At 38.2% G+C, this 144,179-nt stretch overlaps 1 protein-coding gene across 10 annotated transcripts; it reads left to right on the forward strand.

The window, feature by feature from the left end:
* The first annotated feature begins 16,999 nt into the window (after window positions 1-16,999).
* On the forward strand, window positions 17,000-75,634 carry chl1b (cell adhesion molecule L1-like b). Of its 10 annotated transcripts, XM_084426019.1 has the most exons (32): window positions 17,168-17,300; window positions 38,273-38,467; window positions 40,110-40,127; window positions 40,984-41,092; window positions 44,843-45,033; window positions 45,565-45,687; window positions 46,928-47,098; window positions 47,385-47,429; window positions 47,851-47,962; window positions 48,639-48,823; window positions 49,430-49,561; window positions 49,880-50,023; window positions 50,869-50,980; window positions 52,308-52,474; window positions 52,561-52,720; window positions 52,803-52,927; window positions 53,319-53,420; window positions 53,876-54,073; window positions 54,295-54,365; window positions 55,987-56,209; window positions 58,385-58,500; window positions 58,696-58,900; window positions 59,882-60,004; window positions 63,474-63,650; window positions 64,885-64,914; window positions 65,363-65,437; window positions 68,027-68,134; window positions 69,140-69,301; window positions 69,666-69,797; window positions 73,175-73,247; window positions 73,361-73,417; window positions 74,349-75,634. In XM_084426019.1, exons 2-31 carry the CDS (start codon window positions 38,374-38,376, stop codon window positions 73,401-73,403), a joined length of 3,726 nt encoding a protein of 1,241 aa, XP_084282145.1. In that variant the 5' UTR covers window positions 17,168-17,300; window positions 38,273-38,373; the 3' UTR covers window positions 73,404-73,417; window positions 74,349-75,634. The 10 variants fall into 10 exon arrangements, with proteins under 10 accessions (XP_084282143.1, XP_084282149.1, XP_084282145.1 ...); XM_084426017.1 differs by lacking the exon at window positions 73,361-73,417 and having other exon boundaries at window positions 17,000-17,300; XM_084426015.1 differs by lacking the exons at window positions 40,110-40,127; window positions 73,361-73,417.
* The last annotated feature ends 68,545 nt before the right edge of the window (window positions 75,635-144,179 follow it).

The raw sequence follows: 144,179 nt of genomic DNA on the forward strand, positions 1-144,179 counted from the left end.
TCCTCATAATCCTGACTTCTGATTATGAGCAAGAATCTATAAACCATTTTAGGCTTAACAGAGTCTTTCACTGAGGAACAGGAAGAACAAATACTTTCATTCAGCGCCTTCCAAAATGCAAATTCCCCTGGCTCTTAACATCTTTTCTTTTTTTTTTATTGGGGTTCCCATGTCACAATATGGCCTCAGTGGGTCTTGCGTGTGGTGCCTCAATCCTGTGGTAAACATGAATGTGTTTTCAGGGCGAAAACAAGACTGTTGGTTTCCTGTGGTGGTGAGGGGTCTGGTGACATTCTTCACTTTGAAAAAGCTGGAACTTTATTCATGCTATTGCAGATATAGGTACTTTTTTGTTATTTTAGTGATACATTTATTATTACATTTATGATGTGACTTTTTTGTGGTAAATAGCTCAGACAGCAAGCCATGTTTTTTTTTACCATTAAGACTGGATGGGCAGGCGAACTTCTGAAATAAATTACAAATAGAATAAAAACGCAATGTTTTTACCTTGTTCTCCACTTAAACCAAGAGCCAAGACCTTAAGTTGGTTATAAGGATTTTCCAACTTAAGGTTTTGGTTCTTGGTTTAAGTGGAGAACAAAAAAAGTCACATCATTTTGTTTGACAAATATAGGGGAACAAGTTTCGTTTTAACAAATCATACTTGAAAAGGGTGCTTATTTAGGATATAGGTGACTATTTTTCTTCAACATTCCTAAATCACTCCACAGATTTATAACCAGAATCATTTTACTCCTGATGAAACAGTGAAACAAGTGAAACAGAAACTTCAGTGTGGATGTGAACAATACCTGGTGGCTCAGTCATACTCAGGTAGCCCCGTATCTCATTTTCTCTGACTTTTGAAAACCATGCAATCAGAAGAAGTGCTTTGCGCACTTGACGAGAGCTTAACATTCAGTCACGAAATGGAAAGTCAAAGTAATTATGTCCTTATCTGGGCCTCTTCAAACCAAGACTTCCTCTTCCTTGAAAGGCAGATGTGACTTTAGGATCACAGCCTGACTCTGCTCATTTCTGCTGCCCCAGATTAACTTTTGCCCCTTCCAGCTCTTCGTTGAAATGAGCTTAGCAAGTTTCTACATAACTTGATATTCTAAGTGCTAAATGCAAGAGCAAAATCTAATTTTCCTAAAATATAAAAGGTTGGAACTCTGATACTAGACATCAAAGCTCTCTGTCTGACAGTCCTGTGGGCTGCAGTCGCCCTCCAGAGAACATGACTACATTATTTTAATATATGAGTGTGCATTCCCACACTCTAGATCAGGGCTTCTCAACCTTCTATGTCAGCTGAACTCCTGTGATCGCAATGATTTACTTCACTCTGAGATTTTAAGTCATGTTAAGTTTTTAATACATTTTGCAACCTCTTTGCATGTTTGCTTATGAAATACAGTACAATAATCTATTTTGATAGGTTTAATATTGTAATGCATTTTTATTAAATTAGAAAATTATATTTTTTATTTAATTAAAATTCCTTTTAAAGCATCACAGGGACTATGCAAATATATCCCAATATATTTTTTCATTTTTACCAATGCATTTTTTTTCCTTCCATTTAAGTGAACAGTTCTTCTGAAACAACAACAATGGAAATCTGACATCATTGGCAAACACTCATGGGGAGCTGTCTTCTGCGCTCACATGTTGTGTGCATTTCATCTGTCATACACTGGAAAAAAGCATGCCAGTCAATTGTAGAATATTAATGTGAAATATTCTAAGCAGGGTATTTCCTTCATCCAAATGTCTTTTATTCAATGAACTGAAGTACTCAAAGCTTTCTCTTAGCATATATAAATGTTAATGTCTCAACATGGGACCTAACCTATTTTTTTCCTTTTCAATTCACTCAAGAGGGCAAACATATTTTTTGAGGTATTTTGCATTGTTTGATGATGCCGTTTTTAGAAAGTTTAACATGGAAGCAACTGGGTGTGTCTACTCAAGCATAAGAGCGTCTGGTGGTTTCAAAGAGCCTTACATCAAGTAAACAATTCTCCACACACTTTACTGCTGACTTTATCATCAGGCTACAACAATACACGTTTTTCTGTTTTCCGCCATAGACCAACACGTTACTCATGTCTTGCAACATCTGTTCAGTTCCTGCCGCTCTTATATTTATTTTGTGTATGGCTTTCATCTTCGAAGTCTTTTGTCGGAGGGTACACAATGAGCACTTTAGAGAATGCTGGGTAGATGATTGCTCAGCTGTATAGTAATACATGCCCTTAAAGTCACAGAGAGCTATTTTCAAAGCAATGTCCATCTATCTTTTTCATTTTCTGAATGTGAAAGCAGGAGGAAGACTGCTGAAATTGCTGAAAAGATTAAATAATTGTATTTAAAGGAATGCTTCAGAATACAAGTGAACATGCCTCTGCTGAATGCCTCTGCCAAAACTGCTTGACCACATGATGTGTCTGGAATCTTTTATCCATGATTTGAAAATCATTTAAATTACAGCTGCCTTGATCACAAGAAAATGTCACTCTAAAATAAATGTTTCATACAGCTTTAATTGCACCACGTAAATAATGCTTAGTTTTGTGCAAAAATCTATAGATAATAAATCAAATTTGAATAAAGGAGGCATTTTTGTAATGAAAAGAATGTCAATTACTTTTTATATACAGCTCAATATTATTTAAATGCATTTTAAACATGGTTTAACTGTGGGTGATTATTAAAGTTTATCCTGAAATTTTCCAGTTTTCCCCCCCCATGACTTTCATTGTATGTGCATTTCCACGGCAGCATTTTTTTTAAGTTACCAGTTAGCGCTAGCATTTTTGAGCATTTTCACAAAACTTTCATAGCTCCCAGAAAAACATTTTATTCATTTTATTCTAGCTTCATTCATTCTTTTATTATCAACACTTGAATGGGTAAGTTTCATTAAAAATTTTGATCATTTCAGAGCGATGATCAAAACATAGATCCAGTGGATCGAGTTCATCAACAGCCCCCAAACTTGAACAGCTGTATACCTCCTCATGGGTTCGACATTTCATCCGGCAACGTTGGGATTTATATGCTGTTGAATGTTTGATGATCACGTTAGCTTACTTGTGCGTAAGCAATCTTCTATCTGCTCCTTCTGGTTTACACAGATCTTCTTCTTCATCTGTTTTTGGATCCGGGGATGCTGTATTCTTTCGGAAGATGTGTAACAGCACCCCCCATTATAAAACTGTGAAAACATGTCAATGGCAGGGAAAGTGTTAACATGATTTTTTTAAATTGTTTTAACAAACTGAGGGTCCAGTTGAAACCATTTCCTGTGATAACTGACAGCACCTGAATATTTTTTCTTTGAAATAAAAACCCTAGAGCTTAGCTTGTATTGTATCCTGAACATTTCTTTTATGCTTATAAGATGATTTGATTGTTGTTGTTTTATATAAAACGTTAACGTTCATTTCCTAATCAAGTAAAATGGACTATATAGTCTTCGGATCAGATTTCAAATTAGATTAATCAACCCAGTGTATTGTTGGTCTAGAAACAGACTTATTGCAAGGACACAATGTCCTTCAAACCAATTACACAAAGACTCTCTAGAATACCATTCATTAGCCTCCATTCAAAGCACATGCTAATTGCAACTGAGATAACCCTTCTTCGCACTTTAACCTTCTGACCAGCATTCATCGAATTCGTTCAGCACTCCTTAATTCAATCCACACTTCGGCTGAGGCTGCTGACGTCATCAAGAAGGGTAATATATTTAGGCTACACTATCAGTGTTTTAACATCTGCTCTCCAAATGACATTGTATCCGAGAGCTGGAGGTCTCGTGTTAATGAAGATAGGATATGGCTTGAACTCAATGTGTTGGCACCAAGCTATAGCCTTAGGCTGAACAATGACAGAACAATCTGAATGGATGCCAGTGAATGTACCCGTATTTGATATTGTCCTCATTTTGGCGGGTAATATCCATTAATTATACAGTGGGTAATGTGTTGCCACTATGAGACAGGTTTAAGGTTGTTATTTGAAAGTTTAGAAAAAAGATTTATTGTCAGACTGGTATTGAATTATTAATAAAATGAAAAGTAGATTTAATAATAATTGCATGTATATTAATGCATGTAAAAAGGATATAAAAAGATCAGACTTTTATATACAGTGGGTACGGAAAGTATTCAGACCCCCTTAAATGTTTCACTCTTTGTTATATTGCAGCCATTTGCTAAAATCATTTAAGTTCATTTTTCTTCCTCATTATTGTACACACAGCACCCCATATTGACAGAAAAACACAGAATTGTTGACATTTTTGCACATTTATTAAAAAAGAACAACTGAAATGCATACTTAGGACATGGTCCTAAGTATTCAGACCCTTTGCTGTGACACTCATACTGTATATTTAACTCAGGTGCTGTCCATTTCTTCTGATCCTCCTTGAGATGGTTCTACACCTTCATTTGAGTCCAGCTGTGTTTGATTATACTGATTGGACTTGATTAGGAAAGCCACACACCTGTCTATATAAGACCTTACAGCTCACAGTGCATGTCAGAGCAAATGAGAATCATGAGGTCAAAGGAACTGCCTGAAGAGCTCAGAGACAGAATTGTGGCAAGGCACAGATCTGGCCAAGGTTACAAAAAAATGTCTGCTGCACTTAAGGTTCCTAAGAGCACAGTGGCCTCCATAATCCTTAAATGGAAGACATTTGGGACGACCAGAACCCTTCCTAGAGCTGGCCGTCCGGCCAAACTGAGCTATCGGGGGAGAAGAGCCTTGGTGAGAGAGGTAAAGAAGAACCCAAAGATCACTGTGGCTGAGCTCCAGAGATGCAGTCGGGAGATGGGAGAAAGTTGTAGTAAGTCAACCATCACTGCAGCCATCCACCAGTCGGGGCTTTATGGCAGAGTGGCCCGACGGAAGCCTCTCCTCAGTGCAAGACACATGAAAGCACACCTGAAGGACTCCACGATGGTGATAAAAAAGATTCTCTGGTCTGATGAGACCAAGATAGAACTCTTTGGCCTTAATTCTAAGCGGTATGTGTGGAGAAAACCAGGCACTGCTCATCACCTGTCCAATACAGTCTCAACAGTGAAGCATGGTGGTGGCAGCATCATGCTGTGGGGGTGTTTTTCAGCTGCAGGGACAGGACGACTGGTTGCAATCGAGGAAAAGATGAATGCGGCCAAGTACAGGGATATCCTGGACGAAAACCTTCTCCAGAGTGCTCTGGAACTCAGACTGGGCCGAAGGTTCACCTTCCAACAAGACAATGACCCTAAGCACACAGCTAAAATAACGAAGGAGTGGCTTCACAACAACTCCGTGACTGTTCTTGAATGGCCCAGCCAGAGCCCCGACTTAAACCCAATTGAGCATCTCTGGAGAGACCTGAAAATGGCTGTCCACCAACGTTTACCATCCAACCTGACAGAACTGGAGAGGATCTACAAGGAGGAATGGCAGAGGATACCCAAATCCAGGTGTGAAAAACTTGTTGCATCTTTCCCAAAAAGACTCATGGCTGTATTAGATCAAAAGGGTGCTTCTACTAAATACTGAGCAAAGGGTCTGAATACTTAGGACCATGTGATATTTCAGTTTTTCTTTTTTAATAAATGTACAAAATTACATGTAAACATTATTATATATAAAAGTATTGCTGGGTTTATCAGTGGGTTTCATGGCACACATTCAAAGCACATGACCTTCTGTAACATACACATCCAGACAACAGACCTCACATCTATGTAAAATAAATAAATAAAAAATACAGAGAAATCATAGCTGTCCTATGTGCTAACAATTATAATTCAAGCATCGGTTAGATAACTAATCCTGTCCATATTGGGCTTTGGACTTAAATTCAAGGTCCTTTAAAGATGTCAAACCAGGATATCATGCGGTGAGGGACACTCTTAGTTAAAGAGCCGTAAAATGTTGGAGATTTCCCAGTAGCTCTTTCAATAGCTCTGCGTGTACACAGGGATATCTCCACACCACAACAAACTCCCACACATGCTCTGCCAAACACAAAGCTAAACTATTCACTTTCCAGGCACAGCCTTTGATATGAGTTTGACAAAGACGCCTCTGTAAAAGCTTTCTTTTCACTGGGCTCTTTAACGCCGTGGCTCTCCTTTCAAGCATCCAGAAAGATAACTTTCGTTTCAATGTTCTTGAGTGAAACAGGCTATGTGTCATCTGTGAGAGTGGCCCGCAGGCCGCCAATGAGAAACTCTAAAGCCTCTTACATATGTTGAGCTTGGAGATTACTTTACATTATTTAAAATCATCAGTGTGGATAAGACTGTTGAGATTTGCAGAATAAGCTGTGTAAGAACGCATCTCTTTTTTATCACACAATGTGGAGAAGATACGGTGTAGAATTTTACACTCAAGCTGTTTTAGGGTCACATAATATACCAGCTAGGATGATTTTTTTGGGGAGTAGGAGGAACTCAGCATGTGGACCATAAAACTACATGATACCTTACCTTCTGAAATGGCTTAAGTGGACAATTACAAAGTTATATGTCTATGTCCCAGAGTGCTTGTAAGGAAACCTGCACTTTTGGCCCAGGGGGTTCACAAATACCAGATGTGCACTGCAGGTGCTGCTATATTTTCAATCATGACTTCTCAAATGTATCTGCAGCGTAAAACATAGATGGCTCGGTTACCAAAAGCATTTGAGAATATCTAAAATTATAGCCTGTTATGAATGTTCTAATGTACATTTGCATTAGGTGTATCTCAAGGGAAACATTACTACAGTACAAATGGGGGAAATTACATTGCATGTCTTAAAGCAGTATGGACTTAATTTTAGTACCATGGTACTTATATAGTATATTCATGGTAAATGTTTTTTTTTCTGATTTATGGAGTGATAAGATATCCAAAATCCACTTTGTAAAAACATTTCACTCTAATGTCAACAAAATCAAACAAGAATTTTGCAACTGGTTTTATCCAATGTTTATCTTCTGTAAAAGTTATGCAAATTAGGACATATTTAAGTAGATAATGCATAAATTGCTTATTTAAACATGCTGTAACATAACATTCCGAAAACTTGTAATTACAAACAATTGACTTAAGGTACTGTGATTAATCAACTAGGGAAAGTATGATGATATCTATTATTTGATTTTTTTAAAACATGTTTTACCTTATTTACAAGTAGTGTCTTGTCTTAAAGGTGCAGTAAGTGATTTTCGAGTAACGCTGTTGAAAGTGGATCGGACCGAGCACCTCAACACACTTGTAGCCAATCAGCACTAGGGGACGTGTCCACACATGATGAGGGAGAAGAGAGAGTGAGCAAGAGGGAGATTTGAAGAAAGATGGCTGATAGACATTACAAAATATAGAAAAGATTAAAGGAATATTACTGGACAAAGAAGTGGTATGATCAGGCAAGAGCTTTAGGACCTGTGTTAATTTTAGGCTACATTCACACACTGCAGGCACAAGTGGCCCAAATTCTATTTTTATTGCTCATATGCAACTCAGATGTAAACAGCACAAACTGCATGGTATCTGATTTTTTCAATTCTGATTTGGGCAACTTCCACATGTGGTCCTATATCCGATACAGGTCAGATGTTTTGCAATGCGACCTCAGCCTGAACAGTCATATTGGAATTCATGTGACTTTTACGTCACTCTAGATCGACATTCGTCACAATTCTGCGCTGATGGACATCACTCCAATGATTTTACATACAGCAGATCTTTAAATATGTAAGATGGAGGTGGAGGGACGGTGAGCTGTTATACTCATTAGTATTACGGTGACAGCTCTAAACAAGCAAAACTTAAGGAAAAACTGTACAAGAAAAACATTGCTCTCTTTCTCCTCATCGTCGTCTGCGTCCTCCTTATTGCCTGTGCACAAATTGGCTGGCTTTCGCTGCACATCAACTTAAAATCATCTTCAGTAACGCTGTGTTTACTTCCGTATGACAGGTTGCTGCTCACCGTCTTTGTTGCCGTTCTTTTGTGCATACGGGTCAGTTCAGGAGCGTAACCAGGTCACACTCAAATCTGATATTGGCCACGTTTAAAAGATAATGTGAAGAGCCAAACAAAAAAAATGATCAGATCTGAGCAATAAATCAGAATTGAGCAGTTTTGAGTGTCATTGTTTGTCTGGAGCTGGTGCTGACTAACAAAGAAGCCTTGCTTGTATATACTCTTGTGTACTGTGTGTTCACTGTTTGTTCTTCATTGTCATTCGTTCGTCATCTTCATTTTATTTTTCACGAAGCATTATTTTGCTTTGCTTCAGCTATGATAAAGAGACTTGTTGCCTTGCGTGTTTGTGTGTTTTGGGGACGGAGCAATGAAGGAAAGTACGTGTTTGTTTGGGTTGACTTCAGATATCAACAGTGTTTCTCAGAAATCGATTACTGCACCTTTAAGCCAGTAAGAACATGTTCTTAAAGGGCCGGTCACATTTACAGTGATCTGTGACCAGAAGCAATTTGCAGTGTTGAGTGACAGCGATGGTTGTCAATGCAGTGTAACATTTCTGTGTATGTGAACATGATATAAAGCAGCAGTCAAGGACACTTATACCACACATAAACATAGTCTTGTTGTTCTCTTGACTTGTACATCTTTAAAATCACCTCTGTTTCTCAGTTCTTAAATTTCCACTAAAAGTTTCTAAAAGGAGTGTGATTAGTCATTAGATTCTGTTGCTTTCAGTGCAACTGATTGATTTAATGAATCTCAGGATGTCAGTAGGTACATTTGCATAGTAATGCAGTTTTCTAATACATGTTATAAATTTCTGCCTGTGGCTTCTTTGTTAATTGGCTTTGGGGAGAGGAAAAAATTGCACCTTGCTGAGAAAGACGAGACTGTGTCTTTCCCACAATTGATTGTACCTGGGGCTAAGAAATATTGGAATTTTAATTTTATCGTTGCCCCTGGCACTTTCGGAGAATTCCTAATTATACTTTTATAAATTAGAATTTTAAGGATTTAATTTATCCTATAGTCATAACCTATGGTATGTATCCTACTATGTATTTTTCTCATAATTAGAGTGAATCTTCTCAAGCATTCTCTATAAACTGAAAAAGCAAAATGCTTTGAGGGAAGTTTACCTTTTTCTCCACACTTTTCCTGCATGGACTGACTAAAGAACACTTGTGCATTCCAGAGCCATACACCACTGTGACCCGAATGTCAATGCAACACCTTGCTTTCCTTGAGACCTCCACCTCATCAGGAGAAACTTGCTCATGCGAAGCTGATCCCTGATACATTATCCACTGCAGGATTAGAACAGTATTACAACATGCCCTTCCATTCCCCTACCGCAACCCCTCAGCCTCCAAAGACGGACCGCTGCTTCCCCTCTCCTTAAAAGGCATTAGCTCATGAGCCTACTAACCGCTGTGTTTTATCTTATTAGGGCAAGAGGAAGATTAGGATTGATATGGAAGCCTCCAAGAAACATGCATCTCACTTGTGAATCTGATTTAACAGGAACTGCTGTGTCTGTAGAAGTAGCATAGATTCCACCTGGAGTGCTTTATGATAGAATTTTTATGTGATGATGGTCAGTGAAGCACTTTGCCTGCGGAATTACTATCGACCAGGTTATTTTTTTATTTGGAAACTTGAAAACCAGCCCTTCAAGCTTTTTGTACATGCACAGGAGGTTTAGTCGGGGATAGGTTGCCATGTACACCCATTCGTTTGTAAGAGACTCTGAGGTTATTTTAATGAATTTGTCTTCGCAGCTTTGTGTTTGTGTTGCATTCAGACGACTTGAGTACACATTCAGAGTACTTCAGGATGGCAGACCCTCTCCATTGTGGAAGTTGACCCAGGGGGAAATAGTTTATTGATTTCTGGGGTAACATGATTAAAATGGGTTTCAGGAAGACCCCGACTTGTCAACTAGATGAGAGACTTGGGGCAATAAAGAGAGCTGCAAAGGATCTGCCCATCAGATAGGACATTACTGGCAATTTATTTTCTTTACCTTTAAAGATGCATTGTAAGAAAGTGTCAATACAAGTTTACAACCAATAAATGGCTGATATTAAAAATAAATAAATAAATAAAAATGCACTAAATAATTTAAAATGTGTTTTTTTTTTCCATTATACAATTTAATGTAGGCACTGAAACATTATAATTAAAGGTCAATTTGAAATCTTTTAAATATCTCATTAAAAGGTGTTATTAAATCATTATTTAAATTATTTGAGTGCTCAATGATGACAACAGTAATCTAAATGGTAAAAAAACATGCAGAAATGAGCAACAATAAACAATATTGACTGATACATTTAAAAATCACTAATATCATCTGGTTTAGTACCCTTATTTCATTCAGCCCTAAAAAATAGTGTAGGATTCACTTTAATACTGTCATATGTTCTCAGTGTTTGTCCCTGGACTTGTATGTTACTTCCTGTCCTGAGTGCCATGTTTGTAGTTTGTTGTAGTTTTACAACAAGCTGTAGTTTGTAATTACAGCTTGTAAGATAGCAGTTTTCTGAGTGTTCCTACTTGTACTACATGACCACTGTACCACCATTCATTTAGGCGTTGATAGTGGTGTCACAGAAACACAATTCCTGGTCTGAGGACTTGGACAGCTCCGAATACAACGTGTTGTGTTGTGTTGTTTTGTCATCTCGAGACTACTGTAATTGTGACATGCGTGAACGCAGCATTGTTACCCTCTGTGTATGTAACCCTCTGTGTATGTAACCCTGTGTTTTCTGTGCTCACAGCGCATTACAGATACATATTTCTTCTACATATTATATGATTTTTTTTTTTATTAAATCATTAAATTACTGAGTGCTAAATAATGACAACAGTAATCTAAATGCGAAAATGGGCAAAAATGAGCATGCACAGTTAAATTCCCAACACTGGCCAATATATAAAAAATATTGAATGATACAGATATATTTAAAAATCACAAATATCGGCTGATGTAATACCCATATAATATCGTTCATCCCTAATACATAAAAAAAAAAAAAAAGGTTTAGGATTTAATTTGAAACAATTTTCACTCTTCTTTTCACTCAAAATTTCATATTGCTAGTAAATTTCACAAATAATAACAAAGTAACACATTGAATTAAACCTGACATTTTTAAGTAGAAAGACTAAAATTGTATTTTCTTGTGAAAAGTACTCAAAAATCAGGATTATTTAGACCAAAATTCAGCGTAATATATTTTGTTTATGCACTAAATCCACACCACTAGGCAGTATAAGTTAGCAAAACATAAGACAGTTTTACAAGTTAACTTGCCTGTTTGACACCCAGCGAAAGATGCTTGTTTAATTGGCATATGTTTGCACAAGGTCTTAGGTGGGGCGGGTAATCAGGAAGAATGATCACATGGTCATTGATGCCAGTGATTGCAGAAAGCGCCATCTGTGAATAAGACTGCCAGAAAGGAGTCTGAGCTCTCTCGACCTCTCTCTCTTTCTCAGGTTGAGTTATGTTAACCATATGGCACTCTAAGCCTCACCCAAACCTCACTTTAACACACTTAAGTTAATTCCATTTTGAACATTAGCATGGCTTTGAGTTGATGGCTTTCTCAACAGCTGTGTTGAACATGCTATATTTTCGTCTCGGCACACTTGTAGATTGTAAATGATGAATGCATACAGTAAATTGTGTCCTTTACATTGCTGCTTCTATAATCTTGCGTCTGGAAACAATTTAGCTGCTATTAAAATGTCAAGGCTAAGGGGAATTGCATATAAACAGAGGCAATCAAGACAATGGGTTTATTAGAATGACATATGGTGTTAGAGTTCACGGAGCACTACACATCAGATAAACGATAATTATGACATGTTTGAAAGAGTTCAAAAGGAGGTACTTGGCGGCAAACCAAATGAACTTCTGGAGCTCTGGAGCAAATCTACCTGATAAATTATTTGAGGAAATTGACCTTACTTAAAATAAATACTTAGGGAAGCATTTTATATCACTCCATGGGGGGCCATTGATCAATGTTGTTTGATTTCAGTGACACGATCAATGGTAAGAACATGTCAAACAAGCTAATTCATGCTAACTTTTTCTTTTTGCATCAGCAGCTGTTTTACTCTAAAGACTAGCTTAAGAATTCAAATAGATCAGGGATGCAAAGAAAACTTACAAAGTGTGAAAATAAATGAAAATATGTAAAAACATGATCAAATTAGATGATATTCCAAATAATTTCTAACAAAAAGTCCCCAAATGAAGATTATTCAAACACAATACATAACTGTGATAACTCAAAGTAAGTAATAGTAAATCATACAAAAACACACATATACAGCCCTTAAATATATCAATTTCACAACATGTCCTGATATATGCATAAAGCACCAGATAAAGCACCAGAAAAGAAGTATCGTTCAAATGATAAAAGTAACATATTTTGGCGGTTCTGTAGGTCTGGAAAGAGTTCAGTTCAGTAATCATTGCACGCTGGATTAGCGTTCAGTCAGCAGGAGACCATCCTTACTCGGTCTGGTGAACTGGGTTCGTCCTGCCCCTGCCCCTGACCTAGCACATGTCGTACAGCGGTCTTTATGCCTCAGCCTAAAGCACCAGCTCTGAGACACTCTGAATGCTGCTGCATATATCATCCTGACATGCTGGAGGGCATTGATCAGGGCCCAGGTGAGCTCATTGTGTAGGTTGTCAGCATTGCTTGAAGGTTAGAGGGGGGTTATTTCCTATAGAGGAATGCACCTGTGCTTCACTGTTCTATGCCCTTCACTGTTTTGTGGTTTTTGTAGGTTGTGTATTTCTCCTCAGTCAGTCTGTACAGTTATGGTCATGGGGAAGTGTTACATCAATCCTCGGACGAGGTTTGGACATATTTTTCAGCCTTTTGGCAATGTTCAACAAATATCAAAATAGGTTATGAATAAATTATAACATGAATAAATAAATAAATAAATAAATCAAGCTTACACCATATGCACCAAAGGGTCTTATACCATATGCTACTGAATTTTATTTACTTCAATTCAATGGCAAAAAAAAAAGGGATGAATCAATGCATAATAATAATCCAAATATCAGGGATAAATGCGCTTTGATGGACTTCCAAACATTTTCTTTTAAAATATAACTCCGATTGTATTCGTCTGAAAGAAGAATGTCATACACCTAGGATGGCTTCAGGGTGAGTAAATCATGGGCTAATTTTCATTTTTGGGTGAACTATCCCTTTAAGGTGATGATACACTGGGGCAACTTTTTTGAGCAATGTTGCCGGGCAATGTTGCAGAGCGATGTTGCTTGGACGCTTTCCCATTGAGAATGGGCAACAAATTTCTATCTGGATACTTTAGATCGGTCTTGGGCGCTGTGTCTCACCTGGTATATAAACCATATATAGTTTATTCAATTACCAAGCAGCAAAACAAACAGAACAAGAGGGTGTAGAAAATGATAATGACAGATCAAACAACCTCAACCGAATCCTCCAAAGTGGAAAAGCGAGAGAGCAGTTTCTGACTGAACAGTGAATGAAATCGAGGAGCGGAGGAAAAAGAAAGAATGGATGTGATCCCCTAGGCAGTGCCCAAAACAATGTCAGGTTTGTTTCGGCCTGGTTGCGTGAAGACTAAGCTTGGTGGAACTGGCAGCTTGCCCTCCCGTTCGCTCTCTTCCCTCTCTCCCGCCACTCTATTCCAACCCTGTTGCTTTCAGGAGGAAGCATTCCTATGAAGTTCATCAGCCCTCTTTCTGTTTGTGCAGCCATAATGGCAGCTTCATCCTCCAAGCACTTAAAAAGGACATGCTGGGTACTGGAAAGGCCCCGTCAGTTCAGCGTCGGCACAGTGGCGCTTTGAGTGTTCTCTCTGTCTGGCAATCTGCTCACGCTATCAAACAACCCTATCTTCCTGCCAAAACCTGCCTCTGTCCCTCCTTCAACCAGTAAAGGGGGCATTTAAAGGGTCTTGTTCACATTACCGCCCAAGTTCAGATGAATGCCCTCTTTGCAGAACAGCTTAGCCTCAATAATAGATGTTATATTTGTTCACTACTTGTTAATACAAACATTACTGTTATTGTGCCTACTTAGTATTTAACTCATACCTATTTATGCTATGATTGATTGAATGATTACTTTGATGATTGATAATTAAGCAACCACCTTCCAGCCACCCAAAACGCCCTAGCAACCACTTAGTAATGCCCTAGCAACCACTCAAAACACCATGGCAACCCCATAGCAACATTCTAAAACTACTCTGAACACTTAAGCAATGCAACAGTTTTTATGTAGCTTTTCATCAGGAATTTCACAGTTAAAACCAATTTAAAAAAATTGTTTTATGAAATAATACAGGCTAATGGCTTAAAAAAAAGCACATGCCACTGATTAACAATATTGTAGCTCACAATATTTTTTTTAAGTTTTCATTAAAAATGCATTTCCTTATGGAAAAAAATGCATTGGATTTTTTTTTACGTCCGGAACACTATAGAATGAATTTTTCCTCAGTTAGTCAATTATCATTCTAAACATGTTAAACAGGAAACGGGAAAATGTTTTTGGCTTTACGAAAGCACACTTAAGTGATAAATTGTTCTGATTGGAAGCAGATCAGAACGTCTGTCAGACACCAAGCTATAATTTTACATAGAAGAACATGTGAAAGTCCATCATGCATTTCAGGCAATCCAGAGCCATGTAATGGGTAGGAGTCACAGATAATTAAATTAATGGTACATTCAAACAGCGAACACATGAACAAATCCATTTTAATTGAATTTTAATTAGGAGTGTGTATGGCACCTGTACGTTTAATGATGTTTCCTTTAATTGATGGCACATTGTATGATCTCACCTCACACGGAAAGCACTTGACAGATGAAGGACATCATTTCCTGGAAACCTGAAAGACTAATTATTCCTTTACCAATATGGGCACTCTTCCATTTGACAGATACGTCAGCGGCACGTACATCAGCATATTTGAAGCAAACATGTCAACCCTTCCCGATTTCAAACTCTCCCCGCCCATTCACCCATTTCCACATCATACATCAAGGCGAGCCCGTTCCACCCTCAGCATTGTGGGAGAGGGGTGGGGCTTTTGTGTTTAGAGTCTGTGACAATGTCCAGCCCTGTGCTATTTGCTCTGTCGGCAAATCACATGGTCCCCAGGGGTTTAGTCCTATATGTGAGGTACAGAGGAACTGTTGCTGTCAATCAGGTGGATTCAAAGTCAGAGGTTAAGTCAGAGGTTATCAAAAAAATTTGGTCCATGGTGACCGATTTCTTTGGTTTCAGAAATCAGACAAACAGTTGACAGTAGCCATTATCTTCCATAGTATTTTTTCCATGCTATGGAAGTCAATGGGGCCCATCAACTTTTTGGTTCTCCAATGTCTTCAAAATATTTTCTTTTGTGTTCAGCAGAACAACAGCAAACAACTTGAGGTTGAGTAAACGATGACAGAATTTGGATTTTTGGTTGAACTATCCCTTTAACTCTTTCCCCGCCAAACACACAAATTTCTGTTATTTGTGAGAAAACGCTTCCGAAACAAACCGATTTTTCCAGATTTCCGTGTTTTCACTGTTATACGCTAGGGGGCACTATGATACATCCATTGAATAAGTACTGAATATCCTGATCAAAATGCGAAGAAGATGCAGAAACAAGCGATAACTTTCTTTTGATATATGGCATGTTCAGATATGCATACAACTAAATAATCAGGGGGCCATGAAACTTTTGTGAAAATGATCAAAAACGCTGGCGGTGCCTGACTCTTTTTACGCTGGTGGGGAAAGAGTTAAGTATATAAATACTTTTTGCTATTTAACTGCTATTTGTTCGAAATGTATTATATATTTATTATAGTGGAAAATGCACAGTCTGAATCATGTTGTAGCCTATAACACTTTAAACACAAGAGAATACGTATTTTGTTTATCCTACAACTAAAATTATGCTGACATTATAATTTTGTATATGTAAAATAAATATGATACAGTGTATAGAAATCTTCAGCGATCCTATATGAATCTCTGGTGAAACATGTTGAATGTTGAGAAACTCTGTTTTAAAGGTATTGTTCAAAAATGCAAAAAAGGTCTGCACTCTAAAAATCTTTTATTATAGACAGGAGATAATGTTTCGGCTCTTTGCCTTTGTCAGTGTCAGGTATTGTTCAACCACAAATTAAAATTCTGTTTCGTTCCAAACCTGTATGACTTTATTTCTTCTTTGGAACACAAAATAAGATATTTTAAACAACATTGCTGTGCTGAAAATTGGGTGAAGCATTTTCTTTAAAAAAATTTAGCTAAAATGCTGCTGTTTTTCTCAGATTTGAACATAGTTATCTTAAAGAATGTGTATTGTAGTAAAGCAAGCAACACTTTTTCTGTTGTTCATTAGGGATTTTCTTTTGTATTTACCGTGGTGGGCGATAAAATGACAGAAAAACCCATGAACTTACATGTAGAACACTATATCATATAGTCTTGTGGGTGGGCTTTTGATCACCCTGTACAACCTAGCAGCACGCTAGCAACCACGTAACAACACACTAAAAACACCTTAGCAACTGCATAGCAACGCCCTTGCAATCACCCAGAACATCTCAGCTACTCTTGCACCAGCTAGAACTGCTCACATTTCACGTCTTCAGAAAATGTAAAAACATAGTTATATACGACTAAACTAATGCTTTTTTCAGCATTAGTCTGAAAGATGTGTATTGCAGTTTAAAAAAAATAAAATAATTATATGAAATAATACTAAACTAAGCTCTAAATTAACCCCTATTTAAACATAGTGGCAGTGTTACACAAGGCAAAACATGTATCTTGACATCTATGGCACAAAACATAAACAAGTCTCCCCATGCCTCAGTGCTTTAAATGCAACTTCCTCCATCCAGAATTCCTTCACTTTCATTCATTCTCTCTCACCCTCTCTCTCCTTCTTTGTACACTCCATGTGAAAAGTGCTCAGATCTGGCTTTGTGGGAGTGATTGTCACTCGTTTAATGAGCTTCTTTGCCAGACGAGAGGCTTTGGCAACATATGTCTCCCCAGCGCCTCTCTCGCTCTGCACCGCTCCATGCGCTAGTGGCGGGGCTCTCTCTCTCCCGCGTCTGCTGTGGTAGACGTTTCTCTGGATTTCCTCAGCACTCTCTGTTTTTCACGCCTGTGGGATTAAACTGAGCAGAAGAGGAAGGGTTCGTCTGTCTTTCTGAGGCCGAGCGGACAAGAATGAAGCAGATTCCTGTGAGTATTTTGGCTTCTGTTTGATGGGTTTGTCTGAGCTTGATATAAAAGCAACCCGGTCGAGGGAATTACTACTGCTGCTACTGTAGTGGTGTGTGCTGTGACCCTCTCACGTGTGTAACAGAAAGCCTTTGGAGGGACAGTGAAGCAGTGTGTGATATGCAAAATCAGCTTCTTTTCATCCAGTGCTTATATAGGATTTAATTTTTAGTGCTACCTTTTCCTTTCTTCTTTTTTGAAACTTTTTTTCTTGCATGTTTCTCGTGAGTAATGTCCATGTCAGAGTAATTTTAATTTTTAATTGGCGCTCATTTTAATGTTTTGGCTCATTAACTGTGTTCTGTTCTGCTACCATTTTGGGGGAAATATATTTTAGAATGAGAAAGGTACAGTGCTACAGCATTTTTAATTCCTTTTTCTCAAGAATTGATTAAAAACAAATTTCTGACTTGATAACTTTCTTCAAACGTATGTTTGAGGTCTTAGAGAGACCCAATTCTGTATATAAATAATGAGATAAATGTAATGTTTTTTCAAATGCTTCTGCAAGATAAACTGTCATTATTTTGACCCCAAATTTCACCTCCAATAGAAACAATGTTACATTTCTGAAAAGAACGTGGTACGACAGAGGGTTAAAGCTTCAATAATATCTCCAAATCAGGTTTCATTTAGGTCTGATCATTTTCATAATTCAAGAATTTGAGGAGAAAATAAGTGGTTAAGTTCTAAACTCATACATTTAATAAATAATTAGGATTATTATTTGTACACATTATTATCTTCTCTGAGACAAGTCAATCTCAATAGACCATAAGGGTTCAGCTTTTTTCATAATGTTAGTTATTTAGAATGAGAGATGCTGCTGAAATGGTTTATTTGCTCTGTAACTTAATGCATTATCATTGGGATTTTTCTATGGATCTTAATAAGCTCCACCATGAGATCATGAAAGTGTATCCAGTAAGCAACGTTTTAGTATTTTGCAGCTTTTTCGTCTGAATAGAAATATCTCTGAATAGAAATTGCTCTGGAAATATCCCTCTAGAACTTTGTGTCGCGTTTTGTTTCGTAAGATATTGATAAAAAGGCCAGTGGTTTATCTGAGCATTGAAATAATGACGAAATCCAGAACATTTTGATGCTTCCGACAGAACTGTCAAATAGCTTATTTTAAACAAGATTATCCAGATGTTAAGGAACAAGTTGTAACGTGTTCTAAATCAGTAGCTCATATGAATCACTTTCTACACAGCACAAAAGTCAATGGACACAGGTGTGCCGTTGTTTGGAAGATATGCAGAGGGGAATTAGTGCAGTATTTACTCTATGACAAACACAGGATATTTCTTTGCCTTAGGAATACAATATTCTGCCTACTAGAGGAAAAAAGTAAATTAGCTTTAGATTTGTCAGGGGAAGGAGATAATCTTGGGCACAAGTTCCATTTATCTTGTCTGGCTACAGCCAAGTTTCATCCTGGGAGATTGCCAACATCCGTCAGATCTGAATGAACGTAGCCAGGGCTCTTGCTGTGTCAGTTCCCACAAAATAACACTTCTGTCCCCCTGGTGTGCCTGTTTCCAATCCCCTCTACTTCAGGCCACTCAACACGAATAACAGCCTAATATGATCGCTGTCCAGGGCACGCAGAACTCCACTCATCTCAAAGACATCAAAGAAAGAGGGTAATGAAAAAAAATATATTATAAAAGCCGAGACACAACAGGGTATTTCTCACTCAGCCAGATCTTTCTCACATGTACGTGAAATGGCACATGTAGGGAAATTTTTACGCTCTCTCTCTCCTCCCTACTTGACAGCACAGCTGTGATTGCAGAGCTTTTGGATGATCTCTTTCATTCTTCACAGCCGTCTTCTTTGACCTTAGCCATACGGACAATTTGTTCCTTTCGCACTCTCAGATTGGGCTTTTTGCAGTTGGGCCCAACAACACATCTCTTGAACACTGCGTTCTGTTCATAAACTTGTTTTAAAAATAGCTGAAATTGTGACATTTTGACCAGCAATGCAAGGCTTCTGCTAAATTTTAGGGCACTTGAACTCTACTTCTTTTGGTGTGTGGACCCGATGCGTCACAATGCTGTTTGTTTGGTTGGTAGAAATGCAATCTGGCCTAATTTGCGGAAGCGAATAGCTATTGAGTATAATGCATTTCTCATTACAGCTTTTTTGATTGAAATTGCCTTGCAATGCAACATTCTTTGCTTCTTTTTCGCCCATTTTACAGCAGGGAGAAGCAAGTGCAAATCTGTATGTTTTGGTTCAGATGTAAAACCAAAGAGGCAAGAACATGAATAAAACAGTGAAGATGTTACCTTCTCCTAAGTCATTACTTATTTATTTACAGCAGTAAACAGTTGCCAGTGGGACTTGAGTAGATGACGTGACACGTAAGTCAAATACTACAGACTTGTTGGGGCAGAAGGAGGGAAACTGATCCAAGGAGAGTAGTGATGAGAAGGACTTTGATCCATCCAACTCTTTTTAATCTGTTCATTGAAATATTCGTTCATTAATTCTACAGGCTAAATCAATATGCGAGTAGGTTGTGACAAGTGGCTGTCTTTTGTGTGTTATCAGTGAGTCACTGAATAATTTACTTTATTATGAATGTTTAAATAAAGTTTCAGTAATGTATTGTGCTTAGGCCGTTTTAATTGTGTTTATCATTATCATTTAAGTCAGCGTTTGGTGTAAAAATGCTCCTTCAAAATCAACTCAGGTGCTGACTTGAATGAACAACTCCCTGCAGATCCTTCATTCAGTTCATTTTTGAACACATTAACAAACAAAAATCAAGTGATCCTTGTTTGGTGTTCGTTTAGTTGGGCCAACCAATGCAATTATCCTTCATAACCAACATTTGAACTCTATTTGCTCATGCTGTAGTCTTTAAAGGCAGGAAAACAGTCACTCGTTTGAAAAGTGCATCCAGTAGACGTCAACTTATTAGAAAAGTTAAGAAAACAACATTAATTGTACAGATACACATTATATAGGCCATTATTTCTGAAAAGCAGACATGAGTTATAAGCCATTTTGTATTCATCTCTCATCGGTCCCTTGGTTTTTCACCTGGTGTGTATTTTTGCACAAAAAGAACATTTATGAGAGGAAGTGAGACCTTTTCCACTAGGGAACCCACTCCATAAAAACCAAGAAAAGCATGTAACAAGTTGATGATCAGGAACTGGTCTGGGCTTGATGGCACTTTTAAAATAAATTGCACTGTTGACCAGGGACACGTTAATCTCTGTCAGAGCAGTTCACGGGGGTCACAAGGTCATTTGCCATCTCTCCAATGGGGACTTAAGGTTAGGAGCTCTTTTCATTGATTATAGTTCTCTCGCTCTCTTTTCTCATCTTTTTTCACTCTTCTTCCTCTCTTGCTGCTTCATAATCCATTTGTATGTCTCAGTCAATACGCCTGCACGTCATTCTACGTTTTCCTCATCCACTCTCCCACTCCATCAAAAAACAATCTCTCCACTTCTCCGTGCAGCAAGTTCATGATCCACGCCCACGCCATCCATCGCCACCATCCATCTACATTTTGTCTCCTTCATTCACTCCCACATCCCTCTCCCATACCCGTCAATGACAGAGACGGTTTATGACTTCTGCTTCCCACTATCTTATTCCATAGCTGTCTTCCACCACCACATATTTTCTATTCTTGACTGAATTCTTGCTTTCTCCCTTTAAGCACCGAGTATCCTACATTCCTTGCTTGTCCCCCTGTCCCATCCCATCCTTGCCTCAACGCTTTGTTCAGGCTGCTGTATAATTGATGGGCTGGTAATTGAACCGTTCAGTCTCTGGCATGCATGTTAAAACAGACTGAAGCAGAGTCAAATCTCAGTTAGCCATAGTTATTATTTAATATCGCTTCAACTTCTTAATCTCATTTAGTATTCTGCTTTGCCCGAACTGAAGTTTTAATTATAAATATGTTGTGTAGCTGATGGCTGTTGATGGTGTTATTTATGCATTATTTATGGTGATTTTAACAGTTTATATTACAGTGTTAGCATTGTGACTTGTAGTAACGATCATAAAGGGCTCGAACAGTCAAGTTCAAGGTTTAAGATTAATGGATATTTGTATTGTAGAATGATAAAGACACCCATCTGGTGCTCATAAAAGAATAAAAATCACAAATGACATATCTTTAATATCTTTGTTTCTCTAGGAGATTAAAGCTACAATATGTAGTTTTTCCCCACTAGGGGTCGCTAACCTCTTACAATAACAGAGGCATAGATTGATGACGCATTGAATAAGCGGAATCATGGAACTTACTGTCATGCTGATGGATCTAATAATGTTTAAGTGAATTGCTGTCATGCTGATGGATCTAATAATGTTTAAGTAAATACATTCATGTTTTTTAACATGACTGTGGTATGAAGCAGGTCACGATTGCTAATGAGAGACAGATATCAGTGCCACACGCGAGTCCTGCGGATATAAAGAAATGAGAACATTTCATTCTACCAAACTACCCGCAAGTGCTGAAATAATTTGCGAACTGGTCAGTTTTTTTGGCGAATTAAACTTGTGAGGTAACGCAGCGCTGTTTCACTTGGTCTAACGTTACACTATCATACTAAACAGCATTTGAGTGTGTTGAAAGTTATGTTATTCTATGTGTTAGTTCGTTGGCTATATGAGACTACCAGTACGCTAGATCAACATTAGAATAACATACCTGATCATATTCTAACATTTCATTATGTTGAGCTATATAACATTGGTTTGTTTTATGTACATTTGCTCACCTGTCCAATAAAGTACATGCAAGAGCGGCATCTCTGTCAAGTCGAAGTTTGCCGCAAAGCTCTCGGCATCTCGAAAACGCCACACCGATATTGATCCTCGTTTTATTTCTCCTTTTATCCCAAAGTCTGCTTGCCATGATCCATAATGTTTGAACGAAACAACAACAGCGTGCCGCTAAACATTACGCAGTTGTCCACATCTGTCGCCATGGTTACTATGGCAGTACGAGCGGAAACCAGGGATAACGCGGATATTACGTCATTGACAGGCGACAAGGGACTGGCACTATTTAAAATTGTGAATTCCTCTGAATTTACAAATTCTTGGAAACATTTAGGATAATGTAAGTACACAATTGAAAGAAATATATAACACTGTGCAAGTGGTTTTTGGGTATTTTGTTCCAAAGTCTTACATATTGTACCATTAATGAGATTAAAAGGTGAGAAATGATTTGTTTTTGTTTGCTGCTTTATTTTTATCCCAAGAAAAAGACACCAGTAATCTCATATGTCATATTTCATGCCACATACTGTATCTGAGAGATCTCAACAATCTTCCAAGATTGATTTTATTGCTCTATACTCTATATGTAAACAATTGTTTGATTCGTGTCAATACATTAGGAGAAACATCTAAATAAAATTATTAATTTACATCTTGCTGAATAAAAGTATTAATTTCCTTTTTTTTTTTTTTTTACTTACCCCAAACATTTGAATAGTAAATCCTAAAAAATATTAAGCAACAAAAACTATTAATAATAAATGTTTCTTGAGCAGCAGATCAGCATATTAGAATGATTTATGACAGATCATATAACACTAAAGTAATGGCTTCTGAAAATTGCAGGAATAGTGTTTTATATAATATGCTTTTGCTGCTGAAAGTATGTAATAATGTAACAACTTAAACCTTTTTCATGTTTGTTCATACTGTAATCAAGCTAAACAAGAGATTAAAGTAACTAAATAGTACAGTAAACTGTTCTAATTGCTCTTTAGTGCTAGTAATCTCACCAATTTCTTAACTGTGCAAAAGAGATTACATCAGAATCAGGGATTTATCCAAAGGTTTGAGAAGGATACACAGCCATCAAGACTCTTCAGTCAGAATAATTTAATCCAGTATATTTTAATCCAGGAGCTAATCCCATTAGTGGCTTGAACAGTGTGCACACTAAGTTTTTATACTGAAAGACACTTAAATGCTGAGTGTGTGCTAAATAGCAGATATCCGTCTACTTATTGACAATGCTGTGGTATTGAGCCCATCTGAAGTAGAATTACTGTAAAAAGGCAGGCAGCTTTGCTAGCATTCACTCTTTCCTTGCCAGTTATTAAGAGTGCCAACATACACTCTTAAAGGGATGGCTCAACTTCATTTACACACCTTCATGTCGTTTCAAACCTGTTTTCATTTTGGAACTATGGAATCTTGTTTCTGCCACTGAATAAAATTAAAAGGGCAAATGCAGTTTTTTTTTCTCAGAATTGCGTGATATACAGTAAACTCGCATTTGTGACTTGTAAAGTCAGGAAACCAGTTTCCATATGGAACACAAAAGATGTGTTTTAAAAATGTCTCACAATGAAAGTCAATCATCAAAAGTCAACTTCCTTCAAAATATCTTCTTTTGTGTTTCACAGAAGTCATGCAGGTTTGGAACATCTCTTAAAGAGAAAGCACTGTTTAAGAAAATCCTTTTTTTAACAATACAATATTTTCGCTAATATATTGCTATCACTTTTAATTTGAATTATATTTAATGGTTTTGCCCATTTCCAGCATCTATGATATTTGGTGCTAAATATCCAATATGATAAATTAAACAAATAAATAAATACAAATAAAACACTGATATTGGTAAACAACCAGTATTGCACAGATAAATTGTGTATCCCTACATGTGGGCATTAGAAGTATTTCTGTTTGGTTATTTATTAAATACGGCCAGTAATAATCAGACAAATGGCGATGCATTGGCGGTGACTGATCCTGTCGTGTGAGGAATAGCCGTGATTGTTTTTCCTCGCAGCCAAGGACTCACACCATGCCTCCCTTCTACTGCCAGTTTGCTTCCTATTTTTCCACTGTCCTGATTTACACTTATCCGCCATGCTAAATGAGTCTTCACGGTGGGCGAGGCGAGTGCAAGAGGGGCAGGACGCCATCAGTCAGTTGGGGAGAAAAGCTTGCTCTTGATTTTTCTCTGCTCAGTCTCTACCTTCTCCTCCTTCTCTGGCTCTTGCTCTAGTCCTCTTTGCCCAGGCAGTGCCAGGTCAGAGTTCACGCGGACCTTCCCACGCTGGGCAGCTTTTACCCCTTGCCAGTATCATTAGACTGAGATGCGGGGATTAAGAACAGGCTGTAGTTGTTAAGAAAGTCCCACTTCTATTTACAGGGTATTTCTTAGGTGGGCTGTATGGGGATGAGCTTTGTTAGCTTGAATGTTGCAGATTAAACTGTTTAGAGGAACAGCCTTTGGTTGCTACATTGTCTTCCTGACACTTACTTACGAATCCACTTACGAGTGAACAGAGTTGGTTGATCTGACCCATGCTGATCTATTTGATTTATCTGTTATTGCCCCTAAACTGCTGAATAGCCTTCCACTGTGTGTTAGAGCTGCTCAAACACTTTCTGATTTTAAAAGCACACTATGCAAGATTTGTACCTTAATATAACAACTTAGAAATCATTTCGATGGTAAACGAACTCGTAGTAGGGCAAGTTTGAGAGGTGACGCCCCACCAAAGCTCGCGAGAATCACGACTTGCTTTACGGCGCGACGTCACATACATCAACAACATATGAAGCAGCCTCTATGGAAGACACTAGCACGCATTTCAGACGTGAATCATGGCAGAGTCGACAAAGAAAACAACATATGACTCTAGGGGTCGCTGTTTGAGAAAAACGGAAACTGCATAGTGTGCCTTTAAATCTAAACAAAAAACAGTTGTTTTCCTTGGCTTTTAATGTATTATAGAGATTAATATAATTTTTTGTTAAATGTGTATCAATGTAAAGCACTTTGGTCAAACTAACTGTGCTCTAGAAATTAATTTGACATTGACATTGTAACTGCCAGATATCAATTATTTTATAAATAAAATCCTCTTTCACAGGCCTTTAGGCCATCTGGCTTGAATATTCCTATTAAGACTCTTTTTTTTCTCAGTAGTGTGAGAGTTGCATTGTTTTAAAAATACAAAAAATACTTTTCCAATACTTTTTTTCCAGGGAGTTGCAGTGTTGCATATTTAATATATAGTGTTGGAAAGTCTGATTCATGTTGCAAGTCCATCCATGTTGCAAATGATCAGATTCATGAATTGTTTCATAATAAACGACTCACTCTCTCAAATATGTTGCTTTTCGAAAGTATGGATTTATTCTAGTGAATCTGTTCATACTAAAGAAGTCTCTCTCACACATACAATAGGTTGCAGTGATTTGATTCATTCTCAATGACTCTATCTTTCTTACATATGTTGCCATGGGAAGACTACTAAAAACAAACTAAAAATGAGACTTCTCACATGTTGCATTTGAAAGTCTGAATCATTCTAGTGATTTTTTTCATTATAAAAGACTCTCTCATATTGTGTTAATTGCTTTAATCAAATGGATCATGTAAATGAACGGATTAACAAAAGTCCAAGTCCAAGTGCACAATTTCAGATTTTGTTTTATAGCAGAATATTAAATGAAAGGTAAATAAATTGAATGTTTTCATAATAGTTATGTAAATTAGGGTATTTACTAGGTTTTTACTTGTATATACAGTAGGATACATATATGTATTTGCCATTCTAATAAATGTTTTTCATTCATTCAAAAACCGTCACTGCTTACAGATGGTACTCAACCAGAATGCCTATTACCGCCGCGCCAGCCACCGCGGCAAAACTACCGCGGTAAAAATAATCCAGTCGCATTTCAAAGTCATTCGCGAAATGACCGCCAGGTGGCGCAGAGGGACATTGTGCAAAACGTCTCAGGTTACGACTGTAACCTATGTTCCCTGAGAACAGGGAACGAGACACTACGTCAGAATGACGCTATGGGGAACGCCTCAGGCGTGACAGGTGTCTGAAATAAATATCAACTCACGTCAATTATGTTGACCGGCGACAGCCCGTGAATCATCAGCTTGATTGATTAACGCGCAACCTGGATGTATAAAGGGAAGCCTTGCATACATGACAACATCCTATCGTCTGAAGGGACTGTTGCAGGCAGGCCCCGAGGCATGGCAGGAAGACGTAGTGTCTCGTTCCCTGTTCTCAGGGAACATAGGTTACAGTCGTAACCTGAGACGTTCCCTTTCGAAAGGGAACTCTACACTACGTCAGAATGACGCTATGGGGAACGATATACCAACGCCACCATGCTGAGGGGAGTGCATGCCCAAAGGCAGTGACAACTGTCCGAACCAGTAATTCAGAAAACACTGGAACCACTCACCCTTAGGTCACATCGGGCTGTCAGTGACAGCACTCCCTACCGGTCATCACCCAAGCTAATGAACCAAGAAACCGCCAAAACATAGTTAATGGGGGGTATATCTGGGCCAGCTCAAAGGCTTAGGACCACAGCTTCCAAAAGAAGGGGTCCCTTCTAGGGAGTGTGGCTAGGGGGCCCAAGGGACTCCCAGCCAGTCACTATTCAGGGGAGCGTGCCACCTGAAATACCACCAGGCAGGCCTGACCTGGTGTCACTACATAAGACACTAGAGTCTGGCCACTTCCTGTCTGTCTGAAGACAGAGCCTCTGGACACTTGCCTTAAGAAGGCATCCAACCCGAGGGACTGCAAAACAGGCAGTGAACCACTCAGCCCGGATCTCAGAGACGGGAAACCCTGGAGAGTATGACTCAGCATAGTGCTTTACAACCCTTGCCAGCGAGGGGAGTCTCTCTACTCGATCCATGGATCTACCCAGTGTTTGTGTTTCAAAACACTGAGGAGGCCTGTGAGGGCCTAAAGGGAGCTACCTCCAGGAAGGCCTGGTAGGACCTCTAACCTGGCGACCACAACATGGGGGAGCTTGTATTCAACCACAATATGTGGGAGCTTACCTTCAGGAAGGCCGGTGAGGCCTCTGACCTGGCAACCACAACATGTGGGAGCTCATATTAGGAAGGCCGGTGAGGCCTCTAACCTGGCGACCACAACATGTGGGAGCTCATATCAGGAAGGCCGGTGAGGCCTCTAACCTGGTGACCACAGCATGTGGGAGCTCCTATCAGGAAGGCCGGTGAGGCCTCTAACCTGGCGACCACGTCATGTGGGAGCTCATATCAGGAAGGCCGGTGAGGCCTCTAACCTGGCGACCACAGGATGTGGGAGCTCACTTTCAGAAAGGGAATAAAGCGTACAGCGCACAACCCTTACCATAAAAAATGGAAATAGAAAGTACATGAAAGAAAGTGCATGTACTTAGCCATTCTGAACCCAAGAAGGCCTGATGAGGCCTCTAACCTGGCGACCACAGCATGTGGGAGCTCATACTCGGGAAGGCCGGTGAGGCCTGTAACACGGTGACCACAGTGTGTGGGAGCTCATCAGAATGTGGAAGTTAGCTAGAGAAAAACATCTGTCGTAATAAAGTGACGACAGGAAGTATCTAGAATGGGACCCGAAGAGAAAGACCAGGGTCTGAGCCACATAGGAAGGGACAGAAGCGATACGCGCATGACCCTTACCATAGAAAATGGATTTTAGAAAATACACAAGACATAAGTCGTGTGACTTACCATAAGCATGGTATAAAAAAGGTACGGAACGTATGTACCAAAAAGGAATGAAGTAAAGGTTTGCTCGTACTTCATCACTCTAAAAACACAGTATGTGTGAGCCCACATTCGGGAAGGCCGGATGAGGCCTGTAACCTGACATGTAAAAGCTCAAAACCAGGAAGGCCTGGTGAGGACTGTAACCAGGGAACCACCTTACGTGGGAACCTATAATCAGGAAAGCCAGAAGAAGCCTGCAACCTGATAGACACAATACGTGGGAGTTCTCATTCAGTAAGGCCTGGTGAGGCCTGCCACCTGACATGAAAGAACTCATAACCAGGAAGGCCGCAGAGGCCTAAAGCCTGGTGACCACTAATTGTGGAAGGTTAAAACTCAGGAAGGCCGGTGAGGCCTGTGACCTAACGACCACCGCACGTGGGAGCTCAAATTCAAGAAGGCCTGGTGAGGCCTATAACTTGATAATCACAGTAAGTGGAAGCTCACAGCATGTAGGAGCTCACATTCAGGAAGGCCGGCGAGGCCTGTAACCTGACATGTGAAGACTCCTAACCAAGAAGGCCTGGTGAGGCCTATAACCTGGCGACTACAGTATGTGGGAGCTCATATACAACCACAGTATGTGGGAGCTCATACTCAGAAAGGCCTGGTGAGGCCTCTGACCTGATAACCACAGAATGTGGGAGCTCATAACCAGGAAGGCCAGATGAGGCCTGTAACCTGATGACCACAGTATGTAGGAGCTCACATTCAGGAAGGCCGGTGAGGCCTGTAACCTGACATGTGGAGGCTCTTAACCAAGAAGGCCTGGTAAGGCCTATAACCTGGCGACTATAGTATGTGGGAGCTCATATACAACCACAGCATGGGGGGAACTCATACTCAGGAAGGCCGGTGAGGCCTCTAACCTGGCGACCACAGCATGTGGGAGCTCAAATCAGGAAGGCCTAGTGAGGCCTCTGACCTGATAACCATATAACATGGGAGCTCATATTCACCACAGTATGTGGGAGCTCACATTCAGGAAGGCCAGTGAGGCCTGTAACCTAACATGTGGAGGCTCGTAACCAGGAAGGCCTGGTGAGGCCAATAACCTGGCAACTACAGTATGTGGGAGCTCATATTCAACCACAGTATGTGGGAGCTCATACTCAGGAAGGCCTAGTGAGGCCTGTGACCTGACAACCACAGCATGTGGGAGCTCATATTCAGCCAAAATATGTGGAAGCTCTCATTCAGGAAGGCCTGGTGAGGCCTCTGACCTGATAACCATAGAATGTGGAGGCTCATATTCAAGAAGGCCTGGTGAGGCCTAAAACTTGATAACCACAGAATGTGGGAGCTCATATTCAACCACAGTATGTGAGAGCTATACTCAGGAAGGCCTAGTGAGGCCTATGACCTGATAACCACAATATGTGGGAGCTCATATTCAAGAAGGCCTGGTGAGGCCTATAACTTGATACCCACAGTAAGTGGGAGCTCATATTCAACCAAAATATGTGGAAGCTCTCATTCAGGAAGGCCTGGTGAGCCCTCTGACCTGATAACCACAGAATGTGGGGGCTCATATTCAAGAAGGCCTGGTGAGGCCTAAAACTTGATAACCACAGAATGTGGGAGCTCATATTCAACCACAGTATGTGAGAGCTATACTCAGGAAGGCCTAGTGAGGCCTATGACCTGATAACCACAGTATGTGGGAGCTCATATTCAAGAAGGCCTGGTGAGGCCTAAAACTTGATAACCACAGAATGTGGGAGCTCATATTAAACCACAGTATGTGGGAGCTCATAATCAAGAAGGCCTGGTAAGGCCTATAACTTGATAACCACAGTAAGTGGAAGCTCACAGTATGTAGGAGCTCACATTCAGGAAGGCCGGTGAGGCCCGAAACCTGACATGTGAAAACTCCTAACCAAGAAGGCCTGGTGAGGCCTATAACCTGGCGACTACAGTATGTGGGAGCTCATAAACAGGAAGGTCGGATGAGGCCTGTAACCTGATGACCACAGTATGTGGGAGCTCACATTCAGGAAGGCCGGGTGAGGCCTGCAACCTGACATGTAGAAGCCCATCACCAGGAAGGCCGGTGAGGCCTGTAACCTGGCGCCACAGTATGTGGGAGCTCATAACCAGGAAGGCCTGGCGAGGCCTGTAACGTGGCGACCACCGTGTATGGGAGCTCATATTCAGGAAGGCCTAGAAAGGCCTGTAACCTGATATCCCAGTATGTGGGAGCTCATAACCAGGAAGGCCGGATGAGGCCTGTAACCTGGCGACCACAGTATGTGGGAGCTCATAACCAGGAAGGCCTGATGAGGCCTGTAACCTGATTACCACAGTATGTGGGAGCTCACATTCAGGAAGGCCGGTGAGGCCTGTAACCTGACATGTGGAAGCTCATAACCAGGAAGGCCTGGTGAGGCCTATAACCTGGCAACTACAGTATGTGGGAGCTCATTTTCAAGAAGGCCTGGTGAGGCCTCTGACCTGATAACCACAGTATGTGGGAGCTCATATTCAACCACAGTATGTGGGAGCTCATACTCAGGAAGGCCTGGTGAGGCCTATGACCTGATAACCACAGTATGTGGGAGCTCATATTCAAGAAGGCTTGGTGAAGCCTATAACTTGATAACCACAGAATGTGGGAGCTCATATCACAGTATGTGGGAGCTCATATTCAAGAAGGCCTGGTGAGGCCTATAACTTGATAACCACAGAATGTGGGAGCTCATATTCAACCACAGTATGTGGGAGCTCATTTTCAGGAAGGCCTAGTGAGGCCTATGACCGGATAACCACATTATATGGGAGCTATATTCAAGAAGGCCTGGAGCGGCCTATAACTTGATAACCACAGTATGTGGGAGCTCATATTCAGGAAGGCCTAGTGAGGCCTATGACCTGATAACCATAATATGTGGGAGCTCATTTAACCATAGTATGTGGAAGCTCATATTCAGGAAGGCCTAGTGAGGCCTATAACCTGATAACCACATTACTCCTTGACAGTCAATTCCTGGGAGCTCACCTCAGGGAGGCCCAAGCACTGTCCGGTTGCAAAATGGGGACTGTCTGGTCAAGGAGGCCTGTTAAGACCTACTACCTGACCATCGAAAAAATCTTTAGATTTACTCCCATAACATTTTGCCCCAGACTCTAAAACAGGAGATGTGGTCTGAAAAGAAACAGAAATATGTTAATTTCACATTTTACAAAAAGACCAGAATTACACCTGCTCTTTTTGTTCACTGCTCATTTTTCAATTAAAATGCAGCCAAAAACACTGGGTAACGCGATCTGGATGATAGGCTGAATTACTAAATATCTAACTTCTTAAAAGTCAGATAATATTCCATCATTTTAATTCATAGAATTAAATGCAGCCATACTCACCAGACAATACTGTTTTAACATTTATACTTTCTCGTAATCTACACACTGCCTCGGCAAGCGCGAGAAAAGAGCCGTTAAAAAATATTTGGCTTTCATCCCTCGAGAAGAAAGTCAACAGTTGCGAGGTTGAAACATCCGACAGCGCACGGATTTTTTCTTTCTCACGCGCGCCGAGATATTTCTTAATGAACACTGCCAGCACCCTCAGGAACTGACTGTGAACGCCTCGTACCCAAACAGTATTGTTTCACAGATCGCACGCACCACAGCTCAGATGCTGAACCCTCCTCCCTCGAGAAAAGGGTCCGCGAAAGCGGAGCATTTTTAAATAAAAAACGCTCACAGTTTGCACAAGAGGCTCTCTCGAGAGCCTCCCGCGCGCTTCAGCGATATTCTCAATACAGACAAACAGTCCCTGAAGACGAAAAGATGTTGTCATGTATGCAAGGCTTCCCTTTATACATCCAGGTTGCGCGTTAATCAATCAAGCTGATGATTCACGGGCTGTCGCCGGTCAACATAATTGACGTGAGTTGATATTTATTTCAGACACCTGTCACGCCTGAGGCGTTCCCCATAGCGTCATTCTGACGTAGTGTAGAGTTCCCTTTCGAAAGGGAACAGCAGCTATTGCCGTATTTTGAAATGTAAGCGGGGTTAATGTCAATTAACAGATGAAATAGGCTACTATAGAACATTGTTTAGGACAGAAAAATAGAATCATAATTTAAAAATAGAGACGAGAACAATATAGCCTTTATTTCATATTGTAGCCTACGCCTAGACGTCGGTGGGCGACATAAGCCTATTGCCCGTTGGGAGCAGCGTGATAAAAAAAATAAAAAAATAATAATAATAACAAAAATAACAAACAAAAATAAATTAGGTGCAATGAAGCTGATTATTTGTTTTCTATTGAGGAATGAGACGAATGATGAGCGCTTCTCTGGAGAAGACTGGAGAAACCGGGCATTTCTCAGTGGGTAAATTCATGGCCGAGTGGTAGAACTTACGTATCGATCATTTGGATGACACCGGTTCAAATCCCGAACATAGTCAGACTATTGTACATTTTATATTAGCCTATTAATGCATGTCATAGCCTATTATTAATGCAGACAATCAAACAAACAAAGCATTTTTTTATACAGGATAGCCTTTTTTTTTTTTTTTTTGGTTCCTAGCCTATAAAGAGTTTGTAAAAACATGGTTTTAAGCAAGGTGCGATTTGCCAAGGGGGACGGGGATTTCCTTCTGGTCTAAACATCCCTGCTTCTGATGAATTATTTTAATCCCCCCCTCCCTCCACAGTAATCAATGCTATAAATTACTTCACCAATAGACCATATAAAATATATAAAATAAAGATATGCAATAGGCACGTTTAAACGACAAACAATAAAATCAGAACCAGTTTGAGTTACAGTTCGTTCATGGTTCCAGTGGCCTTAATGCATGCACTGCTTTCAAAATGTCACAAAGCGTTTTGAGATTATTTTGAATGAAATATTGAAGTTTATAATTAAGTATTTTGGCACACCACGCCGAGTGGCGCTATCCATTGTTCTAAAGTCGGGTTTTATTCTGGCATGTTTAATTAGTGTTCGACAGACGCGGCGGCGCGTTCATTTGAATTTATTTTTCTCATAACAGACAGCTAAAATAATTTAGGCCCTAATAGGCTACTCCGTAGTTTTTTAGTCATACAGATCAGAGTAGAGTAGCCTACAGTACATAGTTCAAAACTGTAAACTTTTATTCATATTAGGCTAACGACAAAAGTTTATCTGTCGTCTCTGTCTCCGGGAACTGCGCGTCACAAAAATGAACCGAAAGCCACTTTCCTCTGCTCAGTCACGATAAGAAATCGGCTATGTCTAAAGCCTTTAAATGTCTAAATATTTAATAAATGTTATCTGATTAATCCGTATGAAACCGAGAGGTGCATAGGATCTACTCAAACTAGCTATGTGAGCGCTTCCCAATGATGAACGGACAAGGGTGAAAATCTCGCTATAATTAAATGTAGTCTAGGCTAAATCGCCCTGAATTAAATTGTAAAAACAGATTAGATAATTTATTTGTCGAAATGTTGCGATATTGTTTCATTTAAGTTCATAATTATTCTATAAATGTTATTTAGTTTAGCAGCAGCACGAAGCATGTGGTTCGGAAAAAATAATAATAATTCACAAATCGCATGCACCCTGGTTGTATAAGGATCCAAAGATCCCCGTGGAATTTAACATTGAGTTGAACATTGTATTCATGACAACAAATGAGCATGCGTTTAAACAAATGAACATGCGTTTGTATTTAGGTTTGCTTGGAAAAAGCTGGCCCAAACCGAGGTAGCGTTTTATTTCTTCAATTATTGAAATAATTAAATGTTTAGTAATAAACTTTTATGACAGAAATATTAGCCTTCTAGCCTACATGTAGCCTAAATAATTAAATTCTTTCATTATCAACACTTTACTAGCCTAATGCTAATGTCTAGAATTAAGTGTGAATTGCGACTTCTCTTTGTTTTAAGTCGGTCTCAAACTCAGGTAGCCTGTGGGGGGTTGGGGGGTTCAGGAGGTGTTAAATGTTCTGTCTTTCATATGGAGAGTGAGCCTGATGACCAGGCAAAGGCAAAATACTTTTAAAGATAAATCTCTCGATGTGTCCAAATGTAGGCCCTTAAATTATAAATATTGTAGTTTTATGTAGGCTATTGTATTTAAAGGGGTTTCACACACACTTTCAGTTGAAGTGTTCAATCCATTTGTTTCAACTGGTTTTGTAGAATTTTAACATGTTTGAGCAGTGTGTTTGTCAACAATCTGGCATTATCTAAACATGAAGTATTGACGAAACGCATTCTTGCCAACTAAACGAATGCAAGTGAGCAGCAGAGAGCTCTTTTATTCGCGATCCACCTCGTTTTCTATAAGGTGAATTCAACCAGGCATTCTGTTTCTTTGAAGCAAGGCTCAATAATTTGTTAGTTTTTTTTTTTTTCGTGATTTGTATGGATGACACACAGCGACATACTACAGTATTATCAGCTGTATGATGGGTTTTTACCCTGAAATGTTTAATTTCGAGAGAGACCCGGCGCGCGCAGTGCAGGGAGACTAAATAAACTAAAATAAAAGAAATCCAGCGCGAGAGAGAAGCAAAGAAAAACGCATGATCTTAATTTATGTTGCTTTGAACTATTTCCGTTTTGTAGACTAGCCTACTGTTTTAATTGTTTATTTAGCTGCAATTTCTTTGGCAATACACATTAAAAATGTCGCAAGAATAAGATTCTGTTTCTTACTTAGAAAATAAACTCTAACTCGATGCAACCCTGTTTTAAATAAATAAACTGCCCCGACACTTTATTTAAACCTTGAAATGTCCAGGATCTGTTTTTAAAAATGTATTCCTTTGCTATGGCGGGTATCAATGTCAGTCATCTCAATTTCGTGAATGATTCACAAAACAATAATTTAGCAGATTAAAGATAGTTTCATCATTTTCATTTTCTGACGCGATCGGCTGATAATCTTCCTTCATCAGTTTTCTCGTCTCGGCAGCAGCTCTACTGGAATGTAGCAAATTTATGTTGTAATGTGCCATTGATAATTAAACAAAACGCTTGACTTCAATAAACAGTTACCTATCTAAGCATCAAGTAAAACATTTAACACTGTCAGCCAAGGCTAGTGAGATTCGATCTCGCATCGCTTGAAGCTCCGTGAAGCACGTGCTGTTGCGTTGTCCACAGAGCTATCATCGGACCGCTGTTAACATCACATCTTATGCTGTTGGAAAGCCTCAATGATGTAGCCTAATATTTTTCTATTGCAATGTTTTGTGTTGAAATGTTTTAATTATGTATTAAATGTATTACATTTAATTTCAGTCTTGTGATTATATGAATTCGTTTAACTACATGTTTCACTTGAATTGATCTGCTAGTATCACATTTCAATCACTCTCAATGAGCCGCGGCGCGGCGGCAGATTACGCAATAGAGAGAATAAACTGACACTTTTCAAAGTCTGCGATTGTAGCGCCTCTTAGCGATCAAAGGCAGCAAATACACACCCGCAATTTTACCGCCGCGGGAACGGCGGCGGTAAAAGTATTATTCTGGTTGAGTACCATCTGTATGTGCCAGAAAAACTGATCTGATTAAGTTGTAATTTATATCATGAACTCATGATATTGATTACAAATAGTGTTGTCATGTTGGGCTGGTCAGGTCGCTATGATATGAGAAAATACTTGCTGCAAATACTGCACCTTTAAGTTGGGCTGATGGAACTAGTGCAGTAGAAAAAATCCAGGACATGTTCTATTGGATCAGGAAGGTAAACATATGCCACCAGTAACGTGCCAAACTGTCCAATTAGCTTAACGCTTTACCTTTTGATTTTAATCTGCCAACTAAAGCTAGCCGCCATCTGTGGGAGCAGTCTCAGGGCAAGCAGTAGAGCCTCAGGCATTGTCTTTTGGGTCCATGAAACACATCCAAATCCGACAGACCGTAGCCACAAGCCTGTCATTATGACAGTCAAGGGGTGTAGTAACCCATCCTCTATAGTGACATCACAGAGGTCATCTCAGGGGTCGCCATAACCAGCACTGAATCACAAAAGCTTCCTGGCAGAGTTAATACTATTATGAAGAAATTCAGGCATGTGGAGCAGAGTTCAAACCTATCAGAAAACAAGAGCCCCCACTGAGGAATGGAGGGAATCGACTCATTCACACAGTGGTCAATTATTCAATTGCTTCTCCGCTTACTGGTGTTTGACCTCTGTGTTTCCTATCGGATTTGTTAAGCAGAGGAGAAGATTAAGGGGAGGATGGGCTTCAGGGATCTGGCTGAAAAAGGAAGTGATTGAAGCAGCTGGTGGGGTTAAAATGGGGCAGTGAAGTGCGGTTATCACTCATAACTGGCCCCAAAAGCTGAAATGTAGAGAACATACAGCCCTGCACCGACCAAATCCCTCTTTTGACTTTAATTAGAGGCCTGAATAAATGACCTTATATGGTTACAAAGAGTCATCACTTGATGGTTTTCTGTGAAAATTTAGCTCCTGAAGGGGTGGAAATGACTGATAAAGTTGTATTTTGTGAGCTTTGGGCCTCCCTTTTTATTCTCTCTCTCTGTATCTACCCTCCTTCCTGATACTCTTTTGTTCTCAGACTTAAGCACTGATCCATTTTATTGTGTGTTTAACTAATTAAAGTCAAAAAGGAAGTGACCTAATAAGCTCAGGGTCTGACCTACATGAAAATGGCTATTGAGCAACTGAAACACTGTTGTAAAATTTTTATAGATGTGCAGCCATTGAGATTTTAACCAAAGTGACTTGGGGGGCTCAAAATAACAGCCCCAATTTTTATTTATTTTTTTGCTATGTTTTTGTTTTATTTGTCGTTAGAATAAAATAAATTGTGATTAATATCATAATTTACTGTATTCATTCATTCATTCACTTTTTTGTTTGCATTTTTTTTGTACATAATCTGCAACTAGTATGTATATTATTTGTCATTATTTTGCCCTGCACTGTTGTCTAAATAATTAATTTATTATGCAATGCAAAGTGGATTCACAGCGCTGTAAACAGCGTCTCAGCTACAACCGCAGGTCACAGTTAGACCATATTCATGGGCAGCCAATGAAGACCATAAGCTGGCATTATGCAAATGTGTTACATTGTTACGTAGGTATTTAACGGGAAGTGAGAATGGAATCACTGACGACTCATTTCGGCTGTTCAGGATCGATTATTTCTTTTAGGAGACAATAACTTTATTTGTGGTGCACCTTTTACATTCACAAACAGCTATATTAGACGCTACATGAAAGGTAGTATTCAAAAAAGCACAATAGGGGCACTTTAATAAATAATATGGCAGCCAAATTTGGATACTTTCAGCAACCATTAAGCCATTTAACATTTATTTATTTTTTAAATCCATTTTCCAGAATCCCACAGATTTTTCTACCAAAGTCAGTGTTGATTCTGTCTGACCTTATACTTCTAGGTGTTGTAGACCAGCAGGCACCATGAACAACTGCAACTGATCTCTGTAATACTCTTCATTGTATTACTGGTTTTACAGTACATAGCTGATTCCCAGTACGTCATGCAAGGTGACCTCCATTAGAGTTACCCCGATCAACTGCAGCATTTTATTGCACCGCTGTTATGAATCTGAGGGGAAAATGGGTGTGAACTCCATTTGTCTCTTGCCAGATGTCTTGCTGGCGCCAGATTCCAAAAGGTTAAATCAACTACTGATCCCTTACCACACATGACATCACAAGAGAGTGTGATTTAATGGCAGAATACATGACATTTAACTCAAAGTTCATCCACTTAGTTATAACAAAGCGGCGTATTCTAGATGCATATTAGGCACATCTGCAAGCTTTGTGATTTACCAGTCTTGTGGTTCTGCTCTCTCTACTGCATCCAGATAATCAAAATCTGTCACTGATACAGTGGCATGAATTCATAATTCAGAATAATTTCAGGAACAGCTGCTGTGCATTACCATAACTGCAGGGGGGCTCAGTTTATTTTATTTCTTTAAGGTTTCGTTTTTCGAATTCTGTGTAACGAAGGGGAAGAGGAAGAAAAATATGTGCCTGTCACACATACTGTACACCGCCAAACAATTTACAGAAATACAATTCATGTCTCCAGGGACTCAGTGATAGAGAGCTTTAATATGGAGATTCCTCTCACTGATGCATTTCAAGTAAATACAAGTTGGGATAGACATTGACGCAAGTTACTCAGCAGGAGACATGCGGAATATGCAAGTCTTTGTGTCTGTGCAGGTGACAGGGTTGTTTTTATATGTGATGTTGTGGGTCGACCGTAAGCATATGGTTGTTCGGGAGTCTGTGTATAGTTTATACACTTGTGGGTGTGTGTGTGTGTTCTTGTTTGAAGCTGACGTCTGGGTGCCAGTAAGAACTGTGTTGTGTTTTGTGCAGGTATCAAGACCCAAGCCTGTGTTGGAGTGAGATGCACTGACTCCTGGAAAACTGCAGCATTCCCTGTCGTCCTCTGCTCACCTCCGAGGCTGTGGCCAGTCATGTGGTTATTACGGAAAATCCTCCTCCTTTTGGGCGCTTGCCTTAATATGAGCTGCTGGTCTCAAACTAATGCCCTGGATATTCCACTTGATGGTAAGCTGAATAAATGACTTTTTCTGGTAATATTTCTTATCCCAGTTTATATATTTGATTATATTTTTGGTGCTTTTTTCAGTTTAGTCGTTTGCCATGTGCATAATTTAGCCAGTTTTTCATGCGCTCTGGAAGAACAATCAGTTATGGAAGAATGTTTTCAACGCAGATTAAAAAAAAAAAATTAAAAAGGAAATTGCCACTTAATTTCTTCATTTCAACTTTTTCATAATTGCAAATTCATATCTCTATTGCAGCTTCATATCCCACAATTGAGTATTTCAAATATGATATTTCATATACAGCAGTTATGACTTCATATTCATATAATTTGTGGCTTTCTATATCACATTTTCGACTTTATTTCTCACAATTGCGACTTCACATCTCACAAATGCAACCTCATATCTCACAAATGCGACTTCATATCACAATTAAGACTTTTTAATTAAAAATTGCTATTATTTTTGCTATTAAAAATTGCTACTATGACTTCATATTCATATAATTTGTGACTTTTTATATTTATTTTATTTTATTTCTCACAATTTCAACTTCACATTTCACAACGGTGACTTCATATTGCGAATTTATTTCTCATTATTGCAACTTAATTTTAATAATTGCATATTGCACAATTGTGATATCACTGTAGCAGTTTCATATTTTACAAATTCTACTTTATATCTCAGAACTGACTTCATATCACACGTGTCTGTGTAACTCAATTACTATTTTATATAGAGCATTTACGACTTATTATTCACATATTCATATCAATTGTGACTTTCTATATCACATTTTGACTATATTTTTGTCAGTTGCAACTTCACATTTCACAAACGTGACTTCATATCACAATTACAACTTAATATTCCAGTTGCGACTTCATATCCCATAATTGAGACTTTACATCAGAATTCCTTCTTTATATCTCATAATTGTGACGTTATATATCACATTTACAATTTGATCACAATAATGCAACTTCACATCTCAATGCGAATTCATACAGTATATCACCACAATTGCAACTTCATATTCATATTCATGTCTCAAAATTACAGTATATCTCAGTTGTGTCTTCATATCCCACAATTACACTTTATATCTCATACACATCCTACAATTACGAATGTATCTCAATTGTGACTTCATATCCCATTATTGCAACTTTATTTTTTATAATTGCAACTTAATTTATTATTTTAATTAATTATTAAAAAAGTATTATTATTATTATTTTTTACTCTGGGAGGAAAACATGCTTCCATAGTGAGCACACTGCTCTTACAACAAATATTTTTGAAACTGGGTGTTTGTATGCAGGTTCACACAAGTTGAGAGCAGGTATAATTTATTGCCGGGGCTGTTTCCATGGAAACCAGATAAAAGTGTATTTTGTTGATGTTAAATTATTCACAATATATCTTTAGGGCCTGAAAGATATCTTAGGGGAACACAACACTGTTCTTAAGTTTTTTCTTTTCTACTTTTATTTAGTCAGTCATGGACCTGGATTTAATTGTTTGTTGACAGTTCATTAATTTGTTAAAGTTCAACAGAAGTCATATCTATGGTTCTAACAAATCCCTGCACATTTGTTTTTTCTGTGTTCTCCCTGCTGCGGTGGATTTGTTAGTTTTAGCACGCATGAACAGTAAGTTTGCAATGCCAAGCCATCCATAGAAACTAGATAACTTTCATCCGCAGAGGCCACTATCATCTATCAAACATCAGATTTATTTAGAAAATCCTGCAGAAAGGCAGAGATGTGCTCTTTTGTTGGTGACATTTACAACAGTATCAGATAGTGATATCATGGTACCTCATAATTACGATATTCATGTTCCATGATGGTACTTCATTGTATAAAAAAAAACAAAAAAAAACATGGTACTACCATGGTACATGGTCAATATTTTTTTCTCAAAACCATATCAAGAAAGCCATGGTACCATTGTTATTTTTATTTTTATTTTTCATAGACAGAAACTAATGGTGTAGAAATTGTAACGAGAATGTTTACTCTAATCAAAGCTTTTAGACGATTTTTAAAGTATTTTTCTGTGCATAATGGAAAAACTCCAACAATCGAGCCAGCAAACCACTTTACATTTGTCATATTGAAACCCATACCGCCATTCCATCATGATTCTAGTCGTGCATGTCCAATTTTACACTCAAACTGCATTAGCCATTAGTTTCTTCCTGTTCTAAACCACAAACAAACTCTCATTGACATTATTTGACCAGATCATTTGCCATTGCCTGATAACAACTCACGCTTTGCCACACAATCAATGATTCAATATCTAATTATGTTCTCCAACAAACATTTTGTTTACCTTTAGTTTTGAATGCATTGATCAAAACAGCCGACCTGATTGTGGAAAATCATTACGATTGAACCAAAGCCATTTCACATCACCATTTGCTGCACGCAGGTTGCATGCTGCCATTTTTCCTCCACAGTTTACTGAGCATTTTTACTTTCTGGCTGTTTCTTTATCTAGTGGAGCAGCTTCCCACAATTACAGAGCAATCTCCTGCTTCTATGATCGCCTTCCCTTTCGAAGAGAGCTTCCCCGTGAAGTGTGAGGCTACAGGAAACCCTGGACCAGAGTAAGCCGTATACACACACACACACACACACTCACACATACACTAGTGTTCAAAAGTTTGGGCTCAGTGAGATTATTTAAATGTTTTTGAAAGAAGTCTCGATTACGCTTTAGAGTAGGACAAATGAGTAGGACTACATTGAATGGATGGTTCTGAGTTTTGCACCATGACCTCGAGCCAAACACCCCCCAGGTGCTAATGGATCCAAGGTTGTATCTCATAAATTACCCGACTAATAATGCCCGGAATGGTACCAAACTTCTACAGTAGTACAAATAGGTTCTGTACTCATAAAACGAGGCATTGGAAAGTTTGTAAGTACATCAGGAGTTTATTTAAACAACACTTGCCTGATGGCTTATGCTACCGCTAGCTAGTGATGTATGTCTCGAGACCGGTCTTGGTCTCGAGACCGGTCTCGAGACCACTTTTACGTGGTCTCGGTCTTGTCACGGCCTTGACGGTCTTTGGTCTTGGTCTTGTCTTGGTCTCGGACCTCTCGGTCTTGTCTAGGTCTCGCTGTCTCAGACCGACATAGTGGTCGGGGATTTAGCAATACAATACTACAATATCCACGACGACACAACGTTCGATAATGCAACATTATTATCCGCAACGGAACGGATTGAAGCGCGCGTCCGAGTGCAGCAGTGTGGTGTGTGCGCAAGCCACACGAGAAAACACTTTATCCGCGCCACTGATCGCAGCGGCAACGAGCACTTTGATCACTTGATTTAAAAAACACATATCAGTGACATGCTGGGTTTTATCTTCATTCAGGAGATTTTGGGTAACTGCACAACTGACAGATGACTTTGAGCGCACCGCCAACGGTGTGTGTGTGTGTGTGTGTAACCATAGCGACAAAACGACCAACTTTCGGATCCTGCACTTAAGCCTATAATTTCGTTTTTAAATTTTTTATTATGTATTTAAAAGTTGCAGAATGGATTAATTTGGAGACTCCGAAATCGGCAGAGATAGGCAGGCATTTGCTTAGATGAATTTGTTTTGTGTCTTTGATATCTCTGTGTGTGTGTGTGTGTGTGTGTGTGTGTGTGTGTTGTTTGATTACAGTATTGTATTTAAGATGGTGTTAGACTAAATAAATGGTCTTTTAAATATCATCTGCATATCTCCGTTGTGTTGACTAAACATTAGGCCTAATCCAAGTTTATAATTGTATCTTTAATTTGATGTTATAATTTCCTCTACACATTAAGTATAATTTCAATTGGTTACATATTTCTCATTCTTTAGACAGTTGTTGGAGGAGCAAGATGGTGTTGGAGGTGTTTGATCTTTTGTCAGATGAACCAGTCAGTACCAGTCATGTCAGTCCACAAAACAGTCCACAAAAGTTAAGGGAGTCTCAATCCTCTAATAGTGCAGTAACAGCCGTCATGCAATTATTGCTACACATAGTTGATCTCACCCAGTCTGCATAAACATTTACAGTGAGCTCACAGTCACACACATGACATGGTCTGTCTCTGTATTATTCTGCCAACTGCGGCTGAACCCTAGTATGCTGCTGTTCTTGAATTCATACAAGTTATAGCTTATAGCTTCAACACTAGTCTGTTTTTTTTTCCCCTCCGGTCTCGACTTGGTCTCGACCTGGTCTTGGTCTTGACTTATTCTGTCTTGGTCTTGGTCTTGTCTTGGTCTCGATACCCTCTGGTCTTGGTAGTGTCTTGGTCTCGGTTTAGGCGGTCTTGACTACAAGTCTACCGCTAGCCTGGCAGAAAGCGATGCATAAGGATGTAGTGTAACAACGCCCAGTTCCAGGAATGCACTAATATTTTGTTGGTAGTACCAGTTTGCAACAATTATTAGTTAACACTAAGTTGTCAACACTTCGTAAAAAATAATAAAAAATGCATCGCTTTCTGCCAGGACTTTTACGGGCTTTAACTACTATGGAAACTGCTTAACTACTCAGTAAGTAATATAACATGTATGACTGAGATAGTTCCTTATTAGGTAATCAATAATTACTGAATGAGATAAGCCTCATTTAAAACTATCAACTAACTGACAAATTATGAAGACTACCAATTAATTACTAATCACAGGTTGCATTTAAAAAATACCGTAAAAACAGTAATATTGTGAAATATAATTTCGATTTAAACTATTTTCTAATTTAAGATATTTTAAAATGTAATTTATTCATGTGATGGCAAAGCTGAATTTTCAGCATCATCACTCCAGTTTTCAGTGTCACATGATCCTTCAGAAATCATTCAAATATGCTGAATTGGTGCACAATAAACATTTACTAGTATTATCGCAGTTAAAAATGGTTGTGCTGCCTAATATTTTTGTGCAAACTGTGATTTTTTTGACAAATAGAAAGTTCAAAAGAATATCATTGATTTTTAAATATAAATATTCTGTATAATTAAAATGTCTTTACTGTCATTTACCTTTTAATCAATTGAATGTGTCATTGCTTGGGGAAAAAAAATATTTAAACAAAGTGAACAGTGAACAGTAGTGCCTTAACTTAGGCTTAGGGAGACCAGAGGAAGTTTGGATGTTCATTTTTAGGTAGCCTACAGTTTTTGTTTTTTTACAGTATATGTCTGATTATAAATATTTTATTAATTGATTACAGAAGTTAAGAATTGTTCCAAACTGATCAAATTGGATCAGATTAAATCATGAGATAAAGAATCTTATGGTATTTTATAAAACGGTTAGTTCCAATCCTTGATTCTGACTGGTCAATATAAAACACGTTGATGACCGCTTGAGAGATCGAGTAAGCGAGAGTACCTGCATTTACAGTAGACATAGCATTTTCATTTAGGTCAGTCCTATATTTATAATTTAAATAAAGTTTGAATGTCCGCCGGCGATATCTTGTCCTTTTAACAGTTAAGGGGTTTTCCTATTCATTTGTCAGTTGTGTCTTGCTTTTCCGTGTTCACAAGTTTGAGTCCTTTCAATGTAAAAGTCTTCACTAACTGACTCACTCATAAAGACAGTATTTGCCGCCATCTAATCAGGAAATAATGTATGTTACTTCTGTTGCTGTTTTATGGGCAGGGACTATTTTTTCCAGTGGAAGGAAGGCTTTAAGTGATTTTACTTCATAAAAGTTGCATAGATACATATTTTTTGACTTTAATATTTGTATTGTGTGGTAACCATTTTATAAAAGCAATAAGGTACTTCGCCTACCTAACAACGCCCTCCAGCCGTGACTTATTCACGATACAGCACAGCCTCTCGTACCATATTGCTTACATATGGAATCTTAATAACCAAATCTTCAGCTTGAAGTCATGTTACCATTTGTCTTCCTCCACTAATCGCTTGCTTGTGCTAGTTTTGCATTGAAAACTAGACCAAAGATGGAGGGAACGACCTTCAGGAACGACCGCAAGAGCATCACCATGTGCTCGCGTGCTGGTTGATCAACATCACCAGCTATTTTTGCGGGATGAACAGTGCAGCTGTGCTAGATCAGCATTCAGCACCAAACCAGCATTGACATTCAGCAGGGTAGCTAGATCATGGGTAGAACAGCTCACAATATACGCAAAAGCAACATCAGAAACACCCCACAGGCATTTCAAAGCACGTTTCAAAGCCTCGTCTGAGTAATTGATGTCATTTCAAATTTGAAAAACTGAATGTGGAAATCGTCTTTGCATCCTTGTGTTGTTTTCATATTTCAAAGGATGCACACTGAGCGGTCTAATTTCATTTAATCACTGATCTTCTCTTTTTTTTCAGATTCAGGTGGACAAAGAATGGTCAAGACTTTGATCCGTATCAGGATCCCAGATTGATAACATTAGATGATTCCGGAACATTCACCATTCCCAATAATGGGAATCTCACAGAATTCCAGGGCAATTATCGCTGCTTTGCGACCAACAAGTTAGGAACGGCCATGTCGGAAGAGATTGAATTCATTGTTCCCAGTGAGTAATGCACAACTTTGTGCTGTATGCTCTGTAACGACTCTTTCGGAATGATTTAGAGATCGGTGTCCAATGAAACAGCCGCTCTGGTCCATAGTGGGATATCCATTTTACTTGCCCGCTTCAAACCCTGGAGCTTTTCTTTCCCTTTCATCACAGTGCATTATGGACCATGAGGAGAGGGCTGATGAAAAATGAGTTTTCTCCTTTCTCTCCATCATTTTTTTGATGTAACATTTCTCTTTGTGTTCTGAAATACACCACATAAATCTCCAAAGATGTAACCAGGGCAAAGAGTCATCAGTTACCCAACAAGACTGGTTTTCAATGACTCATTCATCTGGCACATTTAGTTTCAGCAGCGTAATGATGTGTTATTGGCTGGATTTTGGACTAAATTTGGGAAATTGGAATGAATCTCTTTCCAGGAATGCCTTAGGGGAGAATGCCTGTCTTATACTGCCACCTAATGGTGATTTCATTTGTAAAATAGTATGTTAATGGGTTCATTTAGCTTGTTACTCTCTGCAGATGTTCCGAAGTTCCCTAAAGAGATCATTGATCCGATTGAGGTTATGGAAGGTCAGTCAGTCATTCTGGAGTGCAACCCACCTAAAGGAATTCCCCCACTGCAAATCTACTGGATGACAATAGGTAAGTTCTGGTTATTTGGGTTAAATTAGTCTAAGGCACATCCACATTTGGCCTACGGTGCATTCAATGAATATTGCATAGGTAAAATGACTGGCTGGCTTCTACTTCCCAGTCGGGTGAACAGGTAGTCTACCTTTAAACAATTTATAAATAATTTTAGATTATTAATTGAATTATTTATATAAAAAAGTAATATATTTAAAATGTGTATTTTAATAATATAAAGAATGTATTACTTTTGGACAAACAAACAAAAATAATAGTGGAAAATCTAATAATCTTAAAAATGATACTACTACAAATACTATTACTATTGAAAATCTGTAATAAAAAATAATAATAAAAAAAGAAAAGTGTAATCATATTATGTACTGTAGTTGTGCTTGGAGTCAGTTGTTTTATTTGTGATAAGGCAATGAAACATGCCAAATTGTGTGGACATTTTTTTATAGGCAAAAATGATAAACAAATGCAAAAACAAATGACTGATTAATTATGTTGTAGTCAGTGTATGCTTAATTATGTGAGCTTTTTGTTTTTCTATGCATCAAATATCTTTGTCAGATAAATACTTTAAAGGTAGGGCAAACGTTTTTCGAAGAGGCTAGCAATAGCGAGCTAGCTTTAAAAGCATAAAGTCCCACCCTCCCTTCAGAGAGTCTCCAAAGCCAGGCCTCTTTCAAAACACATGAAAGCACATAATCTTAAAGCACATAACATTACAATAATAATGAACATACATAAACAACTTAAAGAGCGTTGATAGTGTTGCCATTGAAACACCTAAATTAGAGTCACAAACCACTCCGACTATAACTTTACGGGTTATGGTATTTATGGTGTGAACGCAGCATAAGCTCATTGTTTTGGTTCACGAAGAACTGTCCACAGACGAGATACTGTATATACATGGACATATATATCCTGCTATCAGGATTGGAAGACACTTTCAGCCAGCATTACAAAACGCAATTCTGGAACAAATCACCTAACCTGCCTTTAACCAAGTTTAGTGTTTTGTTCTTCCCTCATATTTGAAATATATATAATAAAAAAAACAACTCATATTTTGATGTTTTAATCGAACTTGTAGGGTCATTAAAAACAAATATCCCCTACGGACGTCACTTCTGGCCACTACTGTATTTATGTTAATTAAAGCAATCATATTATTACTATAATATCATTCTTACTTGATTCTTACTAATGATTTTTCTCCTATATTTTTTAAACATCACAGGTCTACAGCACATCGAGCAGGACGAAAGAGTATCAGTGGGTCTGAATGGGAACCTGTACTTCTCAAACGCCATTGAGACTGACAGCCGCAGAGACTACTGCTGCTTTGCTGCCTTCCCGCGCATACGAACCATCGTCCAGAAAACTGCCATGTCCGTCGTGGTCAAAAGCAGTACGTTAAAATACTCATTTTCAAGAGTTTGATTGCATAACGTGGTGATTTCTTTACACGACCAGCATTGGTTTTATACACGCCGGCCATGTGCATCTAATATACATCTCCAGTGTCTCATGTAGTCAATCTCCAAGCGCTTGCTGGACCTCAGCAAATCAGCTTGGTAGATATTGATACTTCCTGTGATGACTTGTGGGTGTATTTCATGTCCATGTTATCTATTGTTTTAGTTGTTTTTGCATTGCCACACATATTTTTATTTGTCTCCATTTCTTCATCCAAGACAAGTTAATGAAGGACTCAGTCTCTGGTAGCGGCAGAGGTTATGGTGAGTGACATTCATTAGAGATGCTACATGGGCGTAGAGCAGCTTCTTTGTTTTTAATTAGTTTTGATTAATTATCTCATTCCATGTCACATCATACTTGCTTACTCTTTAGCCTACATTTGCAAATCTCAAAGGTTTTCTCTGATTAACTGATGGAAATAAATCATAGGTTCATTCATAACTTATTCTCTGTTCTGGATCTGTATTACTTTTTGTATGTTAAAATACTTCCTTGAATTATTCATTCATGTAAAACAGTTGCAGTTATGTTTGGTGATACTTATGCTGCATAAAATATTATATTATATTATATTATATTATATTATATTATATTATATTATATTATATTATATTATATTATATTATATTATATTATATTATATTATATTATATTATATTATATATTTTCACTGTTATAAAGCAAACTCTCTCTTGGAGAGGAAGCCCCGTCTACTGATGCCCACAGGAAAGGAGTCAAATACGTATCTGGTGAAAGGCGAAGATCTTCAATTGGAATGCATCGCAGAGGGGTTGTAAGTGTCATTGTCTAATTTGCATTATTCAGTTGAATTGTAAATCTAATTTAGGAGCATGGCATTTGTTTCAATAATACCACTTGAAATGCATTTAGTGGGAATGCTTAAATGTATATTATTTTAATAATTTTTTTAAATTAAGAGCATTTAGATGGATGCATCAAAAATACAGCTATACTAATATAGCCTACATTATTAAATAGTCTATTTGATTATCTAAACATTTTATATACTGTATATACACAGTATTTTGCCCAGTATACATTAATATAATGTTTGTTTAAAGTCATCTGGTCTTTAATACATTTGCAAAATGCTAGTTTAAAAACGTATTTATAAATCATATTATATGACTTTTCTTGACATGTTTTAGTTTGTCTAATGTTTTTTAAATGTTATTACTTACTACTTGTTTCAAAACGTTCAGAGAACATTCAAAAGTTACTGTATGTTCCCATAAATGTAACATTCCCATTGCCTTTTCTGTTCACATAACCAAGCAAAAATCATTTAAAAACTGGACGTTTTGAAAATTCAGAGAAAGTTCAGAAATAACATTTTGATTATATAACTTAATGGAAACATTAGCATAACGTTCATAGAACATATTTTTGTTTCCTGGGTAGACTCTATATAAATGATTGCTAGCTCATCACTGCCATCTGTCTTTCAGCCCCACACCAAAGGTGGAGTGGGTTAAAACAGGCTTCTCCAAACTTCCAGAAAGGGTCGTGGTGGAGAGTCATGGGAAGTTGCTCACCATAGAGAGGGTAAACGAGGAGGACGATGGGAAATATATGTGCAAAGCCAAAAATCCCCATGGAGAGGTTGTGCATTATTTTCATGTGACAGTAGAGGGTGAGTCACATTATTTAATCTCAGTGATCTCATAATATAACCATAGTAAATATGCCAGTGTGTCTTTATAAATGGTTTCATATCATGTATGCATTTAAAGTCACTAGTGGTAAAAGTGCGCCATCTTCTGTCCAAAGACAAGAAGTGCTTGCAGGACTGTTTCAGGAGAACTATAAAAAGAGTCCTATTATAATGTTCATTGCTAAATTACTAAACACATTCTAAGGATACAATGGTCCTTTTTAGAACAATGATGCTATCATTACAGATTACTGTTTATAGCTGAGTATTTTGTCTTTTGTATTTTCATCATGCATAGTGTCTGCTTTTTCAATACCCTGACCTTAGCTGTCATATTGAATAAAAATGACACAGATAAAAATTAGGCTGTGAGGGACAGATATATCATTAATAGTGTCTATTTTCAAGCAGCAAGCAAGGTCAGGGCACACACACACCATCTTCACCTTTAACAGCTATTTGTGTTCAAACAACAATGAATATTAGGACATATCTGAGTTCTGACTGCTGCAATTGACTAATCAAAATCACGTCATGTGTGTATAATACATTGTTTTACATGACTCGATTCTCTTGCATGACCAGAGCCTCCTGAGTTTGAGATTGAACCTCAAAGCCAGTTAAGGCCAATTGGAGCTGATGTGGTGATCAAGTGTGTCGTGAAAGGAAATCCTCAACCTAGTGTTGCATGGAGAGTCAACGGCCAACCGTTGAACGGTAAACATTTATAATTCCTGTCTCAAATTACTCAACAACTATCCATTAACAATATACAATTCAGATTAAATTGTGCCTACTGACTTCAGAAATGGTGTTTTTGACAGATGGGATTATAACATAATCACCAAAGTGGTGATTATAACTTTCTTAATAACCTGTCAAGCATTGTATGATGTAACGATGTTTGTTAATGAAAATTGTAATTAAGTGTCAACAAATATTTAATCCATTTACATACGGTCATTTTCAAGTAATAATTTTCATATATCCTGTTACAGTTTTAACAAAACATTTGACCCACATTTTCTATTTCAGAGGTCCCAGCATCCAACAGGAAAATCTTGAAAGATGGCACCATTTCCATCCACAACGCAAACCCAGAAAACAGCGCTGTTTACCAGTGTGAGGCCGCAAACAGACACGGCACCATCCTCGCCAATGCCAACATCATGATTATGAGTAAGCAAACTGTACTCAGCTGTGCAGTGTATTGAATGGATTTTCATTCTAATTAAATATGATGTCTTCACATTTTGAGAAGAACTATAATCTAATATTGTGAACAGACCTGGAGTGAAAACGCATTTCAGGGGGGGCTCAACCCTGCCTACGACTATGATTCCATATGTCCATATAATATTTTAAGCATGGTCTCTCCACCCATTTAAGACAGACCAATCCAGAAATTATGGGATATTCGTGGTTTCATTCAGCTCTGGCCAAAAATCACATAAAACGACCACGGTGTTGCCTGGTCGTGAACAAGCATCTGTTTTTTTGTTGGTGTGGACAGGCCCATAAGCAGAGGTGTGATATGGACGGGTTTGTTCAGAGAGCGGAAGGTCCTCGTGATTGCACACAGGCTTTAGGGTGGAGCTGTTCTGTCGGTTCTGATCTCCAGACACACTCTCCCTCAGGCAGCCAGACGCTTTTATGTGCGAACAATTTCACCTTCCTCCATTCATATTCAGTTGCTCTAACCAAAGCATGTGTTGCTTTCATCTGAGAGATAAAATAAGCTGCTAAGGATCCTTGCTTAAAAAAATAAAAAATAAAAAAAGGAAAAAAATGAAATTAAATAAAGAAGAAAGAGAAAAACATAAATCTCAATTCTCTCTCTATAACCCTGCAAACCCGCTTACCTCCCCTGATAGAACAGGAAGCTGCTTTTCCAAGGACAAGGACTTTTTTTTTTTTTTTTACTTAACTGATAACAATGTGCATCACAAGACGAGAGATAAAGAGACTAATCCAATCGTGTTTTGTCGTGTTTAATGGTGCAGTGCTGATAACTCTCTCCCCAGACATCCAGCCCCTGATCTTAACAGAAAATAATCTGCAATATATGGCAGTGGAGGGGAAAGGTGTGGTCATGCACTGTAAGGTCTTCAGCTCGCCAACCGCCAGTATTACGTGGTGAGTAGAGCTTTCTGTAGTGGAAGTATTTTTACAGGCCAACAGAGGGCAGTACAGCTCTGGAGAGTTACCACTGCAGTAATAGAGTGTATTTTGTGTGGTTTTGCACTGGTGAAGCAGTTTACTCAAGGGTGGGGCCCTCAGGCTGTGTTTAGCACTGTGATAATGAGGTAAACTACTCATGTGGATCTGTAAGTGTGCTACTGTTAAGTTAAAGCAATAACAGCACAAGTGTTGGCTGTGGTGACTCATTAGAGAAAGCAAAGTGGAATTTTCAGCAGCCATTACTTCAATCTTCAGTGTCACACAATCCTTCATTGAAAGTCAAAAAGTGCAGCATTTATTTGGAATAAAGTTCTTTTTTAAAAATTATTAATGTCTTTACTATCACTTATGCACTTTTATCAGCAATTTTCAGAAAGATGACATTCATGTGAAAGCATGGATAACTCATTAATTAGGTATTCTTTGGAAACTCAATTTCAGGATTCTCTTTTTTTTAAACATTTTAATTAAAAAGTATTTAATTTGCTAATCTATGACATGTATCTTCATACTATGTTGCATTAAAAAATAGTTCACCCAAAAATTATATTTCTGTCATTAATTACTCACCCTTGTGTCGTTCCAAACATATAAGACCTTCATTCATCTTCGGAACACAAATGAAGATTTTTTTTTAAATGAAGTCCGAGAGGTTTCTGAACCAGCCATAGGCAGCAAAAGGCCCAGAAAGGTATAGTAAAGACATCGTTAAAATAGTCCATGTAATGTCCAGTGGTTCAACCGTAATGTTACGAAGCGATGAGAATACTGTTTGTGAGCACTTTTTTTTTTGCTGCCTATGGCTGGTTCAGAAACCTCTCGGATTTCATCAAAAATATCTTAATTTGTGTTCCGAAGATGAACAAAGGTCTTACAGGTTTGGAATGACACAAGGGTGAGTAATTAATTAGACCTACAGAAATTTCATTTTGGGGTGAACTAACCCTTTTACAACATAACCACTATGATTACATGTCCATAACACGACATCCATAAGCATAAACTTAATGTTTCAAGTTTTTTTTTTTTTTTTTTTTTTTGTGAAAGCATTATAATGTAAGTTTAAGTACAGTTAAAATGTAATGGTGATTAATTGGGGCATGCACATTTTCAAAATAACATTAATGTTTTAAATACACTAAACAGTTGATACATATATCAAATAATGTGGCTAAGTTCTGTATCCTATGGCTCATATTTTTAATTAAGTAATGTGAACACCACTATGCACACAATTGGCACTGTTACCTGAGAATGACCCAGTTGGTATATGATTACACAGGAGTAAAGCTGACAGTGCCAATGTAGTGGAAGGAGAAAGGTTTTCTGTTCATAAGAATGGTTCGCTGGAGATCCACAACGTGATGAAAGAGGACATGGGGGAGTATTCTTGTTTCGCTCAAAATACCGAGGGCAAAGTTGCCATTGTTGCAACACTTGAAGTCAAAGGTAAGAGACATGGTTTACTAGATTCAGAAAATTAACCAATTTAGTACATCCCCATAATCCAAAATGACTTTTGTTTTCTTTGTCAGATCCCACCAGAATAGTCAATCCTCCAAGTGATTTGCGGGTTTTGCTTGGAACCACTATCCAGTTTTCATGCCAGGCAGAGTCAGATCCTTCCTTCGGTGATGACTTTGAGATCCTCTGGATAAAAGATGGCATGACCCTCAACGGCAGCGAGAATGCACGGTGAGATAGACAACTGGATGTCGTTCTTTTACAATAGTGAATGTCAGAGCTGTCTAATCAGTGTCTTTGCTGGTGTCTGTAGATATATCATGGACGATGGTGTGCTTGAGATCATTAATGTGATCTTTGGAGACCAGGGCTTATACGTCTGTGTGGCCAGAACACCGGTTGACCAAGACATGGCGGTTGCTCAGCTTTCAGTTGTGGGTGAGTTATGTGCTTTTAGTCTTTACAGTAAAGGAAAGTAGAGATAGACACAAGGTTTGAGGGCTGAAATTGGTTCAGCACACGGCACAGGGGGGATTTGGCTACCAGCTGTGTCACGACTGGAATTATATCCTTAATAAGACAGCACCACATACAGTAGTATTTGTTCAAATGAACTAGCTGGAGACACGATCTGGCATGTTTGAAACCAGCTGGAGTCATTTTCCAGGCCCACCCACCCTCTTCTCCCTATCATTTCCTTCTTTTCTTCTACTTTCCCCAAAATGTCTATGAAATGGCAACAAAAAAGCAATATCATGTAATCAATCTGATTGAAATCGAGAAGCTTAATCGATTGACAGCCCTAAATAAAATGTGTTGGTTTCTTTAGATGTTCCTGATCCACCAGAGGATGTGATCCTGTCTGAACATAATGGGAGAAGTGTGAAAGTGCAGTGGATTCCAGGAGATGACCATAACAGCTCCATTACTGGTAACATGGTCTTAACACCCATATTGCCCATATTGTATATCACTATTTGGGATACACTGTGTAAGGCTACTCATCGACTTGTCATGCAGAATAGTATTTAGTTTGTTTGGTCAGTGTTTACCTCATGTAAATGACTCCACATATGCAAATTACACTACCGTTCAAAAGTTTTCCAAAAATATTTTTGTCTCTTATGCTCACCAAGGCTACTTGTATTGAAAATAGTGGAAACGTGCAGTTTTTACATCAAGGGGCTGTTTTCTACCTGATTTAACCATTACAAACAATTTTCATTGGTGTTACCTAATGTAGTCATGTTGAGTCAATTTAAATTATATAACCTGAGTAAAACCAGTTCATTTAGATTTTTCAACATGTACTGTACATATTTATGGTTTGAAAAAATATGTTTTGTGGTCTATGTGCTGACAGTTCTAATTTTAAACTTTGTGCAGAGTTTGTTATAGAGTTTGAGGAAAGCCAACATGAGCCGGGCAGTTGGAGAGAGATTACGAGAATACCTGGAAACCATCATTCCGCTCTGCTGAAGCTTCATGGACATGTGGACTACCGTTTTAGAGTCTCCGCCATCAATGAGGTCGGAAGAGGTTTGCCAAGCCGGGCCACTGAAAGATACAAAACTCCAGCATCAGGTATCTATAAGCTCTCTTGCTGTTTCTCCCAACCACGTCACCTCCACAGACAACAGTGAGCCCAACTTCATCGCCCACTGAACTTTAAAACATCCCAACTTGTGAGATAATTGATTTTCCCTGTCGTTTAAGCTCCAGTCTATAAAGTGCATATTTCACAGGCCATTTTTCCACTAACAATTTCACCTCCAACAAAATCCATATTTCTGCTCTTTCCAAAGCACCCGACAAGAACCCAGAAAATATCAAGATCGAAGGTCATTTGCCACATGAAATGGATATCAACTGGGAGGTACGATGCTAAATGTTTAATTCCAATAGTCTTCAAGAATATCTAAGGTTCAAAGCACTGGAAGGGCTGCACAGATAAAGAAGTGCTCTCAAATACAGAATTTCATTTAGTTCTCAAAGCGGGAGAGCAAACTAACAGTGTCAGTTGTTAGTTTCCAATTATCGATAAGCGTATTCCCCGAGATAGGGGTTTTTGCATAGAAAAACACGGCTATCTCCATCGTCGTGCTGTTGGGAAAGTTACAAAGCCCTGCAGAAATGGATCTCTCTAGACACACGTTCCCATCAAAAGGAGCCCAGAGTGAGTCTTTAATAAAAAGTAAAAGGAACGTGATGCATAAATTCCGATTTTCACATAAAGATGAATCTCTTTTAGGGTTTCTGGGCTATTATTCGGCCACCTTTTCATGCTAATACACGTGTACTTTTGTAGAATTATGAGGGTTTTCATTGTTAACGGTGGACTTAAATGAGTACTTGGATTTTATTCTGTCTTTTGCTGCAGGACGATTGTAAAAGGAAAGTTAACTGATGTGCCTCGGAGCTGTAAAAAAAAAACTATTGTTACATTGTTTGACATCAAGATATATTGCTAACAATGAACCAGCTCTATCAGCCGTTTACCAGAAAAATATACCCTCATGGGAAAAAAGGGATTATACAATTAATGGATTATATAATTATAACTACAAACAGTCCCCACAAATGGATGTACAGGGAAAAAATGCAAAACAAATATATACACTACCGTTCAAAAGTCTGAATATTTCTTTTTGTTCAGTAAGGATGCATTAAACTGATTGAAAGTGACATTAAAGACATAAATGTTTCTATTTCAAGTAAATTAACCTTTCTATTCATTCAAAACGTTCCCTCAAAAATATTAAGCTGCACAACCGTTTGAAAGCATTGATATTAAGAAATGTTTCTTGAGCACAAAATCAGTATAATAGAAAGATCATGGATCATGTGACACTGAAGACTGGAGTAATGATGCTGAAAACTCAGCTTTGCATCACAGGAATAAATTACATTTTAAAATATATTACAACAGACAACAGTTATTAATAATACTAATAATATTTCATAATATTATTGATTTTACTGTATTTCTGGTCAAATAAATGCAGCCTTAGTAAGCAGAAGAGACTTTCTAAAACATTTTTAAAAATCTTACTGACCCCAAACATTTGAACAGTAGTGTAAAGTATATGAAATTTCTCATCAGAATTCTAACCGTTCAGGTTATTTCAAAATCATAACAAAGAAAACAAAGCATGAATATACAGTTCTATTCAGGGATGTCTAGCTAAATTGCTACTAACCATCTTCAAATGCTCAGTATATTAACTCAGACTAATTCAAAAAGAAAAGTTCACCCTTATTCCTGGAAGGAGTGTAAAAGTGAGCCATTCTGATTGTAAAGGTTGATTTCAGCCGATGTTTGCCTTTTTTTCTTTTTCTGTGCAATAAGGTCATATGGTCAGCGAGCGAAAGTTTTTTGAGCTCGCCCTCTGAGGCTGAGACAATATAAACAGCAAGTGTTTGAGCAACTAAATGCTATTTCCTTTGATTTACTGTTTCCCGTCAGCTAACTGAGCTCTTTCGTACTCTTGTCACAGCCATTGTCACCTATTGAACACAACGGGCCTGGTCTGGAGTACAAAGTAAGCTACAGAAGACAAGGCAGCGGAGAGGACTGGATGGAGCACATTGTGAAGAGGCATTCGTTTGTGGTTAAAAACACCCCGACGTTCGTCCTTTACGAGATCAAAATTCAAACCAAAAACCACGCGGGCTGGGGTCCGGACCCCAAAATAATAACGGCATACTCAGGAGAGGATTGTAAGTAGGAGCAACCGCCATTGTGTCTGAGCTGTGGAGATGAGTGTGCATTCAAATAAGCCAATACCATTGACATTTCACTCACTGTCAAAGCATTGTGCATGTTTACCTTTGAGAGCGTACAAAGAAGGTGAAGAATTTGAAAGACACATCTTATTTTTTTTTCTAACCTTTTCTTTGTCTGTAAGGGTCTTGTTACATTGCAAATGCCTGTAAATGGAAGCCCCCACCCCCCCACCCCCCCACCCCCCCTCTAGCGAAAGTGCAGTACATGTGTGACGAGAATATCAACACACCTAGAGGGCAAAGAATGCTGATGAAATACTGTCTTGCCTTTACACAATATCCAAACGGCGGCTCTGATACGCCGATTTGTTTTGCCTTATTGAGGATATTAAATTGCACAAGGGGGAACGATTTCCTCACTCGGAGTCTTTGTAGACTAACAAATGAAATGTTATCATGGCTATGAGCTATTTACATTTGCGACTATAATTATTCTCTTGCCTTCAGTTTTCTTTTGGAGTTGCCCTCCCGATGTTATCTCAGGTCACTACCTCTCTGTGCAATACGCCTAGTGTAGACCCCTTTTTGCTCTCTCTCCCTCTTTCTTATTTCTGTCTTATCTTAGCACATGTTTGCCAGTGTTGGGGAGCAACTGATTTACTTCCCAAATGAAAATAAGCAAATGAATGCTGTTTTTGCACATGCAGATTTCAAGCTGAGCAACCTGAAGGAATAAAAGTACGGTTCATACTAGTGAGTTAGTTCATATGGATGGTTCATGTAAATGACCATATTTTAAAAACGAGTCACCTGTTTGAATCCCTGCATGGCAGAGTTTTATATTTCTAGATTCCTTAATGATTCCAATAAGGATTATTTTAATACTTAAAAATATTCATAATTAATGACTTTAAATGATTCATAAGATTTTTGGAATTGTACTACATTGGTTATGCTTTTGATTCACTAAAATGAACCAGTTTATTTGAGTCATTCATTCATTCAGGAAACTGTACACCGACTGCTGTTTGAGCTGCATGTTTCTGATTCACACAAAAAAAGGCTTATAAGAGTAATTTGTTCTGTAATTGGACAACACTGGTTATGCTGACTTGTTTCATGCTGCAGATTCAGGAACAGAGTTAGACTACAGGAAACTCAGTCAGAATGTTTTATTAAAACAGTATGATTTTATTTTATTAACATTATTTTTCTATCAAAACAACATAAATATATACTCTACATTGTTGAAATGTTGATTGGATTAAATACATTTACTTGCATGAACATTCAGATTCATATGAAAAAGATTATACGGTTTTCATTCTGTAATGTTTCATCAATATGTGTGCATATTCAAGTTTATCAACAACATTCAGCACCAAAAGTGTGTATGAGATATGGGAAAGAGGCTACATATATATACATACATATATAAGTCTAGCTCAAATATAAAAAATAAAAAAAACAGTCATGCGTAACATCATGTGTAAACCCTTATTTGATACCAGGGTCAAAATGGACCGGAATACAAAAAGTGTAGCATTTTTTTTTTATTGGTTATATAACTGTTAACAAGACCTGTTAATGTTACAGTGTGTAAAAAGCAGATCTAATTCATGGGTCCTAACCCTAATAGTTATTTATTTAAAAAAGAATGCTTCTATCAATATAGCTTCTACATTTTTCAAAAGAATAGCTTAATTAAAGTTTAACTATTTTAATTTATCAGTAGCAAATTTCAGTTTCAACATAGTTTCCCCAACACTGGTGTTTACCAGGATTTATTCCATTATAATCAAATCTCTTCTCATTAGCGAGTGTCATGATGTCTGTGAGCTTGTGAATGGTGGAGTGTTGTTTATATAGATTACTTAGATTGTGTGTGGTAAATAAGTGTTATGTAGGCAATTTGCAATGTGTTTGATAACGAAATGTAGTTACAAAGCATAAAAACAATATTAGTCCATAACTACATGTAAACAACAATTACCCCCACCACAGTTTTTCCCATGATTACCCACAAAATTACACCACATTTCTTGGTCCTTATTTCATGGATATAGCTGAATCTAATTCACTGACATTATTTTGATGTAGGAACTGTAATTTGAAGGCAGCTATATAGAGCTATTTGTAATATTTCGTTTGCATGTTATTCGTCCGTAGTCCCCTCAGCAGCTCCAGAGGATGTAGCCGTAGAAGTGATGAACAACACCATGGTGAAGGTCAGATGGGACCATGTCCACAAGGACAAACTCCATGGACATCTGGGGGGCTACAGGGTAATTCCGCACCAATGTCTCTTTTGCTTTTTAGCCACGGTTTAAAGGCTAATGACCCCTTTTTGTGACCTTGAAGCTCCTCTTGTTTCCCAGCAAGCTGTCAGAGCCTATCCACATGTATTAATCCGTGTTGTTTTTGACTCATCAGCTGTCCCTTCACTATCTACAGACTAATCTATCTTCATGTGCTTACAGGTAAGCTGGTGGAGGCTTCGTAGTCTGCTGGACTCAAAGAAAACACACGGCGACAAACACACGGCGACGTTCTCAGGCGAGAGGAACCACGCGGTAGTCACAGGGCTTAGGCCGTTCTCAGAATACAGCCTCATTGTCATGGCCTTTAACAGTAGAGGAAACGGGCCTGGCAGTCATCCGGTCAACTTCAAAACCCATGAGGGAGGTGAGTGAGGAGAAGATGTGGAAATACTTGAGCTAAACATAATAAACTTGGTTCTGTTAGTGATAAATAAGATGGAAATAGTTGGTTTACCCAAAAATGGCATTGGTTCTGGTTTTTCATGTGACCGTTCATGTCACAGCAAGTTTGAATATTTGGAAATGAAAATAAGATGTAAGACCTTTGATACAGGGGAAGATATCTTTCACGGAAGAAAGGAAGTCGCAAAGATTTGGAACAAATGAATGAATAACACTGCCTTGCATCATATTTGCTGAATGAAATCCCGTACTTATATACGGTTCTGATTCCAAAAACAGTGCCTGTTTTGCTCTAGAACGTCACTTGCGCACAAAATATGATGTGCTGTTTGTAGCATTTTTGCTTTCGACAACTATTTGTAAGGTGAAGAAGTCTTGCATCATCCCTTAATCACCAGAAAAACTGCCACAAATACATGATCTTCTTATGATTTCAAGGTTAGAATTGTGGCCAGTGAGAGAAGAAAATGCAAAAATGACCTAGATGTTTTCTGCTACATCTGTGGGTGTTTTACTACATAAAAAACAGTGACATATAGATTTTGTAGAATTTTTTTTATATATTTATATATAAAATACTTATTTATTTATAAATTTGTGTTTATGTAAAGTTTGTTGACATTAAATGGAGTATTTGACCATATTTGTCCACTCCTTTGCAACTGATACACATTGAAACAATGTCAAAGAAACTTTTGACTTTTGATATGTTAATAAATGCATTAAAGCTGATATATATGTATGTATAATTGTAAAAAATAAAATAAACTTTACTTGATGGAAAGTTTTCATTGATATTTTTGAACTTCATTTAATAATTTAATTAGGTAATATTAGGCCTTTTTGCCATTATGCAGGGCTGTGTAATGACCAATTGTGTGTGAAATGTTCCTTTATATAATTCAAATAATTATATTAAATTTCTTTTTTCCCCTACTTTCAGTACCTGGTCAAGCAGCGGCTTTCACTGTTTCAAATGTCCAGAAAAACAAAGTCACCTTGACCTGGTCTCCTCCAGTTGACGCAAATGGAGTCCTAATCGGCTACATCCTCCAATATCAGCTAAGTATGTGAACACTGCATTTCCATTTTGTTCATAACCCTCGCTACATCTTTCTGTTAGGGTTATGTGCATGGGGGTTTGAGTAAACAGCTTTCCTGATATGCATTTCTGTCGTGGCCCATGCCATGACACAGCAGTCATTATAGTGATTTTACAGTTAAACCACAAACCACTAGATTTGCACTGATTCAGTTTCATGTCTCTTAAAGGGCCAGACAACAGAATGTACATTTTTATGGCACAGAGAGCATTAAAAAAGCTACTGCCCCTGTGTCAGCATGTTCCCCATGATGCAGATTCGGATTTGGAAATATAAAATCAGCAAAGTGTTCTTTTATGGTTCACGTCTCATTACATCGAGTGATGCTTACGTCTCACCACTAGGAGATATTGTTGTGCCACCTACCTTAGGGTTGGCAGCTGCATCTTATATTCAACAGACACTTAAGTATTATGACTGTATAGGACCTCAATAAGACACAGTTGTATTTGCTAAATGATTTATGGAAAACAATTACTTTGACTTGTTTAAGTTGCCTCACTCAATTTGCTTATTTTTATTATACAGGTCCTGTTATACTGGATTGAATGCACACTAGTGAATTGAACAGCTATTTACTGCATGCCGTTAGATTATGCTTTTAATTAAGATTTACAGTGAATAAGACCACTGATTATGTAGTGGGTTAACAATGCACTTCGTATTAATAGTTAAGTGATGCACTATAGGAAAATGGGAAACATTGTGAAGCGTATCTCTAAATAGCAAGAGGTATTTTTCAGGATTCAGGGTGTAGATTTTGATATTCAAAGTTTAATTGTAAGATTAAGCATAATTGTAGCCGACCACATAAAACAAAACCAATCAGAAGTCTCACTAACTGAGGCAAGCATCATCGCAGAAGGTAAAAGCAGCCAAGCCTTGTTAATACTAAGGCCGCTACAATAAGAAATGATTTATAATTAGCTTTTTATTAGTGTTTTTGACTTGTTTCTCACATAAAATATCTGAAAATCCCTGAAACAAGAAATATGCTTGAAAATATAATTTGCATAGGATATTAAGACTTGTTTTCATAGATTGTATCTTGAATATGTGTATTTTTTTCTTAACCAGAAAATAAAAATGAAAAGTAAAAAGAATTGGAAAAGTATTGTTTCAAGATTTTTATTAGACATTTTAATGGGAAAATTCAACAGAAAACTTGTGAAGAATCGTCTTTCTTTTTTTATACCTACTTAATGTCTAATTTTCAGCAAACCAGTTAAACTACTGGGTGAATGAGCACAGCTAATTTATATTCACGAGCAAAGCAAATAAGTTTTAGATTGTGCTATCCCCACTTTTCAGATTGTTTCTACAACTATAGGAAACATGTTTTTAAAATTAATTCCCCTTTATTTTTTCAAGATATAAAAAGGTCTGCCCCTTGTCTAGCAAACGTATTTTGTCAGCCGAACCATTTTGACCTAAAAATTTTAAGGTTAATTTAAAAGTTAATATTTCATTGATTTAAACGAATAGCTCACCCAAAAATGAAAATGTAATCAACCCTTATGTTGTTCCAAACCTGTATGAGTTTCTTTATTCTGTTGACCTAAAAAGAAGATATTTTGAAGAATGTTGGTAATCGGACAGTTGACGGTAGCCATTGACTTCCATAATAGGAAAAAAATAAAATAACTATGGAAGTCATTTGCTACTGTCAACTGTCTGGTTACAACATAATGTTGTTTTTAACAACATAAGGGTAAGTTAGTGATGACAGAATTTTCATTTTTGGGTGAACTATCCCTTTAACAACATTGAACATGTCTTTTCCATGAACTCTGCACTACCTATGTGCTAAGATTGTGTAGACCAGGGTTTCCAAAACGGGTTTGTGAACCCCTTGTCTGGGCGATCATGGCACGTAGGTAGTGCAGAGCTCATGGGAAAGAAATGTATGACCCGGTATACCATCCTGACACCCTTCATCGCGCTGATCCTGCACTGTTCTACATGCATCGTATCACAGTATAACACCAGGCTGGGCACGCACACCGCTCAACACGCAACCAGATCCCAGCAGGAATGATGACGGAGCTGATTATGATGCGTACAGTCTGGAAGGCCTCGTCAGCTAATTGTGTTTGATGCTGTGGCTGATCATTGAGGCCAAGTGTCAGGTTGCGTATTTAAAGAAGTTACATTTTCATCAGCAGAGCTTGCTAGAACCATTGTGTTTCCCCTTTGAAGTGGACTCATTGAAGTCTCCTTGAAGAAAGTGGCGTGTAAAATGCTGGCGAAAGAGCACACAGCTGTACCCATCGAATGGAAAATAGCAACTGGGATTAAAGAGCCACTGCACAGATGGCCCTCAGCCAGATCCAACTAAGTCTGAAGTCTTGTGAAAACTTGCACATTGTGAATGACTTATGGAGGATTCAGAACTAGTGTTTATTATTATTTATGTTTATTGGGCAGAGAATTATTAGGAGGAAATGGAGAATCACAACATGTTGCAGGGCAGAGTCAAACCTGTTTAAGCTGCATAAGCACAATAGCTCAATAACACATGCATAGGAAATTATGTTTTAATCTGTAGGACTCAATTCGGTATCCAAGTCCTGATGGCTACTGTCACACGTACACATTGGTATGTGTGTGCATGATCTGTGAATAACGCTCGTCCCTTGCTGTGATGCATGTGCGTGAAAGGTCAAATGCAGTTCTTGCCAAGGTTATTAATGCAAAGACAATTGGTTTGTCATGAGTGAATGCAAATAATAATAATAGTAATAATAAATCTGGTTTGTGTCCAAATTTGTGTCTAATATATCAAATCAAACAACAATACTGCCAAGAAAAGTCTTTGTTTCCTATTGCTGACTGTTTACCAATCATTGCTTGTTTTTTTTATATGTATTCATATTAAACTTTTAGTTTAGCATATCAGTTGCAGTTGAATTGTGTGCAGAAGCTCAGAACTGTTTTTTAAGACAATATTCAAATATTCAATACAACTATTTATTTATATATTGTGAAATCAAAAAATTAATCTGACATCCAATAGCCACAACATGTAGTCCGTGCAATAACACATCCAAACATCATATGTGGCATTGTGATATTTTTGTATCGTACCACAAGACATAGTATTTGGACAACTTTGTTGTCATCCACTACAGAAATGTGGGTATTGTGACAATCCTAGTGCAGGCTGTCAGTCTGTTTCAGTAGGAAAAAAAAAGAGTTGAATTTGACCTCTGGCTGACTAAACACATCTGACATTTCAATGACATGGCCTTCCTGCTACCAGTCCAGCTGAGTGACCAACCATAACATATGATGAACACATGTCGCTTTGCTGCTTATCTTTCTTTCTCGTTTATAATCTGTGTGCTTTCTAATGTGTGGAGCTATATGACTTGTTTAGAAATGCACCATGCTTTGCACTGACGGTGTGCTCTGTTTCCTTTTCCTGTTTAGTAAACGACACAGAGGAACTAGGTCCTCTGATGACCCTCAACATCTCTACTGATAGCAATAAGCAGCACCTCCAGGACCTGGAAGCACTGAGCAAATACAAGTTTTACCTACGGTGTTGCACGCGGGTGGGCTGCGGACCAGCTGCCAGTGAGGAGCGCACCACTGTCCCTGAAGCAAGTGAGTACGGGGTAGCAGCTGCTCTGGGGTGGGGTCGTCTCCGGGGAGTCAGCCTGTGGCATTCCAAAGGACAGGGAATCTGGCTCTCTGACATGGATGACCAAGTTGCTGTTGTTATGGGCATCGACCCGGCGAATGCAGGGGACATTATTTCGACCTCCCATCTCACCAAGCTTTTCATATGCCCATCTAAGCATTTCTTTATAGCTAAACAATATCATAACAGTGCGCGACTGGGCTGCATTCATCACTGTCTTGGAAGAGCAAGCGCTTATTGATTTGAGGGTAAAAGCTCGCCTGCAAAAAGGAAGAAGAAATAATATGTTGCCTTTGGGGCTGGAAATGTTGGATTGTTATTAGTACAGACATAGAAATAAGTTGGTAATCAACATCCAAAAATATATTAAAAGAAAAAACCACACAAGTGTGAATTTACAGCACATTTATCATGATTAATGGTTCACGGCGACATACATACATCATCGGCAGTTAGCGGATTGTTAATAAAGTGCTGTTTATTTCCGTTTCACTGAGGGTTCGTATAGGAAGTTGCATTTAGGGAAGAAATATGATCGAGATGAAAATCCCAAGGCATAATACCAATATTCGGCAGAGTAATTGAAAACAGTCAAGAAAACAAATTACTGCTCTGATGTGAGGAGAGATATCTTTCTGTCAATGGGAAACAACTGCATACAGACTTAAACATGACCAGCATACATCAAGAAAATCAGTTGATTTCAAATACAGATAGTGAAAATCTGTTTAATTAAAGCACAACTGGGTGTATGAGAATTATAATGTTTTATTTTAAAAGTATTTCCGTGTGTTTCCATGGCAATGCCATGTTTTTGGCCACAAGCATAGTGAAACCATTGTATTCTTTAATATATCTTGGTTTCCATGCTCAAACCATGGTGTACATGAATATGACATCAATTCCATGGTATTTCCATCTGGTACCATCTCTGCAACGTCGCCATACGAATAAGACTTTCAAAACCCTTTTGCAATACTTTCATATTTCTAGTGTGACATTTAAAAGTATGGCATCATATTTTTATATACTTTTCTTTGTTTCTTGCTATTGCATTTCCGCTTTAATGCTTTGGTAACAGGCACTGCTGTCTTATAAACAAGCTGTCTTATGAACTAAATTTGCTGTGATCTCAGTGTCTTTCTGTCGTCCTTGCAATATGTCTTTTTCATTGCTTTATTGCTTTTGTTTTGCCAGCTTCAACAGATGTGGCCTTTTTCAACATCAGTATGAAGTATTCTGTTTTCTTTAGCACTAGAAATAGCTAGCACACTAGACTAGAGGATACATTTGTAGCTGTACTTTAGAAATCCATCTTGAAAATGCATGTGTTCATAACAAGATAATAATTTAATTTTTGTGTGCTTTTTTTTTGCCCTGTCCTTGTGTAAGCCTTCCATAGATGTGAGGTCTTCCATAGATGGTTGCTAAATTAGATCAATCTCACTATTAACCTGTCATCTGCTCTGTGTTGGTAGATTAAACTAATTGATTTATTCCATTTAATCCAGTTCAATCCAGTCAAAATATTCCTTGTATAATACTATGGTTCAGCTAACACAGACTATTTTTATTTTGCATTGAGCTTCTTCCTATTTAGTACATCACAGGCCTAACTCTCTCGTAGAAACATCACATCCGTGCAAACCGTTTAAAATACTGTCTTTTTTTCCAGGAAAATCCGGCTCACGATTTCCTCCAAGAAAAACCACTGTTTCCCCTGTGGCTAATGCTACTCTTTCTTCTATAGGTACTAAACCACACAACAGCAAGTCTGAAAGAACAAATGAGGAACAAATTGGGCTTTTTTATTCCGACGGTCTCTACAAATATTCAGTTTTGTAATAATGGAAACAATACGATTTTTTTTTACATTTTTTGAAAGAAGTCTCATACAGTATGATCACCAAAGATGCATTTCTTTTATCAAAAATACAATAAAAGCAGGAATATTGTGAAATATTATAACAATAAAAATGGGTGCATTTACATGATACCATTTTCAACTAAAAGCTGAAAGTTTTTGAAATCGAAACCATTATCGTCTCTACACTCTACACTAAATACACTAAATGCTGGGTTGTTTTAACCCAAATTTGGGTCAAATAAGGACAAACCCAGCCGTTGGGTTACATTTTTAAATAAAATATTTCAACCCAACGGTTGGGTTTGTCCATATTTGACCCAAATTTGGGCTAAAACAATCCTGCATTTATTAGAGTGTGCATAAACATGAATTTGTGAAAACGGTGACATGGACATGAGTGTTACATTTTCAATCTATAGGTGCGTAGTGTTTCTTTACGAAGTGACATCGCCAACTACTGGCCTGGCATACATAATACAGCGTTTTTAGTCGTTTTCATGGATACGTGTGAAATTGTCAGCCCGTTCTCATCCCAAGGCGTCATAGTACTGACGCTGTTGACATTTCGTCTGCATCAAACGCACATGGCACCCTTTATCGTCAATATGAGACGCAGATAGATATGAGCCAGAAGGCGCCTCCTAGCGGTCTAACCCTAAACCTACCCCAGAACTAAACCTACCCATATCCTGTGCGTGTCATATTGACGCTAAAGGGTGCCATGTGCGTTCGATGTAGACGAAATGTCACAAGGGTCAGTATGTGACGTCCAAGGATGAGAATGCGTTGGAAATTGTTCAAAAAATCAAGGGAAAAATATTTTTAGCAATGTTGAAAAACAGTGTTCTTTGATGAATAGTAAGTTCACAAGAACATCATTTATTTGAAAAACAATTTTTTTTGTAACAATGTCTTTACTGTCTCTTTTGATTAATGTAATGCTTGCTGAATAATTGTATTTTGTTAAAAAAAAATCTACTGACACCCAACAATAGTGTACTGTATAGTCGAAGTGTCGAGGTCTGATTTATCGGGGTTTATCGGGGGACTGAGGAACAGTGCTGATGTTGCACAGAAGTGTCTGCTAAGTGGATAAGAGGAAGCCGTTTAAATTCAGCACCACAAAAGTGGCTTTCGGGAGCAGCCTTGCAGGGCACGTGTGGCGCGAGCTTTCCTCCCTCCCGCTGTGGCGGCAGATGCGGTCTGACAAACCTCCAGCTAGCTTGCTCAATATTTATGGCGCCATTTCTGTGTCAAGCAAAGGTGTGTCACACCGCACCGATGATTAACGCAATTTCTACAATAACAGGGTGGATGGAAGCGCATCACGATAAGAGGATGTCATTTGAGCATGCGGCGATGGGCAGGGTAGACATGGTCCTTCGGTGCAGATGGATTCCTGAAAAGAGCCTGAGAATAAATGTGTTCCATTTGCATGTTTTGCCCAAAGGGAAAGGCGTTAGGTGATTGAGATGTGTGGTAATGAGTTTTGACAGCAGACAACAGTCTACCTAATTGCTACACCTGAAGGTGATGAAAACACAAGTTATCTGTGATTGATATAGCTCCGGTGGCATGTGCCGTGTAGGTAGCAATTGTCCAAGTCCAATACTTTTGGCTTCCTGAATAGAAACGGTTCAGATGTTTCTGCAGCTCTCAGAGCTCGGTGACTGCGTAATTATTACTCAGCGACACTGTCTAGAATTATCTCTTATAATTTCATCTTATTTCACCCAGTGTAACGAGCACATCATTATTTCAGGCCGTTAATTAGTCATTTAATTACAGAAGACTCGCAGCTATGTTTCTGATGGAAATTAAACCACACTCCATTCCACCATCTGAAGATCCGCCATTTGTTTGTGACATCCCATCACGTTAATTTCCTCATGCCATGTCCTATCCAGCCGTGACTCCCGGGTTTCCAGCGACAAGTAATTAGTCTGACCACAATGAAAGTAAAAGTCGCTCTGCGACCCAGCCAATATAAAAACATTTAATGTTTAATGCTGCGTTCACATGACAAAATTACAGTAATTACGAGAGTAGTAGAAAACATTCTCATGTTTGTCAAACTGGTAATTTTGTATGATCACTCCAACTTTACTTACTTCACTGGTGATGTCATTCACTACTAAAATGAATGTATTTAAAAGGTTGTGAAAAAAACTTTACATACAACAAATAGCTTTCATCATTTGTATCTTTATAGCATCACGTCTGGTCAATGTTACTGTGAAACTGTTTGAATTTTCAGTTCACTACGACTTGACAGTGCATCCCATATTTAAAAATATGGCAATGCTAATAAGCAGCATTTCATTAAAGTAATGTCTGGCAAAGTTCATATATTACAGTGAATGTAAAGAAGTCACTCTTTCTCCTTTCTCCCAAGTCTAACAGTATCTAACAAGCAACCCTTCTTTGTGTCATTTAAAGTACTAACCCTCTGTCATTTCTCTCTTCTCTCAGCTGTGTTGAATATTAGCACCTCAGTTAGTCACAACTTTGCAAATATCAGCTGGATTCCTGGCACAGAACAGACGGAGTCAGAGTTATATGTTGCCTTTATGAACAACCGTAAGCCTTTCTTACTGTTCTTCATCCTAGTTCTTGTAAATAATACCTCAAAGTTCAGTACAGTTTTTGGTTTAGTCAAAGTAAATTCAATCACACAAAAAAAATAAAAGTTCATTAGTGATTTGTGTAGCCTTTAGATTATTGGCATAGATTTATAAGTGGATGTATAGATTTTAGTGCTGTCAAATCGATTATTCATGATTTACCACATGCATCTTACAAAAAAGTTTGTTTATATAACATATGCATGTGTATATATATATAAACAGTACTGTGCAAAAGTCTTAGGCATGTTAATACCTGCAAAGCTACAATACTGTGAAAAGTACTGGCACTTGTGTTAAAATGCTGTAAAGTGAGAATGCTTTCAAAAATAAAATCACAAATTGAATTTATTTATGATTTAACTTCTATTAACTAATTCAAATCAATATATGGTGTAACGACCCTTTGCGTTTAAAACGGCTTTTGTCCAGGTACACTTGCGCATAGTTTTTCTGGTAGCTTTGCAGGAAGGTTTCTTCAAGCATCTTGGAGACGTTCCCGCAGTTCTTCTGGATTTAGTCTGTCTCAGTTTTTTTCTGTTTCTTCATGTAATCACAGACGGACTTGATGATGGTGAGATCAGATCATACCGGCTGTTTTCAGACTCCTTGTGCATACACAAATCTCACAGGATTATTACAATTAATGGCTGATGTTAGTGTTAGATGTTAGATTTGACAGCACTAATAGGTTTATATATTCATATTTGCAACTGAATATCAATCATTTATATTATATATGAAAATATATATTATAATTATTAGGGCTGTCAATTGATGCCAGTTACTGATTTTGATCAAATTAACATCTACCTGTAGGTTAAATTTTCAATTGCGTTTTTTAAAGAATTATTGTACATGTTGATTTGGAAGCCCTAATAATTGTTTACTGTTCTGTCTACATATAGGCAGTAGAGATTTGTAGCATACTAACACCACTTCACCTATGCACGTCTTGTAGGTGAAGGTAACTGGAAGATATCCGATGCGCTAAACTCTTCTAAGACTTTCCACATCATTGAAGGGCTCGAACCTGGGACTGAATACACAGTGCGTCTTATGACTAAAAGCTGGGTTGATAATTCTAGTATTTTTGAAGACGTTTTCAAGACCAGGGCCAAAGGTGAGGAGAAAATAGTCTCCGACATGATAGAAATGCAAACCAAAATCGTCTTTTGTCTCTTCCTTTCTCATCTCATCAAGAGTGCAAGCAACATCCTGTGATAAAATTATCATGAGTGGTGTATGCCATGTCCATCCCAGAGCATGTGTTCTGTGGACTTGATAAAAGTAATTATGCTTTATCAGCCTCTTCCATTGATCAATTAGACATGCAGTCTGGCAGTTTAATATTAATACCAGCACATTCCCATTCTAGAGTTTGCCTGGTGTCTCTCATTTAGTGTCAGATGTTCTCAGCATTCAATGAAATGTCCTCAGTAAATATCAAATTATGGGTTGGTAAGTGAATGTTTTGTCTCTCACAGGTCTGGCCAGTATTCATGGAGGCATCTCCAACCAGGGATGGTTCATCGGGCTCATGTGCGCCATAGCTCTGCTCACTCTCACGGTGCTCATAGCCTGCTTTGTGAACCGAAACAAAGGCGGAAAGTACTCAGGTATTCTCCCACACAATGAAACTAATCAGTTGCTGTAGAATATTGCACAGTTTTTTTTTGTGAATGTGAACAGGATCTTTTAAAAAGCTGTCAGATAACACAAGGAAACCCTAACAAATGTCTAAACTCACTGGAGATTTTCTTTTAAGAATGAAAAAGCCAAAAGGTTTAACAAGTAAAAAACACACTGTAAGTAAGAAGGAAAAACAATGTATATCAAATTCACACTTCGAAAAGTGTTTAAAAAAGCAAAAAATACATTTATGTTTAGAAAATGTTGCACATTCTTGTGGGGGGCTGCAGATTGGGTTTGAATTGGATCTCTTAAACCACTGTAACCAAACAGCATGAGTCAAATCTGTTAATTTACATGTGTTAATTTGAATGTGCAGATGTGCTTGCTGATGACGTATAAAAATCCTAAATTCTCAAAACAACATGGACAAACCTCCAAACCACTTGGCAATTGTTCACAACAGAATTGAATTTCTCATTCATTTCATCAAATTGCAAATGTCTAAGTACATGTCTCAATGTCTCAGTACATCTTTGCAAATAATTAAGTACAGGTAGCCTACATTTAGCACAATTTCCAAGTGAATAGATCTTGTTGATCCAAACTGATTGTTGATTCTCAGTCTAATGGTTGTTCGCTCCAAAACATGTCAGCGTCATTTTATTGTATAAGTCATCATATGCACAATAGTCTGTTCAATATGTCAAAATTAGTCAAGAACATAATACCATGAAAACCATATATGTGTGTATGTATATATATATATATATATATATATATATATGTATATATAATATAACATATAATATTATTGGCCACCAGGCCATGGTGGATGTCCCAGGCCAGCGAGGGGGCAATATAACTATGTGTGCTGCCATATCTGAGAATGGTGTGGCCACTCACATCCCCAGTCTTGGCCCATACAATACACAGAAGCTCCTCATCTTCTTGGACCGCCTTCATTTTGATTTGATCCCTGAAAATGAGAGAGGTCTCGTAGGGCCTCACCTACCACAATATGTCATTGTATGGGACAATGTGAATTTTCACCGTGGCCCACTCATCAGGGTCTGGTTCACTATTCATCCGAGGATGGTCATGGTGTTCCTACCACCTTACTCTCCTTTCCTCAGTCCTATTGAGGAGTATTTCTCCGCTTGGAGGTAGAGAGTGTATGAGCATCGGGGTCAAGATCAGAGGTCCCTGCTCCATGCAATGGACGCTGCGTGTGAGGATATTACAGGAGATCAGTGTAGGGGATGGTTGCGACATGCACGCCGTTTCTTCCCTCGTTGCATCGCAAGGAAGAATATACGCTGTGATGTGGACGAGAATCTGTGGCCAGAAGGACAGCAGCGTGTGGATGGCCAGGAGGGTGAGGGTGAGGACAGCGACCAGTGAAGAACTGTTAGTTGTGAAACTCCAGCTTTATTTACAGCACTGTAGGCTGCATATAATTTTCATTGTTTTTTGTTTGTGTGTTTATATCACAGTATATTATGCTGTATACATTTTCTTTTTATGTGTGTGAATGATAATGGTTACAATTTCCTTGGCAGTATGAGTGCAATGTGTGATGTCAAACCTTGGAGGCTACTCTCACCCTAAAATCCTATTTCTTTTTTTCAGTTTTATACACAATTGTATTCTGTTAGCTAGACAAAAAAACAGTACAGTAACCATTGTCAATGAAGGACAGGGCTAAGACTGAAAGGTGGACATGAGGGATATTTCAATAGTCCTCTGCCATAGTGACAAAACATCTAAACATTTTGACTTGCAGTGCTTACACAATGCCAAAGGGACAAAGCATTTTGGGGGCACTGACTGTTTACAGTTTTTCTCAGTCGCTTTGGTGCGTTTTTCACATCATCCCTAACATGTGCAAAATAATAAGTGCATTTCTCAGAACAATTTGTACAAACTGCAATATACAATAGATATGTTTCTAAAGCTAGTCAGTCACTAAAAATCCTTAGTACATCTCTCAAAAGTAAATATCCATGCCAATGATCATGTCAGTGTCATCAGAATGATAAGTCATTTAATCATTGTTCACGAACAAGCTCGTCAAAATGTTTAGGCATGTTGTCAATGTAACTGTGTACTTTGACACTATTACCAGATGTAAACTTAGGCTACAGTTTGGATGACAGTTACTGTATTGAAAATGCACAAGGCTGCACTTCTATGGCATATAACAATTTCAAAAGTACTATTTACATATTACTGTATGTGGGTTATTGATTGAAAGAGACAAAAGAGATTTTGTTTTTCACAGCTTTTACTAGTGCTACTTTATGAAATAAAACAACAAAATAATTTACAGTAAGAAAAAGTAAATAAAAACTAAATTAGAAAGAAACACAGGAAACCCCCCTAAGGCATAACTTTGCCCCCAGCACTGTTCTAGTGCTGTCTCTGCACAAGATGCACCTTTGAGCAATTTAGACAACTGGTTGATTGTTGGTTGAACTAACACTTTACATTCCTTGAGTGAGGATCAATTTCACCTGCACGAGTCATCAATTCAAGTTTTTGTACAAAAGGTCTAATATAAATGTGTAAAACTATGCTTGACAGTTTATGACAAATAGTTAAACAATTTTGCATGTAATGGCTTATGCAAGGAACTAATGCCTAGATATTTTGAGGGGTAAGACTATTCAACAAAGAACCATCTACTATATTTTGATCAACATGACATGAGCAATTGAAAATGTGGAAAAAAGCTGACACTTGTACATTATCAATTGCAATATGTACAAAAGCAATTGCAATTTGTTCAAAGGAATAAGACATTGCTTTAATGATGTGCACAAGTGACTAGATGATTTGGAATTTGTACAAGTAGTATCAAGAATTGCACTTTTGATCTAAGAAATGCACCAAAGCGACTGAGAAAAACTGTAAATGAGAAGGAAATTTAGTTTTGACACATGGTTGAACTGTTTTGGGAGAGGTATGAGCTTTTGCAGGTGAACCATGGTGTTGTGCCGAACCATCCACGTTATTTTGGCAAAAGCACCAAGAGTGTTGAGAACGTCTGGTCTGTTTCAAGAAATGAGCCAAAGCAATTGAGAAGGATCTTTGCCATTTTCGTTGCACTGACTCTTTATATGGGAAAGGAATTTAGTTTTGAAGCATGAGTGAACAGTTTTGGGAGAGATATGAGCTTATGCAAGTGAGCTATAGTGTTGTGCTGACCTCTAAGACTGTTTTGCCAAATGATCTTAGAGTTTTGAGAATGTAATTTCTGTTTCAAGAAATGAGCCAAACCAATGGAGAAAAACTGTAATAAAAATATTAACAATGTTTGTTAGTCTCTCTAAATTAAGGATGCTCTCTTGTGTTTATTCAGTGAAAGAGAAAGAAGACCTGCACCCTGACTTGGAGTCCCAGGGTATAAATGATGATACCTTCTGTGAATACAGGTATTTCAAACCACCACCAGGATTTACTACTTACAGCTCACATAGTGGCAGAATGACGGCAACCTCTGACACTGTTTCATTGTAATTTGTGCATTTTTTCTTTGGTTTGAAAGCCAGCACCAAACCAGCCTGAGCTCTGGACGTGCAGCAAGCTAAAGTAACCACCACACGTATGTGCTAAACAATAACAACAAAACCAATGTTGTTCACACATCAATGCCATTGATGTGTTCCTGTTTCACGTGGTGCTTTGTGAGTAGCTAGTACACATGTAGCACGTTAGAAACAATGGCTTCGCTGTAAATGTGAAAATTAGGTTGTACTGAGATCGAGCGAACAAAAGATTGCCCGCCCAATCTGGTTTAGTTGAAAGACACGTATCTTCGGGCCAGCAATAAATGCGTTTCTTGTTTCATTAATCATTTGGTGATGCAATTTAAAACAATCTCTTCGAGAACAGTGTTTGTAGTGACAATTGTAAATCTGAAATATTTTGAGCAGATCATCCAAGATGTTTAAATGAGGTTGAACTCTAGATGTGCCCGACTCGGTGTCTTACATTCCACTATTTGAAACACTAGGCTTGTTTTATACAGACATCCAACTGTGTGAATGCATGAGCTTCACAGTTTGAGTGAAGTTAATGCATGCCTAAACTCACCCATCCTCACACAAGTTTTAATATTTCTATCATATTAGTCCTTTTAAACAGTATCGTTTTAATAGAATTCACATACAGTACATGTATGAACTGTCTATTTCATATGAACTACTTTGATGATCTTTTATGACACTTTTTTGAATCATTTTGGAGATTGACAGTCATGGTCACTATTAAGTTTATAGAAAGAGCTCTATAAAGATTATTCCAAAATAATTTTGAGCATTCCATAGAAAAAGAAGAGAAAAGAAACCAAATGGGTTTGGAATGACGTGCGAGTACGGACATAATGACGGAATATGTTTTGTGTGAACGTGAACCCATGAATTATGTAGCTCCTCAAAATCTAGTAGAAGAAGGTATTGGATGAGCATTAGACCAACTAAATTTAACAAGGACAAAAACAGCCGAACTCAGTTATATTTCCCTGTCTTACACAGCGATAATGATGAGAAACCACTGAAAAGCAGCCAGCATTCGTTGAATGGTGACTTGAAAGGGGGAGACAGTGGAGACAGCATGGTGGAATACGGCGACGAGGACACGCACTTCAACGAGGACGGCTCTTTTATCGGAGAATACTCTGGACGCAAGGAGAGGGTCTCCATGGAAATCAAGGGAAACAATCAGAGCACAGCGTAATGGACCACGGACAATTTATTTGTTGGACAAGCTCTCACAAAAGGTCAGTCAAAAGGAAGAGGAAGGAAAAAGGCACAGCATAACGGCACCCGAAGGACTTTTTTAAAATTAATGTGTTATTGTCAAACTCTCAGTCATACTCACATAATTTTACAAGGCTTAGTTTGTTTTGCGTGCTGTAACTGATCAATCATGCCAGTTGTGTATACTTTTGTGGGGTGTTTTTGTATTAAATCTTTGCAAATCATTGGTGACCATGGAGCTGCCAGAAGGTTTGCTTTTTTATGTAAATGCAACCTCTGTAAGAAGATAAACACTGTTTTTGCTTTCTTTGTGTCATCATGTAGCCAAGTAAGTTTTATGTCAGGGTATGAACTTATTATTTTTATTTCGAGACAAATATTATTGATATTTTATATTTCAGATACTGTATACTGTGCATTCATTAAATGTGGGTTATTATGTGTATGAAGGAGTTGTTGCTTAAATAATCATGATTTCCAAAAAGCGTAGGGCAACATAAGGGTTGACTCACAATTAGTCGCACATGCTTTGTTGAACATTTTTGCATTGAACTGATTATAATTAACGGTTCAGGCTATACTAACAAGCTGCATAGCCACATTCAGTACCACATAAACCCTACAGTCTCCTAGAGTCTGCTGCTGTTAACCTGCTAGCCATATTTCAGTATATTATCAAATAAGCTCATACTCAATGTTCATACATTTAAAAAGAAAAACGCCTCTTTTGCCTTAGAATGACCTTGATGTTCTGGTATGACGTAACAAATCACATTATCATTGAATTCCGTGATACAGGGTTGAAATTCCAAAATTCCGCATTGGCATTAAATCCAATGAAATAGTTTTATTCATAAACGAACAATTCAGAAACACCATAATATCTCCAGAAAACAACTCCACAGTTGTGTTCATGTTTATGTATGTTTTTTGGAATGTCTCCACATTGAGTCAAACCCAGATTCTGCACAATGTTTCTGTAAATTCTGTTTGCATGTTTAAGGATGTTGAATGAGGTTTGTGTGCAGATTTGACATTAAATTGTATCATTTTTTTCTTCATCCTGGGTTTGCTGAATGCAGCATTGTGGCTTTTTTGCTTTTTGAACCTTCAATGCTGATTAATGCCTAAATGCACACATCCTATTGTGGTGTATTTATGAACGTGCAGGAAACATTTGACACAGCTTTCATTTTCGAGGCCCGTAGCTGGATGCAGGTAAAAGCTGACTGATGATAACAAGGACTTTAAAAAACACTGGAGTTAACACTGCAAAAAGTATTGGATACTGTAGGCAGAGTCTGTAAAAAGATATATCGTGAGTAAAGATCTATAAAATAGGACATCTGTCTGAGAGCTACGCACCATAGACTCCGCTATATTCCTGGAATATGGTTGTATCAAGCATATCAGACATTGTGCTCAATAAGCTTTCATCCCTGAGGAAATCTATGTATTTTGCTGTAAGAACACGGATGCTCTCTGTCAGGGAAATAACCTCAGTGAAAGTGGTGGAGCAGTTGGAAATGAGACAATAAGAATAAGAATGAAGGGGTCAGCCACTCTAAAAGAAAGAGCGTTATGATGTGTTGAGCATATACAGATACGGCATCTCGCAGCAACACGGACATATCAATAATGCAACATTTTTACTGAGTGGGCAGCCTGAGGATACAACAGATGAATTTCACTAAATAAAAAGCTGGTGTTGTATTAAAAAACTCTAAGGTCTGTTTCTGTGGAAGAATAAAGCCACACTGTCTGTAGATAGATAGATAGATAGATAGATAGATAGATAGATAGATAGATAGATAGATAGATAGACAGACAGACAGACAGACAGACAGACAGACAGACAGATAGACAGATAGATAGATAGAGAGACATCTGAAAGAATGATCTCAGCATTGCAAGTTTGCTGCAAATGAATTGGTCTCCCAGTCTAAGGAGCTGTCAGCTATTCACTTTAGATGAAAGCTTCATTCATCAACATTTTGCTTCACCATTTTGTGAAGCAACTTCAGCCAAGTAAAGAGTTGTTAGCAATGTTTTGCTATTTTAAAAGGTTTTAAAGGTATACCCAGTGTTTTGTTTTAACTGAGATTCGAGTGAGCAGTATTTAGAGGGTAAAATGATCTCATGATGGCTACCTGAGCTGGGGTGCGTTTCCCAAAAGCATCGTTAGCCAACTATGTTCGCAAGTTCCGTCGTTATCAGCATAGTTCAACGAGTCAGTTTTCCGAAACCATCGTTCTAACGAACATTCGCAAACAGCATCGCAAAGTTATGTAGTTGGAACGACAGCTCTCGACCTGTGGTTAGATCTAGTTTCTAGTTTGCATGACATGTGCACTTAAGAAATCCTTATCTTGAGCAAAATAAGCAAGCTGACATTCAGTACAACCTGTGTCTTTTATTATACAAATGTCATTTACGTCTTTTAGTTTGTCAAGAGATTTAAAGCACCGTTTTTGAAGAGTACGCATGTGCGAACGTGCTCTAGGCTACTATGTAAGAACGAGCCTATGATTGAATCTAGAAATAAAGCAAAATAACTGAGAAAAATGAGAAATAGTCCTCAGATGCCATGTCAGTAATTTATAGCAAAACATCTAGCGTTAATTCAATCTCAAACAGATTCATTAAAAGAAGTTATTACTCCACCACATGCGTGACGTCATAAACCAACGTGGTTGAACGACCACTTTGCGACAATACGGTTTCGGGAAACAGTCGTGACTAGCTAGTTGATTTCTTCAACGATGTATCGTACTATGGTAGTTAAGCAGGGAGTTACGTCGTTGTTCGGGAAACGCACCCCAGCTCCATATAGAAGAGAACTGCTTTTATTAGGCTACCGTTATGACTGCAGATTAGTGCACCTAATCACTAGGATTCACTAACTTGAATGTTACATTTACAGCAGAGGACTTCTGTCAAACACTGAGTCAACTGTTTGTAAAAACTCTGAAGTATAGCATTAGCATTTTATTTTCCTTATCCAACCCTTAGCTTGCATGGGACTTATGCTTTAGCTTTACAGTACACAGCAGGAGATCTGCGTCCTGACAATCTCTTTATACAATATATCTATGATTCACATTTCACACTCCTCAAATTCTCACATTTTCTATGTGAACTGAATTTCATTACAGTTATCTTTTAAATGATGTAAACAGAATTATAATTGCTCTGTCCCCTGTAAGCATTTATTTCGCTTTTGGAAACCATAATGCATAATGCAATGCGTACATTTTCTATAATGAGGTTTGCATTGCATAGAGAAACATTAAATGAAGCTTCTGCAGCCTCCAGTCACCAGCCATCTCGTTTTCAACAATTAGGAGTCTAGATAGCAGTCTGACCTAGAGATGCTGAAATATTTGTGTGTTTAATTAATTTATTTTTCTTGCATGTAGCTTGAGACCGACCTCAAGTGAAGATGGGGCCACAGCGCTATGCTCACACAGACAGTGTATTGATTGGAATTTCTGCAGTCTCTGTCTTCATTACTTGCTGAAGCTTAGCATTGCATATTTTAATTATGCTTCAAAATGTGAAACTTAAAAAAAAAAAGCAAAAGCTTCAAATTAATGATGAATATGGTTAAAAGTTCAGTGTTATTTACTGTGCCTGTGTCTAGCTAGCATAGTGGTAGTTTTATACTGTGCATAATTTTTCTTGTTGCTTAAGTTAAGTTACATTTACACCAAATTTACACTTAATACAAGCCAGAAATAGTAAAAATATATAATTTTACTTGTTTATTACCTTAAATGGTCCTTTAAGGGAAAAAAAAAAACTCCAATTCAATGTACAAAACAATTAACCTAGAAGCAACACGGCAACAATTAATCAAGATGTCCTCATTGCAGCCTGTATCGTGATGAAGTACTGGATTAAATCCAATTCGTATTTGATGCATGATTTTTTTCCAAAACCAGGTTAATATTAGGGTGTATGGCAGGTTTAGGGGTTAGTATTTGTTGTAGGCAGCGTTGTGTAGGTAATCAGTACTGTGATTGACGTCAGTAATTAAATCATTTGAATTGGCTGCAGGGTGGAGTTTGTGCTACTGGTTTGGGGGGAAAATCACATCCACTCATCCAGTACATCATTGTGCTACATGCTGCAGTGTGGACAGTCTCACATTAATATACTGAAGTCATCTGAGGTCATTGTCAGTAAACTCAATAACTGAGACGCAAGATGGCGGCAGTTGCTTCTGTACACTATAAAACAAGAGAGAGCGTGTCAGCTGTGGTCACATTCACTGTGAGCGAAATCCAGTAATTGCAAGTGGAATCTGTGCAATCGGGAGCTTTGCATAAAGATGAAAAAATTTCCCAAAACAGATTTTACTGGTGTTCAAGCTTGAGCAAAATCGCCATGTTGACCAACAAAAAGCGGCTTGGTTTGAAACCGAATTTGTGTGTGCGGTGCATGACAATAAACAATAGACACCTTGCGAGACATGACAGTAGTGCTGGTTTCAGTTACTCATGCCATGAATGTCAGCCAACATTAAGAAATATCAGAACACTCATGCGGTCACATTAGTGACATTTCATGAAAAATTTTGTGGGAAATTTCCCCACTATCAATAGTGTAGTGCTGCAAGAAATACCGCTCTAACAGAAGTCACTTTCAAACCAAGCAGCTTTCAATAGGTGTGTTCATGCCATGTCGTAAGGACCGTAATTGCGAGATTTCAACTTGTAAAAAGCGTTCACGTCCTTGTGGAGACCACAACTTGTAAATTCGTAATACTGGAGAGCTCCGGCTTGTACCACGTGACCGCTATACCACCTGACTGCTGCAGATTCGTATGGCCATTTATAGTGTTGCAATTGTGAAAAAGTGAAACTGATTTATTAGCGTGAGAGCGCAATTTAAAAAAAGCGCCGATGAGAGTGGAAAGCTCTGCGCGTGATCTACTGACGATTAAATGAACTTACTGACGACTGCAAATTAAAGAACACAGACGCAGCTGGATCATTTCCATAATGACCAACGCAATCTACCAAGAGCAGCGCAAATTAGCATCTGTTTTAAGACATGCTTTTGGGCTGAAAATAATGGTGCAAATACCAGTAAATTGACTTACGCAAACCTTAGTAAATCACCTTGCGTGAATCATTTAAATATTCTCCTCCCATAAATTTTGCTTCTGAAAGGGAAACTTCTACAAATGCATATGCAATAAGGTCTTTCAGTGCTAGTCTTTCACTGCATTTCTTTAGTAAATCCTGAAAGTATTTTTTTAATGGCAAAAAAAGGGTTTGCGCAGGCTGTTAGTAAATCTGGCCCCATTATGGTAACCCATACATGGAATTTGTCCTCTGCATTTAACCCATCCAAGTTATTGCAGTGTTATAGTGAACACACACCCAGAGCAGTGCATGTGCAGCCATTTTTGCTCCCCAGGCGCCCAGGAAGCGATTGGGGGTTAGGTGCCTTGCTCAAGTGCACCTCAGTCATTTCCTGCAAGTACTGATAATCAAACCCACAACCTTCGTGTTACCAGTCTGACTCTCTAGCCATTAGGCCATGACTCCCCCTAAAAATGCATAATTACAAGTCCAAGAACGTCATGTGTTGTTATCTCGAAATTACAGTCATTACGACATGGTGTGAAGCAGTCATGTGGTACAAGTACTCCAAAAATTATGAATTTTACAGTTCTATGAGGACGTGAACTCTTTTTACAAGTTATAATCTCATAATTACGACATGGCGTGAACGCACATAGAAGCAAAACCTGTGTGGGTAACTTTTTCCACTACCACCCTAAACTCCCATTTGTCGAGATTCCTATTTAAATGACTGGATATCACCAGCAACATTTTGGTTACCACCTTTAGAATCGAAAAGTCTGATGTTGCTGATAATCTGACTATCTTGACTATTTGATTCATAGAGGTTCTGGAGGGAGACGACAGTAGTGTAGAGCTGAAGATACATCTGGAGCAGGTTGAACTTCTTGAGCTGTCTCAGGGAATACAACCTTTTTATTTATGGAGACACTGTTAGTTTTCCGTTTGAGGTTCTGAGTAATAATGGCTCTAAGAACCTTAAAGTCTCAACTGTGGTGCCAGTTTTGGTGTTTGAGACCATCAAAGCGAGGCTCCTGAGACCTTCTGAAGTCTATGATCACCTCTAATGTTTTCATAGCATTGATTTTCACCAGGACACCTGAAGTTGATGTATCCCAGATAGCAGACGGATGTGGGCCACTTCAGGCAATGATGCGGCACTTCAGGCCTACTTATGGCCCGGACCAAATGTGTCTGAGCCTGAAGTGGCCCACATGTAAAATGGCAAATATGGCCCAAATATTTTAAATCACATGTGGGCCTTTTTAGGCAAAGATGCGGCACTTATGGCATTGTGTAATCTGAATGTGAGCCTAAAGTGGCCCATATGATAAATAATGAATATGGCCCAAATATCACAAACCAAATGTGGGCCACCTATGGCAAAAACGTGGCACAATCAACAATGACTAATCTGGATGTAAACCAAAAATGGCCCACATATGTTTCAGCAAATGTGGCCCAGTTTTCTTAAAACATATCTGGGCCAGTTTTGGCAAAGATATGGCACAGTGGCACTGTCTCATCTGGATGTGAGCCAAAAGTGGCCCACATATGTTTCAGCAAATGTGGCCCAGTTATCTTAAAACACATCTGGGCCAGTTTTGGCAAAGATATGGCTCAGTGGCACTGGCTCATCTGGATGTGAGCCAAAAGTGGCCCACATATAATGCTGCAAATGTGGCCCAGTTATCTTAAAACACATCTGGGCCAGTTTTGGCAATGATATGGCTCAGTGAGCACTGGCTCATTTGGGTGTGAGCCAAAAGTGGCCCACATATGTTTCAGCAAATGTGGCCCAGTTATCTTAAAACACATCTGGGCCAGTTTTGGCAAAGATATGGCTCAGTGGCACTGTCTCATCTGGATGTGAGCCAAAAGTGGCCCACATATAATGCTGCAAATGTGGCCCAGTTATCTTAAAACACATCTGGGCCAGTTTTGGCAAAGATATGGCTCAGTGAGCACTGGCTCATCTGGATGTGAGCCAAAAGTGGCCCACATATAATGCTGCAAATGTGGCCCAGTTATCTTAAAACACATCTGGGCCAGTTTTGGCAATGATATGGCTCAGTGAGCACTGGCTCATTTGGGTGTGAGCCAAAAGTGGCCCACATATGTTTCAGCAAATGTGGCCCAGTTATCTTAAAACACATCTGGGCCAGTTTTGGCAAAGATATGGCTCAGTGGCACTGTCTCATCTGGATGTGAGCCAAAGGTGGCCCACATATAATGCTGCAAATGTGGCCCAGTTATCTTAAAACACATCTGGGCCAGTTTTGGCAAAGATACGGCTCAGTGAGCACTTGCTCATCTGGGTGTGAGCCAAAAGTGGCCCACATATGATGATCCAAATGTGGCCCAGTTATCTTAAAACACATCTGGGCCAGTTTTGGCAAAGATATGGCTCAGTGAGCTCTGGCTCATCTGGGTGTGAACCAAAAGTGGCCCACATATGATGATCCAAATGTGGCCCAGTTATCTTAAAACACATCTGGGCCAGTTTTGGCAATGATATGGCTCAATGAGCCCTGGCTCATCTGGGTGTGAACCAAAAGTGGCCCACATATGATGCTGCAAATGTGGCCCAGTTATCTTAAATCACATCTGGGCCAGTTTTGGCAAAGATATGGCTCAGTGAGCACTGGCTCATTTGGGTGTGAGCCAAAAGTGGCCCACATATGTTTCAGCAAATGTGGCCCAGTTATCTTAAAACACATCTGGGCCAGTTTTGGCAATGATATGGCTCAGTGAGCACTTGCTCATCTGGGTGTGAGCCAAAAGTGGCCCACATATAATGCTGCAAATGTGGCCCAGTTATCTTAAAACACATCTGGGCCAGTTTTGGCAATGATATGGCTCAGTGAGCACTTGCTCATCTGGGTGTGAGCCAAAAGTGGCCCATATATGATGATCCAAATGTGGCCCAGTTATCTTAAAACACATCTGGGCCAGTTTTGGCAAAGATATGGCTCAGTGAGCTCTGGCTCATCTGGGTGTGAACCAAAAGTGGCCCACACATGATGATCCAAATGTGGCCCAGTTATCTTAAAACACATCTGGGCCAGTTTTGGCAATGATATGGCTCAATGAGCCCTGGCTCATCTGGGTGTGAACCAAAAGTGGCCCACATATGATGCTGCAAATGTGGCCCAGTTATCTTAAAACACATCTGGGCCAGTTTTGGCAAAGATATGGCTCAGTGGCACTGTCTCATCTGGATGTGAGCCAAAAGCGGCCCACATATAATGCTGCAAATGTGGCCCAGTTATCTTAAAACACATCTGGGCCAGTTTTGGCAATGATATGGCTCAGTGAGCACTTGCTCATCTGGGTGTGAGCCAAAAGTGGCCCATATATGATGATCCAAATGTGGCCCAGTTATCTTAAAACACATCTGGGCCAGTTTTGGCAAAGATATGGCTCAGTGAGCTCTGTCTCATCTGGATGTGAGCCAAAAGTGGCCCACATATAATGCTGCAAATGTGGCCCAGTTATCTTAAAACACATCTGGGCCAGTTTTGGCAATGAAATGGCTCAGTGAGCACTTGCTCATCTGGGTGTGAGCCAAAAGTGGCCCATATATGATGATCCAAATGTGGCCCAGTTATCTTAAAACACATCTGGGCCAGTTTTGGCAAAGATACTGCTCAGTGAGCTCTGGCTCATCTGGGTGTGAACCAAAAGTGGCCCACATATGATGATCCAAATGTGGCCCAGTTATCTTAAAACACATCTGGGCCAGTTTTGGCAATGATATGGCTCAGTGAGCTCTGGCTCATCTGGGTGTGAACCAAAAGTGGCCCACATATGATGCTGCAAATGTGGCCCAGTTATCTTAAATCACATCTGGGCCAGTTTTGGCAAAGATATGGCTCAGTGAACACTTGCTCATCTGGGTGTGAGCCAAAAGTGGCCCACATGTGATGATCCAAATGTGGCCCAGTTATCTTAAAACACATCTGGGCCAGTTTTGGCAATGACATGACTCAGTGAGCACTGGCTCATTTGGGTGTGAGCCAAAAGTGGCCCACATATGTTTCAGCAAATGTGGCCCAGTTATCTTAAAACACATCTGGGCCAGTCTTGTCAAAGATATGGCTCAGTGGCACTGTCTCATCTGGATGTGAGCCAAAAGTGGCCCACATATAATGCTGCAAATGTGGCCCAGTTATCTTAAAACACATCTGGGCCAGTTTTGGCAATGATATGGTTCAGTGAGCTCTGGCTCATCTGGGTGTAAACCAAAAGTGGCCCACATATGATGCTGCAAATGTGGCCCAGTTATCTTAAAACATATCTGGGCCAGTTTTGGCAAAGATATGGCTCAGTGAGCACTGGCTCATCTGGGTGTGAGCCAAAAGTGGCCCACATATGATGATCCAAATGTGGCCCAGTTATCTTAAAACACATCTGGGCCAGTTTTGGCAAAGATATGGCTCAGTGAGCACTTGCTCATCTGGGTGTGAGGCAAAAGTGGCCCACATATGATGATCACAAATGTGGCCCAGTTATCTTAAAACATATCTGGGCCAGTTTGGGCAAAGATGTGGCTCAGTGAGCACTGGCTCATTTGGATTTGAGCCAAAAGTGGCCCACATATGATGCTCCAAATGTGGCCCAGTTATCTTAAAACATATCTGGGCCAGTTTGGGCAAAGATATGGCTCAGTGAGCACTGGCTCATCTGGATGTGAGCCTAAAGTGGCCCATATGATAAATAATGAATATGGCCCAAATATCACAAGCCAAATGTGGGCCACCTATGGCAAAAACGTGGCACAATCGACAATGACTGATCTGGATGTAAACCAAAAATGGCCCACATATGTTTCAGCAAATGTGGCCCAGTTTTCTTAAAACATATCTGGGCCAGATTTGGCAAAGATATGGCTCTGTGAGCACTGGCTCATCTGGGTGTGAGCCAAAAGTGGACCACATATGATGCTCCAAATGTGGCCCAGTTATCTTAAAACATATCTGGGCCAGTTTGGGCAAAGATATGGCTCAGTGAGCACTGGCTCATCTGGGTGTGAGCCAAAAGTGGCCCACATATAATGCTGCAAATGTGACCCATTTATCTTAAAACATATCTGGGCCAGTTTTGGCAAAGATATGGCTCAGTGAGCACTATCTCATCTCGATGTGAGGCAAAAGTAGCCCCCATTTGACATGGCAAATATTGCCCAAATAATTAATTACAATTTGGGAAATATATACGGCACAGTCAGCATTGCAGGGTGTAAGTCTAACTTGGCTCACATTCGACGTGGCAAATATTCTTTGTGTTTCCCAAAAATTAAAACCTACGTGGTAAGTCCATTTCTGGATTCGATGCCACACTTCTGAAAATGGCTAATTTAGCTTAAAAGGGACAAAGATTGAACCTGTAATGGCCTGAATATTTTTTAAACATTTTTTTAACAACATTTAACAATATTTTTTGGTATGGATGGAGTAGACACTTAGGCTGGATGTGAGGCTACATGTACTTACATCTATGACATATATGCTATTGCTAACATATGTTTTGTAGGTACAGTGTCTAGAAAAGTTCAAGTGTCTAGGTTCAAACTTATGAAGACTTTTTATGGTTTTGGGATGTGCAAGAAGATACTTTAGTTGATGTTTGTGCAAAGCTTGGGGCACAATGATTTTGCCAAGTACATGCTCCTGTATCAATATATTTTGTTGATCTTGGAACAACATTCCTGTCCATAAAAATAGTCCTAACCCTAACCCTAACCCTAACCCTAAACCTACAATCAGAGGGAAATGATAATAACATTGATCTAAAAGCATGGTTGTAAGCCTAAACTTGACACAACTGCAAACTTCAAATCTAATTGGTCGAATGCTGTTCCAGGATCAACAAAGATGTTAAGCCAGGAACATGTTGTATGTAGCCTACTCGGTGTAACCTTGCTTATCTTGCTAGCAGTGTCATCTAACTTCTAGAGCAGACCTGGACAAACTTCCACTGGGGCCTCAAGATGACTTAAAATTATGACAAAACTAAATCCACCAATGAGAAAAGATATTTCTCATTATTTGGCTATTTTTATAACAAATGTACAGGATTTGTTGTGGAGAATATAAGGGGACATTGAAGTCAAAAAGGTTGCGATTCACTGTTCCTAGGTGTGTCAAAGTGACCCCACAAAGGGTAATATTTTAAACTCCCTTAAAATATTTAAATATGTAAAATATTATATTATGTTAAATGTATATGTATAATATTATATTATATTAAATGTTTATATATATATATATATATATATATAAACAATATTTTATTCTAAATAAACCTTAAATTTTTCTTACATTTCTGGCTAAATATAATTGACATTTATACAACTGTCATCTTTAGGTTATAAACAATCTTTATTAAAGATTAAAAAATTATAATACTAATTGACACTATAATTGATGAAATACAATTAAATGAAGATGACAAATCAGCAGAACCTGCTATGAGAAAATATTATTTTGATATGTTTTCTTGAATACTTTTTCAAAGCCCTGCATTCATGACAAAATGTTCCCACTTTTTTGCTGATTAGAGATAAGATCCATTATGTTTAAATATAATATTTACTGCATTTGTAGTTGTCTGTGAAGAAAAAAAAAATCTAACTGACGATTTTCCAGTTCACGGCCCTTTAAATTTAAACGTTGCCGGAAAGCGCGAAAAAGGCGCTCAAAACCAAAACGTCAGAGGATTGTCAGGAGGACGGAGGACGGATACCAGTACTGCAAAAAGTCAAGGTAAGACGTAATCCATAAATGTTTATTTTTGTTAGCGATTGCTTCGTTATATCAAGTTGGAGTCTGCATGTTGTGTTATATAGAGTCGATGGAATAATTTATATTCGAAGTTACATTATTTTGGCAGTTCAACTCTAAGCTAGATCTATTATGGTTGTCACGAATGCGAAATGAACAAGTATCGATTGCTCGGCGCGCCATTAACGTTACATTTAGATTTGCTCATGTTATCACTCTCCCTTTAGTCAGTTCTGCACGGTTAAAGTATTTAACTCGTGTCTTATTTTGGCACAACAATGAAAAAAATAAAAATAATAATATAGTGTAATTTGACATTCATGTTTATACATTGGACATAATACTGCACTAGTTGTATTACTTTGTGACAGCAATGTTTCATTAACCCTAGGAATAATGCACAAATAAATTAAAAAACTACATGCTTTTTCTTACAATAAAAGCTTGATTACAAAGTAACAATAATAGATGGTTTGGGTTCAGGTAGACTATTTAAAAGTTGGGTCAGGTATTAGGCTATTCCTCTATGTATTTCACATTTTTATTATACCCTAGTAATTATAAAATTAACATTAGTTGGCCTGCTTTATGTTTTGAGTCAGGATGTTTTCACCTTAATAACATGTGTCAATGTGATTTGCTACAGAAAACTGCGGGTGGGAATAAAATAGCCTACAGTTTAAAACACATCTAGTGGGTTTGCTGCCAAAAAGCTCTTTTTTTGTTTTGTTTCATCTGACCATAGAATCTGGTCCCTTTTGAAGTTCCAGTCGTGTCTGACAACTGAATATGCTGGAGTTTAATTTTAGCGGAGCGAGGAGGATTTTTTTTGAAACCCTCCCAAACAACATGTGGAGATGTAGGTTTTTTTTTTTTTTTTTTTTTAGGCTTTCTGACCCCAAGACTCCAGTAATCTCTGCAATTCTCCATCTGTGATCCTTGGAGAGTCTTTGGCCACTCAAACTCTCCTCCTCACCGTCCATTAAGACAATATAGACACACGTCCTCTTCCAGGCAGATTCGTAACATCATTAGTTGATTATAACTTCTTAATTATTGCCCTGATGGTCAAAATGGGGATTTTCAATTCTTTAGCTATTGTCTTACAGCCACTTTCTATTTTGTGATGTTCAACAATCTTTTGCTGCACATCAGAACTATATTCTTTGGTTTTACTCATTGTGATGGATGATTCAGGGAATTTGGCCTTTGTGTTTCCTCATATTTAAACTCCTGTGAAACAAGAAGTCATAGCTGGACAATTTCATGTTCCTAGTCACCCTGGTGTGCTAAAAAAAGATAAATATTAATGGGAATATACTTCTGAGATATTTTACTCGTAAACAAAATCTAGAGGTGTCAATAATTGTGGCCAATGTGTATTGGAGATAAACATTTATTTCATAATGTGATTTCCATTTTTTGACGCAGTCCGATCTTCCTAGCAGGCATCAAACTTGTTCCTTTTGGGCATCTGGAAGCAAAGTGTGTCCTTGGCCATGGCCAAAATGTTCTTTACATTGGCGCTGGCTAACTATGCATTAACTATGCGCTAATGCTTGTGTTACCTAATTGGGTCCTAAGATTTTAAAAGTTGTGTAGTCCATCCTTGCATTTACAATGTTATATTTTTTTAGGAACTGTCAGAAACAACAGACTGACAGCTGCGGCCACCGATCAAGAGATCGAATCATTTATTAAAAAATGGCTTCATCTTGCAAGTGACGAGACAGAGGGAGAAGAGAAAGAGAAACGGAGGAGGGTCCAAGACACCAGTAAGTCAGTTACATTGCGTTTTTGCTAGATGTGTATACCATGGTCTGTCTGAATACTTTATTCTGATTGGCTGCAAGGTGTAGCCTAGCCATTTGTAACACTTTACAAGTTTAACTACTTTAGTTAACATGTGGCATGAACAATTCTTCTTCAGTATTTATTAGGGGTGGAACGGTACATGTATTCGTATTGAACCGAAACAGTACGGCGTCACAGTTCGGTGCATGAATATACACGGAGAATACACGGTATAAAAATAAATAAAACTTGCGTGCAAATTAATTAATGTAAAGCGGGACTACTGTTAAATACGCATGTTCTTTAGGGACACCTAATCTGTAGCTCCACCTTAGCTCTGAAGCTCTGTGTCTATAATGAACAGGCTGCGATGTCAAGATTGCAATGCTGGAATATGTTGTGTGCGTGCGTGTGTGAGAGAGAGATCGAGGCGCGGGCGCGATCGAACAGTGGAAACATAAAAACATACTCCATCATTTTGTTCATACAGGACATCATTCAAACTGCAAAGTGTTTACTTATATTTGTGTACACTTGCAATAAAACACAACATTGTGCTTTTGTCAAACTGTTAACTCTTGTCAAACTGTAACCTACAACTGTCACCCAACCAAAATCTCTCTCTCTCTCTCTCTCTCTCTCTCTCTCTCTCTCTCTCTCTCACACACACACACACACACACACACACACACACACACACACACACACACATTGTTTAAAAGCAAAAAATATTTATCCAACCCCATTTAAAAACAGTCTGTGGGTGCCATCTTTTGGACATTCATCATATTGCATTGGTTTTCATTTCTTGTCCTAAAAATAAACAGAGCACTAATTTTTTTTTTTTTTTAAGTTACACATTCTACATTGATTAAAAAAGAAAATCAAATGTGTTTTTAATGGTAGTATTATTTTATACAGAAATAAATTATGTATAATTAACATGAGAATAAAGTTAGAAATTAAAATTTTAAGGAAAACAAATATATTGATCTGAAATGTAGCAAATTTATTTTAAATTCATTCAGGTACAATTACAAAACATATCTCAATGTCTTTTTGTATTTTTATTAATTTAATTAATAAACTAATTATATAAAACTATTGTCAATGCACTACAAATAAACTGGTTCTATGCCTTTACTTTATTAATAAAACTTTTAAAAAAAATACAAGGCTTAAAGGAGAACTCCAGTCAATTTTAACATTGAGCAAATTTTTTTGTAAATTTGGAGTGCTGTCAGTACAGAGAACAATGACAAAAATCGGTGTTGCCTACACCGTGTTATCCTCTTTAAAATTTGCACCCTGTTGACTTCAATGGGGCAAATTTTAAACCTGCTTTTAGCCTCTTAACATCCTTGATGTGTCATTACAAGTGCACCAGCCATGTGAGTGATTTTATTCAGAGTGAACAAGGTGAATCTGACTGCAGTAGATGTGAAAGATATGAATAAAAGTGATGTTAATTCAGCCAGCGCTCATACCTGTATTTACTTCCTGTTTTCGGTCTAGGTCCACATTAGTCGATTGTCGAGTTCACGCGCATGATCATAGGTAACTAAGAAACAGTGGAGAACTCGTCAATCGACTACTGTGGACTTCGACCGAAAACAGGAAGTAAATAAATGTGCGCTGGCTGAATTAACATCACTTTTATTCATATCTTTCACATCTACTGCTCTCAGATTCACTGTGTTCACTCTGAAAGAATCACACACAGTAGAGGCTAAAAGCAGGTTTAAAACTTGCCCCATTTTAGTCAACAGGGTGCAAGTTTTAAAAAGAGGATAACACGGTGTAGGCAACACCGATTTTTGTCGTTGTTCTCTGTACTGACAGCACCCCAAATTTACAAAAAAATTAGCTCAATGTTAAAATTGACCGGAGTTCTCCTTTAAAGGGATACTCCACCGTTTTTTCATATTAAACTATGTTATTCCCTTAACTAAGACGAGTTGATACATACCTCTCTCGTCTCAGTGCGTGCACTAAATCGCTCTGTCTTGTGGCGAAACTTTGTTAGCACTTAGCTTAGCCCAGTTCATTCAATATGGGCCAAGCAGAGAAGCTACCAAACACCTCCACGTTTTCCCTATTTAAATACAGTTACTCGCGTAGTGTAACTCGACCTAGGACGGTGACACAAAACAAAACGTTGCGCTTTTCTAAGCGTGTAAAATGGATAACTATATTGTATGGTGGAATACCATAGCAAGTGCTTGGAAGCACTTCGACTTGGCACAGTAATATCTTCACTCGTGAAAAATCCTCTCACCGGCCCCCGCTCCCTCTAGTGAAGATATTACTGCGCCAAGTCGAAGTGCTTCCAAGCACTTGCTATGGTATTCCGCCATACAATATAGTTATCCATTTTACACGCTTAGAAAAGCGCAACGTTTTGTTTTGTGTCACCGTCCTAGGTCGAGTTACACTACGCGAGTAACTGTATTTAAATAGGGAAAACGTGAAGGTGTTTGGTAGCTTGTCTGCTTGGCCCATATTGAATGAACTGGGCTAAGCTAAGTGCTACCAAAGTTTCGCCGCAAGACAGAGCGATTTAGTGCACACACTGAGACGAGAGAGGTATGTATCTTAGTTAAGGGAATAACATAGTTTAATATGAAAAAACGGTGGAGTATCCCTTTAAGACATTTATTTTCCTTTGGTGGTACAGCCTACAGACATGCACAAGAAAAAAAAAATGCCTTCTACATTTTTGTTTTGCTTTTCCCTCCATTGTACAGAACTCGTACCGAACCGTGATGTCCAAACCGAGGCATGAACCGAACCATGACTTCTGTGTACCGTTTCACCCCTAGTATTTATTAATCGTAATTAATGCTAATTGTGATGCTTACTAATGCATTACTAAAATCAAAAGTTGTATTTGTTAACATTAGTTAATGCACTGTGAACTAACATGATCAAACAATGATTGACTGTAACTTTAAGAAAGCTTAATAAATAATGTAGTTAATGTTAGTTAGTTAATACATTAACTAATGTTAACAAATAAGACCTTACAGTGTTACCAAACTGTTTAATGCACTGGTAGTTCCAGTCCATTTATTCACCATTCAGTATTAATGTGCTGCTTTGATTAAAGCACAGAGACAGCTGTTTTTAAAGTTTTTAAAACTTGCAGCTTCACTATTAGTAAATAGACGGTGTATAGACGCAGGTAATTCCTGAACGCATCTCTCACTACAGTGCCTGCTTTTTAGGGGCCAAGCACCGAAGGTGCGGAGGCACCTATTGTTTTCGTTCCCGTTCTTATTATTATTAGGGGCCAAGCACCGAAGGTGCGGAGGCACCTATTGTTTTCGTTCGCGTTCTTATTATTATTATTAGGGGCCAAGCACCGAAGGTGCGTAGGCACCTATTGTATCTGTTCCCGTTCTTATTATTATTATTCTTCCGTTTCTTCCGACTGGGCGTCTATGGCAGCCCATAGAACCGATTGCGGGAAAGTTGTTTTGATTTGACATTCTGATAGAGGACAGTCCCAACATTAAATACACCAATTTTGGTGTTTCTAAGTCATTCCCTCTAGCGCCACCACCTGTCCAAAATTTCACTTTTATTTTGCTAATAACTTTTGAACAGTAAGGCCAATCAACAAAATTATTTTTTCCTCTGATTCCTGAGCTCTTGTCGATTCGAGTGCACCCTATGATGTCATTTTCCGGCATATAAATATGGCCGCCATTTTGAATGACCTGAAAAAGCTACTTTTTCGAACTCGTCCTAGACGGTTTGTCCGATTTGCACGAAAATTGAACCAGATCATCTTCAGGTAGTGCTGATAAAAAGTTATGGAATTCAAATTGATTCGTCAAACCGTTTTCGAATAACGCTCGAACAAATTTTATGTAGCGCTTGCGAAAACAGTCGTAGGGCTGTATCTCCGCAACGCTTTATCGGATTCAGACCAAAATTGGTACATGTCATCACAAGCATGAACTGAGGCTACATGCTGTGTTTCGGCGCAGCGCCACCTACTGGTCCAGAGATATGAAAAATGGCTATTTTTGCTTATAACTTCTGAACAGTTTGTCCAAAAATCATAAAATTGGTCTTGTTAGATTCAGGGCAACATGCCGAGTCGACTGATATCCAATTTTACCATTTCGGCCATTTTGACTGTCGGCCATTTTGAATTATGTGCTAAAATGCTGTATTTTAAGAACGCATGAACGAATTGTTACGAAACTTGGTATGGGTCATCAGCACGATGTCCTGAAGAAGCGTGAGAAGTTTCGAAACAGCGCCACCTAGTGGTGACATTTTTTTTCCAAATGCTTATAACTTTGGTTGTGATCGACTTATTTTCACGAAACTCATCTCATTAGACTCCTGAATCATTGCCGAGTCCCAAGATACCAAACATGCTAGGTTTCGCCTTATGGTTTGTGTAGCGTTGTGATTTAGCGCTTAAAAAACATTTGGCTATATCTTTGAAACCGCTTGTCCGATCGAGACGAAACCACCTTCAGAAGTTTGGAAACATAGGTCGATAGCTATACGCCAATGCCCAAATGCGAAAATATTGATGTTTAGGGGTAGTAAATTCCAAACAAAGTCATGTGTCAGTCATTTTTTACGTGTTTTTTCATATAAATGTCTATAACTCCGAAGCGAATTGAGATATTTTCACCAAAATTGACACAAATATGCATGGGCTCACTCTGAGGACACATTAAAAAAATGGTGTGACTGAGCCTCTTGGTGGCGCTATAACAGAACAAAACATGAAATTCCCATTGACTTCAATACAGTTTTGTGAAATAAAATGCTATACTAAACAAATGCATTGGTGTAATATTACGAAACTCAGAATGTGCCATCAGCTCCATCCCCTAAAGGTACCCAAAATATTTCGAGACAGCGCCACCTAGTGGTCAAAAGTTATAACAAAATTTCCAAAAAGGCTAATAACTTTTGAATAAATCTGGCTATTGAAATACCACTGGTCTTAATAGATTCCCTGGGTCAAGCTGAGAACATAGATACCAAGTTTTCCTTATTTGGCCAAACTTCCTGTCCGCCATCTTGATTTTCATTCAAAACCTACTTTTTCGAACTCCTCCTAGACTGTTTGTCCGATTTTCACCAAAATCGAATCGTATCATCTCCAGACTGTGCCGACTAAAAGTTATGGATTTCGTGTCGATAGACGAAACCGTTTTCGTATAGCGCAGCAGCAAAGTTGAGGCATGATGCCAAAAGCACTATTCAGGCTTTATCTCTGCAATCCCTTGAAATATTGACACCAAACTTTGTATGTGTCATTGTCACTTCACTCTGACCACATCACATCAGTTTTGTAACTGCTCCACCTATTGGTCGAAAGTGATAATCCATTAAATCATATTCTGAATTACTTTTTATATGATTTTTCAGCCATTTCGCCTAAAATCCTCTCTAAATGTCTTTAATTGCTCATTGTTGCAGTTGGTCTGACACCTTCAGCCATGTTGGCATATCCTGTCATCTGCTTGCGCTTGGCCCCGATAATTGCTGCTTGCAGCTATATTTATTATTATTATTATTCTTCATTGTTCCGACTGGGAGTCTATGGCAGCCCATAGAACCGATTGTGGGAAAGTTGTAATGGTTTGACATTCTGATAGAGGACAGTCCCAACATTAAATATACCAATTTTGGTGTGTCTAAGTCATTCCCTCTAGCGCCACCAACTGTCCAAAGTTTCACTCATGTTTCTGCTAATAACTTTTGAACCACAATGGCTAGAAACAGAATTCTTTTTTCCTCTGATTCGTGAGCTCATGGCGATTCGATTGCACCCTATGGCATCATTTTCCGTCATTATAATTTTTCCGCCATTTTGAATTTTCCGAAAAAGCTACTTTTTCGAACTCCTCCTAGGCCGTCGCTCCAATTTCCACGAAAATTGAATCAGATCATCTTCAGACCATGCCGACAAAAAGTTATGGAATTCGTGTTGATTCGTCGAACCGTTCTCGAATACCGCGCAAACAAATTTTATGTAGCGCTTGCGGAAATAGACACAAGCCAGTATCTCCTCAACACTTTATCATATTCAGACCAAACTTGGTACATGTCATCACAAGCATGACCTGAGGCTACATGCTGCGTTTCGGCGCAGCGCCACCTACTGGTCCGGAGATATGAAAAATGGCTATTTTTGCTTATAACTTCTGAACAGTTTGTCCAAAAATCATAAAATTGGTCTCGTTATATTCAGGGCGACATGCCGAGTCGACTGATATCCAATTTTACCATATCGGCCATTTTGACTGTCGGCCATTTTGAATTATGTGCTAAAATGCTGTATTTTATGAACGCATGAACGGATTGTTACGAAACTTGGCATGGGTCATCAGCACGATGTCCTGAAGGAGTGTGAGAAGTTTCGAAACAGCGCCACCTAGTGGGGAATTTTTTTTTTCAAATGCTTATAACTTTGGGTGCGGTCGACTTATTTTCACGAGACTCATCTAATTAGACTCCTGAAACCTTGCCGAGTCCTACGATACCAAACATGCTAGGTTTCGCCTTACGGTTTGTGTAGCGTTGTGATTTAGCGCTTAAAAAACATTAGGCTATATCTTCGAAACCGCTTGTCCGATCGAGACGAAACCACCGTCAGAAGTTTGGAAACATAGGTCGATAGCTATACGCCAATGCCCAAATGCGAAAATATTGATGTTTAGGGGTAGTAAAATTCAAACAAAGTCATGTGTCAGTCATTTTTTACGTGTTTTTTCATATAAATGTTTATAACTCTAAAGCAAATTGAGATATTTTCACCAAAACTGACACACATATGTATGGGCTCACTCTGAGGACACGTAAAAAAAATTGTGGGACTGAGCCTCTTGGTGGCGCTATAATAGAACAAAACATGAAATTCCCATTGACTTCAATACAGTTTTGTGAGATAAAATGCTATTTTCATTCAAAACCTACTTTTTCGAACTCCTCCCACACCGTTTGTCCGATTTTCACCAAAATCGAATCGTATCATCCCCAGACTGTGCCGACTAAAAGTTATGGATTTCGTGTCAATTGACGAAACCGTTTTCGTATAGCGCAGCAGCAAATTTGAGGCATGATGCTAATAGCACTATTCAGGCTTTATCTCTGCAATGCCTTGACATATTGACACCAAACTTTGTATGTGTCATTGTCTCCTCACTCTGACCACATCACATCAGTTTTGTAACTGCGCCACCTATTTGTCGAAAGTGATAATCCATTAAATCATATTTTTAATTACTGTTTCTATGATTTTTCAGCCATTTCGTCTAAAATCCTCTTTAAATGTCTTTAATTGCTCATTGTTGCAGTTGGTCTGACACTTTCAGACATGTCGGCATGTCTTGTCGTCTTATTCTGCTTGGCCCCGGTAATTGCTGCTTGCAGCTATATTTATTATTATTATTATTATTATTCTTCCTTCTTCCGACTGGGAGTCTATGGCAGCCCATAGAACCGATCGCGGGAAAGTTGTAATGGTTTGACATTCTGATAGAGGACAGTCCCAACATTAATTACACCAATTTTGGTGTGTCTAAGTCTTTCCCTCTAGCGCCACCAACTGTCCAAAGTTGCACTCATGTTTATGCTAATAACTTTTGAACCACTAGGGCTAGAAACAAAATTCTTTTTCCCTCTGATTCCTGAGCTCATGACGATTCGATTGCACAATATGACGTCATTTTTCGTCATTATAATTTTTCCGCCATTTTGAATTTTCCGAAAAACCTACTTTTTCGAACTCCTCCTAGGCCGTTGCTCCAATTTCCACGAAAATTGAATCAGATCATCTTCAGACCATGCCGACAAAAAGTTATGCAATTCGTGTTGATTCGTCAAACCGTTCTCGAATACCGCGCAAACAAATTTTATGTAGCGCTTGCGAAAACAGACACAAGCCTGTATCTCCGCAACGCTTTATCGTATTCAGACCAAACTAAGCACATATCATCACAAGCATGACCTGAGCCTACATGCTGCGTTTCGGCGCAGTGCCACCTACTGGTCCGGAGATATGAAAAATGGCTGTTTTTGCTTATAACTTCTGAATGGTTTGTCCAAAAATCATAAAAGTGGTCTTGTTAGATTCAGGGCATCATGCTGAGTCGACTGATATCCAATTTTCCCAGATCAGCCATTTTGGCTGTCGGCCATTTTGAATTATGTGCTAAAATGCTGTATTTTAGGAATGCATGAACCTATCGTTACGAAACTCGGTATGGGTCATCAGCACGATGTCCTGAAGGAGCCTGAGAAGTTTCGAAACAGTGCCATCTAGTGGTGAATTTTTTTTTCCCAAATGCTTCCAAATGCTTATAACTTTGGGTGTGGTCAACTTATTTTCACAGGACTCATCTCTTTAGACTCCTGAATCGTTCCCGAGTCCAACGATACTGAACATGTTAGGTTTCGCCTTATGGTTTGTGTAGCGTTGTGATTTAGCGCTTAAAAAACATTTGGCTATATCTTTGAAACCGCTTGTCCGATCGAGACGAAACCACCTTCAGAAGTTTGGAAACATAGGTCGATAGCTATACGCCAATGCCCAAATGCGAAAATATTGATGTTTAGGGGTAGTAAAATCCAATCAAAGTCATGTGTCAGTCATTTTTTACGTGTTTTTTCATATAAATGTCTATAACTCCGAAGTGAATTGAGATATTTTCACCAAAATTGACACAAATATGCATGGGCTCACTCTGAGGACACATAAAAAAAATGGTGGGACTGAGCCTCTTGGTGGCACTATAATAGAACAAAACATGAAATTCCCATTGACTTCAATACAGTTTTGTGAAATAAAATGCCAAAGTAAACAAATGCATTGGTGTAATATTACGAAACTCAGAATGTGCCATCAGCACCATCCCCTGAAGGTACCCAAAATATTTCGAGAGAGCGCCACCTAGTGATCAAATATTATGACAAAATTTACAAAAAGGCTAATAAAATTTGAATAAACCTGGCTTTTGAAATGCCACTGGTCTTAATACATTCCTTCAGTCAAGCCGAGAACATAGATACCAAGTTTTCCTTATTTGGCCAAACTTCCTGTCCGCCATCTTGATTTTCAGTCAAAACCTACTTTTTCGAACTCCTCCTAGACCGTTTGTCCAATTTTCACCAAAATCGAATCGTATCATCTCCAGACTATGCTGAATAAAAGTTATGGATTTCGTGTGGATAGATGAAACCGTTTTCGTATAGCGTAGCAGCAAATTTGAGGCATGATGCTAAAAGCACTATTCAGGCTTTATCTCTGCAATGCCTTGACATATTGACACCAAACTTTGTATGTGTCATTGTCACTTCACTCTGACCACATCACATCACTTTTGTAACTGCGCCACCTATTGGTCGAAAGTGATAATCCATTAAATCATATTTTAAATGACTTTTTATATGATTTTTCAGCCATTTCACCTGAAATCCTCTTTAAATGTATTTAATTGCTCATTGTTGCAGTTGGTCTGACACCTTCAGCCATGTTGGCATATCCTGTCATCTGCTTGCGCTTGGCCCCGATAATTGCTGCTTGCAGCTATATTTTTGTTTTGTATTTATTTATTTTATTTTTTTATTATATTTTGTTTAGGGCTTTTTTATTTAATTTGGCTTCTAAGTAGTTGTGTGTGTGTTTGTTTTGTACTTCAACACTATTGTATTATCAGCGTTCTGTTACTGATTCAACAGTTTTTTTTTTTTTTCATTTGTGTATCCAATAAAGGCTTGCAAGATTGCCATGATGCAGATGGGCCCAGTCAAGGAGGTCAAATTCTATCATTTTGGATGGTTCCATTTGCCAAGGTTTTGTAGCGTGTTAACTTCTGTGTTGTCTGTTTGTTTTTTTGGATGACCAAGGCTACTGGAAACATGTTTTGTTTTTATTTAGTTTTTACTATGCTTTCTATGCATATATTTTGTGTTTGTTTATTGTTGGGGTTTTTTTTGGTTTGTTTTTTTGTTTAGATTGCTTTCCAGTTTTGAAAATGTAAACTTGCAGTGGGTTGTTCTTTGGCAATATTAATAAATGATGCAAATGTTTTCAGAAATGTGTTTGAATCATCTGTTGTAACTTATCTTAACATAAAGAGGGGCCATTTTTACATTTCTCTTTTCTGTATGTTGGATATTGTTGATGCAGAGTTCACTTAGTGTCAGTGATATTCAGTCACTGAGTTTCCCAAAGTTTAAATGGCACAGCATGCACACACAAAAACACACATTTAAGGCTTATTTAGTTCATTCTTGGCTAATATGTGGCTGAACAAATGGCCTGCTTGTGGCCCAGATCTGGTAAACAGGAGTGGACCACCCAAGTGCCATCATTTCAGGTATACATACAAGGTGTCGAATCTGGGCCCGAATTAAAATGAACTGTGGCTCAGATTTGTGCCAGTTCTGCTTCATTTGTTTTGTTTATGGCTGACATGTGGCATTGCTATGGTTTAATTGTGGCCCAAATCTGGCAAACAGGAGCGGACCGCCCAAGTGCCATCATTTTCATCTGGCCCACATACCGCGTGGAATGATGGCACTTGGGCGGTCCGCTCCTGTTTGCCAGATGTGGGCCACAATTAAGCCATAGCAATGCCGCATGTCAGCCATAAACAAAACAAATGAAGCAGAACTAGCCCATATCTGGCCCAGAAACCAAAGTTGCTGTGGCCCAGATCCGGCCCACACTTGACACTTTCATCTGGCCCACATACCGCGTGGAATGATGGCACTTGGGCGGTCCGCTCCTGTTTGCCGGATATGGGCCACAATTAAGCCATAGCAATGCCGCATATCAGCCGTAAACAAAACAAATGAAGCAGAACTGGCCCATATCTGGCCCAGACACCAAAGTTGCTGTGGCCCAGATCCGGCCCACACTTGACACTTTCATCTGGCCCACATACCGTGTGGAATGATGGCACTTGGGCGGTCCGCTCCTGTTTGCCAGATGTGGGCCACAATTAAGCCATAGCAATGCCGCATGTCAGCCGTAAACAAAACAAATGAAGCAGAACTGGCCCATATCTGGCCCAGACACCAAAGTTGCTGTGGCCCAGATCCGGCCCACACTTGACACTTTCATCTGGCCCACATACCGCGTGGAATGATGGCACTTGGGCGGTCCGCTCCTGTTTGCCAGATATGGGCCACAATTAAGCCATAGCAATGCCGCATGTCAGCCGTAAACAAAACAAATGAAGCAGAACTGGCCCATATCTGGCCCAGACACCAAAGTTGCTGTGGCCCAGATCCGGCCCACACTTGACACTTTCATCTGGCCCACATACCGCGCGGAATGATGGCACTTGGGCGGTCCGCTCCTGTTTGCCGGATATGGGCCACAATTAAGCCATAGCAATGCCGCATGTCAGCCGTAAACAAAACAAATGAAGCAGAACTGGCCCATATCTGGCCCAGACACCAAAGTTGCTGTGGCCCAGATCCGGCCCACACTTGACACTTTCATCTGGCCCACATACCGCTTGGAATGATGGCACTTGGGCGGTCCGCTCCTGTTTGCCGGATATGGGCCACAATTAAGCCGTAGCAATGCCGCATGTCAGCCGTAAACAAAACAAATGAAGCAGAACTGGCCCATATCTGGCCCAGACACCAAAGTTGCTGTGGCCCAGATCCGGCCCACACTTGACACTTTCATCTGGCCCACATACCGTGTGGAATGATGGCTCTTGGGCGGTCCGCTCCTGTTTGCCGGATATGGGCCACAGTCAAGTGTGGGCCTGATGTGGGCCAATTCGGCTTCATTTGTTTTGTTTACGGCTGACATGCGGCATTGTTATGGCTTAATTGTGGCCCACATCTGGCAAACAGGAGCGGACCGCCCAAGTGCCATCATTCCGCGCGGTATGTGGGCCAGATGAAAGTGTCAAGTGTGGGCCGGATCTGGGCCACAGCAACTTTGGTGTCTGGGCCAGATATGGGCCAGTTCTGCTTCATTTGTTTTGTTTACGGCTGACATGCGGCAGTGCTATGGCTTAATTGTGGCCCATATCCGGCAAACAGGAGCGGACCGCCCAAGTGCCATCATTCCGCGCGGTATGTGGGCCAGATGAAAGTGTCAAGTGTGGGCCGGATCTGGGCCACACCAATTTTGCTATCTGGGATTACAGTTGATTATAAGGCCAGTTAGTGTGATTATGATTATTTGTGATTGTTTCAGCATAAAAATTAGAGAGTACATTTTAACCATGCTACCTGAATATGCTAATTAATATGCTGACAGCTGATTAAAAAGTCCTCAGTTTATGGAAGACGAATGCAATGTAGATTAGTAGTGCTCTCATTTTGGTTGTGTACTGTGTGTATATTTTCATTAATCCGACCAGTGCCTATGCCTCATAATGATGAACCTGTTTCTGCTATGGTGCATGGCATACAAATAAACACCCATGTTTATTTGACAAATGACTTGACAACAAGACTAGCAAATTATTTCATTACATTGCTTTAAAAAATAACAGAAAGAACATATAGCTTTATATATCCACATCTTTCCAATATTTCCCTTCGTTGATTCACAAGGGAAACTGAATGAAAAGTAGTCAGGCTCTGATGCCGTATGCATACCTCGCTGCCTCGACGGAGGGAGAAGGGCAAGCCCAGTAAAATACCATTACTCAGATAAATAGAGCTAATTGAGCAAAACAGGTCTTGGCTTTATTGAACAATAAATCAGATACCCCCCTCCCCCCACCCACCACCACCACCACCACCACCCCCCCTCCCCGCAAATGAGGAATTTAGAGACCACTACTGCCTGCAACTACTTCATTCCTGCAATTAATGTGTGTGCCCAGTCAAAGTATTAGGGATTTATGAATGTGCTGTGCCAGAATATATGAGTCATAGTCATAAAGAGAAACACCCGAGTGAGTGTATTTTCAATGCAAAGTGCTATTTTTTAACTGGGTGTTGTAATGTATTGATGTGCTTTGAAGAAACAAGCTATCAAAAATTCAAAGCAATTTCGAGGCGTTTCAAGTTCTGTATGAAGTCCTTAGCACCCTCAATTCAAAACTCTGCTCCAAAACTTAGTGAGATGCTTATGGAGGAAACATTTTAGAGCATCAAAAAATTTAGGAAAATACTTATGCTGATTCAAAAGCGACATAACGTGTCATTCAGAGAAGGGAGAAAATAATCACAGAAAGCATTGCTGTGAGCTCAGTAAAAAAAGTAAAATAAAAATAAAATATATATATATAGTGAACTATTAAACCATTCTATTTTCAAAATAATATGACATTCTAAAGATAACGCTAAACTCTATTGGAATCAATTAATTAATTAAAATGTAAATAGATTAATTTAAATAGATCCATTAATTTAAATTTAAATAGATGCTATATATATATAATTAGAATTAACGGCTCAGGTGATTTGCTCTATTGTCTCCAGAATTGAGCACTGAACAGCCCTGAAGCAAATATATCAGGTAACATGATTCAAGTGCACACCAGCTGAACAACCGCCATTGATCTAAATAGCTCTCTCCAGGACCAACTTGTTCAGAAAAGCATATTAAAGTTGACATGAAACGGAAATTGCGATAGTCTTTGTTTTTCTTTCTATTGTGACAAATCTACGAGTGAAACGGCTTCTCGAACAAGAAACAAATTTGAAAAAGATTTTTTCCTTAGGGAATTGATTGGATGGTATTATGTTTTGCTATTGCTGTGATCTCATGTGATTGACAGGTAGTCCCGGCCAAAAAGGACACTAAACACGCTTCATCAGAGAAGAGTTTGCGAGTGCCAAACCTTGAAAAATGTGAGGTATGACCAGTAATTTTCACTAACTAAACACAGATGAAACAAATATATTTCTGATTGGTCATCCTCAATTTACATCCTGTCTGTGTTGACAATATTGATATTGCTGGTTGGTTTCCAAGTTTGACCTTCTACCACTGTTAAAAACCTGAAAATTTCACTCTTTCTCTCCTCATATCTCATCACTTACCAAATCTGCCTTTTTCCACCTCCGTAATATTGCTTGTTTACGTCTGTTCTTAAATATCAATGTTCATGCTTTCATTACTTACCGCCAAGACTACTGTAATTCTCTCTTTTTTAGCTTACCCACTACAACACTAAATAAGCTCCAATATATTCAGAACTCCGCAGCCAGGGTCCTCACACATACCAAGAAATCTTCCCACATTACTCCTGTTTTATGCAGATAACATTGGCTTACCCGTTCATATGCAATACAAGGTACTTTTCATCACATTCAAAGCCCTCCATGGTCTCGCCCCCCGTGAACACTTTTAAACCATTTTGTGTGTTTTATGTTTTTGCACTTAACAAACTTTCATGTCAACGTTGCATTGGCTTTGGATGTTGAGGCCAATTTAGATTAGGTGGATTGTTTTCATGTATTTCACATTGTCACGTATAGTGCTTATTAACTGATATCAAATGGAGCAATTACACCACGCACATATACTGTAGGCTATACTCAAAGCTTGCTGCGTGTTTTGGTCATTTCTTGTTACTCGATATACGTTGTGTACGTGACGCACGTCACCACGTGCCAGTGTATCGTCATCATCAGAATGCTAAAGGGATAGTTTTCGAGCAAAAGACATTTTTGTCATCATTTACCGTACTCACCCTCAAGTTGTTTCAAGCCTCCATGAGTTTCTTTCTTCTGTTGAAGTCTGGTTACTGACATTCTTTAGAATTTCTTCTTTTGTGTTCAACAGAAGAAAGAAACTCATACAGCACAGTTTGGAGCAACTTGAGGGTGAGTAAATGATGAACTATCCCCTTAAATCAATGTATTTAGAAATAATTTTTTCGTTGTATTTTATATGGCGTTATATGCATCTCTGTTTATGGTGCTGTCTAAGTGTGTCACTACCGTACATAAACAAGGACCTCTGAAGCATTAAAATTATATTTACGATATAATATTTACAACATGAAGGCAGAAAGGCAGTGTAATTCAGACGTACATGTCAGCTTCATTATGTCTGGCACAATGTTTCACAGGTTGGAAATCACACATCTGACCTTGAAATGTGAAATGATACTATTAGGTGCGACAAAGCCATTGTAGAGAAAATTGCTGGGAAAATGGAATGTAATCACGTCAGATTACCTAACCGTCTACCCACAGCACCTCCGACAAGGAACATTTAAGAATGTGCTGTGAACATCAGGGGGAAAGGTTCGACGGGTTAGCTTTGACAGTTACCCCCTGCTGGCAGGCGCTGTAACTACACCATTATGCAGGCAGAAAGCATGTTTCTCCTTTGTGATTGAAAAGTAGATGTGTATTGTTGTTTACGTGAGCATTGCATGGTTAAATAAGGGGCAATAGCTCTTTGAAAGATCTTTTAAACTATAAGTATATATCTTAAAACTTTTTGTTTATTACACTTTATTTCTTCACACAGACTATGTGAACGTAGCCTGTGGTTATTATTCTTCATATTTCATTCTTACATAAATTATTATTCAAAAGAAGTAACTGTAAACAACTTTTGCGTCAGTTATTGAAACTTCCTATAATAAGTACAAAATATAGTCTGTGTACTTCCGCATACCAAACTCCTGGGGGATTCCTGAGGGTAATGTCACTAAAGCCTAGTGCTGTCAAGATCCTGCCAAAGCCCAAAGATTTATATAGATCTGCATTGCCGCAATATTCAAACAGTCAGCATGGGACAATCATTGGCAAAAAACACCCCTCCACGTCACCTGTCAGCTTGAGGCAAAAATGTCAATGTCAAAATGACAATGACAAAAGAATTACCTGTCAGAGTAGAAAACACTGCATAACCATTTAAACGTACACTTACAAACTGCACTGCTGATCCACCCGTTCTATTTTCCCAGGATTCTCAGCACAAGAGTTATTAACATTCCTTTACCATGTACTACATGCGGCTCTCTTTGATCCCTCTTTATGATGGACAGATCTTGTAAGCTGCGATTCCTCCACCACCAGATTTCAAAGGCAAGGTGTAAAAGTTAACGGGCTCAGCTTTAGCTTCCCGTCCGGGTGCATTAGCTTTGTGACATGTTTCATTTTTCATTTTTCATACACTGCTCTAAGCGAACACATTACCATGTGTAGTCTCAAGAGCTAAACGCAATGTGGCAAATTAAGTCAAATGTTCCACGTTCATGACCTCCAGCCATAGAAACATTCATGAATGGTGTGTTAATTGGGAAACAGGGAGTTTCAAAGCTCTCGCTTCAAGCACAATGAAAAGAACGCTCATGTCACTTGCGTTAAATGTAGACATGGTCTATTTTATTCTATAGGCCAGGGGTGCACAATCCTGTTCCTGGAGATCTACCTTCCTGCAAAGTTGCTGGTAAAGTCTGCTGGTAAATCTCCAGAAACAGGATTGGTCACCCCTGCTATAGACCTTATGTAGCTCCGCCCCTTTTCAGCGCTGTGCTCTTTGTGTTGTGTATTCTGGTTTCACAGTATGAAAGTAAGATCTTACAGATTTATGAATGAACCGCTCGTTTGTAAATCTTCCGGGTCTACAGTTGTTATGACATCAGCTTCAAACATTACAATGCTCATGATAACTTTCGTTAACTCTACAATACGTAAATCCACTTCACCAGCTAATTACTCTTTGACAGCGATGCTATAGAAATATACAGAGCTACCGCAAAAATAACAGTTCAAACACAAAAATTCTAAAGATGGCTGTGTGTTTGTTTCTCTGGCACATAAGATCTATAGAACTTGTAATTGTTTTTTTTTTTTTTTTTTTTTAAATAACTGTTCACCTGTACTTAAAAAAACAGGTTCTCAAAGGGGATTTTCATAGCAATGCCATAGAAGAACCATTATGGGTTCCCAAAAGAACCTTTCAGTGCACACTTCTTAAAAGAACAATCTTTTTTCTTAGTGTGAAGAACATTTAAATAATCTGAAGAACCCTTCTCCATAAAGAAACTTTTAAATGGAAATTTTCCTTGTTAAACGTTTTTCATGGAACCATAGATGCCAATAAAAAAAACTTTATTTTTAAGAGTGTAGCATTAGATGCATTTGCATTGCACTATACAGGCCTGATCAAGATTCAAGTTAATTTGTTAATTGCTTGTTATGAGAATCAAAAGCGAAATATTGCCTTCTTTCAATGTTTGAGGCACATTTCATTGATAAGGTAATGAAGTATGACGCAGGTCGAGTGCAGAAAGACAGTCATTTACAAACTCTTGAAGTATTCAGGGCCACCATCTGTAATTTTACGCTTGATCTGGAGTCCCTTTATCCTCTATTTACTGCTGAGCCTTCACTATCAAATGTACATCAGGCATCTTTGCTCGAACGCAGATTCTGCCACAGCAGCAAGACGGATTTAATTGCCATTGCAGAGACACTCCGTAAGGGACAATGCAGAGGATAGGCAGCAGATAGATATGGCTGGGAGGCTCGGCAATAACGTCAAGAGCAGTGATGAATTGTGACTCTAAACAGAGCAACAGCTGATGGAGTATTGAATTTGTTTATATTTGCAATGATGAATACAATCCAAGGTGTGAGATGCCCAGTGCAGAGTATGAATGATCAATTCTAGGGACATTGCCTTTCTTATTGATTTCATGTATTTTTTATTATTATTGTTATTATTTCAGCCAGTAAGGTCAGCCAGTGGATTATGGATGACTTTGATTCTCCAGTTTAGTAGTTTTCCCTTCTTTGCAATAGTCAAGAAATAGTTTTTGGTGTTTTAGGGCCAATGACAAATAAGGATGTAAAGTCTTAAATCTGATTTGCAGATGTGCCAAGTTGATGTTAGTTAATGTTGATTTCTAGTCTAGACTGTCAAATATGGCCTGAGCACCAATGGTACGAGGACCCTCGGATCAGTTTATTCAAGCATATTTAAAAAAAAATATATATATATATATATATATTCCATTTGACATTTAAAAATAAATTTGTAATGTCAAATATCTTATTATATTATAAATGTTTAAATTATTATTATTTTTTATTAAATTGTATTAAATTATGCCAAAACATGTTGTTATTATAATTTTTTTCCTCAGTGGAAATTTAAAAGTATATTTGTAGTATTTTTTTTATTTTTATTATTATTACAATATCCAGACAGCAACACATTTGTTTAAGAATCTGTAGATCTGTTTGGTTGGTGTGGTACTAACATTACCATTAAGATAGCAGAATTATATCAGTTATAAACTTTAGTTGCGTCTATGGCGGTGCTGAGAGGTTTGGGGTTCTCTGTCAGAGTGTATAAGTTCATAGTGTATAGTGCGTCATTTGGGACGAAAATTCCCTTTTTGTCAGTTAATTAAGTGCATCATCTAGGTTTTTAAAGTGTACTTTTAATTATTTGGATTTTCAGTATGAACACACTATTTGGACTATTTATACTACAAAACGTCATAGAATAGTGTATAAGTATGCAAATTGGGACGCACCTTTTATATGTAGAAAGACGGTGCACTCCTATTACTTATGAATGTGAGAAAGTGCAATGCGCAATATGGCGGAAAAAGTCCCGCCTTCTAAACAAAGGAGACAATCGCTGATTGATAAAGTCACCGTGGCGCCGCAGCAGCCGTAGAAGCTCTGGTTGCTAGAGAAACAGTCACCGTGCGTGCGAAATCGCGTACTGCCTGAGTAGGTACTACATTTGAATTTGAACTTACTTCGTGACCATTAAAAAAGTATGTTCTATATGGTATGAATGTGTGTAGTATTAATGTAATCCGTACATACTACATCCACCATGCTGTCCTTATCATGTACCTACCAGGGTCAGTTGCGTCGCTTCACCTCCATTAATAAATATTCTCCCATGGCCTCATGGGATAGTAAAGTAACCATCGAATGCGCATTTTTAAATACTATGTGTATACTATGTATAGTAATACATACTACTCTGTTCCCGTACTGTTTTTCGGGATTATTTGCTAAGGACTGCACATGCACATTTGGCTGGTCTAGCCTAAAAAAGAAGCTTTGTAATGTTATTTGAGCATATGAAACAACATTTAAGGAAGAGTTCATGTCAGATTGTGTTGTTGATTTGAAATATGTTTGTAAGTTCGACAAGAAGATTTTGAGATTTCAGGATTCCTCCATTCAAGAAGATAAGACATAGGGCCATATTTACATGTTCAATTTACATGTTTTTTGGGGGGGCAAATAATGGCACAAATACCAGTAAATTGACTAGCGCAAACCTTAGTTTCCACACCTTTTCAGCGCTAATTTTTCACTATGTGTCTTTAGTAAATCCTGACAGTAATTTTTAATGCCAAAAGAGGGTTTGCAGAGGCGCAAGCTGTTAGTAATTTTGGCTATTGGTCTTGGATGCCCCAAATAGCTGCCCGGAGGCATTGCAAATATGGCCGCCAAGGGAACAGACTTTCCTTGAAAGGGACTTTGATTATAGTTACTTAATGCTTTAGGCAATTACTGTTTTTTCCCACCTTGGTTCTCCCCCAAATTATGTTAAAATTTGAACCTTTAAAGCCTTTAAACCTAAGTCTTCCATAAACAAGCTGATGAAAAACATACCACAGAGATCCTGATTTCAATCACAAGCGCACTCTCTACACACATAAGACACTCAGCCAAAGCTCATTTTGTGTGTGGTTTGATGCTTGACTTTAGAATGATTGTGTTTACCATCCTTATTATTTCCTCAACAAATAGCTAAATATTAATCATCCTTATTTGCATGACTCGCAGTGGGATTCCATACACGTCTGTAATGAGATCTGATTACGCGAGATGTGACTCCATGGCACCCCGCCACATTTCTACCTCTCACACCTGTTTACTGTGTAAATGACTTGACTTCTGATTAAGATTATAGGGAGCAAACGTCTGCATAGAAAGCACAGATCAAGTAGTAAATGGAGAGTGAGTAACTTTAGCATATTGACATTGGTTTTAATGGAAATGGTTTTGCTTGTTTGTTTTGTCATCCGTTTTCCCAGCTGCATTGACACCGTCATGTTTACGCTGTATTTGCAGTTGCTTATTTTAAAGGATTTTTCTGTTCTGTTTAAAAGAGTTCAATACAAGTTAAGCTCTCTAGACTGCATCTGTGTCATGTAAGAAAATAATTCACTAGTTTTATGTTAAATCCTGGTTTATGGTTAGGTGTATAAGCAGATACACTTAGGTGCACTTATGAAATATGACATCATTGCAGCCAATATTGTATGTGTGTGTGTATATGTATTTTACAACTAAAATCCATTGTTTGGATTGGATAAACTGTGAAAAAGGAAGTTAATTTCCCATAACTGGGTCTGGGTGGCTGAAATTAAATTGCATTTTTTTTTTCTGCTGAAAAAGAGACCTATGCTCACCCTAATTATACTTTTGAAAGAGCTGTGGCAACATACCTCACTTCTCTCTGGTATTCTTTTAATGTTTGCATCTCAAATATGAGATGGCCTTGCCCAGATAGCCCTAATTGGTACAGAAAAGAGCTGTCTTTTTCTTTGGGAATGACAGAGAATAAAGGAACGTATAAATACGGCCTGCTCAGCAGCTCAAGCACTGAAATATGACATTCTGTGCAAAATTAGATCCTGCCATTGCCTTCAAAAACTGAGAACTGTGAGCGAAAGGATCAAGGTAGGAGCTTCCAATAAAGTTAAGCTTTTAACAATACATCCGTGATATGCAACCAAAATTTTCTGTAATAGCACATTTGTGTTTAGTAGCATTTTTTCGTCCTCCGATACATGCTGTTCACTTAGTCAACAAAATTTTTGTTCACAATCCATTTTTGTTCTGCAATTTTTAATGTATTTCCCTGTAAAAAAGGGAATAAGATGTAGACCAGGACTTGATATTATTAACTGTGAATTTATTAGATAAGACATAAATGCAAGTACGCTAAAATAATGCCTAAATAGTAGAGCTGCACGATTAATCGATATAAGATCGAGAGCTTGACACCCATGTGATCCTATGCCTGAATGACAACGATTCGCTATGTCTATTATACCTATTAAACCTGACAAGTACGCATCACAGCAGAACATTTAAATCTGCGTTCGTGCTGCCGCTGAGCCAGAGAGAGCATTTGTCATGTAAATGTTTGAAACAGCTTCACAAACGACCTTTTCAACCACACAGTAGGCTATCATTATTTATATTACAATAATTCACATTATCACAGAAGTACTGGGATAAATGTTCAGATAGTTCAGATATAAACACGGATGTATACAGTAGCGGTCAAAATAGGGTAAATCACCTTTTAAAAGTAACTTAACCCTTCAAATTATGATTGTATTAATTACATTGTTACGTCAGTAGTTTGCGACAAGTGATTGTTAAAAAAAAATGATTTGTCATTGAATCATTCATTCAAGAGATTCGTTCAAAAATGCTTATTTATCCAGTAATGAAACAAATGAAAATGATTCGTTATTCTCAATTTATCCAGAATCGTGCAGCTATACTAAATAGCTATTTGGCTATTGTTTAACATTATTCAGAACATTTTAATGAAAAAGTTCAAGGAAAAACTATTTTTTTCTTTGGAGAAGCATAAACCATTGATTCATTCACAATGAGACTATATGGATTATCAAAGTAAATAGGACCCATTTTTATTTCTTTTTTCACTTTAAATACATTATTTAATCATTCAGGATATGATGTGTAATCGCACAGAATGAAAATGTTCCAAAACAAGTACATCTTAATAAGGTCTACAATACCTGGCAATACGGTTGATATTAGTTTTCCTTAACTCAAGGATAGTCATTTTCTTTTGAGGACAGTTTTGGCATCAAAATGAATTCATTAAGGAATCTCTCGAGACCAATTGTCCTTCAAAGCTTGTGCTCAGAAGCTTTTCAAAATATCTCTGAAATGTCAAAGATTCATCCTGTCCTGTTTACCTGGCTCTTTTTTTTTTTTTTTTTTTATAAGGACCTTGTGGAACAAAATACATGGAACTCTTTTGCATTTCCTATAGAGTTTCAATTGCACAATCATTAAAAGAAAGAGAAGTTGAAAGATAATAAGCAATCTATGAAACCGGTCACCTCTCTCTCTTTAGATTAAAATCCTCTTTACACCAATCTTCGGTGTCATATTTTTGCCTTTGAACTTCATTAGCAATAATGTTGGCTTTATTGAAGTTATTTGTTTTTATGCCTTGAGACTCCTATGCAATCATGATTTCACTAATTGAGAATGGGGCCTTTTTGGGGCTTGAAGGGTACCAGAGTTTGGGACATTGTTCCCCCCTGACAATAGGTGAACTATTCTTTTAAATTGATTTAAGTTAAACAGCACGATGCATTCCACTTCAAAGATAAGTTTAGTGGTGGGTTTCAGATCAAGACCTTAACTATTTCTGTGCAGGCCTTTCATTGCTCCATGGCGAGATAAAGGTCATTTGCTGCACTAATCCTCAAATTGTCAGGGATTAGTTCTTTATCCTGTGTAAAATTGATTTCTCTGTGGTAAAGAGGAGCTCACCGGATCCTGACAAGAGAGCTTGCCCTTGAGCTTTACAAGTTTGGCCTTGACTTTAATCTGGCTAGTTAAAAGATCAAGTCAGAAATCACAGTTATGGCCAAAAATTCGTGATCTTGCTCCTAGAGGAGCATTTCAAACATTATTTAAAAATTATTTAAAATTCAAAATTGCCCTCACATTATTTTAAGTTCAGAGATCAAACATCAATGGAATAGTTAGTCTAAAAATAAAACCTCTGCCTTCATTTACTCATGTCATTCCAAACCTATATGAGTTTATTTCATCATGTGGAACGGATAAAATACTGATGAATGTACTATAGTAGTCACTTTTTCTTACCAAAAAAAGAAAAAAGAAAAAAAAGAATAATACACAAAGCCCCATAAAAGAATGAAAATGTCTCATTGAAGTAAAGTAGCTCATGCACTCAGATCAGAATGAATCATTCAGTTTACTAGATTCAAAAGAATGGTTCGTACATGAATCAGATTCCGAAATTGTTACTTTTCCCATAAATGCAAAAAAGGAGCTAGGGCACTGATCTTAGGATTTTCATTAATAATACCCTTCATTTCAGTCTGTTTCAAAGACTTTGAATAGTGCATGAGTCATGTGAGCAACTTTCATACTATTTCTTTGCTGCTTTTTTGTCATTTCGTTGTTTGCCAGCCTCACTCCCTCACTTTCATTTATATTGAAAAGAGTGCGTAGGATAAGTCTTCAAAAGTTCCACTTTTGTGTTCCACAGAAGAACAAAATTCATACAGGTTATAAGCATCATGAGGGTGAGTGAATAATGACATAATTGTCATTTCTGAATGAGCTATTGCTTCAATGAATCTGCACTATATAGGCCACCTTTCTTATACTAATCCCTTTCACAGACTTTGGCCTACAGGCATTTACTCGTTGATGCAAACATTTAGAGAGTGAGCAAGAGCTCTTTTTTCCCTCAGTGCTGTCAGTTTTCATTCACTGTGTGATTCCGCATCCATGTCAGAGATAATAAACTCGAAGGAATCTCTTCTGAAAATAATTTACTGAGCTGATAGTCGTCAAGAACATCCTACTGCCTCTTTTCTGATGTAATCCCTTCCACAAATGTTTGTGCAGGAATTGTGTGAATGATGGTTTTTTGGGGTTTTTTTTGTCCTGGTACGATAAATGAAATGAATGAAAATATATAAATGGCTCCAGGATGAATGATTGGATGTGAAAGCCATGATAAATGACACCATCAGTTAAGGGAACAATAGTAATTCCTTGGATGAAAACATTCTTGATCACTCATCAACTGAAGCACACCTTAGAGATAATTAGTGTTATGTGGCCAGTTATGATGGATGATAGGAACGCTTTTCCTCATGCATTATAATAATTTTAGAAAACACACTCCACTCCACAGGAATTTCTTTGACCTTCTTTATATTTTATATAGCAGAAAAACTTCTCTGTTTTTCTTTCTCTCATAAAATATTGTTTTGGTACTTAGAAGCCTGTTAAACCTCTAGGGCATGAAATATATTAATAATGTATTTCAACGACATGGTCTTTTTTTAGTTGATGTTTTGACACAAAATAGCTTCAGTGACTATAATAAAAATACAATTTTGATAAAAGGCAAAACAGAAAAAAGAATAAATATTTATTCATTTGTAACTCATCAAAGTACAAAGGCAATTGTTATAATTTGTCCTTTAATATTTTTCTGATTTTCCCTCTCTCTAGACCTTTCAATAGTTTCAATAGAATAATATACAGTACATAGACCCCAAATATGATCTAAAACCACATAATTGGTTACTTTAAATATTTATTTTTGTTGTTAAAATACTTTCTCTTATTCCATTTTGAATGACAGCAATGAATAAGCCTAAGTATGTATTTCTTAAAAAATAATAAACTCTCAATCTACTATCAAAACAGCTTCCTGTCTGAGCAATATTGGCTCGATCAATGGCATGAGTTTGGGATCAATGCAATATATATATATTTTTTTAGATTAGCAAGTAATTTAAGAAAAATCATCGCTTATCATTACTTAATTGTTAATATAGTACATGGTGTTTTCGTAGATTTCACTTCCTATAGCCATTAGTCCTGACTCATTTCTGCATGCATATCTTCCTTTCTGCTCTCTGGTGTAAAGCCTATTGAATCACCAGCTGTGTCAAATGTCAAATTCGTGGAGATATAACTTGTACGGAGAATTCCGTATTGGCTTCTTCCTATGGCGGTACAGCAAATTAGAAGTGTGAACAGGGATTTAATTTGTTTTACAACCCAGCAGTGACATGGGACGATTTGGGTACAAGCAAAGAATGAACGAAGGGTGCAATGCAATGCTTGACATTGGGGGAAAAAAAACTGAGGAACATTGGAAATAACAATAAAAAGAAACAAACAGCAGATGGCTGTCAATCCACTGTGTATACTTTTCTTTTGCAAATATGCACTGTAACCTAAATTGCAGTATTTGTCATAAAAATTTCAAGCTGCTCCATCGGAAGTCCAACCCAAAAAAAAAAAAAAAAAAAAAAAAAAAAAAAACAGCTATGAAAGTGCAAACACAGAAATGTTTGTTCTTTTATTGCTATAGGCTCACTCCAGGGATGGAATGAATATCATAACACTGGTTGAAGTAACAGTCTGTGATGTTGGTCTTTGGACCTTCTGAATTGGCTGCTTTATTGACTATCCTCTGAGACTGAAGAAAATCAAACACATTTATTATTATTTTTTTACTGAAATACATCCTATATGACATTAATCAGTTATACCTACAATGTAAACATAATATTATAACTTGCACAGGTTTCAGGATAGTTACTTAAATGCACCAGCAACTCACTTTTTTTTTTTTCTCTACAACCCTCTTTAGCATATTGTGCATCCCTAAAGAACCCAACATATTTATTGCCTTCCTTTAAGAAATGCATTCATCCATCCAGGCCAACTTATAAAACAATTTCCAACACACTATTTGCTGGGTGCATAATGATGAAGTTTGGCAATAAATCCTGTGGTTACAAAATCCCATTTACAATCTAGTCTATTGATTATGCACGATAGCAGTGCGAATAGCTTTGAATGCAAATGTCATCTATACCTGCGCTATAAGACGTGGAATATGTTGCATTAAACACAGAATTTGGTCACACTTTAGTTTAGGGTCCAATTCTCACTATTAACTAACTAATAACTATGAATTTTGCCTTAATGCACTCCTATTTACAGAATATGGTTGTGCAGAATAACGCATTAATATGGTCTTTATAAGTACTGATAAACAGCCAACATCCTGGTAATTTGCATGCTAATAAGCAACTTTCATAGTGAGAATTGGAACCTGAACTAAAGTGTTACCCAGAATTTCACTAACTTGAGGAATTTCTTAGACAACTCAATGTTCCCGTTCACTAGACCTCTAGTTTTGAAAAACAAGCTTAGTGTTATGATGTATGATAGAGCTGCCCGGTTTCTGCTCGTCGCCACATCAGAAACGGTGACGAATGAGCCTCGGGCTGGTGATTGGAAAGCACAGTCGATAGTGCTACTGCTGCCATAGCTTTATCCAGATGGCCCATCCCTCGGTCAACGCCCATTCATCTTATTCATGCGATGATGAAACTGTTGAAAACATAAAGGATATATTGTGGTATAGCTCATAGGCAGAGGCTGCCATATGGACAGCCTATTTGTTCTCTAACTGTCTTCTAGCAGAGGACCACAATCAACACTTGGAACCTCTAAACCTGAAATGGAAAACAAAAAGCCATTTTCTTGTGAAACTAAAGCAATGAGAACTGATTAGAAAATGTACCGTTATTTCACAGTTAGAAAATACATGCTATTGGCTCGACACCTTTGATGGAGCTGCAATTTCCTGTAAAGGCTTTGGAATAACCAAACTTCACAGACAAATCAATAAATTTGAAATATGACTTTTTTTTGGGTCATTTTCAGGCTCATTAGGCTGAATAAAATCACATTAGAGAGCTAGCAGCTCATAAATGGATCAATAGGATAGATGCTGAAATTGGTCTCAGGTGTTTTTTTTTTTTTAATCTCTTAAATAAGTTGAATATTAATTTTTTTCTTATACTAGTTTCTGGGCTAGAAAATGGTGTTCTGTTTTTTATACAAAATAACTCTGGACAAATGTATGCACAGTATGTACAGATATTTCATTGTTTCATAGAAGATTTTGATCATCATCTAGCACTAACTTAAAGGGTGATAGATGATTGCAAAGATCTTCGAAAGGGTTCTTTTCACTGGGTTGCATGTTGTCGGAGTTGGCACAGATAATGGTAGTAGAGATGAGTCCATTTGTGAATAAAAAACATTTTCCAGAGTAACTGTTATTAATGTTGAACTGTACAGTCTGAGCAGAACTGTAGATGAGTAGAAACGACAGCACTCTCTTGGTATTGTAGACCTCCTTGGTGGTAACAAGGTTTTTAAAGGGTTAGTTCACCCCAAAATGTAAATTATGTCATTAATTATTCACTAATAACATGTTGTTCCAAACCTGTAAGACTTTTGTTCATCTTCGGAACACAAATGAAGATCTTTTTAATGAAATCTGAGAGCTTTCTGTCCCTCCATTGACAGGCTACGCAACTACCACTTTCAAGCCCCAGAAAGGTAGTACAGACATCATTAAAATAATCCATGTGACTCCAGTGGTTTAACCTCAATTTTATGAAAGTGACGAAAGTGACGAAAGTGCTTTGTTTGCGAAAAAAAAAAAAAAAAAAAAAACATTATTTACTTTTATTTACAAAATATTTATTTATTTAAAAAATATATATATTGATCAAAATGGAAAAAAAAATTTATTCATTCGCCCAGCCAGAATGAATTATTGATTATAAGTTTATCCCTCGGTTAAAGCAAGAAGGTCAATATTTTTGTATATTGTTATGGACTGTTTAAAAGATAATAATTTCAAATCATAAAATTAACTCAGAGAGAGTCATTATTGCAAAATAAACCCAGACGGTGATCAGGACCCAGACATGAAGCAAATAATAACCGGCTTACTGTATCCCTTACACGTTACACAATTAAACAGACAATGGCATATTTGCCTAGAGATAAGTACAAGACTAATTAGTAATTATTTTTACTCTCTACATTTTACTAGTTATTTTTAATAATTGTTGTTGCTCTCATACTTTGAACAAGTGAAATGATTGGGATACACATACTTCATATTCCCTCTAAAGGCATCTTTATTCTCCTAATTAAACAATAAGAAAATGTAAACATATTCCGCAGTTTCCCTCCGAGGCGTAAACACAGGACTGCGGTTTAAATTCAGAGTAAATCACGATTTTCGCTCCATGCAATGATTGTGAATTGAGACACGATGATGTTTCTTTTATCGGTGACAAAGCACAAGGTTACAGTGAGCTGTTTTCAAAGTTTAATGTTTATGAAATGTGATTCATAAAACCTCTTATGAAATATACAGACCTTTTCTTCCTGAGATGCTCATTATAATCCGTTCATCAAAGACCATTGTGCTCTCTAGCAGGTGTTTTTGAGTTTCCTTAGTTACCTCTTGTGAAGAGGTAGTCTTTTAATGGTGGCCTTTGAGATTCTAGCCTGCTGTATTCAGAAAGCAAGGCCCAGACGATCCATTCTTCATATGTTGCTCATAGTAATGCTCTGCATTCAGTCTTGCAATAAATGTGAGACGCTCCAAAGTGATACTTTTTTCCATCAACACCTGCTTATAAAAGCACATGAAACATAGCGGCAATTATATATCAACAGAGTTTACATTAATTATGATGGTAAATTGCATCTCTCTTGTGAGATAGCCTATACGGAAAAATCATGCCTACTGTTTGTGTGAAACCTTGTGATTCGTGTTCTTAGAAAATGAACGGTGGACTACACCAAATTAATCAGCGTTTCAAATTAAACAGTGCCAGTGTAGACCTATTATTAGAATTGAAGAACTGTCTCTCTCTCTGTCACTATCTGTCTGTCTATCTATCTATCAATCTATCAATATCTATCTATCAATCTATCTATATATCTGTTGCTTTGTCTGTCTGTCGATCTATCTGTCGTTTTGTCTATCTGATCTGTCTGTCACTCTGTCTGTCTTTAACACTTTTGCATTTATTTTCAAAACTTGATGAACTGCTTTTTTAGTTAAATGTTACAGTATGATTTATTTATTTTTTATTAATCATTTTAAATCTACATCAGATTCAAATTAAAGCTGCACGATGATTGGTTAAAGGTCGCGGTCTCGAACTCTCGATTCGAACACCCACGCGATCTTATTACTAAATGATTTAGCGATGTCTATTAAACCTTTGACAAGTACGATCACATCAGAACATTCAAATCTGTGTTCGTGCTGCTGCTGAGCCAGAGAGAGCAGTTGTCATGTAAATGTTTGAAACACCTTCACAAACAGTCTTTTCAATCATACAGGATCATTATTTTGGTGTTACAATAATTAAAATTCACAGAAGTCTTTAAATCATTCATCCAAACCGATTTAGTTTTTTTTATAATTAATTCATATTAAAGGCACACTGTGCAAGATTTGGCACGCCGCTGGCAAAACCAGCAATGCAAGTTTGAAAGGTGCCGCCCCGACAAATCTCACGAGAATCACGACTTGCTTTACGGCACAACGTCACATACATCAACAACATATGAAGCAGCCTCTATGGAAGACACTAGCACGCATTTCAGACGTGAATCATGGCAGAGTCGACAAAGAAACGAAGAAACCGCGGTCGGAAGAGTGCAGAGACGGCTCTGCGTGAGTGGTATTTACGACAGTAACGTTAAATACAAGTACTCCACAGTGACTCTAGGGGTCGCTGTTTGAGGAAAAAAGAAACTGCATAGTGTGCCTTTAATTAAAGGTGAACTAAGTAACTTTTTTACCTTAACTGAACAGCTTCGGAGTCATTGGAATGGTTATATTACTTATTTCGGGTTGAATGGTGGTCGTTTCGCACCCCCCTGGTGCCCGTGAGCGGAAAATTCGCACTTGCAACTTTGAGACGGCGGGCCGCCGGCCGCCGCGGCAGGAAGTATCGCGTGATATCAGGTCTCGCGATGTAAACAATTGCTTTACGGCCAAAAGAAATCTGCTCAAATACTGTCATTATTGCGCTCCCTCACGCTGTCCGAACCCGAAGGAAGAAGACGTTTTAAAGAATGTCCCATCTGCTTTGATGTCGTTGATCTATAGCCTCTGGTGTCTGAGAATCACCAAAGAGTTTTTACAACAGTGTTGTCAAATATCTATTCCGAAGCTGTGGGGGGAGCTCTAGAGAGAAACCTGCGAGCAAAAAGCGAGAATACAGCGAAGAAATCCCGAAGCTACTGAGTGCTGCTTTAAATATTTTTAAATAGACTGCAGCAATTAACCTTTTATTAAAAAAAAAGAAATAAAAAAAATTGTGATTCTCAATTTATCCAGAATCATGCAGCTCTAATTCAAATTCAGCATATTGTTTGCTACCTCAGTTCAAAGTCAATTCTGAAAGGAATACAACTCTGGAACATACTGAACATTTCCATATGATGTTCATTAAACAGATTCATTGTTATTGTTTCGGTAATTATATATACAGAATATGTCCAGTTGAGTAAAAATCATTTAAGGATTCTCTCATTTTGGTATGCGATGCAGTTTGAGAGAGAATTTGAAACCAAGGATTTTGAAAAATGTCCCTGCATCTCAATGTCCAACACTATCCATCCTACATATGTGAGATTAAAATAAGTGTGTGCCAATGCATAGTATGTTGAAAAGAGTATGTCAAAAGTCCCCGAACGGTCTAGTATTTCCGATGGTTTTTCGAAGTGTGGATCCGTGCACAGTATAAAGGCTAATATTGCCCACAGCCCATTGCACTTTGGAGAAGGATTCGGGTCAGAACTACAAACAGATCCGTTTGGTCATTAACTTTTAAATGCATCATTATGCATGAATATGAGGAGAGTTCTCTGCATGAAAGACCCATGATCAACGTGCTTCTGCTTTTCTCTCTGATACAGTAGGAAATTAAATTAAATTAAATGTGGATGATTTTATCTATGACAAGATGATTGACAGGTCAGTTTACAGTGACAGGATGCAACAGAGAGCAACCGTTAAAGATGCAATTTTATGACGTGATAGCATGTCCCAAAGCTTGTCTACTCTTTTGCTACACACTCAAAAGTATGAACTTTTTCTTCCCAAAAAGAGTACATACTTTTAGGGCATAGTATAAGTAGGCGAATGGGGTGCCTTCTGGCGAGAGCAGGGGTGCCGTGTAAAAACTCCATCAAACATTTAAAAATTGCTAAAATGTGAAAAAAAAAAAAAAAATCAATCTCGGATCGTTGGAAGTCTCTCAACAAATAATGCGCACAAATTTATAATAAATACGCAAATCATAAGTTTTCGCCGTTGAATTGCGGGGGTTGCGCTTGCGCGTGATTTTATTCCCGTGCCTCATTCCCAGTGCGTCCACATAAAGCTGCCTATTTTTCATTGTTGCGCTTACGTTCAAATACACATGAAAACATTGTCACAACGTCCGTCTTGCCGCGTATTCACATAAACACATCGGTTATGTCCGTGCTGCTGTCAACGGTAACGCGCGCGATTAATGTTTCTCAGTTTAAAGGGCCTTACACACCGGGACGAATATCGGCGCGCGTTATTCGCCAGCGTTTTTCAACGCGTTTTTTGTGTTCACACCCAAGTGATTTTCGCTGACGATGAGGCGAGTGAACATGCAAATTCATTCCCTGACATTAGATGGCGCTTAATGTAAAACAGAAATACTCCGCTGTCGCGTTTGTCATATAGTTCTTTATGTTACGACACCAACGAGACCAGCACCTCTACATTCATCTTGCCTTGCATCTTCCTCGTCTTATTTCTTCCCGGCAGTGTAGACGCTACTTGGCGTATATCTTCTTTACGTATGTGTGCTCGGCAAGACCGTTTTGTGTTTGAGCGCCCCCAAGTTGTGTTTTACTGTAACTTTAGTCACGAGGCGTTAAAAGTCGGCGAATATCGCGCGCGAAATTCGTCCCGGTGTGAACAGGCATTTACGCGTTAAAAATATTTACAAATATTTAACGCAATTAAAGCAGCATCCGTTTTTTTTTTTTTTTTTTCATCCTTTGGCTAGCGTTACATTATATAATCACGTTCTTCTTCATGCAAATGCTTTTAAACCATGCAAGCGAGAAAATACAAATGAGAATGCGCTGTCTGTGATGCTGACACACACGACGCACAGAATGATGCGCGCCAGAATCGACTTCTCTTTCGCGCTTTCGCTTTGAGTATCCTCATGAGAGCAGTCTTAAATTAGTTAAATAAAGTCTTAAATGAACGTTGAGTTGTGAAAATGGGACGCGTGTGGGATCCACATGTGCAGCAGTGACATCATTACACTTCATTCATAAAAAGATGCCATTAAACAATTATTTGAAATATACTGTCTTTATGTTGTTTCTACATTAATTTGGAGATTAACTGTGAAATTATTACATAAAATATATTAAAAACAAGCTATCTTGTGCAATTATAACATATAATAATTGAGTAATGTTTATATATGAATAAAAGCCTTAATTAAATATGTCATCATGTAAAGTGATCTCTTCAGAAAAAATTTATGATTTCCTAGACTTTAAATGGATGGACAAAACATTTTGATAATATTAAAAATATCTATATGACAGTAGGCCTATACGGCAGTTCTTCCCTGTGGTATTGAAAATTGATACATTTCAAGGTATAGTATCAAAGTATTATCGTGACAACATTAGTGTAGGATGCCACACATTCAGTTTTCAAAGGGTGCCTTGACTGAAAAAAGGTTGGGAAACACTGGCTTAGAGCACCTTTAATATACCTCACTTCTCTTTGACAGTTGTTGATATTGAAACAGACTTGTCTTGTCACAAAAGCAAAAGCAAAAATTGTTCACCTGGCCGAGAAGTGTTTGCTGTATGTTTGTCAGATGATGTTTGATGTGTGCTCTTGATGGTAAGGAAATGGAACAGATACATTGAGCATGGATAGGAGAGCTGTGGCTCAAATTTACTGAAGTATGGTAGATATTTGGGACTTTTAGCTTACACAGACGGACTCTAGAAGTCTTTTTTCTCTAAAGTCCTGCTCTCGTCTGATACAAAGATTAAGGAAGGAGACGGAGCAAGCGGTAAGCCATTTTATTGCTCACCAGGAGCAGAAGTGCTTTGCTCCAGGGCACAATGGCAGCGGAAAGGGCTCTAACTGCTCAACCAACATGTTTTTGCTCTGTGGTGTGAAAACCATGTAGAGCTGTCAAAAAACACAGATGCCCAAATTTGTATTTTGCCTTCAGTGGCTGGGGAGACCAGGAAGTGTTGTAACACATTGTATTTCGACATCTGTAATTCTCTCTCTCAATTTAACTCAGTGTCTCTCATGATGCTTTGCAGGTTTTGCTGTGTGTTTTCATGTGTTTTGAAGGAGGCGTGACTTTTGAGAGTGCTCTGGTGGGATCTTGTTTTTTCAAAGCCAGCTTGCTATGCTAGCCTCTCTGAAATTGCCTACCCTACCTTTAAGCAGAGACCTTAAAGTAATGAAGATGGATAGTGGGTGTGCTGTGTTCTCAGATGCTGCGTTCTCAGCGCTGTCAAAAAAAGTTAGGTGCGTCGTCAGTATGCATACCGTTCTAACAGGTCCACCTCGGATGCCATTGCTGATGCCCTCCATATTTCCCTTTCTCATCTGGAAGATAAGGACACATATATTAGGATGCTATTTATCGATTATAGCTCCGCTTTCAATACCGTCATCCCTCATGAACTCACTCATAAACTGTTTATACTTGGACTACATCCCACACTCTGTGACTGGCTCCTGGACTTCCTGACTGGCAGACCGCAGTCTGTCCGGATTGGGAATAGGACCTCAGGCTCTATCATAACAAGCATGGGCACCCCACAGGGGTGTGTTCTCAGTCCCATCCTTTACACACTGTTTACACATGACATGTGTCGCCTCCCACAAGGACAACGTTATTTTGAAGTTCGCTGACGACACCGTAGTGATAGGACGCATCACTGGCGGGGATGAAGCAGCCTACAGGAGGGAGGTGGCCAGTCTTGTAACATGGTGTGAGGACAACAACCTTACCCTTAACACAGACAAGACAAAGGAGATGATAGTGGATATGAGGAAAAAGGGGAGAACTCATCAGCCACTGTTTATCAGAGATCTTGAAGTAGAGACGGTGAGTAGTTTTAAATATCTACACATCAAGACCTCACCTGGACACTGAATACCACCCAGTTGGTCAAGAAGGGATAACAATGGCTGTCCTTCCTGAGGAGACTGAGGAAGTTTGGTATGTCAACTAAGATCCTCAACAACTTCTACAGCTGTGTTGTGGAGAGCGTTTTGACCAGTTGCACCACCGTGTGGTATGGAAACACACCGCAAACGTCTGCAGAGAATAGTGAAGACTGCTGAGAAGATCGTCAGGACTCCACTGCCTTCTCTGCAGGCCATTTACCATCACAGAGTCCACAGGAGAGCTGCCTCCATCATTAAAGACCGTACCCACCCCCAGCACGGACTGTTCAAACTTCTACCCTCGGGTCGGAGGTATAGCAGTGTGAAATGCCGGACTTCCAGATTTATGAACTCGTTCTACCCCTCAGCTATCAGACTTTTAAACGGATAAGCCAGTGGTACAGTGATAATAATAATTGCAGCTGTAGAAGTTGTTTATTTCTGGTATTATCATGGAGCTGCTCTCAAATTGCACTTTAATGTAATTTTGCACATTTACATATATAGATGTACTATATTTTAATACTTTATAGTCTAATTCTTATCTTTACAGCATTTTTATTTTGTCTGTGTGTGTGTGTGTGTTAACATACTTACTGTCTGGGCGTTCAATGTGGACAGCAAAGAAAGAATTTCATTGTACAGGGAAATTTGTTTTCCTCACTGTGCATATGACAATAAATGCTTTGACTTGACTTGACTTGACTTGACTTGACTTGACTTGACTTGCAAATAAAAGTCTCGCTTCCGACACATTGGCCAAACAGAAAAGCTTATTTATATTTAAACAAATCCCAAGACCAATTTGTATCGGTTGACCACTAATTTATTTTATTTTTTTATAAACTCGAGCTGCAGTTATGACATCTGCCGCTTTAAATGCTTGCACTCTTAAAAGCAGGATGGATTCTGATTGGCTGTCAATGTTTTTATCATTCATAGAAAAAAAATAAAATAATTTTAACTATATCTTTATCATTATAGTTATTGTCCTTATGAACGGTCCTTTAAAGATCAGTTCTTAAGATTTTATAATCGTCATCAGTTCATAAAAACGAGAATCGATTAAAATCAAGAAATCAATATTTTCTACATAGCCTGAAAGAGTTGTGCAAAGAATAAAAAGACAACTTTCAGTCAACACAACTTTGATTCAACTGCATAAATTTGATTCCACCTGCATCAGGTATCTTAAGACTGTACTTTTGGGAGAGGAAAAGATGCCAGTTTCACTGTGTTATTAAAGTATTTGTCCCTTTAGATTTAACACCAAAACTTTAAATAAACTTGCCTTTGTTGGGTGGATTGCAAGAGATGCAAAGAATATGAGCTGCTCTCTGAGGACTTGATTCGGGGACAACCAGAAGTGAGAAATGCATTATAGGCCTACACTACTGTGTAATAATTGCAACTGGAAATAAATAAATTATACCGTACATCATCAATAACACGGTGCAAGTTAGGATGGATTGCTTTCGTAAGTGGTTCCCAGACCTAAATGTTAAAGTATCACTTTCTCACTAACCATCCAAACTTAACTCTGAATTCAAATAGACTCAGGTTTGCAATAAAAGATCTAGTGTAAAAATAATCCAATAGCAGGAACACACCATTTACAAACGAGGAGTGGGAAACTGGAACAAATGAAAACAGGTGACTAATAAAAACAAATTGAAAGTTCATGAAAATGAAACAAAAACAGGTAGTTTGTAACACTATGATACCGGTACATGTTTTCATGATTCTTTGATGAACATAAAGTTCAAAAGAACAGCATTTATTTGAAACAGAATTTAAGTCTTTATAAGAAGTCTTTAACTCTGATTTCAAACAGTCTCAGGTTTTCAGTAGAAGATCTAGTGTAAAAAAAAGGTGCTCTATGGGTACGTTTACATGACAACGATATGCTTAAAATGGTTTTCCGCATACAGACGACATGATTGTCGAGACGATCCCCATTCACATGGATCTCAAAATGACTAAAAACACTGTATTCTGCTGCTACAATGAAACACTATAGATTGAACATGTAATACGCATGTGCATGACATCATCGTCTTCAGAGATTCGTGTTTTTGTTGTTTACATGGAGACCGTTTCAAAAACTTGCACTTTAAAATCCATTTTCAAAAGTTTTCAGGCACCCAAAACGCTGTTGTCGTGTAAACGAACGGCCAAAACGCATTTTTTTTTTTAACGTTTTTAGTTGAAAATGTGTCGTGCAAACAGCCCCTAAGTTTCAGATTGAGACTTACAATTTTAATAATTGTACTTGGTCATAGGTGCCAGAGTGAATTATAGCCTTGCATATAAATGTTTTTTATTCATTTCCACCAGCACAAGGTGTTGATACGTTCCTTGATGGCTTTTGCTGTGTGGACTGTATAAGCTGCCCTTGCCTTAGGCTTTAGCATAAAAACTGCATACTTTGTACTTTATTGGTTTGGAGGTGCTTGTTTATATTTAATTACTTAAAAGGAAATACTGTGTTGTCGTACAAAATAATAAATTGACAATTTTGTCATGCAATGCATATACATTTAGGCATTAACCTTGAATATACCACAGCAATGCTCTTTTAAATTTAAATCTGCAATCACAGGATGTCCCTGTTAAATAAACATATTGTAGAACAGCACTTATTCCGCTTCTGTACGTTATCAGAAAATAATTTGTTTTAACAAAATACCTTAACTGACAGTTCAAACCAAATCCACCACTTTCGATGAGACAAGTAAAAATGAATAGATAAATCCCCCTTATTGATACTGAACTGTTGGCTACCAGCTAAAAAAATTAATTAAAAAAAATAATGTTTTGACCTAATGCTCAGCTTTTCTAATCCGAGGTTGTACAATCATGCATTGCTTTTCCACATTGATTCCTCAAACTTTACATGAAAAAAATGTCTGACCACAGTTGACCTACATAACTTTGGAAAATATATCCAATGTGAGCTTAGATCTTTAAAGTTTGTTTCTATTTTGAAACAACTCAAATAATACAGCAATACAGCACGAAAAAAGCTATAATCCACAATGCCAAAATGTATATTTAAAACCATACATTGCATAAAGCAAATAAGATTGTAGATGCAAGACCTTCGGTCCACATTATTTGACCTATTCTAATATAAAAGCCGACACTGATAACAGATAAGAGTTCTTATTTCTTACAATAAAATCTTATTGAAACAAAAAATTTTGCTGCAAATGAATTTATATGCAAAGCCCATTTATATCCATTTATAGTTTTGTGCATCTTTTCTAACTGTTGGTAAGACATGAAGTTAATCAATATGACTGGTAACAGTTCTTCATTATCAAAAAATCAAGGGTGTGTTACTAAGAAAAAAGGTTTTGGTTATATTATGTCCCTTATTTTTCACACTTAAAAAGCAATTCAGCTCATTTCTCGTCTGAGTGATTAATAATTGAGCGGTGCCATCGACATCTAAGTACTCAGGCACAGAAGTTTTTAGTATTATTATAAGATGTAAACAGTTTAATTTAGTGACGGCTGCCTCAGAAGCTCTCATGCTGTCTGGGGACACATACAAATTGTCTTTTATGAATGAGCTGAATTCACCAAAAAGTGAATAAATCTAATTATACACCATTGTTCAAAAGTTTTGGGTCTGTACGATTTTTTTATGTTTTTAAAAGGAGTCTCTTTTGCTCACCAAGGCTGCATTTATTTGAGCAAAATAAAGTAAAAACTATAGTATTGTAAAATATTTAACAGTTTACAATCTATTTGAATGTATTTTATAAAGTAGTATATTCCTGTGATGGCAAAGCTGAATTTTTAGCATCATTACTCCTGTCTTCAGAGTCACATCATCATTCTGATATGCTGATTTGCTACTCAAGAAACATCACTTCTTATTACCAATGTTGAAAACAAAGGATTTTATGATAAAAAGTTCAAACGAACATAATTTATTAGAAATTTTGTAATATTATACATGAGTTTACTGTAACATTTGATCACATCAATGCATTCTTGCTGAATAAAATTATTAATTTCCTTAAAAAAAATGATTACTGACTCCAAAAATCTTACTGACTGCATGGTAGTGTATAGATATAGACTTTCTGTATATGTAGATACTGTATAGCATGTATGGATATTATACTAATACAATGTTTGTATATGATAAGTACAAAAATGTTTTTAAAAAATCAACACGTCTTGATTATGAGGGAGGTGGTTTAAGCTACGTCACATTCTGTGTTGTCTAAAAATAGACGAAGACAGTCAAAACAGTAGTTTGCTGCTCAGTTTTCTCTATTACTATGTATATTTTCTAAAAATGTTCATCACTGACAACCTTCTCTGAAGCCCTGCCAATCTCCGCTGAATATTTCAGATGTGGTTATTCCTAAAACTCTGAAGGCCTAACAATACAGAATATTTGATGAACTACTGGTTTAAAGGCCTAATTTGCATTATAATATTTAATTCATTCCCTGATCGTGGGATCATTTGTGTGTTTGAGTGTGTGTGCGCATGTGCACGCGTGTGTGTGATAAAGGATCTATCTCTAGATATTTCTTCAGTCACTCACCATGCATTGCCTAAAACCACAAATGAACTCAGAGTGAACTTTAAAATGGCATTTGAAAGTCTTGTTGATAAACTTAAAAAGCTCAGTTTCATAGCTCGCCTCCTTTTAACTAGATGTTGTGAAAATGATCTGCCTTTAAAGTATGGGTCTGTACAGTTTAGCATTTAAACTTCTTATTTTGATAGCCCCTCCATGTGGCTCTGTTCGAAATGGACAATTAGTGTCCTTATACACCTGGAAGTAATATCCATGACCTCTTTGAGGGTTTGAGATATGTTTTCTCTTGTTTGGTGGGTGTGTCAATAATGTCAGCCCAATCAGCAGCAACATCTATATAAACCACGCGGTATTAAAGAGACAGCTCTCACCATGGGTCCAAGTAAAGTCGTTTACAAATGTGTCCGCTGCAGCTCGGTATACGCAACAATTGAAGATATTAGAAGACATGTTTGTCGTAAGAGTTTTATAGTTAAAATGTAGCATATCAACATGATGATGTAGTTGTTTATATTTTTAGCTTCATTGCAAGGCAAGTTTATTTATAGACCAAATTTCACACAATGGTAATTAAGTGCGTTACATAAAAATGAGAAAGAAAAAACAAGGTATTAAAAAAGAACCAGAAATAAAATAATTTAAATTAGAATTGATTAGCAGGAGATAAAAAAGATAATTAAATGTGGTGCACATAATTAGTCAGTAGAATGTGAGGCTAAATAGATGTGTTTTCAGTCTGAAATGTGAGGCAAATTTTGGATCACAATAATTAGAAACCACAGTTTCCACAAATCTCTTGACTCGATTGGGATGTTCTCTTTTATTCTGGACGGCAAGGGCAGTGACTGTAACATTGATCGTATTTTGCAGTATTAAACACGTATTTGTATTCATCAGACTCCGAAAATTCTTCAAAAAGAACACAAAGAATGGCCTTCTCAGCTGCCATAGTTACAACTCTTGCGTCATCAGAACAGGGTGTTCAACGCACCACGGTTTCCATTTAAAATATGTTTTTTAAACTTTTTGTCGGGGCTGAATGCAGCCCAGGTCAGATCATTTGTGTTCTTGTCTTCAAAACAATTTTTTTTTTGTTTTCTTCACACTTTGTTCTAATGCATCAAATGAAAACACAATACAACCAAAACGAAAAATAAAACATTTTTGTAAGTTCTCAAACTTTTTAGAGTATCGTACGTTTCAAAAGCGGACACTCAACTGAGACTGCCCTGCTCTCAGTAATTGAAGCTCTGAGACTGGCAAGAGCAACTTCCAAATCCTCAGTTCTCATCCTGCTGGATCTGTCTGCTGCCTTTGACACAGTTAACCGCCAGATCCTCCTGTCAGTCCTAAAGATGAAGGGCATCTCGGGAACTGCACTCCAATGGTTCAAATCTTACCTCTCAGGTAGGTCCTTTAGGGTGTCGTGGAGGAGTGTGGTGTCTAAGACCCAATATCTAGCTACTGGAGTGCCTCAGGGCTCAGTGCTTGGACCACTTCTCTTCTCTCTTCTCCATCTACATGACATCACTAGGATCTGTGATTCAGAAACATGGCTTTTCCTATCACTGCTACGCTGATGACACACAACTCTACCTCTCATTCCAGCCAGATGGTCCGACGGTACATTTCTGGCTGGATGAAGGACCACCACCTTCAACTAAACCTTGCGAAGACAGAGCTACTTGTGATCCCGGCCAACCCAACACTTCATCACAACCTCACCTTTCAGCTAGGCTTGTTATCCATAACTCCATCAAGGTCAGCCAGGAACCTTAGAGTTGTAATTGATGATCAATTGAACTTCACAGACCACATTGCTAGAACTGCCCGGTCATGCAGATTTGCCTTGAACAACATTAGGAGGATCAGGCCCTTCCTATCAGAGCATGCTACACAACTCCTTGTCCAAGCGCCTGTTCTGTCCAGACTGGACTAGTAATGCTCTCCTGGCTGGTCTTCCAGCTTGCTCTGTCAAACCTCTGCAACTGATCCAGAATGCTGCAGCTAGAGTGGTCTTTAACGAGCCGAAGAGAGCTCACGTCACTCCTCTCCTCACAAAATTGCACAGTTGCCGCTCGAAATTCAAATTCAAGTCACTGACATTTGCCTACAGAACAACCACTGGCTCTGCTCCCTTTTACCTAAACTCATTACTTCAGACATATGTGCCATCCAGAAACTTGCGCTCTGCAAGCGAACGTCGTCTTGTGGTGCCATCTCAAAGAGGCACAAAATCTCTTTCTTGGACATCTGCCTAACTCAACCAGAGCTGCTGAGATTAAACTGAGAAGGGTCATAGCACTTGCATAGTGTTGTCCTACTGTTAGTTTAACTGGTTCTATTGTTCTCATTTGTAAGTCGCTTTGGATAAAAGCGTCTGCTAAATGAATAAATGTAAATTCAAATGTTAAATAAAAAAAACGTTCAATAGAGAAATATGCAATGATGGTAAAAAACTAAGTGATACTTTCAAATATTAAATTAAATCCGCCATTAGTTGGCGGCAAGTCACTGTCTTTATGAGTGAGTCATCGAGTCATTCATTCAGTAACGAAGCAAGTGGCTGTAATTATGAATGAATCATTGAAGCACTGACTCTCACGATTTGATCAAAGCCGCAGATTCATACTGTGTTTAAAATGAACATCACTTAATATTAATAACTTTCGTTTGCTGAACTGTTGTATGTCACATTTGCAATCGTGTGGATATTCGATTAATGTGATCAACATTAAACACAGGAACACACAGGGTATGTTTTTGTATCGAAGAGAGTTTAAATCTTAAATTGATCTCTATGCACAGTCTGTGTCTATATCTGTTCTTCATGCTAGTAATTACTAAATCCCCAATTTTACAAAGGAAGGCTATTTGCGCGATTTGCCAAGGCACCATTGTTGAGTGAATGCAGTCAGTTTTGACTGCAAAAGATGAGATAATTTGATCGGATATCATGTATTTACAGCATTTTACCCGCTAGAAATACATGCTGATGTTATTTTAAGGTGGGGTAGAATTAAATGAACGCAAAACTCAGCATTTTGTTCGCGTACCCCATTCTGTCACCTCACGTACTCCCAGGGATAGGGGAAAGCGGGGAACAACCTAACGCGGGGCTAGTTGTAACACCGTTGTTTTAAATACTTCCACACATGCTAGCATGACGAAACTTAGTGTATTTACTAGTTGCCATATTTGCAGATTTTTTGTCTCAGTCCGCCCCTGACAGAACTTTGCTGTTCTAACCAGAGCAAGTGGATGTTGCAGTGCAGTTAAAAGTCAAAGGTGAAGTAGGCTAATGTCAAATCTACATAATTGTGGCTGTGATTTATTTCTGTTATAGATGTCTTCAGCCATGCTTATGTTTGAATTTACATTGTGAAAAACAAGGGTGCATTCCATATTGTGGTGTTTTAACAATTTTTGACATAGTATTGTCATCATATCAGTGTAGATGTAGATGGACCAAAATAAAACCATTACAGTTTTTTTTTCGATTGCTAAACGACAGTGGGCACAACTGGAGTCACATGTGCAAAACTCTAACTACAGTCTGCACAGCAGCAGTTCATGTGGACCAAACTCTAGTTCGTTTTTCATTGCTTGAACACAGTTTTCAAAACTCTACACACTTATCCCATGACTTTAACCACAACCTGCACAACACTGTGGATTTACAGCACTTTGTTCAAATGCTAACACACTGCTGTCAAAACTGTGAACCACACATTCAAAACAGAATAGATTTCAGCCTTGTGCCTTTCAAACACTGCTGATTGCAATTTCAGCTGAAAGGCTAAGCAGGTGTCTTGTTTTATGGTGCCTTCACGTGCTATGGTAATTATGGTAAATACCAAAAGCCGACATGGAAAATGCACATGAACACCTCCTCATGTGGTATTTTCAACTGGGCAACTCGTAGAATATTTTGATGCACGAGTTGCCGAGATGAGATAACCTTTGACCTTTTCAAAATGCCGGAGAGCAACGCAAGAGTCTTGAATACTGTTAGCGGATAGTTTTTGTAGCCTATACAATGTTGTGTCATTAACGATTGTAATATAATGCGTTAACACTCAATTTTCAACTTCGCCGCAATTTCCTTGGTTCAAATTTAATCATTTTATGTCATGTTTTATTTATTTTTTATTATTAATTATGTTTTAATCATCAGAAAGCACCACACTTACGTTTTTTTTTTTTTTTTTTTTTTGGTAAAGATAAAAAAGATACTCTACTGACACAGACCTTGCGGGTACTACATTACGACAACAAAAGCACTTGAACACAACACACTGGTAAATACCAGTTCACAAGTGGAAAATATCATCTTTTCCATAGCACGTGAAGGCAGCATTAGACTTGTTAGTGAACACACACACACACACACACACACACACACACACACACACACACACACATATACTGTATATATATATATATATATATATATATATATATATATATAGGTAGAGCTCAGAAAGACTAATTTTGGAAATGGAACAAGGAAGACGGGTTTTGATGGGAACTGATGTTGATGAAACCTGTGGCCTGATGCTAGAGAGAGGCAGGATTAGCTCCTCAATTATTTGTTCGAATTACAGTATGTACTTTTAGTTTCTACCTTTTTTTTCTCATTACTGTAATTCCGTAAATTACTACTATTGAAGCAAACTGCTAATTTTCATTTACCTTAAAGAATTGTTATGTTCTAAAAATTTAAATAAATCATGTGAAAGAATGTCACCCTTTTCTTTGAAGAAAATATTACTTTAAAGCCCCACTATGTAGGACTTCCGTTTTGGTCAAACAACGACCCCTAGAGTCGCTGTGGACTACTTGTATTTAACGTTACTGTCGTAAATACCACTCACGCAGAGCAGTCTCTTCACTCACGGCCTGATTCCCTCCCCCCTGTATACCGGTCCCCGTTCAGTCGGATAGAAGCTGTAACGAGTGAAAATAAGGTGTGTCCCCTTTAAGAGCTGCGCGCGCCCTGTTTAACTTTCGGCAGTCTGTATTGTATGTGCGCCTCGAACACCCCATAAGCGGGTTGTTTCTGTTTGACGCTCATTCTTGTCCTATTTTTGTCTATCAAGTAATGCTGTGGACGGTAGAACATGTGACAGACAGTTACACGAGTTCGATTGGGGAATAAACACAAGGCGTTACAAATCGTCGGACATCGAACAAGCACAGCTAGCCTCCGAAGATGTCTACTAATCCATCAACAAGAACGCCAGGTGCTTGTCCGAGTGATATACAATATAAGCAATATACTTACAAGTCCAACAGCATGTGAGGACGTGTTGGGGGAAGTGAGGTAGCCTATGCCGTCGAATTTTGTAGTTCTTTTTGTGCGCGGGTGTTACTACCCGAACCCCTAAGTTTAAAAGTAGCCTACGATTAAAAACTATACAAACCCCGTCAGGCTATGGCAGACGTGTCATTCAACCTATTTTAAGTCGATGTACCATCACAAGGGTTTTGGAAATATATTATGAAGGTTGAAAAGTTACTTAGTGTTACTTTAATATGTTTGGAGGTTGGAGGGTGGAGGGGATTACAATCATACAAGAAGATCATAATTAAAAGGCAATTATAAACATCAAACAAGCTAACAATATAACAATAGTGGCTGCCACTGATTTGATTGAAAGACAATGTTCCCAGTAATGAAACACTACAAATGTAAGCAATTATGTTTACAACAATAAAGGTGCACGGAAGAGAATCTGTACCGATTATAAATGATGGGCCATCATTTACACACTTCAAAAGAGAAAGACAAACAGACATATCTTGCTGTGAAGAAACAATATTTGGATCATGTTTTTTTAAATTATAATTTAAATTATTCTGCATTTATAAATCTCTCTCTCTCTCTCTCTCTCTCTCTCTCTCTATATATATATATACAGTATATATATATACACACACACACACACACACACACACACAACAGGCTGTTTCTGAAATCACCACCTATACCCTTAAAGTTGCAGTAGGTAACTTCTGTAAAAATAATTTTTTTTTACATATTTGTTAAAACTGTCATTATGTCCTGACAGTAGAATATGAGACAGATAATCTGTGAAAAAATCAAGCTCCTCTGGCTCCTCCCAGTGGTCCTACTGCCATTTGCAGAAATACACCGCTCCCGGTCAGAAACAACCAATCAGAGCCAGGAGGAATGTCTTAGCAGTGTCAATCAAGCTCGCGTACGCGCCGATCACACCCCTCTCTTGCACAGCGTGTACCGTCGTTCAAAATTGCCGGTGTGCCACAGCTGTGCTAATGGCGGACAAACAACCAAAACTGCCAATTTCTCGAGTGGCAGCTGCTCATACAACAAAGACAGGTAAACGGAAAAAGACAGATGACGATAAACAAGCCCGTCGGAGCCCATTGACTCAAAACTCTAGCCGCATAACATACAGATACAATAGCCGCTTTCCGACCAAGTAGTTACAGGAACTTAGTTCTAGGAACTGTCCACTTCTAAACAGTTCTAAGAACTACTCTCCCCCAAACTCAGTTTTGCTGTTTGCGTTCGCACTGGCCAAGTGGCCATAGGAACTAGTAGGAGGGGTAAGGGAGTGACGCAGGCACGGTGACTTTTATTTTGACGGCGCAACGGACCTTTATTTTGGCGGCGCTGAGAACGCCAGAGCAAACAATGCTCGCATTCTCTGTGTTTAGCGATCTGTCTAACAGTACTGTTTAATATGTTATTAGATAGAACTGTAATAGAAAGTAGACAGTATATGAAAAAAAGGTTATTAGCCTACGCCGTGGGGTTGATGTCCAGTGTTGCTAGCTGGGCAGATAAACATAATCATGTTTGGCTTGCCCTCAAAAGTTGCGTTGGATTTTCTCTTCAGCATAAAGGTTTAGAGACCCATCTATCACTGTTTTCCATGTTTGTATAGATAGTTTCTGGAGTAAATATAGGCTATAATCTGTGTGTTTACATTCTAGCTGTTTTAAAAATGGCGGTGCTGGTGTTCTGCGTGCGTTCGGTCAATCAGCGTACACTAACGTCACGGGTAGTTCCTATAGTGCTGGTTTAGACCCTACTCTGAAGTAGGACCTAAATTAGTTCCTCCAAATGGAGTTCCTAGAACTAAAATCGTTCCTAGTTCCTGCGGTGCGAACACGCCGTCATCCGGGTACTTTAGCCAATAGTTCTAGGAACTGTGAAAAGGTTCCTCCGGTCGGAAAGCGGCTAATGTCACGCACTGTGCAAAGCAACAATTGAAACCTGCTAATTCACTGGCTTGTCATGTTGCTGAAATAATGTACTAGCAAACCTTATTTAGCATTACATATCGCTAGAATAATTACTTACATACTGTAACGTTAGTTACCGTTATATTATCTTACTAGCTATTTATAACTTATAGAAAGAGTGCAACGTTATAAAGTTACATTACATGTATTGCAAAATACGTAATGATTTGAGGACCAAGTTTGTAGTCAAAGTATGGACAGGCCATAGTCAGTGTAAAGCATATTGTTGATGTTTCGTCCCTACCAGTGAATGTGCCATAACTGTTTATCCGCCGTCATCGGTGGACGGTGGCCCTGCTTACTAGCCTGCGCGTTCACGGCAGGCTCCGTTGTGGGGGAGGAGCTGTGGAGGGAAGGCTGTTGACCTGCAAGTTGTGCTTGTTCAAATTTTCAGGCTAAGTCAACGTTTTCTAAAAACTCCCTACTGCAGCTTTAAATAGGGCACTATTGAGAGGACAGTCGACAGCCATTTGTATGGTGTCCGAAACCATTGTGGACATTATCAAATGTACTCATTCAATCCCATGATGCACTGCAATAACGAGTGTCTGATGTATGCTCAACGACTAGAGAATATACCCATAAAGCACTGTGAGGGTTCTGCCAAATGAATTTCCGCATCTCGCCAGAAGATGGCGGCTGAATCATCCATCCATTTTCCAATTTGCTGGTCCAATGTGGCTACAGCGTAATATCATACAGGTATAAATTCCCTTTTAATTGATTATTATATGGTTTAATCAAAGTTTATACATGACAGAGTTCAAGATAAAAGTTTGTATTCTGGAGCTGCTAGTTTGCTACGTTTCAAATGAAGCTGCAGCCCTTCCAGCACACTCAGTGTCCAAATTCGCTCACTCGTTTTCATTCACTCCTTCAAGGGGACTATATTAGTGGACTAATGTAGGGAATATAGTGAGTGAGGGTATATGGTGCGATATCGAACACAGCTAATCATTTTGTTTAATTTAAAGATTTAACTTAAAGATTAAGCACCATCAAAATCCATATCTTCTCCATAATTCTGTAATTCTCCATATCCATAATTCTCTTTCCCATGCAATGCAGGTTCTATAACAAGATAAATGGGATGTCAGCAAGCTCGAATAAAAGAGGAGATGCCTGTTAAAGTCGACCTAAAGTGCTGCAATTTTCTACCCTCTTGACATTCCCTGCGGGAAAGCAATTCACAGGCTTCACAGAGGACACTTACAACGTCACAATGCATCGACATCCAGCAAGAGTTTGGGGAAGGTAGAGTTTTACTCTTCTCATCTGAAACCCCTCTCTGAAATTAGTCTGATAGGAAAGACCTAGCTGTAGACGAAATTCAAAAGCGCCGTGACTCAATACCAGCGCCGAGGCTCTCACCTCAGGAGACTTCTCCGATCCATGGCGAACAACAGAGGCACACCGCTCACTGCTGTGACAGCCTTCAAGGTGCACAGATAAGAAAAATGAGAAATGCCACCTCTGGGAACAAGGCCGCTATTGTTCTGAAAATGAAGTTGCAGTGTGGCTTTTTCAAATGCATTGTTTGCTCCGTTTGCCCAATTTAAAAACCTGCAAAGGATCCTTTCACGTAGCCTTTGACGAGCTGCCAAGTGTAACTTTGTGCCCTAACACTTTTTTTCTTCGAGTGATGAAAGGAATTCATAATTAATGTTCTAGAGTGCAAGGTTAATAGCTTATTCTGAGAAGAACAAAACAGTCTTTGAATTTTGCCACTTGGCAGTTGTTTATCTCTTTGCTCCTGCAATGTACTGACAAAGAAGAGTTCTTCAACCCTGGACTCAGGAAAGAGCATCTGAAGGCTATTATGGCTGCTGTTCTTCAGCAGAGCAATTACCGCGCTATATTTACAAGACAAATCATACTAAATGGGAATGGCCCTTGATACTTTGCAAATCACAGTTAGAGATTCACTTTGTGTCTTTTTGTGCAAAGTTTTGTCAACTCGTGCACAATCTCAACAGGGGGGCTTGTCTGGATGCAGCTTACTGCATATGTATGAACTGAATAAACTACAGGATACAACAAGCATCAAAAGAACATCATGTGTGGCCAGGGTTTATGGCTCTTCAATAATAGATTAAGAGCTGAGCTTTAGGCATCTAAGATATCCCACTTAAAGTATGCACTGAACATATTTATAATCCTGTTAAATTAGCCCATAATAGGCGAATACAATTTACAAAAGTGTAGGCTAATTCATAAATCTTTTAATCTTCGATTATTCGTCATTATAAACAACATTTACTCTATGTTTACACAGACTATGTTTACATGAATACTCCACACGACGGACATTTTGACATTATTGTGCGTCTATTTGGCCATTCAAATGCAATTTGACAGAAAGAGAACTAAACAGAATCTCTAACGATAGACATTTTATTCCGTGAGCACATTATACCATCATACTGCAGTGCCTAGCCCTAGTTCTAACAAAATGGTAATTGCTGCACTCTGTTTTTATATTTATATTTTGTTAAAAATAACATCGGTTTGAATAAATGATTCAATGACTCACTCCTAAAGACTTTGTTTCATTATTGGATGATTCATTATTTTAGAATGAATGATTCAATGACAAACACATTTTTAACAGTCACTTGTCACCACAGCTGGTGTATAAAGCAAATACATAAGAATTAATAAATAAAAAAAGAACCAATAAAAATAATAATAATAACAATAAAAGGGCTAAATTAAAAATATGAATTAAAAAAGAAAGGATCAGTGAATGGATTTAAAAGACTGTTGGGCAATGTTTTCTAGGCATATATACAGTATTTCTTTTATATTTATTGATAATTTCATCCGAATGCTGTTGGTAACACTGCACACAATATAGGCTAATATAAGATAATATCAGGCCTATAATATAGGTTAATACAATAATTTCTTAACTGCACACTTTTTAAATTCTTAAATTGAAATATAAAAGTACCCTAATAATCCAAGGTTGCTCTGGTCACACAGGTTTGTTTATTCATTAAACTCATGGCTACAATAAATAGATGTCATTCCCTCATCAAAATAAGTTGTGGCCAGAAGAATATGGCCACAATATGTTGTTCCCTTAAAGCGTAACTCGCGCCAAAATGCAACCTAGGGTCTTTTTGTGGATCTACCCAAGGCAAACTTTCGTTTAAAAGCATAATTAGGATGGAAACGCCACTTTTAAGATTGACCGTATTTTAGTTTTTTGGTCAAATTGCCTTTTGAATGGGACTGCTAGGGGCACTACTATGATAGCATCAAAATCGCTATTTTTAAAACACTAAGAAGGCTCGACACACCATGAAACTTTGCTCGAAGTATCACCAGATACAACAAATTATCCGTGAATTTATGTGGAACTAAGCTTTAGGAGCTTTCCATCTTTACTCTCCTCCCTATTACGTTGCATTCGGAGATCGACTATTTTTGACTGACAAAATGCCGGCCGGAAACAACAACAGCTACAGTGAGTTGTTCAAAACCTTTCTTTTTAGTAACTCTTTGTACACAAACAATGTTCTCAATGGTCGAGTTCATGTGTAGAGCCCCTGGTGATACTTCAAGCAAAGTTTAATGTTGTGTCGAGCCTTCTTAGTGTTTTAAAAATAGCGATTTTGATGCTATCATAGTAGTGCCCCTAGCACTCCCATTCAAAAGACAATATGACCGAAAACTAAAATACGGTCAATATTAAAAGTGTAGTTTCCATCCTAATTATGCTTTTAAACAAAAGTTTGCCTCAGGTAGATTCACAAAAAGACCCTAGGCTGCATTTTGGCGAGAGTTACGCTTTAACATTTGATCTCGAGGCCGTGTCTTCACATCGCTTGCCCATAACAAAAGGATGTTGTTACCTCAACAAAATGGTCTTGTGGCCATGACATATTATCAAGTTCCCATGAGTTAATATGACGTTCCCAACTTCCCGCGAATTAATATCTTGTGGCCACGACATATTTTCACGTTAATGTGGCCATGTCAAAACCAACTGAACCAAACATATCCCCTCCCAGTCACCGTATAAAAGCCAAAGCTTAGTCAAAACACCAAATGGGGGAATTTGGAGGATTTGTATCCATAAATCCATATTTTTGTAGGAGTGCATGTGTCCCCTGAGAGGCTTGAAAGTATACAGCTAGGAATAGACAATGCAATAATTGAGTGAAATAATGATAATGAAAACATTTGCTCAAATAATTAAGGCTTAAATTGTTTGAAAGGCCTCTGTATAATAACCCTATTCCTAAATGAATGCAAAATTCTCAGAGAATTCAGGGGTTTTATGAAGGTAAATTCCTTAAAGGTAAATTTAAGGAATAAATTGAAGTTAACACAATACATCAATATATTCTCTAAATGTAAATGTCTAGGGATAAACACAATTTGTTGTATTAGTAACACTTCAGAGTTTTGTAATTAAACTTCCAACAGATCTCATTACTTTTTTATTAATTTTGCAACAAAAGAAAAAAGTTGGTTTATTCGTTCTGCTCCCAACCACTAAATTATCGGAATAACATTTACCATACTTTCTGATCACACTGCAAAAAGTGAAGTTCTTCCTCAGTATTTTTGTCTTGTTTTCAAGTGCAATTGTCTAAAGATTCTTTAATCAAGATACCTTTATACTCATTGACAGATATTTCTTCTTGTTTTAAAGGGGTCATATAATGGTACATGCACTTTTACAAGTTGATTGTACTGAAATGTGTGTTGGCAGTGCCTGTACACAACCATCATAAAATGATAAAAATCCATCCAGTGTTTTTTTTTAATCTCCTTATGTTTTCCAATCTCTCAAATCAAGTCGTTCGACCTAGTGACGTCACACGGTCGGACGCCCCTCCCACGATTGTTGATTGACAGCAGCGTTTCAACACAGACCCGCCCTCGCTCGTGAGCGAGCTGTCTGTCATCATAGTCCACGCGTCATTGTTGATACGCTGGAGCACTGTCTATGAGCAGAATGGCGTCTAAGAGATTGTGGTGTTCTGTTCTTGGATGTAATAAGGAATACAGCAGTCATGTTGATGTTCCTAAATCCGAACCGCTGAAGACACAATGGCTGAGTTTTGTTTTCGAAGGGAATATTCCCCACGATCAACGTCAATGCTTTCATGTTTGCGCGAATCATTTCACACACCAGACTGCTTTACAAACGAGGTCAGTATAAAGCTGGTTTTGCTAAGAAGCTGCTCCTGAAAAAAGGATCGGTACCAACTATTCGTGTTCCTGCTGCACCTCCAGAAGAAGAAGTGAGTGTAACGTTTTATTAACCTTTATATTAATATTTATATTAATCTTTGCAAATCGCTAGCACGCTTCACGATGAATGCGGCTATTTTTACACTCGATCAGGTACATTACGGCATGTTTTCTATATACGACGTTCTCAAAATAATTCATAATCCCATGTTTATAATGAACAACGCGTTTTGGTTATTGTGTTATTATTTCAAACGGTGTACGCACAGAACAGAGGGGCGGGGTGAGCAAAGCTCATTATCATTTAAAGACACATGCACTTAAACGGCGTGCTGAAAACAGAGTTGTTTCTGACCAGGTAAAATGAGTGTTTTCTTACAATACTAATGAGAATTTTTAATTAAAGTATATTACAAACTTTTAATTTAGACCCTAAAGAATCATATTAGCTTGTACAAAAATGGCATTATATGACCCCTTTAAGCATAAACTCAAGACTTCGTTTGAATGATTGCTACTCATAATAATGTATCTTGATTTAAAGATGTTTAGATATCTGTATTTGGGAAACAGGACAAAAAAACTGAGGAAGATATGCATTTTTTGCAAGGCATGCAACATTTAATGGCATGACTTTATGAATTTTAAGACATTCTGCTCGGATTTAAAAACTTTCAATGCCTTAATTTGTGTTAGGGGCGAATTAAGACTTTTAAAGACCTTTTTAAAACCCAGAAACCCTGGAATATCTCTTGAATTAAATGTATTTATAGATATTTAGAGGCAAATAGATATTTCTTACTTTAGGCATTATGCTGTTAAATTTATGATTAAAACAAGAAACAAAACTTATAAATATATCAGCACTTATCCAATCAAATTAGAAAGCATAAAACATAGGTATTCAGATTAGGTATTTAGGTATGACAAAACAATGTTACTTTTAAAACTTTTTCCAGAACACTATTCAAAAGCACAGTAAGGATGTGTTATTTCAATGAGAATATGAACGCATAGGTCTTTCTCTTGAAAGCAGCTCATTATGGTAGTTTATAGTGGACTGTAAGGGCCTACACAAGGTCTCAGGAAAAAAGTGGGGTGCTTCATAAAACCTCAGTAAGAGATGTGATGAATGCTTAAAAAGCTGTGATTGCAGCAGTGCTGATAAGTGGCATGAGGCAAATCAGCAGTGAACAGCAGGAGGGTGATAACTCTCCGCCAGATCCAAGATGGCTCCCACGCTAATGCGGAACGAACAGCCAAATCTAAGATGGGCTCCCTGGGAACTTCATGTTCACATTCAAGTGTGGATCTTTTTTGGCAACAAGCACACACGGTTTCATTTTGCTTTTGTTTTGGGGATGAACAGCATGAGACTTTCAATTAAAAAGGTAAATTAAGAGTAATGATCATGATACAGTCGTAATACTGTTACTGCAGTAGGGAATGCAGTGTATTTATATTAATTTGATTTGCTGTGTTGAATTAAAATGATTAATATAGCCTACACTACAGTTAAAAAGATTTATATGGGTCTTTTTATGGGTCTATAAGATTTTTGTAATAATATATCATTTTCAGCAGCCATTACTCCAGTCTTGTGTGTTCAAAAATCAATTTAATATGTGATTTGGTGCTCAAGAAAAATGTCTTCTTATTATCAATGTTGAAAACAGTTGTGGTTTATAAAAGGTTCAAAAGAGCAGCATTTATTTAAAATGGAAATCGTTTGTACATTATACATTTATTTACTGTCACTTATGATCAATTAATGCATCCTTGCAAAATAAAAAAGTGCATATTTATATTTTGATGGGTGATAAAAAAATTGGGGGTGAAAAAAGTTATTATTGTTGTGGTTGAGGTTAGGTGTACATTTGATTATCCCATGCACAAAACCTTAAATGTAACATCAATACAAACCAATTTTGTCCATATTTTGTATTTGTAACGGCGGCTGTTTCAGAAAAGACAGGGCATTGGATTCAGATGCAGTTTGCCGTTTATTACTAAACAAGACAATCAGAAATGAAATACATGGAGAGCATAACAAGAAACTAGACAAAGAACAAAATAATCCAAACACAGGAAAATCCAGACGCTGAAACAACAACTGACACAATACATCCACTAAGGACAACACCAGACAAAGAACATGAGAAACATGGGGTGTATATACACTCAAGAGGAGATTGGCAAACCAGACACACCTGGGAACAATCAGGAACTAATCAACAAGAAAAACTACAAAGGACTACACAAGACAGGAATCATGACAGTATTGGTGACAATCCACAGGTTTTAACAGTACCCGTAATATTAATTTACACAGTTTAGGGGACAAGTAGTAGGTTCTTCATAAGAGACAAATATGGGAATATGTTATCAAAGTTTAAAAGACACACACACCTAAGTGTGATGTCAGTAGCCACGCCCATGTCCAATACGTCCCCTTGTGACTCCGCCCCGGAAACCCGATTTGTTATTTGTAGGTTTCCGATTGAAAGTGTTTTTAAGGGTAGATCTTGAGTGGGTTTCAGGTGTAAGGGTAGGTTTTAGGTGGTTTTCAGTAGTTTCCAGATTAAAAGGGTTTTCTTTGGGCGTAAGGGTAGGTTTTGAGTGGGTTTCAGTGCCGTCTGTCATAAAAATTTAAATGTATTAAGTAAATAAAGAAGAATTGGGTGTTAGGGTTAAGTCTTCTTGATGCTTCTTCCTGATCAATAAAATCTTAAAGTTGACATGAAATCAAAATTTACCCTATTTACTTTGTTAGCACATATTAGTCTTGTGGTGAACAATTAATCCGTGCAAGTTAATGCACAGAAATAAATTGTTTGCCGAAACAAAATCTGAAAAGTTACTTCCGGTCTGGAACGGCGTTCCTTTTCTGATGATGTCAGTTTGACGGCTTGGGTTGAAAACGCTTAACCACTCCCCTCAAACCGTTACTCTGCTATGAGCAGAGATGGAGAGGAGGAGCGCTAAAGTAAAACCCCGCCCTCTGTTCAATACTCCATTTCACTTGGAAATACGTCACAGCACTGGAGAAAAGTTGTTTGCAACTTCCGGTTCACGGGGACTTTAAGAATCGGCTGCAGGGCGGAGTTTCCACTGAACTGGTTTGGGGGAAAAAAAATCAAGCTAATGAGAATGTAACATATTTGGACATGGTCGTGGCTTCTGATGTCGCACTAATCCTACAAGCATATAATACGCACATACCCCACACCACTAATCCCACTGTAAAGGGGTTTACAGTGCGTATCATAAGTAAAAACTCATTTTCGTGTATAAATTGCATGAAAAATACAATGTGTGCTATAGAGACGCATTTCATGAGATCGGGTTGGGGATGCAGTCGGACACACTTGGAAATATATCCAGAGAAGCTTGTGAATCGAAATTGAAATTGAATCAAATTGTGAAATTTGTGTCAATACCCAGCCGTAAATGACACAGTTTGAATCTTATGGTATACATTTTGATATGCAAAATCACAATATCACAAGGTTAATTATTTTGCTAACAGCTCAGCAGATATTGACCAGATGAGGTAATCAGTGAAATAAATCACTTCCGGAGACTTGCACTTGGAGTGCCATCCTCTTCTGCTCTCCTCCACAGTCAGGCCTCATTGAGGATTCTGCAGAGAGATCAGTCTTTTAATAGGGTATCATTAGCTTCTCTTCATCTGCTCAGTGAAAGTGAGAAGGGGTAAGGGGTGGGGGGTGCTGGAACCAGAAAGCCGCAGCAGAAGTGACGACTTGCTTGACCATGAAATAAAATTAATGAGACATGCATGGGTAATGAGATTACAGTACTGTAACTCGCTGGCCGGAGAGCAAGATTACCAGATACGCTGGTTTAGGGGTGCATAGACAAGCTTGTGCAGCTTTAAAACCAGAGATAGAAACAAAGCAGGCCATGCACATATGCAATAAGTCCATAGAGGTGTGTTCACAGCGGGTGTCTGTGCTCATTTGATGATCTGCTAGACTCGCTTTCTCTCTCTCTGCTGGCAGTATGTTGGGACCGTGACAGGGCAGACTATTGGTCGCAGCTGTCTGGGGTTCTCTGAGGGCCCGTGCCATACGGTCGGCATGAGAACTAGAGTGGCCTGAAGTCCTGTAGGATCATTCTGACCATATTCTGCATCCAATCTAGCGGTTAATATCAAGCACAGCCTGCCGTTTCCCCAGGAAGAAGCGCAGAAAGATCAGATTAGTTGTAAATTGACTTGGATATGGCACAAAACCTGTTTGAGAATAAAAAGTGTTAAATGCAGCATAAATAACTCCATGAACCCAAGGGATAGCTCACTGAAAAAATAAACTTTTGTCATTATTTACCATGTAATGCTAAACCTGCAATTCTATTCTATTCACATTTATTTGTAAAGTGCTTTTTACAATACATATCATTTCAAAACAGCTTTACAGAAAACGCATGTCTACATTAAAAATTTAGAGTGATCTGTTATCAGAGGATGTGTTAAAAAATGTATTATTTAATATAGAAATGTAAACATACATTTAATGTATTAATTTAAGGAAGAAACAATGAGCTCATTAAAGTAATTATTACATGTTGTGAACATTGTGATTACAATATATAGAAAACTTGCAAGCAGGGCATGACTTTTTCTTCTGTGGAACACAGTGGGGTTCAAAACAACATTAGACCAAAATATCTTTTTGTGTCATTCAGGTTTGTAACAACATGAGGGTGAGTAAATGAAGACAGAATTGACATTTTTGGGGGACTATTACTATACAAACAGGCTTTTTTGAGTTTTCTTTTAAAAAATATGACAATGGATATTTTTGTTAGGATAATATGTTTGTTTGGTGATATTTGTTATTTTTGTGCATGTACACTACCTGACAAACTTACACAGTGTTAATTTCTATTTCAGAGCAGCAGCGCAACTTTTTTCAACATGAAAACTTGTTTCTTGAGCAGCAAATCAGCATATTAGAATAATTTCTGATGGAT

This window comes from Rutilus rutilus (assembly GCF_951802725.1).
Source record: "Rutilus rutilus genome assembly, chromosome: 12".
NCBI lineage: Eukaryota > Metazoa > Chordata > Actinopteri > Cypriniformes > Leuciscidae > Rutilus > Rutilus rutilus.

Excerpts from the sequence above, each read along its gene's own strand:
- chl1b (XM_084426017.1), top strand. The coding sequence starts at position 38,374 with ATGTGGTTATTACGGAAAATCCTCCTCCTTTTGGGCGCTTGCCTTAAT. Across the intron at positions 45,034-45,564 it reads GATTGAATTCATTGTTCCCA|ATGTTCCGAAGTTCCCTAAA; the intron begins GTGAGTAATGCA and ends TACTCTCTGCAG. Across the intron at positions 48,824-49,429 it reads TTTTCATGTGACAGTAGAGG|AGCCTCCTGAGTTTGAGATT; the intron begins GTGAGTCACATT and ends TTGCATGACCAG.